Genomic DNA, 144,179 nt, shown 5'->3' with positions numbered 1-144,179 from the left:
TTTACATCAAATGGGTTGTGGGGCATCGAAAACAATGTACTGGACCCGTGGAAGACGTTACAGAAAGTGACCATAGCCATGTCAGTCACTCGAAGAGAGAGAGGCATGGAGCCCATAGTACTCAATCGTGACGTAATTTCTGTGTTGCCTAGTGAATAGGAGGCTGCATGGGTTACTGAAAATGGGTTGTGGTGTATCGGAAACAGGCCAGTGGAACGCCAGAAGAAGTTACAACCTCTGACTGTAGCCACGTTAGTCTCGCATAGAGAAGTCGGCATGGAGCCTATAGGAATCGGTCGCGACACAATGTCTGTGTTGCATAGTCAATGTGAATGTGTGACGTTTATAGTAAATGTGTTGTGGTGTATCGAGAATAATCTACTGCACCGGCAGGGAAGTTACATGCCGTGACCGCAACCACGTTACTCCATCATAGAGAAGATGGCATGGTACCTGTAGTATTAAATGGCGACGCAATTTCTGTGCTGCATTGTCAATGTGACTGGCCGGTTTTCTATAAATGGGTTGTGGTGTATGGGAAACAAGCCACTCCAACCCCAGGAGATGTTACATCAAGTGACCGTTGCCAAGTTAGTTTCTCGGAGAGAGGTTGGCATGGAGCCTATAGGATTCATTCGAACCCAATTTCTGTGTTGCATCGTCAATGTGAGGGTGCGAGGGTTACAGTAAATGGTTGTGGTGCAACAGAAACTACCTACTGCACACGCCGTGACTGTAGCCACGTTAGTCTCTCATTGAGAAATCGTCATGGAGCCTGTATTATAAAATGGCGACGCATTTACTGTGTTGAATCGTTAATGTGAGGGTGGGAGGTTTTCAGCAAATGGGTCGTGGTGCATCGCCAACTACGTACTGGACCCACAGGAGAGATTACATGAGGTGACCGTAACCACGTTAATCTCTCATAGAAAACTCCGCATTGAGCTTGTAGTAATAAATTGCGACTCAGATTCTGTGTTGCATCTGTAACGTGAGTGGGAGGTTTGCACAAAATGGGTTGTTGGGCTTCGGAAACAAACTACTGGACAGCCGGGAGAGGTTACATGCCGTGACCGTAGCCACGTTCGTCTCTCGAAGAGAGGTAGGCATGGAGCCTATATTATACAGTCGTGATGCATTTTCTGTGTTGCATACTTAATTTGAGGCTGCGTGGGGTACATAAAATGGGTTGTGGTGCGTCGCAAACAAGCGACTGGACCCCCACAAGAAGTTACATCCTTTGACTGTAGAAACGTTAGTCTCTCTGAGAGAAGTCGGCATGTAGCCAATTCGATTAAGTCGCGAGGCAATTTCTGTGTACCATCGTCAATTTGAATCTGGAAGGGTTACGGTAAATGGGTTGTGGTGCATCGGAAACAAGCTACTGGATCTCCAGGACCATTTAGGTGAGGTGACGGTAGCCTCATTAGCCTCTGGGAGGTAGGCCGGAATGGAGCTTGTAGTATTCAATCGTGACGCAATTTCTCCATTGCATTGTCAATGTGAGGCTGCGATAAATAGAGTAAAAGAGTTGTGGTGCATCGGAAACCAGCTACTGGACCACCAGGAGAGATTACATACCGTGACTGTAGCCATGTTAGTATCTCGGAGAGAGGTGAGCATGGAGCCTATAGTTTTCATTCATGTGGCAATTTCTGTGTTGCATCGTCAAACTGACGCTGCGAGGGTTAGAGAAAATGGGATGTGGACCATCAGAAACAAGCTATTGGATCCCCAGGAGAAGTTACATGCCATGACCGTAGCCACGTTAGTCTCTTGGAGAGAGGCTGGCATGCAGAATGTCGAATTAATCCACGACGCCATTTCTGTGTTGCAACGTTAACGTGAGGCTGTGGCGGTTAGAGTATATGGATTGTGGTGCATCAGAAACAAGCTACTGGACCTACTGTAGTTTCGTTAGTTTCTCATAGATAAGTCGGCATGGAGCCTGTGTTATTAAATCGCGACGCAATTACCGTGTTGGATCGTTAATGTGAGGGTGGGACTTTTACAGTGAATGGGTTGTGGTGCATCGCAAACAAGCTGCTAGACCACCAGGAGACGTTACATGCGGTGACCGTAGCCACGTTAGTCTCTCGGAGAGAAATCGCCATAGTCCCAATAGTATTCAATCGCAACGCAATTTCTTTGTTGCGTCGTCAATGTGAGGGTGCAAGAGTTAACGTAAATGGGTTCTGACCGTAGCCACGTTAGTTGCTCATAGAGAAGTCGGCATAGAGCCTGTGGTGTTGAATCGCGAGAGAATTTCTGGGTTGCATCGTCAATGCGAGTATTCGAGCATTAGAGTAAATGAGGTGTGGTGCATTGAAAAGAAACTGTTGGACTCCGAGGAGATGCTCAATGCGGTGACCCTAGCGACGATATGTTCTCATAGAGAAGTCGGCATAAAACCTGAAAACCTGTAGTGTTGAATCTCGACGCTATTTCTGTTTTGCATCGTCAACACGAGTATTCAGGCACTACAGTAAAGGAGTTGTGGTGCATCAGAAACAAACTGCTAGACTCCAAGGAGAAGTTCCATGTGGTGACCGTAGCCACGATAGTTTGTCATAGAGGAGTAGGTATGGAGCCTTAAGTGTTGAATCTCAAGCTATTTCTGTGTCGCATCGTCAATGCGAGGGTGTGGGGTTACAGTAATCGGGTTATGGTGCATCGCAAACAAGCTGCTAGACCACCAGGAGACGTTCCATGCGGTGACCGTAGCCACTTTAGTCCCTCTGAGAGAAGGCGACGTGGAATCTCTAGTATTCGATCGCGACGCAATTTCGGTGTCGTATCGTCTATGTAAGGTTTCTAGGGTTACGGCCCCCCAGCACAGTCTCTATATGGAGACCATAGCCACGTTAGTCTCTCGGATTGAAATCGGCATGCAGCCTGTGGTATTAAATAGCGACACAATTTCTGTTTCGCGTCATCAATGTTTAGGAGCGTGGATTACAGTAAACGGGTTGTGGCGCACCGGAAGCCGTTGAGTGGACTCCCAGGAGAAGTCCCGTGCAGTGACCTCATTGTGAGGGTGCAAGGGTTACAGTAAGTCAGTTGCGGTGCACTGGAAACAAGCTGCTAGAGTACCATAGAGGTTCCATGCAGTGACGATAGCCACATTACTTTCCCCTAGTGAAGTCGGCATGGAGCCAGTAGTATTGAATTGGGATGCAATTTCACTATTCCATCGTCAGACTGAGGGTGCGAGGGTTACAGTAAACGGGTTGTGATGCGTTGAAAACAAGTTACTGGACTAACAGGAGAGGTTACATTAAGTCACCGTAGCCACATCATTCTATCATAGAAAAGTCGGCATTTAGCCTGTAGTGCTGAATCGCGATGCAGTTTCTGTGTTGCAGCGTCAATGTGAGGGTCGCTACAGTGCTACAGTAAATCGGTTGTGGTGCATCGGAAACAGGAAGCTAGAGTCCAAGGAGAGGGTCCATGTGGTAACAGCAGCCAAGTTAGTCGCTCATAGTGTAGTCAGCATGGAGCCTGTAGTGTTGAATCGCAAAGTAATTTCTGTGTTGGATCATCAATGTGAGGTTGCGAGGGTTATAGTAAATTGGTTGTAGTGCATCGAAAACAAGCTGCTGGACCGCATGAGAGGTTACATGCCGTGACGGTAGCTACGTATTTTCTCTCGGAGAGAGGATAGTATGGAGCCTATAGTATTCAATCGTGACGCAATTTCTGTGTTGCATCGTCAATCTGAGACTGCGAGGGGTAGAGGAAGTGGGTTGTGGAGCATCGCAAACAAGATACTGGCAACAAGCTGGAGGATGCCTAAGGGAGATTACATGCAGTGACTGTAGCCATGTTACTCTCTCAGAGAGAAGTCGGAATGAAGCCAATAGTATTCAATCGCGACGCAATTTCTGTGTTGCATAGTCAATGTGAGGGTGTGAGGGTTACAGTAAATGAGTTGTGGAGCATCGGAAAAAAGCAACTGGACCCCACGAGAGGTTACATCCCGTGACCGTTGCCACGTTAGTCTACCGGAGATAAGTACGCAATTCCTGTGTTGAATCGTCAATGTGAGAGTTTACAGTATATGGGTCGTAGTGCATCAGAAATAAGCTACTGGTCCCGTAGGAGAGGTGGCGTACCGAGACCGTAGCCATGTAAGTCTCTCAGAGAGGAGTCGGCATTGAGACTATCATATTCAATCGCACCGTAATTTCTGTGTCGCATCGATAGTGAGAGGTTGCAACGCTTACAGTAAATTGGTTGTGGTGCATCGGAAACTAGCTACTAGATTAGCAGGAGAGATTCCATGCAGTGAGATTAGCCACGTTTGCCTCTGATAGAGATGTCGGAATGGATCCTGTAGTGTTAATTCGCGATACAATTTCTGTGTTGCATCGTCAAAGTGAGGGTGCGAGGGTTGCAAAAGATGGGTTGGTGCATCAGAAAAAGCTACTGGACTCCCAGGAGAGGTTCCATATGGTGACTGTATCCACGTTACTCTCTCATAGAGAAGTCAGCATGGAGCCTATAGTGTAGAATGGAGACGCTATTTATGTGCCACATCGTGAATGCGAGGGTGTTGGGTACAACAAACGGGTTGTGGTGCATCGAAAACAAGCTGCTATACTCCCAGGAGATGTTCTATGCAGTGACCGTAACCACAACAGTCTCTCATAGAGAATTCGGCGTGGAGCCTGTAGTATTCAATCGAGACGCAATTACTGTGTTCCATCGTCAAAATGAGGGTGCAAGAGTTACAGTTAATGGGTTGTGGAGGATCGGAAAGAAGCTGCTTGACTCCAAGATTGGTTCCATGCGGTGACCGTTGCACCGTTAGTTTCTCGGAAAGAAGTCGGCATATACCCTGTAGTATTTTATTGCGACACAATTTCTGTGTTGCATCGTTTATGTGAGGTTTCGATGGTTACAGTAAACCAGTTGTGGTGCATCGGAAACAACCTACTGGCCCGCAGCAGAGGATCCATATGGTGACCGTCGCCACATTAGTTTTGCAGTGTGAAGTCGGGATGGAGTGTGTGGTATTAAATCGCGTCACAATTTCTGTGTCGCATCAGTAATGTGAGGGTGCGACAAGAACAGTAAATGGGATATGGTGCATCAGAAACAAGTTACTGGACTTCGAGGAGAGGTTACGATTGGTGACCGTAACCGCGTTAGTTCCTCATAGGGATATCGGCAAGGAGAGTGTCGTATTGATTCACGACGCAATTTCAGTGTAGCATCGTCAGAGTGAGTGTGCGAGGGTTATAGTAAATAGGTAATGGTGCGTCGGAAACAAAGTAATGGACTCCCAGTAGAGGTTCGATGATCGTCCCCAGGTTAGTCTGTGATCGAGAAGTCGGCATACAGCCTGTAGTGTTGAAACCCGTTGCTATTTCTGTGTTGCATCTTCAATGCGAGGGTGCAAGATTTTCAGTAAATGGGTTGCGGTGCATGAGAAACTAGCTCCTAGACTCCAAGGAGACGTTACATTTGCAGACTGTTGCAACGTTAGTCTCTCATACTAAAGTCGGCATGGAACCTGCAGTGTTGGATCGCGACACAATTTCTGTGTGAGGGTGCGAGGGTTCCAGTAAACGAGTTGTGGTGCATCGGAATCTAGCTGCTATACTCTCAGGAGAGGTTCCATGTGGTGACTGTAGCCACGCTTGTTTCTCATAGAGAAGTCGGCATGGAGCCTTACTGTTGAATCGCGACGCTATTTCTGTGTTGCATTGTCTATGTTAGTTTTCTAAATTTACAGTAAATTGGTAGTGGTGCATCAGGAACAAGCTGCTTGACTCCAAGGAGAGGTTCCATGCGGTGACTGTAGCCACACAAGTCTCTCATAGGGAAGTCAGCATTGAGCCAGTAGTATTCAATCGAGACGCAATTTCTGTGTTTCATGGTCATTGTGGGGGTACGAGCGTTACAGTAAATGGGTTGTGGTGCATTGCAAACAAGCTGCTACACTTCCAGGTGCGGTTGCATGCTGTGAATGTAGCGATGTTAGATTCTCACAGAGAAGTCGGCGTGGAGCTTGTAGTGTTGAATCGCGACGCGATTTCTGTGTTGCAATGTCTATGTGATGGTGCTAGGGTCACAGTAACGGGTTGTGGTGAATCGGAAACCAATTGCAAGACACCCAGGAGAGCTTTCATGCGGTTACAGTAGCTCCATTAGTTTATCATAGAGAAGTCAGCATTGAGCCTACAGTGTTGAATCACGACGCAATTTCTGTGTTACACCGTCTATGCGGGAGTGCTAATGTTACAGTAAACAGGCTGTGGAGGATCGGAAACAAGATGCTGGACTCACGGGATTGGTTCCATATAGTGATCGTTGAAATTTAGTATCGCGGAGAAAAGACGGCATATATCCTGTAGTATTCAATCGCGACGTAATTTCTGGGTTTGAACCATCTACGTGAGGTTGCAATGGTTACAGAAAACCAGTTGTGGTGCATCGGAAACAAGCTACTGGCCCCCCAGGCAGAGGATCCATGCGGTGACTGTAGCAACATTAGTCCCTCGGTTGAAGTCGGCATGGAGCCTGTGGTATTAAATCGAGACCCAATTTTGGTGTTGCATCTTGAATGTTAGGTTGCGAGGGTTACAGAGAATGGGTTGTGGTGCATCGGAAACATGCTAGTGGACTCCCAGGAGGGGTTCCATGTGGTGACTGCAGCAGTGTTAGAGTCTCATAGAAAAGTCGGCACTGAACCTGTGGTGTTGAATCGCGAAGCAATTTCTGTGTTGCATCGTCAATGTGATGGTGCGAATGTTACAGTAAATGGGTTGATGTGCATCAGAAACAAGCTGGTAAAGTTCCAGGAGAGGTTCCATGCGGTGACCGTAGCCACGTAACTTTCTCATAGTGAAGTCGGCATGGAGCCTGTCGTATTGAATCGGACCGCAATTTCTGTGTTGCATTGTCAATGTTAGTGTGCGAGAGTTACAGTAAATGGGTTGTGGTGCACCGGAAACCAGCTGGAAGACTCCCAGGAGAGGCAACATGCTGTGACCATAGCTACGTTAGATTTTCATAGAAAAGTCAGCATGGTGCCTGTACTGTTGAATGGCGACACAATTTCTGTGTTGCATTGTCTATGCGAGGGTTACAGTAAATGGGGTGCGGAACATCAGAAACAAGCTGCTGGACTCCTAGCATTGGTTCCATGATGTGACCGTTGAAACGTTAATCTCTCGGAGGGAAGTCGGTGGATACCCTGTTGTATTCAATCCCGACAAAATTTCTGTGACGTATCGTCTATGTGAGGTGTCGAGGGTTACAGTAAACCAGTTGTGGTGCATCGGAAACAAGCTACTTGCCCCTCAGGAGAGGATCCGTGCGGTGATCATAGCCAGGTTAGTCTCTAGGGGAGAAGTCGGCAAGGAGCATATAGTTTTAAATCACGACACAATTTCTTTTTCGCATCGTCAGTGTGAGGCAGCGAGGGTTACAGTGAACGGGTTATAACGCATCGGAAGCAACCGAATGGACTCCCGTTCCATGCAATGACCGTAGCCACGATAGTCTTTCGGAGAGAAGTCCTCATGGAGCCTGTAGTATTAAATCGCGACGCAATTTCTGTGTCGCATAGTAAATGTGATAGTGCGAGTGTTACAATTAACAGACTGTGTTGCATCTGAACCAGCTACTAGACTCCCAGGAGAGGTACCATGCAAGACAATAGCCACGTTACTTTCTCAGTTACTTTCGGTGTTGCATCTTCAATGTTAGGTTGTGAGGATTACAGTAAATGGGTTGTGGTGCAGCGGAGACAAGCAGCCGGCCGCGGTGGTCTAGCGGTTCTGGCGCTGCAGTCCGGAACCGCGGGACTGCTGCGGTCGCAGGTTCGAATCCTGCCTCGGGCATGGGTGTGTGTGATGTCCTTAGGTTAGTTAGGTTTAAGTAGTTCTAAGTTCTAGGGGACTTATGACCTAAGATGTTGAGTCCCATAGTGCTCAGAGCCATTTGAACCATTTTTTTGGAGACAAGCTACTGGACTACCAGGTGAGGTTACATGCAGTGACCATAGCCACGCTAGTTTCCCGGAGAAAAGTCGGCACGTGGTCTGTAATATTTAACCGTGACGTAACTTCTGGGTATCATCCTCAATGTGAGAGTGTGAGGGTTACAGTAAACAGGTTGTGGTGCATCGGAAAAAAGCTACCGGATATCCAGGAGAGGTCTGTATGGTGACCGTAGCCACGTTAGTCTCTCACAGAGAAATCTGCATGGTATCTGTAATTCTTCATCGTAACGCAATTTCGATGTTGCAACTTCAACATTAAATGATAATTAAATGGACACCCTAGCTGCCAACAGGCGTTGATGTACTTCATTGGGGACTTGTTGAAAATGTGTGCCCCAACCGGGACTCGAACCCGGGATCTCCTGCTTATATGGCAGACGCTCTATCCATCTGAGCCACCGCGGGCACAGAGGATAGTGCGTCTGCAGGGACTTATCCCTCGCACGCTCCCCGTGAGATCCACATTACCAACATGTCCACTCCACTACATTCGTAGTGCGCCTAATAGATGTTCGAGTCCCGGTCGGGGCACACATTTTCAACATGTCCCCAATGAAGTACATCAACGCCTGTTTGCAGCTAGGGTGACAATTTAATTATCATTTCATTTCTAGCAAAGCTGCATGGTCATCCACGGTAACTGATCTTTCGGGAACAAATACTACCGTCATATACAACTTCAACATTACATGGCTGGCTCTGAGCACTATGAGACTTAATTACTGTGGTCATCAGTCCCCTAGAACTTAGAACTACTTAAACCTAACTAACCTAAGGACATCACACACATCCATGCCCGATGCAGGATTCGAACCTGCGACCGTAGCAGTCGCGCGGTCAACATTACATTTCGAGGCTAACAGTAATCAGGTTGTGGTGCATCGGAAACAATCTACTGGAGTCACAGGAGAGGTTCCATTAGGTGACCATAGTCACGTTAGCCTTTCGTAGAGAAGTCAGCATGGAGCCCATAGTATTCAATCCTGATGCAATTCATGTGTGGCATCGTCAATGTGAGGGTGCGAGAGTTACAATAAACAGGTTGTGGTGCAACGGAAACAAGGACCTGGACTCTCAGCTGAGGTTACATGAAGTGACCGTAGCCACGTTAGTCTCCCAGAGAGAAGTCGACGTGGAGTTTGTAGTATTCAATCGCAACGCAATTTCTGTGTTGAAACGTCAATGTGAGAGTGTGTGGGTTACAGGAAACGGGTTGTGGTGCATATAAAATGAGTTAGTGGACTCCCAGAAGAGGTTCCATGCGGTGACCACAGACACGTTAGTCCTTGGAAAATAGTCAGCATAGAGCCTGTAGTATTCAATGCAACGCAATTTCTGTGTTGCATCCTCAATATGAGGGATCAAAGGGTTTCAGTAAATGGGTTCTGGTGAATCAGAAACAATCTACTGGACTCCGAGGAGAGGTTCCATAAGGTGACCATAGACGCCTTACTCTCTCGGAGAAAAGTCGGCATGGAAACCATAGTAGTCAATTGCGGTGCAATGCCTGTGATGGATCGTCAATGTGAGGTAAGTGGGATACAGTACATAGGTTGCGCGGCGTCGGAAACAATCTACCGGACTTCCAGAAGAGGTTCCATGCGGCGACCGTAGTCACATTTGACTCTCAGAGAGAAGTCGTCATGGAGCCTGCAGTATTCAATCACGATGCAATTTCTATGTCGTATCATCAAAGTGAGGGTGCAAGGGCTACACTAAAAGCGTTGTGGTGCATCAGAAACAAGCTAATGGACTCCCAAGACACATTCTATGTGGTTACCCAATAGACGTTAGTCTCTCGGATTGAACTCAGCATTGAGCCTGTAGTATTCAATCGCTACGCAACTTCCGTGTTGCATCTTCAATGTGAGGTTGCGAGGGTTACACTATATTGGTAGTGATGCTGCGGAAACAAGCTACTGGACTCCCAGGAGTGGTTCCATTCAGTGACCATAGCCTCGTTAGTCTCACAGAGAGAAGTGAGCTTGGAGCCTGTATTATTCTATCTATGCATCGTTAATATGGTGGTGCGATGGTTACAGTAAACGTGTTGTGGTGCATTGGAAACAAACTACTGGACTACCAGCAAAGGTTCCATTCGGTGACCGTAACCGCATTAGTGCCTCAGAGGAGTCAGTTAGGAGCCTGTTCTATTATCGCGACGCTATTTCTGTGTTGCATCGTCAATGTGAGGGTGCAAGGGTTACATCAAACGGGTTGTTGTGTAACACAGAAATTGCGTCGTGATTGGATTCTGCAAACTCCATGCTGATTTCTCTCCGAGAGACTAATGTGGCTATGGTCACCGCATGGAAACTCTCTTGAAAGTCCAGTAGCATGTTTCCAATTCACCACAACCCATTTACTGTGCCACACGCACCCTCCATAGACCATGCGACACAAAAACTACTTTACAGTCACCTGTTTATACCGTTCTGCGGCAAAATAAATGCTACTTTGCAAAATGTGGACAGCAGTGTGTGTTTGGTTTAAATGGAAGAGTAAAGATATGATGTAATGTCAGGACCTCCGGCTATATCTTTCAGTACTACATCTACATTTATACTCCGCAAGCCAACCAATGATGTGTGGCGGAGGGTACTTTACGTGCCACTGTCATTACCTCCCTTTCCTGTTCCAGTCGCGTATGGTTCGCGGGAAGAACGACTGCCGGAAAGCCTCCGTGCGCGCTCGAATCTCTCTAATTTTACATTCGTGACCTCTTTGGGAGGTATAAGTAGGGGGAAGCAATATTTTCGATACCTCATCCAGAAACGCACCCTCTCGAAACCTGGACAGCAAGCTACACCGCGATACAGAGCGCCTCTCTTGCAGAGTCTGCCACTTGAGTTTGCTAAACATCTCCGTAACGGTATCATGCTTACCAAATAACCCTATGACGAAACACGCCGCTGTTCTTTGGATCTTCTCTATCTCCTCTGTCAACGCGACCTGGTACAGATCCCACACTGATGAGCAATACTCAAGTATAGATCGAACGAGTGTTTTGTAAGCCATCTCCTTTGTTGATGGACTACATTTTCAAAGGACTCTCCTAATGGATCTCAACCTGGGGTACCCGCCTTACCAACAATCAATTTTTTATGATCGTTCCGCTTCAAATCGTTCTGCACGCATACTCCCAGATATTTTACAGAAGTAACTGCTACCAATGTTTGTTCCGCTATCATATAATCATACAATAAAGGCTCCTTCTTTCTATGTATTCGCAATACATTACATTTGTCAATGTTAAGGGTCAGTTGCCACTACCTGCACCAAGTGCCTATCCGCTGCAGATCTTCCTGCATTTCGCTGCAATTTTCTAATGCTGCAACTTCTCTGTATACTACAGCATCATCCGCGAAAAGCCGCATGGAACTTCCGACACTATCTACTAGGTCATTTATATATATTGTGAAAAGAAATGGTCCCATAACACTCCCCTGTGGTACGCCAGAGGTCACTTTAACGTCTGTAGACGTCTCACCATTGAGAACAACATGCTGTGTTCTGTTTGATAAAAACTCTTCAATCCAGCCACACAGCTGGTCTGATATTCTGCAGTCTCTTACTTTGTTTATCAGGCGACAGTGCGGAACTGTATCGAACGCCTTCCGGAAGTCAAGGAAAATGGAATCTACCTGGGAGCCTGTATCTAATATTTTCTGGGTCTCATGAACAAATAAAACGAGTTGGGTCTCACACGATCGCTGTTTCCGGAATCCATGTTGATTACTACAGAGTAGATTCTGGGTTTCCGGATATGACATGATACGCGAGCAAAAAACATGTTCTAAAATTCTACAACAGATCGATGTCAGAGATATAGGCCTATAGTTTTGCGCATCTGCTCGACGACCCTTCTTGAAGACTGGGACTACCTGTGCTCTTTTCCAATCATTTGGAACCTTCCGTTCCTCTAGAGACTTGCTGTACACGGCTGTTAGAAGGGGGGCGAGTTCTTTTGCGTACTCTGTGTAGAATCGAATTGGTATCCCGTCAGGTCCAGTGGACTTTCCTCTGTTGAGTGATTTCAATTGCTTTTCTATTCCTCGGACACTTATTTCGATGTCAGCCATTTTTTCGTTTGTGCGAGGATTTAGACACTGATTTCTAATTATCGTGGAGAGAGCACAACAAAAAATATTTTCGTCCATTTTATTTGCAAACCAGCATACATTCGAAGAGGAATGACGCAATTTTAGTGAAATTTCCTACTAGAATTCAAAGAGAAACAACAGAATTTTAGTTCAATATTTATAGTTTGTTGTAGCACGTTAGCACATGATAATTTGTCACCACTGGCCAACACTGACAACCGAAGTAAACATCTACAGCACAGCAGGGGCACACAACACAGGTGGCCCTTTGGAACAAAGGAATGACTTGTTTGGTGGCTAGGACGAGAGTTCCTTTGTGTGCAGGGGCCATGTTACCTTACATAACTTCTACCATACCCCATATGTCGAGAGAAGAGTTCTGACAGCTGAGAGCGCAGTTGCCAGTATTCGACATAGACGGGCAGCGAGACAGTGGCGGGGGTAGCGGGCTGAGACCTTCCCGTCCCACCCTTCAGCCCGCAGCAGCACTCGGCTCCTTCATAACCTAACAATGCTGCGTCATTCATTGCAGCATTGCTGTAGGGGCAGCATTCTGCTGTCCGAGGTATTACTTGATGCAAAATTTTTTCACATACGCTGCCAGTGTTTGTCACCTTACACAAACACACACATAAATATTTTCTTTGACCCATTAATTACCAGTGTCCTATTTTGAGGACAGAGCACATATTTATTTATAAATACACAATAAATTATTAATTTGCAACTATTACTGTTCTACATCATTTGTTGATGCTTTTTATAACAAATGTATGCTTACAGGAAATTAAAAACAATAAATCCTAGCATTAATTGATTATTGAATACTAAGGCACACTTTTTGTTATCACAGGTATTTTCTTTATTGACAATTTAGTAATATTTGAAATATGTGGCAAAGATCTTTTTGTGTTTATTTATGGTCAACAATGTGTGTTTTAAACTACTTGCATCGTTAGCTCAATTGGAGTTATATTCATTGTTTTCCATTGTTATAAAATTTGGTGTACTCGAAATAGGACACTGGGACTTGGTGTTATCATTTCAGTTATTTGTATTGCTGCATGTTCGAATATGAAACTCTGCTACTGCTGACGTATTTTCTTTTTAGAATGCGGTAATTTTACCAGATTCCGTCCCTGAGGTAGGTAACGACCCCTCTGTTTCAAATTTGCGTTATACTGTGGAAAGGATCCAGAAGATACTGCAAGGGATGACCTACTATTGGGATCAAGAGTAGTCCTAAACATACTGGACTGCATTGAAAAACCCGAGAATCATTGTGTGTACTTTGACAATTTCTTCACTAGTAGAGATCTTCTGATTCATCTGAGAACTTTGGGTTTTTGAACAACTGGGACTGTCAGAGAGAATCGAGTCGGTGACTGTCCACTACTGAGCAGCAACGAACTGAAAAAGACAGTTCGAGGAAACTGTGACTACCAATTCGACAGGAACGGTGAAGTCTTATTTGTTCGATGGCACGACAACAGGTGCGTTACAATTGGTACAAATTTTGACAAAGTTGAACCTTTGGGAGCAGGTACGCGATACAGTAGAGAAGCAAGTAAGAAGACGCAAGTGCAACAACCTGCCGTTTTGAAGTCGTATAACGCATACATGGGAGGTGTTGACCACCATGACTGGTTAGTTGGAAAATATGCGACGGTAATTAGAGGGAAAAAATGGTACTGAGTCCCATTTACACGTAAGCTGGAAATGGCCCTCGTAAATGCCTGGCTCTTCTACAGACTAGTACATGAGAAAAATGCACTGGATTTACTGAATTTCAGACGTGCTGTTACAGTTACATACATGAAATTGGACACTGGAAGACCAAATATTGGAATACCCATCAAATCAGTTGAGAGTGATTCCAGACATCAGGTTTGATGGAATTGGTCATATGATTGACAAAAGAAGCACGCAGAGAAGATGTGTAAGAGCTAAATGCAACGGGAAACCAAAAACATATTGTGTTAAATGCCGTGTAACACTGTGTGTGAAGTGTTTTGTTCCATTTCACAAGAAATAAATAGTTAAGACTTGAATACAGTTTAGTATGCCATACGATGCTATTAGATCCCAGTGTCCTATTTTGAGGACGGCCATTATATCAGCATGTATAAATATTCTTCGGCTATTTTTGTACTTACTGTTGGTTGGTTGGTTGGTTTTGGGGAGAGAGACCAAACAGCGAGGTCATCGGTCTCATCGGATTAGGGAAGGAAGTCGGCCGTGCCCTTTCAGAGGAACCATCCCGGCATTTGCCTGGAGCGATTTAGGGAAATCACGGAAAACCTAAATCAGGATGGCCGGACGCGAGATTGAACCGTCGTCCTCCCGAAGTACTTACTGTGGTTCATACACCACGTACATTATAATTAAGGAATAGAAAATTCAATTTAAAACAAATAATAACTTGGGACTTAATGGGTTAATGATGTTGCAGCCATTTGACTGCAACAATTTTTATTTTATTGTTATATGGGTGCAAATTTCGCTGTATTTCATACCAGTCTGATATCTTTTGACATATAAATAAGTTACTGTACTTGAAAATGGCCTATGGCAGAACTCTGGATCGTATAACAAAAACATGAAAATTATTACCTTCAAACGGCGGTAACATCATTAAAAAAATTACCATGACTATGGTTCCAGCCAAAATAAAAATTACAGACAATCAGATTTTCAACATTAATAAGGTAAAGCGAATTGCACAAATGTTACGTGTAAAATATCGTATATGTACGCCACCTCTGTTTTTCGTGCGGGAGAATGGAAACCCCGAGATCATCGTCATTTGATTGGTCATCTCTCCTCATGACCACATGGTCTTCAGTATCTTCGTTGCTGCTGTCCTCATCGTCTGATAAAGAAATTACAATATTATGAACAGATTCTTCTCTTACACCTTCTTCAATGTTTGACCTTGTAATCTCTTTCCACACGTGGTTCACGACGTTCTTCCAATTTTCTGGCGTTATTCGTGTGACAGCCTCATTTACCAGCCTCTTTCTGCCTCACAACGTAAAGGTTTTGTTTCGCTCAGCAACATCTGCGCACAGATGAGTTCAATTACGTTGTAATGCCAGTGTTACTGTGGAAGACGTATAACCTTGTGGTCATGGTTCTCTACTAATGTATCAATCACATAATGCGTCTTCTGTGGCTTGTATCGTTTCATTAATTCCAGAAGTTCCGCTTTCCGCATATTCTGTTCAAAGCCTATTTTATTCTCTTTCAACCAGCTGACTATTTCGTCTCTCCTTGCAGCAGCCGTCGGTGCCTCATTTAACTGTACGGAATGGTATGGTACATTGTCCATCACAAAAGCACTATCAGAACTCGCGTTTGGTAGCAAACGAGTAACGAACCAGTCTCTGAATGTATCTGCGTTCATCTCCTCGTGGTAGTCGACAGTTTTTTTTACTGACATCATCATAGTACCGGGCGCAAAACCGTTCATAGGGCCAGCATCAACTATAATTAGTCACCCTCCCTTACCAGTTCGCACACTAAATAGTTCCGTGGTGCATGTCGTCTGTCCATGCAACGGAATGTGCACGACACACGTTGACCCATGCTTTGTCAATCCATATTACATTTTCCAGATTCATTGCTAGCACCTCGCATAGGAAACGACATATCCATGCTACAATGTCTTCATGTTCCATTAATACCTTTCGTCCTAAGAACTTTTCCCAACGGAAGCCATTTTTTTTTCCAAAACAATGGAGAGACTTGTCGTTCTGCCTGTGAACAAACCATTGCCTGACAGTGATGCCATCAACTTTTTAAGTGTCAGACGGTCCTTCCTGCTGTAGTGTGCGTATATCTGTTGCTTGATAGCACTGTCGTCAAAGTTTTCTGTTTCAGTCACATGACATGATCTCTTCCTTGACTTTCCAGGCAGCAGAATAACAGGACTCGCAGCTGAATCGGCAGCCTCTTTATCATTTATGACTCTCTTCATTGTCGCTGTAGACATGTTCAACCACTTTACTCACTGACATCAAAGGCCCACCATTGTCCATTTCCCTTTCAAAATAAACACACAATCTGTATATAAATTCGCGTGCTTGAGATTTCACTGTAGCTCCTTTCACAAAATCCCTCTTCTCTGCACTCAGGCAGCCATTTTCCACTTATGCACACTTATACACACTTTTCCACTTATACACACAGCAAGAAACTCACAGAATCAGCGGAATGCACACGTATACACGCAAACCTGAATGTAGCATGTGTCGCAACTGACTGAAAGCAGTGGTCGCCCAGCACAATGGCAACACTGTGGCGTTGCCACAGTAACGTAAACAAAATCTCATGATCTGATTGGCCATCGTGGATGCACGAAGCGCATGCGCCAAGGCCACATCAACTGTCAGAGCTCTTCTCTCGCCATATGGCGTATAGTTGTTTTCCATGACTTATTTCCCTCTCCATTCTACCACGTCTCAGTTGGTCAACTAAGCCATTATCTGGTAGTATGCCTTCTTTTTTGTTTTTGAGCACTTTATCTTCTACGTAACAAGTATACGTTCTTTGTGGCCATGTCCTCATAATAACGGCAAAATTTGTTTTGTACATTTACTCATCATCAGTGATTCGCCCTGTAACAGTCTGTCCTCTATTGTGGCTTCAAAACTGCATTATACACATTTGGGTGAGATACTAAACCCTGACTGGAAGAGTTGTTATTTATTGTTATCTATCTATGCACCAATAGCGCAATGTTCACTGGAATACACTCTCTGAAATTCTGAAGATAGCAGAGATAAAATATATGGAGCAAAAGGCTATTTACAACTTATACAGAAACCAGACTGCAGTTTTAGGAGTCAAAGGATATGAAAGGAAAGCAATAGTTGAGAAGGTAGTGGAAGGTGGAAGGAACTAATACATGGATGATAGCAGTCCAGACAAAACGGAACAGAAATTTTCGGAACGTGGTGCTTACAGAATAGTACTGGCTTTGAAAGGGTAGGTCAAGTAACTAATGAAGAGACAGCGTATCTAAATGGCAAAAAAAAAGAAATTATTATGAAACTTGACTAAAAGGAGGGATCCTTTGATGGGACCGTATCCTGAGGCACTGTAAGGAAGATAGGGGGGAGGGGAGGGTCTAAAAATGTAGACAGAGACCATGGCTCGAATGCAGTAATCAGGTTCAAATGGATGTGGGTTGCAGTAGTTATGAAGTAGAGATGGAGAGGATAGATAGCACAGGACAGACCAGTTTGGAGGGCTACATCAAACCAGACTTCGGACTGAAGACCACAACAACAACAACAACATCTGTACACCGCTCTGTAACACCTCGAGTAAGCATTTCAACTGTTCAGTGGTCTGTGTATATCAATTTAAACTTTCGTTTTCCGGCACATGCTGCGTTCGATACGCAGCAATCGTTGAAGTGTATGAACATTTTCTTAGTTGTGCCTTTTCGGTTTATAATATTATGGATATAGCTTTGCTCCATAAACAATATTCAGAAGTGTGTGACCAGTCTTGTCATGGTCCGCGCGGCTCTCCCCGTCGGAGGTTCGAGTCCTCCCTCGGGCATGGGTGTGTGTGTGTGTGTGTGTGTGTGTGTGTGTGTGTGTGTGTGTTTTGTCCTTAGCGTAAGTTAGTTTAAGCTAGATTAAGTAGTTTGTAAGCTTAGGGATCGATGGCATCAGCAGTTTGGCCCCATAAGATCTTACCACAAAATTTCAGAAGTGTGTGGGGACATCGATTGGTGCTTTTCCGCTCTGCGGTGCTGTTTCTCTGATGGAATTAAGTGTATGGCTTTCTACCGCACATTTCACGTGTCACAACAAAATTTTCCGCGAACAGGGCAATCAATATCCACTACAGTCCGATCCGGGAACGATGGCGGTTTGCTCAGGTCGACAGAGGACGGGGGTTGCATTGTTACCGGTTCCAAAGGACAGTTGCGGTACGCCTATACACGTGCTTTGCGCAAATTATGTCTCTCGCTTGCTTGTGTAGAATCTATCGCTAGCCACCACAATCAGCCACGACAACACGCAACAAATGAATAAAAATTCACTAAATGACTCGCAACGGTCGTGTAAAGCGCTGGCATAGCATACAACTTTCGCAGTAGAGCGCTCTGAACGCTGCTGAACGCTCATTGGCTGTCGGAGAACATGTGACGTAGGTGCACACAACAAGCCGAAACTCGACCACCATTGTTCGTTAACTCCAACTACGATTTTTAACCTATATCTTAGGATTTAATTTCTAGGTTTTTATATGGGATTTCTAACTTGCTCGATACACTCTAAGGAAAAAAAAAAGGACGCATCACAAAGAAATTATCTGAATGGAACGGAGATCGGTGATATGATATACATGTACAGACAACAAATCATTATAATTTCAGAAAAAATGAATGATTTATTCAAGAGAAAGAGCATCAAAAATTGAGGAAGTCAAAAACGTGTTGTTCCACCTCTAGCCCTTATGCAAGCAGTTATTCTGCTTGGAACTGCTCGACATGTACATCAAATCTAGCCAGTTCCGTCCCCTTCGGATAATTTCTTCGTACTGCGTCGTTGTTATTTGAGTTGGAGTGGGAGTGACATGAAGCAAGTACCGTAATTTTTAGAGGCATTGTAGTCTTTGCAAGGAATTTATATCTATTTGTGAATATTTTTGTACTCTTCCTCTCACTGCTCTTAGACCTGCTTCCCAATATTTAAGGTGGAGACATTTTGAAGGTGTTTATGAGTACAATACCTATGGTGTTGTTGTTGTTGTTGTTGTTGTTGTGGTCTTCAGTCCAGTGTCTGGTCTGATGCAGCTCTCCATGCTACTCTATCCTGTGCAAGCTCCTTCATCTCCCAATATCTACTGCAACCTACATCCTTCTGAATCTGTTTAGTGCATCCATCTCTTGGTCTCCCTCTACGATTTTTACCCTCCACGCTGCCTTCCAATACTAAATTGGTGATCCTTTGCTGCCTCAGGATATGTCCTACCAACCGATCCCTTCTTCTGGTCAAGTTGTGCCACAAAATTCTCTTCTCCCCAATTCTATTCAATACCTCCTCATTAGTTAATGCTTTTATTTTGTCAGCTCTAGCCATTCGGCAGTGTTATGTCATGATCAAGACTATCATAAAAATGGCTCTGAGCACTATGGGACATAACTTCTGAGGTCATCAGTCCCCTAGAACTTAGAACTACTTAAACCTAACTAACCGAAGGACATCACACACATCCATGCCCGAGGCAGGATTCGAACCTGCGACCGTAGAGGTCGCGCGGTTCCAGACTGTAGCGCCAAGACTCTCATACATAGGTCTCGACTTGCGAGGGTTTATTTCTTCGTTGGATGAATTTGAGTAAGTAGTGACTAGCAAAGGACTTGGAAGAGCAGTTGAACGGAATGGACAGTGTCTTGAAAGGAAGATATAAGATGAACATCAACAAAAGCAAAACGAGGATAATGGAATGTAGTCGAATTAAATCGGGTGATACTGAGGGAATTAGATTAGGAAATGAGACACTTAAAGTAGTAAAGGGGGTTTGCTATTTGGGGAGCAAAATAACTGATGATGGTCGAAGTAGAGAGGATATAAAGTGTAGACTGGCAATGGCAAGGAAAGCGTTTCTGAAGAAGAGAAATTTGCTAATATCGAGAATAGATTTAAGTGTTAGGAAGTCGTTTCTGAAAGTGTTTGTATGGAGTATAGCCATGTTTGGAAGTGAAACGTGGACGATAAATAGTTTGGACAAGAAGAGAATAGAAGCGTCCGAAATGTGGTACTACAGAAGAATGCTGAAGAGTAGATGGGTAGATCACATAACTAATGAGGAGCTATTGAATAGAATTGGGGAGAAGAGGAGTTTGTGGCACAACTTGACAAGAAGAACGGACCCGTTGGTATGACATGTTCTGAGGCATCAGGGGATCACAAATTTAGCATTGGAGGGCAGCGTGGAGGGTAAAAATCGTAGAGGGAGACCAAGAGATGAATACACTAAGCAGATTCAGAAGGATGTAGGTTGCAGTAAGTACTGGGAGATGAAGAAGCTTGCACTGGATAGAGTAGCGTGGAGATCTGCATCAAACCAGTATCAGGACTGAAGACCACAACAACAACAACAACAACTGATTAGCTATCGTATTTTACTTATATCATTGTCTTTGACGATTATGATATTCAAGTAGTCAGTATACGCTAGTTTTTCGCCTCGAAACGTTATTCCTTTGACTTCTTTAATTATTGTATTACTGACACTGGTCAGGGCTGTCTGACGGATCTGTTTATCGAGTTTGTTCCACTCAGCTATCCGCCAATCGTACCTCACGAATCACTGCTCGCATGAAGTAGCAGAAATCCTTTGCCCCTTCTTTGTGCTAGTGATGGTGGTCCCGGCGGAGGTTCGAGTCCTCTCTCGGGCATGGGTGTGTGTGTTTGTCCTTATGATAATTTAGGTTAAGTAGTGTGTAAGCTTAGGGACTGATGACCTTAGCAGTTAAGTCCCATAAGATGTCACACACATTTGAACATTTTTGCGAGTGATGGTGGTCGATGTGATCAAATGTCCTGTGTAAGTTCTATGAATAGTAGTAGAGGCGTTATTTGTGTTGCGTTGGAGACTCCAGTCACCAAACAAAATACATGGCTCAGTTACAGTATTGTGACCACCGCCTGTGTTCGACATCAATGTGCAGTATTCACTCACAGATGGCAAGTGGTAGCACTAGTAGTGGAGGATATCTAAAAGCTGCTGGAGTTGTCATTGTCATAATGTGGAAACACAGTAATTTATCCGACGTCCAAAAGGGACTGATCATAGGCTTTTGGGACAAGGGTGGAATCATTTGCGAAGTGATTAAGTTTGTAAACAGTTCACGTGGCGCCGTGGTTAAAGTATACCGTGGATGGCAAAACGGTGCTATCCAAATCTGTTACCAAGGCAACCGTGGTGAACCATGGGCCATAGTTGATAAGGGTGAATGACGGGTGTAGAGATGTGTAGGGCAAATAGACGTGCCAGTATTGAGCACTTGACAGCCCCTATATAAATCAAGGAGCTACCAACAGCGTCTCCTCAACGCCCGTTCAGTGAACATTGCTACGTATGGGCCTCCGTAACAGGTGACTGATTCATGCACCCATGCTGACTGCTGTTCATCACCGCCTAAGGTTAGAATTTTCAGTCCAGTACCGCAACTGGACATCCACTGAATTGCGGCAGATGGCCTTTTCAGATGAATCACGTTTCATGCACCATCGGACAGATGGCCATTGGCGTGTACAGCATCTAACGTCTGAAAGCAAACACCTTGCAACAATCGTCGGAAGGGTCCAGGATGGGCTGTCCAAGGTGGCCGAGCGGTTCTAGGCGTTCCAGTACAGAACCGAGATATTGCTACGGTCGCAGGTTCGAATCCTGCCTCGGGCATGGATGTGGTGATGTCCTTAGGTTAGTTAGGTTTCAGTAGTTCTAAGTTCTAGGGGACTGATAACCACAGATATTAAGTCTCATAGTGCTCAGAGCCATTTGAACCATTTTTGGTCCGGGCTGGAGGTCATTCCCTGTGTGATCTCGTCATTCTTGAAGGCACAATGGATCAACACAAGTATGCAACTACCCCTGGGGTCTTGATATCCTGGCTACTGGCATTGGTATTTAATTGACGTCTGAGCTGGTCCCACACAGATCTGAGGATCTTGCTAGCCCGGAGTACCTCGGCACCACTCACACAATTCTGAGAGGCACGTTCCGTGTGTGTACCATTAACAAATGGTACGATGGTACTGTGTCATGAGAGATAACACACAAGGACACAAGGAAGGTTACCGTGGCGCTATTCCACTCATTTCAACTACATGCTCTACGAGGGGCGTTCGAAAAGCCCGTGCAAAAATAAAAACTACTTACTTGTTTGGGGTAAACCTTTTTTTATTTTTCGACATAGTCTCCTTTTAGACTTATACACTTCGTCGAACGCTGTTCTAATTTCTTGATCCCTCCCAAGTAATAGGAATTGTCCAAGTCTGCAAAATAGCTATTAGTTGCTGGAATCACCTCTTCATTTGAATAAAATCTTTGTCCTGCCAGCCATTTCTTCAAATCGGGGAACAAGTAGTAGTCCGAGGGAGCCAAGTCTAGAGGATAGGGGGGATGTGGAACGAATTGGAATTCTATTTCCATTAATTTTGCGGCCACAACTGCCGAGGTGTGTGCTGGTGCAGTGTCGTCATGGAAAATGAGTTTTTTGCGGTCCAATCGCCGGCGTTTTTCTTGCAGCTCGTTTTTCAAACGGTCCAACAACGATGAATAATATGCACCTGTAGTAGTTTTCCATTTTCCAGATAGTCGATGAGGATTATCCCTTGCAAATCCCGAAAGGCAGTCGCCATAACCTTTCTGGCCGAAGGAACAGTCTTCGCCTTTTTTGGTGCAGATTCTCCCTTGGTAACCCGTTGTTTAGATTGTTGTTTGGTCTCAGGAGTATAGTAATGTATCCATGTTTCATCCACAGTGACGAAATGACGCTTAATGTCCTGCAGATTCTTCCTGAACAGCTGCAAACCATTCTTGCAACACTTCACACGTTTCCGTTTTTGGTCAAGCGTGAGCAATCGCGGAACCCATCTTGCGGATAGCTTTCTCATGTCCAAATGTTTATGCAAACTATTATGTACCCATTCATTCGAGAGGCCCACAGCACTAGCAATCTCACGCACCTTAACTTTTCTGTCATCCGTCCCGATATCATGGATTTTATTAATGATCTCTGGAGTCGTAACCTCCACAGGGCGTCCAGAACGTTCAGCATCACTTGTGCCCATATGGTCCCTCCGAAAATTTTGAATCCACTTATAAACTGTCCTGATCGAAGGTACAGAGTCATCGTAATGTTTATCAAGTTTCTCTTCAGTCTCCTTAGGCGTTTTGCCTTTCATAAAGTAATGTTTCATCACCACACGAAATTCTTTTTCGTCCCGTTTTTGACAATCACTCGACTTCCTTGATTCACACGAATGCCAAACACAAAGAAATAGACCAATATGGCTGAAACTTCGTGTGCGTTCTTTCCAAAGATGCTACTAACTAAACATGATCTCGATACGTGCTGGTGGTGCCATTTCTAGGACTTCGTACTGACTTCTCAAACGCCCCTCGTATATAATAGCACATAAACCTTTTTAAAAATCTGTCAATGTGATGCGGTTGTTGTATGTTAACTGTGATTTTATTCCAGCATGTGAAACGTCGAAATTCCTTTACATGTACAAAGTATTAAACACACATCTCAAAAAGGCAGATATTATGGTGTATAAAAACTGTGGGGCTATTCCACCCAGTCAGAGTATTCCAGTGTCAAAAACACATGCATTTTTCACAAGAAAACATTTTACGTCCTTTTGCACCCACATACACTTAATGAAACCATGTGGCACCTTGCTGGCACTTCATCCCAGAGGAGCTGCCTACAACATCTGTTACTGGTTGTTTGGTATCTTCCTCAAACCATGAAGCAGTTGGCATTTCCCCTGTGGATGTGTGGACCACCTGAAAAGAAACCAAGAAAACGTGTTCTCTAAAATTTCGCAGTAAAACATCAATTAAACTAATAATCTGACTGAGCAGAAGTGACCCCTCTTGTACGAGACGAAATAGTCCCATGTGCAAGCATTTCGAAAAAAGTGGCAAATGAGACCTTTGTGGAAAAAGCCAGCAGTATTTTTTAATACACACATTACATTACCTATGTTCTTATACAAGTAACAGTAAGAGTTTAAAATTTTATTTTATTGTGCATGGTACACCTTAATATGTTAGGCTGTATTCTTTAACTGTGGCAATAATCCATCACAATTCATTTACCTCTAGAGTTTGTTCTTCTGCCCTGTCAATAATGTAACAGAAAACAAACTTAAGGCAAAACGACTTTGACTCTGTGAGGAACTAGCACACTGTTGCAACATTTCTGATTTCAGGTGGATTAGCCCCATGAGCGGAATAGCCCCACTGTACCTTGCCATTGTGCCATCAGAGTTCCCTGTCATTACCAGTCAGAACTTGATATCATACCCAATGTCACCCAACTGCATGATGCTAGAAGTAACACCACTGTGCATCTCCAAAAGATTGGAAGAATGACGGCCGTAATCAGGTTGCCATCATAGTCGCTTACAATGTTCGCACGGGGTACTGTTATACCACATTTCATTTCTGAACATAATGGCACGGCATTCATCAACACTGCATGCTATCTTTCATGGCAGCACTCAAACGAAGTCGTTTGTGTTGTGCTGTTAATGGCAGTAGGCATGCGACGTAAGTTTCCTATTCTGCTGCTGCTAGTTCATTGAACCCTCTGCTAAGCACTTTATTGTGAATAGTAGAGTAATCACGTAGATGTAGATGTAGTCTCCAACCAATGCAATGAAATAACACACAAGATTGAATGAAGCCCGTTACTTCTTCTTGGATGGCAGGTGTCAATATGAAGGGGAATGGTGTGGATGGTGAACAATATGACGATCCTCCCTTCTGGTGGTCAGACGTGGTCGACCAGGACCTTTAGGATGGGTATACCTGCCCTCATATTCTCATGCAGTCCAACATCAATGTCATATCCAAATGACCAACAGATGTGGGTACTAGAAGGGTCGAGCAACCTCCACGATGACACCCCCTCCAAACTCTTTCAGGTGCCAATAAGGTCGTCTCACACAGGTAGGCGGCATCTCTATATCCTGTACAGTTATCTCTCAACATTTGAAGCTGTTCATGTCCCTAATATACTGTACCAGGCCTGGTACACCACTAAACACAAACGACACTAATGCATTCTAGTGGACGTTTACCACCTGTCACAGAGAATTGCAAATCCAATAGTGTGTTACATTGACAACCGAACATGTCCTCTTAGTGCCACACGTTTCTTGTAACACAGTATAGCTAAGGCAAGTTGTTAACGTCTGTCAAGAGGAGAAACAGCCCTTACATGAAACACCGAAAATCATTCTGCATACAGTAGCTCATAGGATACTAGTTCGTTTCCTTCCATGTAATGACATACAGCAGTATGGCAATACTCCTTTCCCTATTGCTTACTTGATGATGAAACTGACTAAATGCTTATTCGTTTTCATAACTGTGTATTTTCTTTTTTAAAAATAAGCTTGGCATTTGAAAGAATAGCTAGTCTGCGTAGCTGAAAATGGCAGAAAGTAGCTGTGCGTAACTTAGAGGTCACCAGTTCGAACTACAATGCCAGGAAAAAAATCATTTAGGGATATCGTAAGAAATAGAGCGAAGTATGAATGCACATAGCTCCAAGTTACTTGATTGTTTTCCAGTATCTCGGATTAAAACCTAAAGCATACCGTAGTATTGTATATGCGCCTCGTTTAATGCAGTTAATTTTCCTTTAACGAAGGCTGTTATCATCTCTGCCTCCTGTAATACAGTTGTAATTAAATCAAAGGTGGCGCAGATTCTGATAGGCTTGTTTAATGGGATAATAAGCGTATGTACTATGCTTTCACGCTATAAGATTAAGAAACGCAGTTATGCACTACATTTTCAATAAATAAAATACACCTTGTGTTTTGTCCCACTCCATCAGTCTGAAGAACACTTTAGAAATATTCAGTCAGATCTTGGTAAGATTTCTTAGCGACTCGAAGATTGGCAACTTGCTTTAAAGACACATGCATGTAAAATTATGCACTTCACAAAATGAAAAACAAAACATAGTATCAATCTATGGCTACAATATCAATGACTCACAATTATAGCCAGTCAACTCAAATAAATACCTCGGTATAACAGTTTGCAGAGGTATAAAAGAAAATGACCACATAAGCTCAGTCATAGGTAATAAAGGTCGTAGACCAAGCGGTGGCTGGCTGTTATCGTTGAAACAAAAGGTTGTCGCACATACTGGTTTCTTTCATCTCCAGTTTAATCTGACTGTTAAAATCCCACAAAATAATCGGTTTCTGAAGCAACAGATTTTCGGATTTTATTGATAATATTTTCAAAAACGAACTTAGACAAAAACTGAAAAACTCTTAAGACTTCCTGAGACTTTTTCATTATACGTTTCAAGATACGTAGAATCAAAATATCAAATAAAATAGGTAAATAATAGAAAACTTGGTCCACCTATGGTTCACTGCTTTTCTCGAAAAGTAATGATGGGTTGAATACGACAAGAAATCGCCACATTGTAACTTCTTGAAACTCTGCTCAGACATCATGTTGCAATCGAAGATTATACCACTATTTGGGCATTACGAATAGTCAGTGATAAAGCGGGAAAAATGAAGTTGGAGAACCCCGTTTTTCGTGCTAATTTGTCCAATTCCAAGGGCTACAAGTGGATGAAGACATATAATGTAGACACAGACAGCAGATCAGTAAATTTCTATGTTTATTCTAAACTTTGAGTGGATTGTAAAGTTTTTAATTTATCACAGTTGCCTTAATCTATTTTCTCCTTTTTTAATTAAAGGAAATAGTAAACAAATGATAAACTTCTGTATAAAATTTGTAGCGTTATTTTTCTTTAAATATTTCAAACTAAAAACCCGTTTTATGTATAACATATATATAATTACTTTTTACAGGAATATGAACATAACTGATTTTTTTATGTCAAATATAGAAATGACCTTTCAAAAAATTCAATTGAAACATTTAGATAGTAGGCAAAATAGAACATTTGCCAGGAACAATTACTTGTGAATAGTTAAAAATTTAAATTAAGAATAAATCCAGAGGCCAATATTTACTGTCCAACTTGTTCATAAATACGTGTTGATTTGAAGGTCGACTCCTTTCATCAGGAATAATATCATTCAAAGACGATTTCAATTTTTCAGAAGCCACAGAACTTTCTACCAGTGAGAAATATTTTTCTACTACAAATGGCAGCCTTGGCATACAACTTTTGTCAAGTTCAGTTCCATGGGAATGATTTTGTCCCAACACCATGATGTAATCCAGGAGAGAATGATGGTCAACATCGGTCATAATGTCATCTGTCTTTTTAATTGCACTGTAGATCTAAATTTCAAATGATAGTGCAGCTATCGTTGTGCTAAAAGTACAAATAATACGAGAATCAGTCTTAGAGACAGCACATTGACCAAACTCCATGTCACTGTTGTGCACAATATTATAATTCCACAATTACGTACCGTTTTAAGTATTCATGTAGACTTAACGTAATTACACTCCTGGAAATTGAAATAAGAACACCGTGAATTCATTGTCCCAGGAAGGGGAAACTTTATTGACACATTCCTGGGGTCAGATACATCACATGATCACACTGACAGAACCACAGGCACATAGACACAGGCAACAGAGCATGCACAATGTCGGCACTAGTACAGTGTATATCCACCTTTCGCAGCAATGCAGGCTGCTATTCTCCCATGGAGACGATCGTAGAGATGCTGGATGTAGTCCTGTGGAACGGCTTGCCATGCCATTTCCACCTGGCGCCTCAGTTGGACCAGCGTTCGTGCTGGACGTGCAGACCGCGTGAGACGACGCTTCATCCAGTCCCAAACACGCTCAGTGGGGGGCAGATCCGGAGATCTTGCTGGCCAGGGTAGTTGACTTACACCTTCTAGAGCACGTTGGGTGGCACGGGATACATGCGGACGTGCATTGTCCTGTTGGAACAGCAAGTTCCCTTGCCGGTCTAGGAATGGTAGAACGATGGGTTCGATGACGGTTTGGATGTACCGTGCACTATTCAGTGTCCCCTCGACGATCACCAGTGGTGTACGGCCAGTGTAGGAGATCGCTCCCCACACAATGATGCCGGGTGTTGGCCCTGTGTGCCTCGGTCGTATGCAGTCCTGATTGTGGCGCTCACCTGCACGGCGCCAAACACGCATACGACCATCATTGGCACCAAGGCAGAAGCGACTCTCATCGCTGGAGACGACACGTCTCCATTCGTCCCTCCATTCACGCCTGTCGCGACACCACTGGAGGCGGGCTGCATGATGTTGGGGCGTGAGCGGAAGACGGCCTAACGGTGTGCGGGACCGTAGCCCAGCTTCATGGAGACGGTTGCGAATGGTCCTCGCCGATACCCCAGGAGCAACAGTGTCCCTAATTTGCTGGGAAGTGGCGGTGCGGTCCCCTACGGCACTGCGTAGGATCCTACGGTCTTGGCGTGCATCCGTGCGTCGCTGCGGTCCGGTCCCAGGTCGACGGGCACGTGCACCTTCCGCCGACCACTGGCGACAACATCGATGTACTGTGGAGACCTCACGCCCCACGTGTTGAGCAATTCGGCGGTACGTCCACCCGGCCTCCCGCATGCCCACTATACGCCCTCGCTCAAAGTCCGTCAACTGCACATACGGTTCACGTCCACGCTGTCGCGGCATGCTACCAGTGTTAAAGACTGCGATGGAGCTCCGTATGCCACGGCAAACTGGCTGACACTGACGGCGGCGGTGCACAAATGCAGCGCAGCTAGCGCCATTCGACGGCCAACACCGCGGTTCCTGGTGTGTCCGCTGTGCCGTGCGTGTGATCATTGCTTGTATAGCCCTCTCGCAGTGTCCGGAGCAAGTATGGTGGGTCTGACACACCGGTGTCAATGTGTTCTTTTTTCCATTTCCAGGAGTGTATAATGGCACACGTTCCAATCTAACTCTGTCATGTACAAGCATTAGTCAGACTGAGGGCCCTATTTACAAATCCATACAGATAACCTCAGTTTATGTCATACTTGATAGCGAACACCCGCTATTTATTGCCCATACGTAATAGAAAAGGTTAAGTTAAACCGTTTTCATACCTAAAAATACAGGGAATTCAATTACTAATTATAACAAAATATAATTTCGTCTGGTGACAAACAAAATAAAAAATCATTATGACAAGCATTACATTACATCATATTGGACAGCCAATGCCGTCTTTTTTTATTTCCCGTACGTAAAAGAGGGTAATAATAACTTTCTTTTACACACACATATGTACAATGAATTCAAATAACAATTAAAATAAAATACAGTTTTGTCTGGAGGTATATCCATCAAAATTATTCTGGCAAGTGTTACTTTAAACTGAATCACTTATTATGAAAGTCATTGGAATATTAAATTTCGTTTTCATAATATATTAGATCAGAATTAACAAGTTGGTGTAAAATTCTACTTACCAATCTTCATTTAATTGCGTAGTCTAAATGTAATCATAATCCCGACTGTACATTTATGGAGACACTATATGATGAAATTTTGAGACAGATGTCGTATGTGCATAGACAATGTGGCACACAGTAAAATCTTTATAAGATGTTTATAAACATTTCACTACATTTGTCGAGGGACTATATGATAAAATATTGGAGCAGGTGTCGTAGCTGCACAGCGAATGTGGCATACAGTAAAATGTTTATAAACATTTTACTGTATGACATATTTCTGTGCAGCTACAACACCTGTTTCAAAATTTCATCACATAGTGTCTCCATAAATGTACAGGGACGATTATGGTTATTTTTAGGCTATGCAATCAAATTAAGATTAGTAAAAAATAATTTTACACCAACTTGTTAATTCTGATCCAATGTTTCATGAAAACGAAGTTTAATATTTCGTCATACTTCCTGATACGTTTTCAGTTTAAGGTAACACTTGTAATAATTTGGAATTGATGCGTCTCCAGACAAAACTGTATCTCATTATGACTGTTATTTGAATTCACTGTATTTTTATGTATGTACAAAAAAATTCATGTCAACCCACTCTTTTACATATTGACAATAAAAGTAGAGGGCGTTGGTTGTCCAGTAGGACGTGATGTAACACTTGGCATAATGATATTTTTAAATTTGTCTCTCCAGACCCAAAGCGGGTTTGTTATAGTTAGTATTTGTATGCCATGTATTTTTATGTTTAAATTTCTTCTAGCTTAACCTATTCCTTTACATATGGGCAATAAACAGTACGACACAAAACGAGGCTGGCTATATGTGTTAGTAAACAGCGACCTAAATTGCACTATTGCTTGTACGTTGCTGAGTTGGATTGGAATGTGCTTCGTTTAATTACATTCAGCCTACATGACTACATATAACGGTCTGTAATTGTGGCATTGTAACTGTGTACAAATGCGACATGGCATTTGATCTATGTGCTGTTTCCTGTGTCCGATTCTTGTATTATTTTTTTGTATTTATAGCACTGATGATAGCTGCACTGCTGGTTGAAATCGAGATCTGCAATGCAATAAAAAGACTAGGCTCACGACCGATGCTGACCTTCTTTCTGTCTCCGATACAACTTTTACTTTACTCTCAAAACACGCAATGATCACAGTTTCTGGGCAGTAAAGGCCAACAGGTACATTACTGTCTCAGCAATGCTGCGCCGATTCTGATGTGATGTCTATGTGTGTGTCGATCGTTTCTGTCAGCGTTGTTATTAAAATAACATTGATTGTTTTTCCCGTTTTATACAATAACCCAATCTTTCACAGCAATGGAAATTTTACGAACCAGTGCTCTTCGTTTCAATTTTATCCTTTGTAAAATCAATTAATAACTTACTTAGAAGTATTTAATACTACAATGAAATCTTCCCTAGTCCATAACCACAGGAGAATAAGCCTTAGTAAGACATGTGCTCTGTTACGACAGAGAAGCCTGGACAACAAAAGCGAAAGGTGCGAAAACCTTAATAGCCCGTGCAATGAAACTCTTGAGAGGAACATCTGGGATCACAAAAGCAATGAAGATTTGAACTGAAAATGGAACCCATTACACGTCGAGTACAGAACTATCAAACCAACTGGAGCAAACATCTACAACGAATGGGCTCAAACAGGATCGCAAAAGTCATTCCACATTACCAGCAATGAAAAGATGGCAGGTAAATTTCTCGACAAGACCGCAACTGGCTAGGAGGCCAACTCTTGGAAGGAAGAAGAAGTGTTGAAATTGAAACATTTACCAGCTTTTGATCGCACATTAAGATTTATAGTAGTGTACCTATGGTATCAATAATAATACCAGATTAACGTTCCTGGCCATAAATCAATTTTTGAGTCGAACAGAACACTGCCTGGTGTACTTTTATTCGGTTAGTGCATTTCATTCGCAGTGGACTGCACCCAGGCATTTAATATCAATTTCACCAATCATTATCGTTGATGCATACTAACAAGTCATGAGTGACTGTGAAGGACACAGGAAGTGTTCTCTATCAGCTGGAGCAGCGAAATTTTACACAGTGGGAATACCGTAGCCCCTTGTCTTCCCAGTCGTTCTTAAAGATTCTTCCTTAGTCCTACTGTTCGTTTGACTGACCAGCTTGCGTTACTCGTACTGGCTGAGTGTGACAAGCGGGAAGACGGGAGAACCGCAAGTGCGCCGCATTTAAATGGCAATACAGTCACACCGCGTACGACTTGGTTTCATGTTTCTCAACAACACAGATCACAAATTAATCAAATTTTCAGTATTATTCAAGTATTTTTGGCGTGTTGAAGACGTAACATAATTTGTATCTGGTACAAACTGTCGGTACATAGAAACACACTATTTCGCATATTTTCACACTTGGGTTGCCACATAACTATGACTTACTTAATTTCATAATCGAAAAACGCCTTTCACACACATATGTTGGTCGAAATATTTTGTCACGTTTGTAACTTAATTACGAAGATGTGGAAATCCTTTCCGAGGAAAACAATGTAGGCCTCCTGGACGGTTTTGACGTAAAAGAGTTTTACTTCGAAACGGAATTAACACTGCACATCAATCAGTCCTATCGGCACATGCACAGGGGAGCTTTCAGCTGACAGGGCAAACGGTTCCGAAAACAACTCGAAAACAAATGTAAGATTGGCACTGTCCTCAAAACATTTAGAAAACTATCGCTGTATTGCTTACGAGATCACAGCAAGTTCAACAAACCTCGTGATTTTTTAACGCTAGTATGCTTAGTGAAAGGGACGGTGTTTTTCTTGCACAATGTGATTTTCTTTTTCAACCCAACCACATCATATAAGAAAAAAGTTGTTTTTCACCTTGTAACGTCTTACTGTGGGCAACGTGCAGCCAAGGCCATTTAAAATACAATGTCTGCAACCTATTCCGGGAGTTTTGATTTTCGTTCCTGCTCTTCTTTTTCCTTCAAAAATCAACAGCGAGTTTTGAATTAAAAAGTCGTTCGGGTATTCCCCTTGACTTAACTAATGTACTCTGCAGTAATATATAAAGTCTTCATATTCTTCATGCAGTTCCATCGACAACTGTTGTAACTGACTGTGGAATAGCCGGCTGGTGTGGCCGAGCGGTTCTAGGCGCTTCAGTCTGGAACCGCGCGACCGCTACGGTCGCAGGTTCGAATCCTGCCTCGGGCATGGATGTGTGTGATGTCCTTAGGTTAGTTAGGTTTAAGTAGTTCTAAGTTCTAGCGAACTGATGACCTCAGAAGTTAAGTTCCATAGTGCTGAGAGCGATTTGTTCCATGTGACTGTGGAATAACACGTGCGACTTCAGTAAATATACTATTCGTACCACCAGTTTCATCATGTGCTCCACGCCTGCAAATTTAGTACATAGTGCTTCTCAATGGATACAACAATAAACTTCAGTTGTCAGTTGTTCCAAATTTTTACTGTTCCATCGTCACCTAAATCTCTAAATTATATCTATCTGGTGTTGCAATGTCTTTCCACAGAAAATTTGTCGTACCTATCTATCACGCAATATTGAGAATTGTCATCCTTCTCTTCCGTCATTCCCATTCATTTTAAGGCTTGTGACGATAGATCGCTAGAATGCCTCTTTTTGGACCAACAGCGCCGAATAAATAGCGAAGGGTAAACACACACAATGATTCTGCCGAATTGAAGGAAATCGTGCTGGCCAAAACATGCCACACCACAATTCTACGTAAATACGCTGCATCGAGTACTTCCAAACAAAACCGAACAAAGCTGAGTTTGGCACGCTGTGGCTGACTCCGACGAAAGTCATGGCGGTGAAGAGATGCATACAACGTGATTCAGCCACTTCTACCGCTGGGTTTTATGCAACCCACAACGCCTTCAAAAACCATGTGTACGATTTTCATATTCTATCGCTCGTAACATGCAATCTATTAGCCCTACAGAAAAACGAACAGGATCTGTTTGTAGGAAATTTAATGTAGACAAATTTTGGACTCGGATACGTTTCCAGTGGAGGCCACAGACTTAGAGTTATTTAAGAACAACACAGTTGAAGGTCACTGTTGTACAAAAAATCGTTCAAATGGCTCTGAGCACTATGGGACTTAACTTCTGAGGTCATCAGTCCCCTAGAACTTAGAACTACTTAAACCTAACTAACCTAAGGACATCACACACATCCATCCCCCAGGCAGGATTCGAACCTGCGACTGTAGCGGTCGCGCGGTTCCAGACTGCAACTCCCAGAACCGCTCGGCCACTCCGGCCGGCACTGTTGTACATTTTCCTTTAATAATTCGATAACCCTGACCTCTAGCAAAACCGTATCCCAGTACAAAGTTTAAGTACATAAAATTTCCTATGGAAAGTTCCTGTTCATTTTTTGTGGACAATTAATAGTTTGCACATAGTGAGCGAAAGAATATGTACATGGTATTTAAAAATGTTGCTGGTGGCAAGAAACCCAGCAGTAGGGGCAGCTGAATCACCCTATAATCATATGTGCAAATCGGTTGCATGGAATCAGTGCACTAGGATGGGTCGACATGGAAATGTGAGCCAATGGCACAAATGAGCTGTCGTGTTTGGATATGCCCATGACCACACTGTGAATGACGTTGGTTGATTTGTTGGTGCATCACTGTGGACTGTACAGTGAGTCTGTGAGGAATGGTGTTCTGCCCACAGCCATGTAATAAAGTGAAAGGGAGGAGTATCACTCCTTGTCAATGACAGTCGATTTCAAACACGACAGGTACCGCTGCTGCTGCTATCACACTTTCCTAGTGTTCACTGGAAGGAAACTGGATTTACTGGTCATTGGGTGTCGGCTATCTCTTGAAAGACTATAGCGCACAACAGCTCTCTTTCAGTGGATCAAACAACAAAGAGATCGAATATTTGCTTATAGCATTAGTTGCACTCTCGAGTGCACCAACTTTCCAGTGACTTGCATTGGATGGAGGGTGTATTAGAGACCGGAAATGGTTCTGTAATGTCTCGCGGGAGTTCCTCATAGCGTACCTTGGACCGAGTCATCCAGATACCCGCTAAATAACTGCCGCAGCACTTAGTTTCTGGCTTGGATCTGTTTCAGTTTCACATCTAGCTTTAAGCCACCGATGTAAACCCGAGGTCGGACGCTGCAGAGATTATTTGTAGCATTACTTCAAACAAATACAGCACAAAATACAAATAAATCACGTACTAAGTAAGAACTGTATAACATTAACTGCTTACAGCCGTCAAAAATTTGAAGTAAGGCCTCTTGGGCCTTCAGCGATACATGTGCAACTTTATATCACAACCGGTTTCACTTATTACAAGTATCGTCATCGGTGGAAAAGCTGTACAGGGAAAAATCCAATCGACGTCAGCATCAAACAGGGCGTCATCATATGTTCTGTATCAATAAGTCTCATGATGAAGTGTATACAAACAGTAAACTGAATTCAGTGCGCGTCATACATTTAGTGTCATATAGATTTACCTTTATGTAAGCCGGTTAAGGCGAATGACCACGTGATATCCTTGAAAGAGACATGTCTGATTTCCATATCGCCACCTTCGTCCATTCCGAGCTTGTGATAATGACTTCCTTCTCGATGAGAACTTAAACACTCTTTCTTCGCTTTCATCGTATTTTTGCTTTATGCTGTTTTGTCAGATAGTGACATTATTTTCTAACCACGGCTCGTAAAAGTTCTGTATAGTATGGAGGATGTGGAATCACCTTCGGACCAAGACGGTGAACAAAGTTTCGTCATAATGTAGGCGTGAGGACGAGTGTTGTGTTACATCAGCACTTGCTACTGCGCTTCCCGGCTGTTTTTTCTATCTGTCACAAGTCGTACAACGTGTTGAAAAGTGAATGTCAGCATTTTCATTTAACTTCCTAGGAAACAGTTCACAGCATACTATGACGTTTCTATCCATCAGACGCCTAACTTCAACTCTAGTGTATATGGACAGAAAGTTTTGTAAGTAGTGATTCACGTCTTTCCGGGTTCAGTCACGCTTTCTCTTTTTTTATGTTTACACAACGGCAAAATTCATCGTTACGAGAAAACAGCTTTGGAATGTGTTGATTGGTGCTCTGCTCGGTGCATTTAATAACGGGCAAGAGCAGATATACGAATGGTCACCCGTTGATTGTTGTCGTGTTCTTTCACAAGCGTGGTCTGCTCACACGACAACGGTTTTCAAATTTTCCACGAGAAAAGTAGATAACGCTAGTTGACTGGTGGAAGCTAAACACTTATGTCAATTTTCTCGTGGAGTAAGGTGAACCATCATCAATTAAGAGAGCCCTAATTACCCCGAATCGTGTTCCTGGACGCGGAGGATCACTCACGCGGAAAGAGATCCTTTGAAGCGATGGAATCGTGTAATAGCAATCTCCTCGCAGATTCTGATTTTTCGTGGCTTTTCCCCTCTGGTTTGAGAATATTAAAGAACAAGCATATAATAATATTAAGTAATGATAATAGTATGTGACCAGTTTATACAATCTCTGCGCACTTGTCAATGGCTTTTTGCATAAGGTCCGTTCATTGCAAGTTTGACCGTGAGTGATTTTTCTGAAAATATTTCTTTATCGGACTTCGTAGATTGAATAATTCCAAAGCTTTGGTTCGTATTGCACATTTGATATAATTTGTAACACGGAACCTTTAGCCTTGCCAAGATGCCGTTTAATTGCAACAATAGCATGCAACATAAATGAAACACTATATTAAATAATATCACTGTACAGTATTCACAAAATATTAAACTAAATTTAATAACATAGACACTTACATTAATTCTGTTGCTGTGTGCATCTATGAGTATGCTTAGTGAGATTGCCTCTCATAGAATAATGGCGGTGTGCCAAAAAATTATCTGCAGCGATGGCAGATATGCGTCCGATCAGAACGGCTTCCAGAACAAAAAGATGCCGTCTTCTCGGCAAGACAACTGAACTGCGTAATTACTCCAATGTTTCAGCGGTTGCACGCCACAATCGATACAACGGTTTATACTAATTAATATCTTAAGTAATACCTTATTTCTACTTTTTTGCAATATATCTACGCCCATCCTCCAAATGTGCCTTTAAATCGCTCCCTGAATTGTGAGGCGAAAGGACGCACGTACAGGCGATCAATTCACATTAAAGCACAGTCAGTACAATTTTTACATACATTTTCAAATACAATTCATGGTATACAATATGTGAATGATGCGCGTGCGGCCAGAAGATTTCAATGTTGGCATTGCGGCTGCCGCGCATACGCAGTCGCGTGTATTTCAGTGTGAAAGTAGTCGTTAGTGGAACTCGCGACACGGTTCAAATGGTTCAAATGGCTCTGAGCACTATGGGACTTAACTTCTGAGGTCATCAGTCCCCTAGAACTTATAACTACTTAAACCTAACTAACCTAAGGACATCACACACATCCATGCCCGAGGCAGGATTCGAACCTGCGACCGTAGCGGTCGTGCGGTTCCAGACTGTAGCGCCTTTAACCACTCGGCCACTCTGGCCGGCGCGCGCGACACGGTTATCACAGTTTATATATAGTTCGTATGTGCGTGTGCGCAAGACGTCTCTGTGACAGGATATTCCATTAAGTTTTTATAAAAAATATGCACTAACATCTAAAACTGGTACAATAATCTTAAAACTACCAAATATGTTAAAGCAAAATACATTTCATTATTGGCCATTGTCTCTCATGGAAAGTACTGCATTTAAAATGTCTTTTTGTTTCATATCAGCTGTCCTTGTATGACGTGTCGCCCCTAGCACTTCATATTCATAACGCATACAATAATAACGCAAAGATATGCATTGTCTTAGTAGTTTGCATAACGTAAATGTTACTCATGTCCATTATAATGGATAGTGGATGGTCATGTTGATCTATGGCTAAAGTTCTTACCTTGTTCCAGTGCGGATCGGATTTTTGTAAAGCTGCCATATTTCTACACAAAACAATGTAATATTGGTAATATTGTTTATCCTGCATTAGGGGTATTCTGCAGTCGTTCACATTATCAGGATCAGTGTTACAATCATCCATACCTTGTGGAAGACGGGACAAAGCATCAGCAATGATGTCTTTACCTTTAATTATACAATCTCAAATGAGTAATTCTGCAGCGAATGATGAAGGCCAGCGTGATACTCTAGGATGAACTAACTTACATGTTAACAAAAATTTCAGAACTTGGTGATCTGTACAAATTTTCGTGTGTTACCCATACAAATAATGGTTAAACCTTTTGAAAGCCCAGACAATAGAAAGAGTTTTAGGTCAGTGGTTGATTAAGTACGTTAACATTCACTTAAACTACGGCTTGCAAATCCAATGATTTTTACGCGTTCCTCTTCTCCGTTTTTAACTACTTGAAATAGGGTCATTCCAGTCCTTTTAAGGCACTGTATGTTGTTAAATGGCATGGGGAATCAGTATTTCCAAAACTGCATACATTAACTTGATCTTGTTCTTCTATTTTAGCAACAACTTGATATGCTTCAGACACTAAAACCAAATTGTGGAGTCCTAAATAAAGAAAAGAAATAAAATTAATAAGCATTCAGCTTCTCAAAAATTATGTAGCAGTCTCTGGTACAGTTCAATGGTTACATTTAGCAATGAACCTGTCAAAAACAGAACAGCAAAACAATGAAGACATAATCAACAAAATTCCAAAATTTAGGCGACATATTTTCACCTTACGAAAAGAGACACCAAAATGAAAATAAGTTTTTCTAATAGAATGAAATGTGCTCTGTTGAATGGTGTTAATGAATGTAATGTGGTATGTGTTCATTTTGAGATACATGGCTTTGAACACGGGTATATTTTGATGCATTCATGTTTTTTAGCAATTTTACAGGATGGTAGCACAGTAATTAAACACACAAGCCAGGCCAAAATTTGTGATATACTAAACAGACAGACAGACAGTAGTGTGTCAAAAGACAAGGTCCATAGCGCACTTTATCCACTAACTTATGCCTCGTTAAACTATGGGGCAAATTTCTCGCGACATGATTTGTTGCCCACTTTGAACTGAGATTATGCCAAATGCATTGCTTTCTGAACTCTACTTCCAACATTTGTGTGTAGGGCACACAAAGGTGAACCACTAGACACAGAAGAAAGAGTCTAGCTCTTTTACATTAGGAACAGTGGAATGCCAAACTTGACGATTTCTTCACGACTTTTCGGTCTCTGTAAAAGTGGTCTTCACGAAAATGGCTCTAGCACCTCAGCCAAGTTACAGATAAGCCTAAAATTTCGCAAAAGTTCATGTAGGGCCCTCAGGCACATCCTGTACAAATTTCATCATAATTAAAGATGGTCGAGTTGGGATCATCTTCTAAACTGGGACACTTGACATGGAGTGACCCAATAGGCAACAGCCCAAGCCACTGCACGACGCGTCACACGTCATACAAAAATCTAAACTAATGTGTGGATGGTCTAAAATGTTTGCATTCACCAATGAGTGCTTAATGTTATCAAAATCTTGCTGGCACTGCTCAGACCAAATCCATATCTGATTCTTCTTAAATAAATCTAGGAGATGCTTACTGTTCAATAGTTTTTGTGGCAGGAAACATCAAAAGAAAGAACATGTCCTAGAAATGACTACAGTTGTTTTTTACTGCGAGGCCTAGGAAAAATACTAATAGCGTCCAACTTACCTGAATCAGGGTGTATACCTTGAGCATTAATTATGTGTCCAAGATACATAATCTCACTACAAGCAAATTTTGACTTCTTTAGATTAGCTGTTACACCAGCTTGTGAAAATTTGTCGAGAATCTTTTCGAGGATGTCAAGATGTTCATTCCAAGTCTTTGTGGCTATCAAAAGATCATCGACATAATGTGTAACAATCTCAACTAATTTGTCACCAAGCACAGTAGCCAAAGCAGTAATAAATACTCCTGAACTGCTGCTCAATCCGAAAGGAAGAACACAGAATTGATATGTTCGCCCCCTGAATATGAAAGCAGTATATTTTGTGGAATCAGGAGTGATTGTGACTTGCCAAAACGAATTTGTTAAGTCCATTTTGGAAAAGTACTTAGCATCTACAAATTTCTGTAATTTCTTTAAAATATGATCCATCTGTTTCGAGACGTCTCCTCTGTCTTTGCGTTGTCTGTTAAATTCGAAAAGAAAAATATGTCGCAAGTGTTCGTTATCTATTCTTCTGCAGACCAATAGCACAAACTTTATTAGGCCATATGTCCATCTTGATTTAGATTTTTTACGGTTTCCTCAAATGCAGCATCTACCGTCCTCACGTGTCGTGTAATCAGTGAAGAGCAGTAATACTAATGGATGATAGGCTATTTCAAGAACAGTATCTTGAGCCTTCAGCTATACAACTTTACTTCTTCACAGGGTTGACTCACTAAATTCTTGACATTGTTCCTGGAGCCATTACGCTTTAGTCTACGTGCACTTTCTATTGATTTCATTAACGAATTATATTCCTATGTTCTTTTCTTTTCCAGACCATTGCCATGTTTTCATCTTCCGTCGAATAATTATGTTAGCCACAATTTCTTCACATTTACTTTCTGATACCTATATTTGCCTGTACAACTATTGTGATTACACTTTTTAGAGATGTTCATTCCTCCTCAACAGAACTGCTGACTGTCGTAATCAGTATAGCAGTATCTACCGTCTCAACGAACTTCGAATCAATATCAATGTTCCTCAGTATTTCAGCATCCCATTTTCTTGTAGGTTGATTCTTTCTGTCGATCCTCTTCGCCTTCAGCCTAGTTCTCACCATTCTTAAATAGCGATTTCAGTTTATATTTCTTCCTGCATATACTTAAAACACAATATCTAGCTTCGGAATCTCTGTCACACCACGATGTAACCCAGGTGTTATCTTCATGTGACTCCTGACCCTTTCACCTGAGTCTTGTCCAGTTCGAGTTTGTGGCGTGTCGTTAATCCCACCATTGTCCCCCATTGGGTGAACGTTGACTATATTTCCTTTCCTGATACTGATCGCTCTCTTTCATTCTAAAAAGAGCGAGAAAGAAATGGATACCGATTAAAAGCTTTTGTAATTACCTTCAGACACTATGTGTTTCGTAAATGGCACGTAAGGCAGAACCTCAATAGTCTGACACAACCTGCAGATCGGAGAGTAAGAATTATCATTATCAGGTACACTACTGACCATTAAAATTGCTACACCAAGAAGAAATGCAGATGATAAATGGGTATTCATTGGACAAATATATTATACCAGAACTGACATGTGATTACATTTTCACGCAATTTGGGTGCATAGATCCTGAGAAATCAGCACCCAGAACAACCACCTCTGGCCGTAATAACGGCCTTGATACGCATGGGCATTGAGTCAAACAGAACTTGGATAGCGTGTACAGGTACAGCTGCCCATGCAGCTTCAGCACGATACCACAGTTCATCAAGAGTAGTGAATGGTGTATTGAGACAAGCCAGTTGCTCGGCCAGCATTGACCAGACGTTTCCAACTGGTGAGAGATCTGGAGAGTGTGCTGGCCAGGGCAGCAGTCGAACATTTTCCGTATCCAAAAAGGCCCGTACAGGACCTGCAACATGCGGTCCTGCATTATCCTGCTGAAATGTAGGGTTTCGCAGGGATAGAACGAAGGGTAGAGCCACGGGTCGTAACACATCTGAAATGTAACGTCCACTGTTCAAAGTGCCGTCAATGCGAACAAGAGGTGACCGAGACGTGTAACCAATGGCACCCCATACCATCACGCTGGGTGATGCGCCAGTATGGCGATGAGGAATACACGCTTCCAATGTGCGTTCACCGCGATGTCGATGAACACGGATGCGACCATCATGATGCTGTAAACAGAACCTGGATTCATCCGAAAGAATGACGTTTTGCCATTCGTGCACCCAGGTTCGTCGTTGAGTACACCATCACAAGCGCTCCTGTCTGTGATGTAGCATCAAGCGTAACCGCAGCCATGGCCTCCGAGCTGCAAACGTCGTCGAACTGTTCGTGCGGATGGTTGTTGTCTTGCTAACGTCCCCATCTGTTGACTCAGGGATCGAGACGTGGCTGCACGATCCGTTACAGCCATGTGGATAAGATGCCTGTCATCTCGACTGCTAGCGATGTGAGTCCGCTGGGATCCAGCACGGCGTTCCGTATTATCCTCCTGAACCCACCGATTCCATATTCTGCTAACAGTCATTGGATCTCGACCAACGCGAGCAGCAATGTCGCGATACGATAAACCGCAAACGCTATAGGCTACAATACGACCTTTATCAAAGTCGGAAACGTGATGGTACTCATTTCTCCTCCTTACACGAGGCATCACAACAACGCTTCACCAGACAACGCCGTTCGACTGCTGTTTGTTTATGAGAAATCGGTTGGAAACTTTCCTCATGTCAGCACGTTGTAGGTGTCGCCACCGGCGCCAGCCTTGTGTGAATGCTCTGAAAAGCTAATCATTTGCATATCACAGCATCTTCTTCCTGTCGGTTAAATTTCGCGTCTGTAGCACGTCATCTTCGTGGTGTAGCAATTTTAATGGCCAGTGGTGTATTATAAGTAGTTGTTAACTTCATAACATTGGCTGAATTTTCCGTCGGTACTTTTCATTCGATTGTGAATCGTCTCATATCTGTTCCATTATCTGAATTTGCCTTTCAAAGAGCCGGCCGCAGTGGTCTAGCGGTTCTAGGCGCGCAGTCCGGAACCGCGCGACTGCTACGGTCGCAGGTTCGAATCCTGCCTCGGGCATGGATGTGTGTGATGTCCTTAGGGTAGTTAGGTTTAAGTAGTTCTAAGTTCTAGGGGACTGATGACCACAGTAGTTAAGTCCCATAGTGCTCAGAGCCATTTGAGCCTTTCCAAGAGAACTACAGACCATTAAACATACCCGCTCAGCGGCGGATGTGTAAGAGCACATAAACACCTTAACTCTTGGCACCTTATGGATTTATTGCTTATTTTTCTTTGAATGCTGTTCAGTGTAATGTAGATGCGATAATCTGAAATTCACAGCACTAAATGTACTGTACTATACCACATTGCTACTTCTCTAGACTATGTGAAACTTGTAATCAGAGTAGCGAGCACACCTCGGGTTGTGCACGTTTTAAGGGGCTTTTGCACATGTGCATATGGCGTGATGTAATAGTCTTGTGGGCCAAATATATACGGAACTAAACAACAACGTCCACTGTTAAGGGCGTGCCCTCACCTACACGTAACTTATGTCAGTACCACCAGATTGTAGTACGCACACTGCAGCAGATTTTTTTTCCCACTAGAAGGTAGTGCACTCCTCAGATTGCCATATCACTCACTGTATAGTAAAATCAATATATAAGATCCCGACTACTGAAAGTTTTTCCCAAGTAAAACATACGTCGCTACTTCTGAGCTCTGAATATGAGAAAATTTAGTCCAGATTTGTATTTCCATTGCGAATAAGGGAAGAATTTGCGGCATCATAGCAACTTCTACTTTCGTTTCATATGACTTTATACTCAGCACAGGTTATAATTATATTGATAGAAAAAACCTATTTTGTGGGTAATCTGAATCAGCTATGGTCTATTAACTTTTGGATTTTATCGTACTGTAATCCGTCTTAGGCGCTGAGAACCATAAAGCACATCATCGTCGATTGTGAGACTGTAGCACGTATTCATCAGTTGATCTTATGGTTGGTCAGGTTTATCTGTGCCATAAAAAAAATGGTTCAAATGGCTCTGAGCACTATGGGACTTAACATCTGTGGTAATTAATCCCCTACAACTTAGAACTACTTAAACCTAGCTAACCTAAGGACATCACACACATCCATGCCCGAGGCAGGATTCGAACCTGCGACCGTAGCAGTCGCGCGGATCCGGACTGAGCGCCTAGAACCGCGAGACCACCGCGGCAGGCTATCTGTGCCATAGGCCAGTATTATATCTTTACATATGAACATTCACTAAAAGCTGTCTGACTGGTTTTTCTGATAGTCACTAAAAAGTTGGATCGACGACGGTGTGCTTTCGGCCCTTATGGTTCTGAGCGCCTCATTTGTATGCTGGTCAAGTGACCATGTTGGACGGTATTACTACTTGAATTTAATCATTTCTGCAAACGGTAGTTAGTGTTTGGAGCTGATTGTTTACTGTGAAGGAATCGACATTTGTATGTAGTGTCAGCATGAACTCTGTTGTATCTGTTTTGAGTGGTAACAGAAAAGAAAATTACCAGGAAAAGTTAGCCGCAAAGGAGCTATAGCCTACCAGGCCAGGTCCCCTGACTGAGAGAGTGCCGAAATTACATAACCGTTACTACAAGCGAACATTTAACAAACCTGTATACAATAAGCGTCAAGTTGTTACTTGGTTACTAGGTAAGAATTCTTATTTTCATCCTGGAAGTTAATTCTTTGCATAATACATATGTTTGTGAACTTGAACAAAAATGCAAAACGGTGGGTAGTGGAAGATTAAATATTATTTCGTTCTTGACCTACACTACACTTATTTATGTACAAGACAGCAGTTCCACAAAAATAATTCTTTCTTTGTTCAAACAAGTTATGGATATCATTATTGTTACTGTTATTATTTTCATAACGAAAAGATAAAATGCGTTGAGTTACACCAACTCTGTATGGTGCCAACAGAAATTAATTAGTGGTTACAAAAACTGGTGCATCATCTCACATCTTGGCAAAATTTCAGACAGACAGCTAAAAAAGTTAAACTAGCACCTATACACCTGCATTTTATAATACCAACTGCACACCAGACTTTTATTCGATACTAAAGACAAATTGCAACCCTCTGCTCAGAGTAGTGTGTATAAAATCGCTTATAATAACTGTCGAAAATTGTATACTGGTCAGTCTGGCAGATCTGTGGCAATTACGTTATCTGAACAGGAGAGAAGCTGAAGACTAACATAGAAAGATTCAGCCTTTGCAGATAATTTTTAACATGAAATCATTCTTATGATGTAGAACTTGAATTTTTACATTCTGGTGACCCTACTGGAAATAGAGAAAATCCACGGAAATCAACAAATATGTCATACAGAATGCCTCTTAATATTACATGAACAAACTCCGTTACGTTTTTCCTCTCTGTTAAATTATGTTTCGGTTACAAATACTAGATTCAAATTGTAAATTTAACTGTGTTTCATCAGTTGTTAAAAGTGTATCCACAGAAAGGACGTTGTATAATTTTTTAATAAATTTATCTATTTCTCCATGACAAAAAAGAAATGTAATGCTTTCATATGTAAATATTCTATATGCCATCATTTTTGTATGTAACTTCATTTCCATTTTTTCTGCGTGTCCTGTTTCCCTCCAAACGACATCTGGATTGCCATGGGACATTAAATCAGTAAAAAACATCGTTTTCCAGGCAAGCTTTTTACTAATATTCTTAAAAACAGGGAGTGTTTTAAATGTTACAAAAGGTATTATTAGTTAGTTAACTGGACGTGGTGGCGCAATTCTTAACGCTCGTCTCGCGTGCTGGTAGAGAAGAACTAAATATCCCTCGATACATAGATTTTGTGGTGTGACCGTTTTTTGTCTTACAGTGTGTTTCCCTAAGCTTGGACCCAGTAGAAAAAAAATGACACGTTGTAAAAGTTTGAGACAACTGATGAGCACATTTGGTTCAAGTAAGTAACTCGGATGTGCAGTACGGGTCACAGATTCGATCCAGTCCCACATCCAGTCTGACAACAGTTAAAGTTCATTTCTTTTGTGTGCTCTGCAGTTAATCGACGCGACGAGGCAACTGTAAAATTTTATTTCATGTTTCGTTAACATTTTACTAATTATCACCTTCATCTTGCAGCAGACCAGCAGTCTTCAAGAACAACATAGCGTCGGATCCAGAGACACCCTTCATGGCAGCGGCGAGTCAGCTTAGACGAACGAATACATCTTTCTTTGTATCAAGTAACAACGGAATCTTTATTCTAATAACAGATAATGTGAGACGAATTGCACAGAGAATGATAGTATTCTCTTCAGAACTAAGGAAATATCTTAATACGAATATGTGTTGCATTAGTACATATGATTTTCCGTCTCAGTGAGAACACAATCAGATGGCATAATCGGATTTGTGTTTAGCTCAGGGGTTATACATGGAGTAATATCTTCTTCCTTCCTTTCTGTCAAACTTTGATGGTGCGAGAATTACTTATTTAAAACGTTTTGAGAAAGCTACAGATGGAATTAAAGACTACAGAAATTTACTCAGGTAAAATAAAATTAAAGTTATATCTTGCAGTGAAATTTAACAGAAGACTTTCGTTTGGTTGACGTCTGGTTTAAGTTGAGACTACATACAGAGATGACATTAACTTTCATTGCATTCAAGGACTAATCAGCGTTACAATTAATCTAATTCCAGTTGGGACTCAGATCGTCATATGCTACTACTCCACACAATACCTGACACTTCGTTATTACGATGATCTGAACTTTTAGTACACTGGCCTTCCGACACAAATCCGCAAATCTATTTTGTTCATTTATTTTCTGTATAATCATTCCGGAAACCGTATTTTGAGAATCTCTCCCACACATCTAGCTCCTTCCACACCTTACCATTAACTGGCAGCAATTAGAACAGCAGCAGCAGTTATAATATTTTGTCAATTTTATGTGTTATATCTTTATTGTATTCTCTACTCTGTAAGTGTGAGTGTGAGTATATGTGTGTGTCGCATTGATCATATAAGTAAGACGTAAAGAGATCGCTGGCTGCCACATATTTGAATAAATACATCCGCTCAGGTTGGAAGTTTTCCTTGTTAATCAGAAATTAACAAAAGAAGTACATTCAGTCAGGTAAACGTTGTGATGGTCACATCGTATATCGAATCATTAAAGTATCTAAGATGGGATAGTACACTCCTGCAATCAGAGTTTAAATACACAGCATGAGTAGAGGATATTCAGGTCACACTTGTTAATTGCCGTCGGAGCTGCTGTAGGCGTTCTGCAGTATGTGAACAAGTGCGCCGGAAAAACTGTTGATAACATGGCGGTTTTTTTCGACGTTTTGACGATACTAATCATTTTTCTAAAATTTTTCTATGGTTTCTGTGTTATTAAGTATGATTTAAAATTAAAGTAACCAATGAATAAAACAAATTTGTCTCATTTTTAAAAATTTCGTTATCTTTCAAAATAAACAAGGTTTTCCATCAAAGTACCAGAATTCTCAAAGTGTTTGTCAGAGGAAAAGTTTGGGAACCTGCATTAGAGTGATAAGTGGTGTTGACATGTCTGTATATCCAAAGGTGTTTGCATATATAGTGAATGAGTTAAAATTGCAGTTGTAATGCCTGTTGAAATATTTATTTGTCTTTTAATTACTGGTCACTTCTGATTTAGATGACATTAAAACGCCAATCCGTTATGACTTTACTCCATCCATAAGAATTTTCTCTCGTTCTATTTAATTTCAATTCCAGATTTCTGGCTTTATACCAGATTTAAAATGTGATTCCTTTGTGTGATCTCCAGTTTGACTCAAGTTACTTGGAAAATCTGCATGTATAGAGTTTCTCATTGCATGTTCCAATTGTAACTTTTCTAGGAAGCCACTAAAACGTTCATGATTATTCTTGTAAAGCAGAACCATTCCTCACATGACCATATTTTAGACGACTTTAAGCCTGTAAGTTGTAGCAGACTGTGATCGTGTAAGCTGCTGACATTAACTGTACTTGTACTAAGGAGCATAGTTAATAACCACTTAGTTTCGTCCGTGAAATACAACAATATTCCGGAAATGTGTTTAAAAGAATTTTTGTTGTAGCTTTAAAGTGATATTTCGCTTTCAAATCACTTATTCGTGTAGCACGATAGTGATATATCTTGGATTGCTGTCACATTTCACTATTTGAGATGAAACAAACTTGTAATTTATTATACCAGCTGAGTGTTGGTTTAGCTTTAGGGTAAATGGCTAGTCCTTTGGGAACTGAAAACATGTTCGAGAAACGAAATGAAAAGTTTTATGTTCTTACATATTATGATGAGTCATGCTCATATTACCTTACCTTAAATATTAAAAGCGCTGTTATTGTTACATGTATCAGAGACGGAACTCTTTTCATGCTACTACATTTGTAAATAAAATAGAAAAAAAGTAGACGCTGAGTCAAACTATTTTATTTCACCTATACAACATAAGTCATCTTAGCTGCATACGTACCTGAAATTCATTAACTTCATAATATTTAAAGATGCGTTCGTAGCAGACTGTGTTTCCCCTATTACAATTTTCGCTGAATTTCTGTTACTTTTTGCTATTTTAATTTTTTACTATAAAATTATCACGGAATGTGCTACCGCATAAACGAGACATTTACTGGAAGTGTTGAACTGTTGCTGGTTGGTTATTGGTTGTTTTTGGGGAAGGAGACCAGACAGCGAGGTCATCGGTCTCATCGGATTAGGGAAGGACGGGGAAGAAAGTCGGCCGTGCCCTTTGAAAGGAACCATCCCGGCATTTGCCTGGAGCGATTTAGGGAAATCACGGAAAACCTAAATCAGGAAGGCCGGACGCGGGATTGAACCGTCGTCCTCCCGAATGCACTGTTGCTCTGGTCCTTTAGATGTTCTTTCTTTGCATCCCATCTCCACTGCACAGTATGTGACAATCCCGTACTTGTAATGTGTGGTAAACAAATGACGAGCTGAAACTTCCTGCAGATTAAAACTGTATGCCGGACTGAGGCTCAAATTCGGGACCTTTGACTTTCGCGGGCTGAGCTACCTAAGCACGACTCACGGCCGCTCCTCGCAGTTTCTCAGGAGAGCTTGTGTGAAGTATGGAAGTTAGGTGAGGTGGCACTGGTGGAGGTACACTTATGAGGAGGGATCGTGAGTCGTGCTTGGGTAGCGCTGTCGGCAGTGCCCGCGAAAGCCACAGTTCTCGAGTTTGAGTCTCAGTCCGACACACAGTTTTAATCTGCCAAGAAGTTGCATATAAGCTCACACGCCACTGCAGGTTGAAAATTTCACTTTGAAATTAAGAATCCTTGTACCTCCTACTCATTGCTCGCTAATATCCCCGGAAGAGAAACAGCATTCGGTCACTATATTTTTAGCAAATTAATCTGGTTTCAACACTGCTAGGAGTGCCTTCTTCAGAATTTAAAACAAAGAATGATCTATATTCTATAACATGGCCACAGAATAATGACTAAAAACGTATGATAGGGCATAAGTACGGAATCATCGTAAAAGACTGACAGCACTTATATGTCATTTATAAAATAAAAAATATGCCAAATGGGCAATAGTCACAATGATAAAGAAAACTGTGATGGCGAGTCACTAAAGGCTGCACGTTACTTGCGTGGTGCAGGTTGCAAAACGGACTGAGGTGCCCGCGTTAACAAATGCGGCCAGGTGAACATGGCACTGCAACGAGCGCGCCATCTAGTAGCCATAGATACAATTAGGCTACTTCACATTGAAATATAGGCAGAAATGATTATAAATGAACAGTAATTGGTACATAATGGAAATGTTTGTTTGATAGTAGCATACAACATAACATTTTATCTACATCAAAGCTTATAACAGTAAGATAAAACATGAAAACATAATTATGAAAATGTAGATAGGACTGAATGACAACTTGTAGAAAGCAATATTGACGTAAAATGCAGCCAAGAAACATTTGATTATTGAAAAACATAGAACTACCTTAGAAGGAAAAGAACATTTCAGCAACCTGCACCAGGAGACCCGAAGTCAGATATCGAGTAACCCTATCATACGTTTTTAGTCATTACTCTGTGACCATGTTATAGATCATTCTTTGTTTTAAGTTCTGAAGAAGACACTCCTAGCAGTGTTGAAGCTAGGTTAATTTGTTAAAAATATAGTGACCGAGGGCTATTTCTCTTTCAATTGGTGCTGTTCACGGCCTCTGAACGTGCAGCCATGTACAAAAAATTATGCGATATTCGTTTCTTAACTTTGTTTCCGAATTTTTCGAGACCTTGGAGCGTAATGGTTAAAAAATAATATACTCCGACAATGGTGTAAACACGTGCTTCAATAAAAAAAGTCTAGTAATTCTACGCGTAAATGGAAGATTGCATGAAACTCTGTACACTTTTGCGTAAGGCAATTTTGCACTTCCACTTTCGTTGATTAGTCCATACTGATTAACTTTGCTCTTTTTTCCTCCATTCATCTTACAAGCCAGTTTCAAGAGCTTATAATGCAGTCAGGAGCACCAGCTGTAACATCTTTAACTATGCAAAATGTCACTCCTTAATTAAGCAGTTACTATTCTGCTGTTTAACCACATATTTTCAGATCTAAACTTCTACGTTACAAAAATTAAGAGTATCCTGAAAAATTTAAGCAATTGATACGTCGGTCTGAAAATTTGAGGAAGAAAAATGAGATCCAAAATCAGAGTAAAATGAACAGGTAAGTCTGTGGCTAGAACAAGGCACATTGCAGATGCGCACGTAATGCTGCCAGATATGAGACAGAAGGACATTCTGTAGTGAAGCAGGTTGAAAACTGACACATAGTTTTTTAGTATGGCATTATAATATATTCAACACAGAAACTGAGCTGAAATACATTGTTAGGCACCATACAAACCACCTGACTAGACGACACTTAAAGTATACAATATGTCAAAATCAGCACTGTCTGAATTTTTGATGTTCTATACAGCTTTATAGTATAAAATGTATATCACAATGTACCTCAAGAAAGAAGGAAACATTGTAAATACACGTTAATTTTAGCAAACAGCACAGGTATTTTTACGAATACAGCATTCTGTACAATGGCAAAATTCCATCGTTCTCGTAGACAATAAAATCGTGACTCAGAACACGTGCATCACCTTGCCCTGCCATTTACACTGCGTGAGTAGGACGTAACTAATGCCGGGCTTCGCATTTAGGAGAACAAATCTTAAAAGTTATTCAGGATGGTTCTGGGAGAAACGGTCATAATTCAACACCTGAAACTGTCGACCATTCAGAATGAAAAGATCATAGAAATATATACCCCGTTCTCATTACGTTACGCGTAGAGTGCTTTGAAACTCATATTTTTTCTATGATTTTTCTGACACCAAATAGGCCAAATATATGTAAAATGTGAAAAATAATAATTTCGAGTGGCTCAGTGGCCTTGTACAAATCTTTCGATTGTACGTGACTTGGACGACTACCGTGTTCCTAACCTGCCGCTGTACTCATACTCTATCTACAATTTAACTTGGAATGCGAACCACGTTTCGGTTCTCGCAGATGCTCACCTCACTGAGAGATGAAGGCTAGGTTAAACTCAGACTGAAAATTCCGTGGTCTGTGTGGGATTCGACACCGCGACCTTTCATTTTCCAGCCAAACGTTTTACCAGTACTCAGAGACGCCAGTAGTCTTTATAATACTTGGACAAACGAAAGGCCAACACTATGAATGAATGCAAAAAGCAGTAGGCTAAAACAATATAGGTTTTTTCAGCTCTGATGAAGCATGGAAACATTGATGAAGAAGAGAAACACAGTTTATTTGAGCTTTTTTGGCACTCGGAAAGAAAAGAAGACTCCGACGGTAAAATAAAATGGCGGTAGCTATTGCCTTGTAAATATTGTTGGACATTGTTGTATATCTCATTTTCGCGATAAAACAGATGTTGAAACGCTTTCCAAATGTTTGGAGAGAGGGCATTTTTCCCATTCCTTCACTTCTCAGCTGTATGGAATATACGTTCACAGGCTTTCACGACCATGTCTGTCTGAAGAAAATAATTTTGGATATTACGCTGTGTCATTATAAAACATTAAAGTAACTAAAGTAGTTCTCTTTAGAATGAGACCTCAGTGAGTCGCCGAGAAGAGGATACCTGCAGTGCTAGTGCCTAAATCCTAATACTACACAACGGGCCATTAAAATTCCTACACAACGAAGATGACGTGCTACAGACGCGAAATTTAACCGACAGGATGAAGATGCTGTGATATGCAAATGATTAGCTTTTCGGAGCATTCACACAAGGTTGGCGCCGGTGGTGACACCTACAACGTGCTGGCATGAGGAAAGTTTCCAACCGATTTCTCATACACAAACAGCAGTTGACCGGCGTTGCCTGGTGAAACGTTGTTGTGATGCCTCGTGTAAGGAGGAGAAATGCGTCCCATCACGTTTCCGATTTTGATAAAGGTCGGATTGTAACCTATCGCGATTGCGGTTTATCGTATCGCGACATTGCTGCTCGCGTTGGTCGAAATCCAATGAGTGTTAGCAGAATATGGAATCGGTACGTTCAGGATGGTAATACGGAACGCCGTGCTGGATCCCAACGGCCTCGTATCACTAACAGTCGAGATGACAGGCATCTTATCCGCATGGCTGTAACGGATCTTGCAGCCACGTCTCGATCCCTGAGTAAACAGATGGGGACGTTTCCAAGGGGCAACAACCATCTGCACGAACAGTTCGACGACGTTTGCAGCACCATGGACTATGAGTTCTAAGACCATGGCTGCGGTTACGGTTGACGTTGCATCACAGACAGGAGCGCCTGCGATGGTGTACTCAACGACGAACCTGGGTGCACGAATGGCAAAACGTCATTCTTTCGGATGAATCCAGGTTCTGTTTACAGCATCATGATGGCTGCATCCGTGTTTGGCGACATCACGGTGAACGCACACTGGAAGCGTGTATTCGTCCTCGCCATACTGGCGTATCACCCGGCGTGATGGTATGGGGTACCATTGGTTACACGTCTCGGTCACCTCTTGTTCGCATTGACGGCACTTTGAACAGTGGACGTTACATTTCAGATGTGTTACGACCCGTGGCTCTACGCTTCATTCTATCCCTGCGAAACCCAACATTTCAGAAGGATAATGCACGACCACATGTTGCAGGTCCTGTACGGGCCTTTCTGGATACAGAAAATGTTCGTCTCCTGCCCTGGCCAGCACATTCTCCAGATCTCTCACCAATTGAAAACGTCTGGTCAATGGTGGCCGAGCAACTGGCCCGTCACAATACGCCAGTCACTGCTCTTGATGAACTGTGGTATCGTGTTGAAGCTGCATGAGCAGCTGTACCTGTACACGCTATCCAAGTTCTGTTTGACTCAATGCCCAGGCGTGTCAAGACCGTTATTACGTCCAGAGGTGGTTGTTCTGGGTACTGATTTCTCAGGATCTATGCACCCAAACTGCGTGAAAATGTAATCACATGTCAGTTCTAATATAATATATTTGTCCAATGAATACCCATTTATCATCTGCATTTCTTCTTGGTGTAGCAATTTTAACGGCCAGTAGTGTATATTCAGACACTGTAATCATATACTCACTTACACCTGTCAGTAATGGGCTAAGATAAGTTACGTTGCGTCTGACGTGATCACAGAGCCATTCGAGAGTGATATTCCCCTCCATTCGGTTAACGCGCTCTGGTATGCCGGGTGTTACATCGTAGACGATACTGCAAGAGTGTGGTGAACAGACGGCTCAGGTTGATATTGGACTATCACTTTCGCTGACCTCTTCGCTGCTGTGGACGACTGCACAGAAGTGAGCGCCGGTCGCGGCGACTCGTTCGGTATCCCACCCTGCGGGGCAGAGTGGGCCGGCCGGCTATGCGGCGCGCCGCTGTTCCAGGTGGCAGGCGTCCTCGGCGGGCGCGGCGCCGGTGACGTCCTCGGGCGGCGACCACGCGCCGCTGTGCGCCAGGAAGGCGCGCACCAGCGCCACGTCCCTGGGGCAGCGGCGCGGCGGCCGCACCGGCGACCCGGCGTCGCAGCCGCGGCAGGCGCCGTCCTCGCGGCTCGACGTGGCGCACCACGACGCCTCGCGGCTCAGCTGCAGCGCCCCCCGGTGCCCGCCGATCTCCAGCGTCGCCGGCAGCTGCAGCGGCGGGTCCCAGCCGGCGCCGTCGCCGTCGCGCGGCACCAGCCGCAGCGAGCGCACGCCCGTCGCGACGCGGTACTCGCAGCCGGGCGCCGACACCTCGCGCCGCACGTGGCGCACCTGCTCAGGGGGCAACCCACTGCTCTTAATACACTACTGGCCATTAAAATTGCTACACCAAGAAGAAATGCACATGATAAACGGATATTCATTGGGCAAATACACTCCTGGAAATTGAAATAAGAACACCGTGAATTCATTGTCCCAGGAAGGGGAAACTTTATTGACACATTCCTGGGGTCAGATACATCACATGATCACACTGACAGAACCACAGGCACATAGACACAGGCAACAGAGCATGCACAATGTCGGCACTAGTACAGTGTATACCCACCTTTCGCAGCAATGCAGGCTGCTATTCTCCCATGGAGACGATCGTAGAGATGCTGGATGTAGTCCTGTGGAACGGCTTGCCATGCCATTTCCACCTGGCGCCTCAGTTGGACCAGCGTTCGTGCTGGACGTGCAGACCGCGTGAGACGACGCTTCATCCAGTCCCAAACATGCTCAATGGGGGACAGATCCGGAGATCTTGCTGGCCAGGGTAGTTGACTTACACCTTCTAGAGCACGTTGGGTGGCACGGGATACATGCGGACGTGCGTTGTCCTGTTGGAACAGCAAGTTCCCTTGCCGGTCTAGGAATGGTAGAACGATGGGTTCGATGACGGTTTGGATGTACCGTGCACTATTCAGTCTCCCCTCGACGATCACCAGTGGTGTACGGCCAGTGTAGCAGATCGCTCCCCACACCATGATGCCGGGTGTTGGCCCTGTGTGCCTCGGTCGTATGCAGTCCTGATTGTGGCGCTCACCTGCACGGCGCCAAACACGCATACGACCATCATTGGCACCAAGGCAGAAGCGACTCTCATCGCTGAAGACGACACGTCTCCATTCGTCCCTCCATTCACGCCTGTCGCGACACCACTGGAGGCGGGCTGCACGATGTTGGGGCATGAGCGGAAGACGGCCTAACGGTGTGCGGGACCGTAGCCCAGCTTCATGGAGACGGTTGCGAATGGTCCTCGCCGATACCCCAGGAGCAACAGTGTCCCTAATTTGCTGGGAAGTGGCGGTGCGGTCCCCTACGGCACTGCGTAGGATCCTACGGTCTTGGCGTGCATCCGTGCGTCGCTGCGGTCCGGTCCCAGGTCGACGGGCACGTGCACCTTCCGCCGACCACTGGCGACAACATCGATGTACTGTGGAGACCTCACGCCCCACGTGTTGAGCAATTCGGCGGTACGTCCACCCGGCCTCCCGCATGCCCACTATACGCCCTCGCTCAAAGTCCGTCAACTGCACATACGGTTCACGTCCACGCTGTCGCGGCATGCTACCAGTGTTAAAGACTGCGATGGAGCTCCGTATGCCACGGCAAACTGGCTGACACTGACGGCGGCGGTGCACAAATGCTGCGCAGCTAGCGCCATTCGACGGCCAACACCGCGGTTCCTGGTGTGTCCGCTGTGTCGTGCGTGTCATCATTGCTTGTACAGCCCTCTCGCAGTGTCCGGAGCAAGTATGGTGGGTCTGACACACCTGTGTCAATGTGTTCTTTTTTCCATTTCCAGGAGTGTATATTATACTAGAACTGACATGTGATTACATTTTCACGCAATTTGGGTCCATAGATCCTGAGAAGTCGGTACCCAGAACATCCACCTCTGGCCGTTAAGGCCTTGATACGCCTGGGCATTGAGTCAAACAGAGACTGGATGGCGTGTACAGGTACAGCTGCCCATGCAGCTTCAACACGATACCACAGTTCATCAAGAGTAGTGACTGGCGTATTGTGACGAGCCAGTTGCTCGGCCACCATTGACCAGACGTTTTCAATTGGTGAGAGATCTGGAGAATGTGCTGGCCAGGTCAGAAGCCGAACATTTTCTGTATCCAAAAAGGCCCGTACAGGACCTGCAACATGCGGTCGAGCATTATCGTGCTGAAATGTAGGGTTTCGCAGGGATAGAATGAAGGGTAGAGCCACGGGTCGTAACACATCTGAAATGTAACGTCCACTGTTCAAAGTGCCGTCAATGCGAACAAGAGGTGACCGAGACATGTAACCAATGGTATAAGTAAGCCAAGAATAAAATATTGTTATCGAATAGCTTCTTTAAAATAGTTTGAGAAAGATTTAAGGGGGAGCGCGTAGAATCTTTTGTCGTCGACCGACCGAAAGAGGGCAAAAAATGCTGGGACCCCCTTCTGAACTAATCAATGAACTCGCCTCGCCCAGTGCTTTGGACAAAAATGGTGTGTGCGCATTGGCCATCGTACCCTCTGTGGAGTCTACCAGGGATTTTTCCTTACTGGGTGAACTGCACCAGGTTGCTCTCAGTTTACGAAATTTCTTCACAACTGTAAAATTTCATAAATGTAGTACAGCTGCAGTATCGTCACCTATGTCTTTCAGACATTTTTAAAATAACAATAGGCTTTGTTGCATGCGTTTACAGCCCATCGCAACGCATCCTTGAAATCTGTTTCTCAGTGAATCACACACTCTTTCAAATGCACGTGGTTCCATTCGGATTTGTCCACATGCATTGATCGCAATTTCCTGTAACAACCGCGCATTGTCGACTGGCTGGGCATATATCAACGCTTTTAAATAGCTCCATATGCAGAAATACAACAGCTCAAAAGTCCAATGAACGAGCCAAGCTATCAGACATCCTCTACCAAACTATCGTCCACGGTGAGGTACTATCATACGATCTGCAGATAACAGGGTGGTGTCCCGTAACGCATACATACAGTTGTTGTCATTGTGCAAGGGTAACATTCTCCAATAGCGCTGGTAATTTATTACAGCAGTGAGATGTCGTGCACGACTGAATACTACACAGTACTCGTCACAAGTGAAGTGACCCATATCTCAACAGGCATTGGTTTCCAGACATGTTATTTTTTTAGCATAGTAACTTTTCTAGCAGTTTTCACCTACATCCTGTAGGAATATGTCTCAGGTTTTTTCAAACACTATGTATGACTGTTTTTCGCTCACTCTGCACGTTTGATCCTGGCCAGTCGAAAGTTATAAGCGAAAATCGTTGTGATACTTCTGAGAGTGGAATACATGTACCGGTATTGTTGTTGGTAAGATAGCAGGATAGGCAACTTTCAGAGGTGTGCTATGACGAGAACAAGAAAAGATGTGTAGTAAACATAGGATATGAAATGTATACCTTAAGAGCTTGTTCATCTGTGATACTGTGAAGCACATATGTTGTAATATTGCTACATGAATTTTTGCTATGCTGATATCGGTGCTAATTGACAGTGAAAGTGGGTTAAAAGCCGTGATCTGTCTGGGGACGTTAACCGTGGATTACTGGGTAACTGTTTCATCAGATATTTAGTCTAGGTTTACCAAGCAGACTAACATTAATGATAATCTTTTAATAGTCATACAAAACCGGTAATATATATATATATATAAAGAGAATTTAAATAAAAAGAAAGAAATCAGTTTATATTTGGAAATTTATTTTAAGATTGTTCATTGAAATTTCAGCATATTATACGTGAGTTATAACTGAGCTGGTGCCTTATTTACGATTGAAAAATGTGAGATTGTAATCTTACGGAACACATAAAATATGGAGCCAAGATTGGGAGACTGCATACGACACTGCATTCATAAAATAACTCACGAAGAACATTGAAACATAAGCAAGAAGAAATTAACCACAACCAACAGATTCAGTTTTTATACCCAAAGAAATTACGTTCATACCACAATCCTGTCCGTCATGTAATTACCACACACTGGTATACTAAATTCATATTAACTCTTTGTGAAGTCTTCGCAAAAAGAATAGCTGAGGGCTACTTTGATGATTACACCACATGCTCCACGTGGTCAATTTGGTTTACACAAAGCGTACAACTCCACAATAATTTTGATAATTAAAATACATTAGATCGAAAAGCAATTGACAAAAGCAAAACCTTGAACTGGTTACTAACGTCTTACTATTAACCTGATGGGTCAAACAGTTATATAAGCACGTGGTACTGGTCTCGCAAAGTACACTCCACGTGGGTTGAACATAAAGAAAAGCATAAAGAAAAGTTGCTATATTGTAAAATATTGTCCAGACGAGACGTTATAATCACACAAGCATTCACATTTAAGATTGATGAACTTAGTTAGAGTTACTGATCAACACGTGGTTCCACTTTACTCGCAAAGTAATGACAAACCAACTACCCCAAAATAATCTGAACTTCACACGAGAATTACACTACGCTGCAATTTAAGATAACCTTAGATATTTTAGAGCTAAACCCGAGATAAAGATGATTAAATTTTCAGTTAGGCTGAACTTAACAAATCCATTGTCCTATGGACTTAGCAGACACGCGCTTAGCCGGAGATCTTACCACTTCAGACGCTCGCCACCGCCAGACTGCCACTGCCTACTGCCCAGCGTGCTTCCTCAGGGTGCTCACAAAGACAAACGGAAGTGGCCAGAGGGGCAGCTTCCTATACCAACATGACAACGGACGGACAGGACCATACTAAGGATAGAAACCCTTTGCTTTTAGGAAGCGTAGCTACCTGTTCCGACGTTGGTCCTACTGTTCTCTAGCAGACAGCCTTGTCTGCTACCCTCAAGCATGCAACTACAAACACATTTGATCATTCATCCTCTCACACAGAAGGGAAGGGGGATGACAGTATCTTATCATATACAGTATATAACAGAAAGCGGATGTAGGTTCCGTATGAGACTGTGTGACATGAATTACATATAAACTGTGTTTTAAAGTGTAGTAGTGTGTCAGATCGTTCTTGTTTATGTGTAAAAGTAACACGTTCCACTGCTCAGTCTCCTCCCAGATAGTCAGAAACGCCACAGTACATTTAGAAGAGGAATTTATTCCATAAATGGCAACAGATTTAAGAAATTAAACATGAAAGGAATCCAACAGAGACCTTTCAATGTTCTACTGCAAAGTCTTTTGTTTTCATAGTATTTTTGAAGGAGGTAGTGAAGACCAAAGCAATGAAAACAAAGTCCAGCAAATATGGGCTCTAAAACGCGTATCTTAATGGCAACAGGCACTTGCTCAATACATCTACATCTACATCATACTTCGCAAGCCACCTAATGGTGTGTGGCGGAGGGTACTTTAGCGCTATCTGATCCCTCCAACCCTGTTCCACTCGCGAATAGTGCATGGGAAGAATGATTGTCGGTAAGCCTCTGTATTGGGTCTAATGTCTCGAATTTTCTTCTCGTGGTAAATACACGAGATGTATGTGGGGGGAAGTAACATGTTGCCCGACTCCTGAAAAGTGCTGTCCCGAATTTTCAATAGTAAATCACTCCGTGATGCACAGCGCCTCTCTTGTAACGTCTGCCAGTGGAGTTTACTTAACATCTCCGTAACGCTCTCTCGCCAGCTAAACGACCCCGTGACGAAACGCGCCGCTCTTCGTTGGATCTTCTGTATCTCCCACACCAGTCTTACCTGACAGGGATCCCAGATAGACGAACAATACTCAAGAATCGGGCGAACAAGCGCCTTATAAGCCACTTCTTTTGTGGATGTATTACATTTCCTTACGATTCTCCCGATGAATCTGAGTCTGGTGTCTACTTTTCCCAATATCTGTTTTGTGTGGTCATTCCACTTAAGGTCGCTCTGGATACTTAGGTGTAGATATTTTACGGCAGACGCTGTCTCCAGCTGTTTGTCATCGATGGTGTAGCTGTAAAGTAGTGGATTTCTTTTCCTATGTATGCGCAGTATGTTACATGATGGGTTTCCACAGTAACGAAGATGAACAAGTGCTCATAGCTGTTCAGGTATACAGTTTAGAGTCCATGTTTACTAGATATTTTTTCCTTATTTGATCCGTACTACCATCTCTAAAAACTGCCTATTGTGCAGTCTTAGCACCGACAGTACTGGTGCGTTTGTTCCAGTGTCAGAGGTATCACTCTCAGGACAAGGGTCCCTTACCTCGGACATACATTTACCGTTCTCCATTGTCTCTGGAAATTTGTAACATCGTCAACGAATCACGCTGTGTATGAGCTACGGCTAGGGATGCCTACTTTTTCTGGTGAAAATAACACACCCTCCGCCTGGAAGAGCTAAAGTAGATTTTTATAAATGAAGCAGTTTCAAAATTTATATATTTATGAACTCAAGCACGAATTTTTCGTAGTTGTGGCATTAAATAACGATTTTCAGTTGATTTATGAGGTATAATTACTGCTGCTACATTGTAATTTATGTTTAGATAACTGAACAATTACTTTCGTAATTTAAATTTATTAAAGCTCTCTCCTCATCTCCCGCCCCCCTCCCCCCGTTTTTGTGGCTGTTTCAAGTGGCTCTGAGCACTATGGGACTTAACATCTGAGGTCATCAGTCCCCTAGAACTTAGAACTACTTAAACCTAACTAACATAAGGACATCACACACATCCATGCCCGAGGCAGGATTCGAACCTGCGACCGTAGCGGTCGCGCGTTTACAGACTGAAGCGCCTAGAACCGGTCGGCCACTACGGCCGGCCCCGTTTTTGTGTCCAACATTGATAACCTGTTTCGCTAAATGTTGAGGCTAGAGATTGTGGTCACGTGTCGGTCAGTTGTGTTTGCATGAGAGTGTGTGAGTGTGTGTGTGTGTGTGTGTGTGTGTGTGTGTGTGTGTGTGTGTGTGTGTGTATCTGTTGTCTTTCTTCGACAAAGCCCTTGTTGGCCGAAAGCTCATTTTGTGACAGTCTTTTTGTTGTGCCTATCTGCGACTCAACATCTCCGCTATATCAAGAGAAAGCTCGTAAATACCACTATTTTTAAATTGTTTGGTGACTTTTTAAGCACATACTGCCATTTTTCGGAAGTATTTTTTCGTCAAAAATATTTTGTTATCATCTGTTAATATTCCTTGGACAGTTGACAAGCCCAATATTCACCTTGTGGAAACCGCTCGAAAATCGCATTCAGACTTGCCGTCAGGACCAAGAGGAAGAGTCAGACTGATTTCGTTTGAAAATAAAGAGCGAATAATTCAGTCAACATGCAAAGCTACAACGGACTTTACCGATTGTTCATTCGTTTGTTTGGTGACTTTTTAAGCGCATACTGCCATTGTTCGGAAGAATTTTTTCGTCAAAAATATTTTGTTATTTGTTAATATTCCTTGGACGGTTGACCAGCCCAATATTCGCCTTGTGGAAACCACTAGAAAATCGCATTCAGACTTACCGTCAGGACCAAGAGGAAGAATACAGACTGATTTCGTTTGAAAATATATGTTGAAAAAAAGCACTCCGTCTTCAGGCCACGAGTGGCCTATCGGGATCATCCGACCGCCGTGTCATCCTCAGTGGAGGATGCGAATAGGAGGGGTGTGGGGTCAGCACACCGCTCTCCCAGCAGTTATGATGGTATTCTTGACCGAAACCGCTCCTGTTCGGTCGCGTAGCTCCTCAATTGGCTTCATTAGGCTGAGTGCACCCCTAAAAATGGCAACAGCGCATGGCAGCCCAGACGGTCACCCATCCAAGTGCCGACCACGCCCGACAGCGCTTAATTTCGGTGATATCACGGGAACCGGTGTATCCACTGCGGCAAGGCCGTAGCCCCGTGTGAAAATGTAGAACGAATAATTCAATCAGCGTGCAAAGCTACAACGGACTATATCGATTGTTCATTCGTTTGTTCTCACACACTTGTTTCACTCGAAAGGAGCGAATGGTTAGTAATCTGACAGACACGTAAAACTATATCTGAACGAGTCGATTGCTTACCGACAACTGGATTGTTACGAATCGATTGCTGCCGTCAGTGGACGCACCTTGCCGTAGGGCGCCAGCGCGCGCCGGAACTCGGCGTCCGGCACCTCGAGCGGCACGTCGAAGACGCGCACCTCGACGCCGCCGTCGTCGTCGGCCACGGAGACGCGCACGGGCGTCAGCTTGCCCGACTGCAGCTGCAGCGCGGCGCCGCCGCAGAGGCGCTCCGCCAGCTGCAGGAAGGCGGCGTCCGAGCGCAGCTTGAGGAAGGCGACGGCGTGCTGGGTGTGCAGCTGCAGCGCCTTCAGCTCGGCGTCGGGCACGCGCAGCTGCGTGCGCACCCAGCGGTGCACCTCGCGCTCCGTCGGCCGGTCGGCGCCGCCCGCGAACTCGCAGCGCAGCGTGTTGCGTCGGTAGTACGCCATGCCGCCACTGGCGCGCGCGCGGCGCTGCGCCCGCCTCTATATACACGGGAGAGGGGCCCGCCCGGTCGCGGAGGCGCGCCGTCCAATTGCGAGCCGCGACGTCACGGTCGGTCGTGCGGAAACAGACCTTCTGGAACAGTCTGCGCCATCAGCGGCTCGGCCTCGACCTTGCGCGCCACCCGACAGGTTTTCTCCGCGCCGGGCTGGAAGTTCGGTCGTATTTGCACGCTGTGGGCGAGCCTGTCTCGAAGACCCCTGCAAACGATCTAACTCGTTTGACAAAATCGCTGTCATCTAGGCACGCATATGCCGTAAACGTTAACCCTTTCGTGGGCAACATTATTGAGCAGTTTTTTTTTTTTAATGAATGGAGGTCAGATGGTAGTTAACAGATAGGTGTATTTATCATACAGAATATCAAATTTGCTCCAACTGTGACAGTGAAATGAAATGATCGTATGGCATTGTTGGCCGGGAGGTCCCATGCGGGGAAGTTCGGTCGCCTTATTGCAAGTCCTTTTTAGTTGACGCCACTTCGGCGACTTGCAAGTCAATGATGATGAAATGATGATGGAGAACACACAACACCCAGTCATCACGAGGTAGAGAAAATCCCTGACCCCGCCGGGAATCGAACCCGGGACCCCGTGCGCAGGAAGCGAGAACGCTACCGCAAGACCACGAGCTGCGGACAACTGTGAAAGTGATGTCACACAACAAGGTGGGAAGTATTCTTTCCACTGCCCTTCCATGGAGTTAAATGACAAAAACAACTTTTTTCAATATATGTCATATTTGTTTGATAAATTTACTTCTCCTGTTACAATGATTGTTCATAAATACTTGCCATGAAATTTTCTGAAACATGGGTCTATGCAAAGTGGTATTTGACAATATGAACAAACACAGCGAGGGCTCTTTTCCGCAGCTTTGGTACCACAATGACGGCACGTCCAGTAGGTTTCTCCTAAAATGGGTTGATGCTCCCCTACAGCCACATGACCAAAATCTTCGAGTACTTTACCCCTTTTTGCCAGAAAGACAGGGTTTTGTCCACTCCTTTTTTGGGATGAGAAGCGAGCGATCAATTGTCTGGCTAGATGGATCCTGTATGTGAGCTGATCATGCTGTGCACTTTCTCTTTTACTAACTTTCCACAGGATAAAACTGCTCACTGCAGCAACATTCACCAGGAAATAAAATATTCTGTGCCACCATTTTACAGAACGTCTGCCAATAGCATACCTTTCTCGTAATTTATCAAACTTATCGACACCACCCATTATTTTGTTGTGTTCTGCCACAACATCAGGACAAGAAATCTCTGTACTAGTACCATCCTTGTTTTTCCTTTTCACTATGGCTGTTTCTCATGGGTCATGAATTTAGGACAGGAAAGTGACTGGATGGTTATCCGTCCATTTTGCTGCAGAAATGGCGCGTTTTCTTTCAAACTGGAATTCTCCTCGTTCAAGTTTTACCTGCTGCTTCATAAATTTGTCTAAATCAAAAGTATTTACCTTATACTATAGGTTTGAGGAAAAAAATCACAAAATGTCACGCAAACAGCACTGAAAGGCTCCTCTACAGAGCAACACTCAGCTATACAATGCCTCTGCGCGAAGGTACAGCAATAACGGCGGGAACTTCCGATTGGAAATAGTACCCTATACTGTTCACTAGGTGATAACACCGTAAAGAGGTGGGAACTGTGAATCCCACGGGACTAGGAACGTTCATTGTAGTGGGAATCATGTTTCCCACGGCTCACAAAAGGGTTCAAACAATGTTTTTCAGTTTAACCTCACTTTCAAGCAGACGATTGCAACGTGGAGTTTATGCAAACCGGTGACAAGTGAAATAATAACAAGTACAGAGGACTTGCAAGATACAACGAATTTATTACTGATCAACAGTTTAACCCAAAGGGCACAGTATTTACCAAAAATTTTGTACAAGTGTCTCTTATTCACAAGTCAGAAAAACACACTACACAATACCTTTCTAATTGAAGTAGGTGCAAACAAGAACTTCCATACTAACTGTAAGCGCTTCAATAGTAAAAGGTAAAATCAGTTTCATTTAACAAAGGGCACTTGAATAATAAAGGTAAAATAAGTTTCCTTTAAATAGGTCACCTGGGCAAGCGCAATAGGATAATTCACATAATTTCCAATTTCCGCTACCCATCAAGTATTTCTCTTTAATATATACATATGTTCAACTCCCGCTGCACGTAAGGTATAATTCAGAACACTAGTCTCCTTCCTTTATGGTTCTGAAGGTAAATATATAAGCAGTACAGCAAACGGAACAGACACCTTGGCGTCCCATGCAGAGGAAACTTAATGCAAGATCCCCACTCACTGCAACCCGAAGAACTCAGTGGCCCCCGTATCGGTTGCCATTTTCCCCGCGGCCAAAAGAACCTCTGGTACTGGTCGGCCAAGGCGTCGAACTCCGGACATCGATCTAGACACGGACTAGGTGCCCGCTGCAGTGCTGCAACGGAAAAGCAGAAACACACAGCCACAGCCAAAAGAAACAATGTTAACAGCCCCAAAATATAGCAAGATAAAATTCTTCAAAGATAGATCACATCAAGACAAAGGCAAATTAAAAATGGTTAAAAGAATTAACTGTAGAGTTCAAATTTCAAAATATGTAAAACTGCCCCAGCACAAACAGACTAGTTTTAAAAGGGCAACGATAATACAAAGCATAATATTATTACACCAGTACATCGCAGTTCCAATACAGTATTGACACTCACAAGAAAAGGTAGAATCTAGTGATAACACGCATAGGCCCGATTGCAACACTAGAAAGCTTGGATGTCTACTTCTTCAATAGACAGTTGGGTGGTACATAGTTCAACTCCACTAGCCAAAATGAATACCACATTGCTCAGCGTCCTGTGTAGAAGACTATGGCCCCGTCACGATTCAAGAACTTGCAATAACAGGCCCGCTTCCGCACTCTGACCCACATACACCGGTCAAATCCAGCCAACTCCACGCAAACACAAGTTTCGCTCTCTGAGCAGCGACACGTACCGGCCGTTTCGAAGCCCATCAGCACCACCACCGGCCAACGAGGCAAAGATTAGCAACGCCAGAGGGAAACAACCGATACGGGTGAATCGAACGGAGAAAGCAACTTGCGGCGGCGCCTCCCCACGTATCAGATATTCGTCTCCGTGTGCATTTTGAGCGTAGCGAGTACGGTCACAAATGCACGCCAAGCATTCGTGGCATTGACTTTGGCACTGTGTTTAAAGAAGAAGCAGAAGAAACATGACTATGGTACAGGAAATGAGAGATTTACCCTTGAAAATATGCTAAAGGAAATATTACTCTCAGAACCCGATGATTACATCAACTTTCTCCGAATGAACAGTGAACCTTTTTGAAACTTACTAATTTCAAAAGGCTATTACTAAAGGCCAACTTTGCTCTTGTCTAGCCACGGACGTATCAAACAAGCCCTCACACGTACCAAGGAAGCTTGTCGATTTAATCTTACTTTTGAAGCAGACACTTTTCGTGTATGCTGTATTTAGCCACCAGTAGGAACGGCTAGAGATGCAACTAAAGCTTTTCTAACGTTTACTCTGGCACTGTGTTTAAAGAAGAACAAAACAAGGGGCCGATTCAGGGAATGGTTTAAATTGGCAAATACACTAACGGATATGTTTCGCGCAGGACCTTGTAATGCCACTTCCTCGGACGAAAAATTAAAAAAGAAAAAATAGCAACCAATACCCCAAAAATTTTGCAAAAACAAGTTCCAAATTCCATGAAAAGTGAACAAGCAACCAAAGTTCCATTTAACACTATTATTTGAATAATAACTAGTAATTGAAACAAGAACCTCATACGTAGTAATTTATCAACTTACAAAAGAAAGATAGAATCTCAGTAAACTCAAACTCAAAATCATAGTAAATCATCGCAAAATCATTATAATTAAAATTAGCAAAGTAGAACCAACGATCTCAAAGAGTACTTCGCGTGAGTACTCTTTGAGAATCGTGAGTAATGGCTAAGGAAAATTTGATCCATTGTCACTACGTTACGAGAGTTAGCCGAAGCTGGTCAGACTTGTTTGAATACACGTATATGTAGGCGCGGTTAGATGGTTTATCAAGGATTGATAATTGCGATCTACTATGACGCAGTGAAACGAAATATTGACTTCAACTATAACATCGTTTAGAATTCAGGTAGAGGACTACCTTACATTAGACTGAAGTGAACTTTTTAATTAGATAACTCGAACTCAATTCTAGTTAGGCATTGAACAGTGATAGACGATTAACTTCATTCTTAATTGAAAATGGACTCTGGAACTTGGCAATAGTTTTAAAGCAGATAATTTATAAATTTGACCCCCGCCCCCCACACCACCTGGGAAAGCTTCCTCACGGCCTTGTTAGGAAGTGAGTGTTATTGTGAAATAAACCACCCTTTCGTGCCAATTTACGCATTTGTGATTCCAAATTACAAAATTGTTTAGACACATAACTGTGATCTTTTGCGTGCTGCGATAATATTTGACTGAAGCGCTCGGCGCATATATATAAACTCTTTGAGGTTAGGAAGCAATCGCAATGTTACGACTTATTAGATATTTGAAATTGCAACCAAACTATGGGGAAGTTGGTGTCGGTGGAACTGAATTGAATTCATCATCAATATTTTAATAGCAACTGTTAAACCATAGAATATAAACGAGTTAATTACGACGAGTAGCGTGATACTGGTCACAGCTGGTAAAGTAAATACCATGCACACGTCGAGAGTCCAGTTCAGCAGTTTCTTTTCCTTTTTTTTTGTAACGTCGCCTTTACCTAATAACAGTATCATCGTTCTACCGACTATCGCCGAGTTTTAGCCAGGGCCAATCAATACTAATCTATCAACCACCAACTCGAAAAACTGGTGACGTTACAACCTGATGATTACATCAATTTTCTGCGAATGTACAGTGAAACGTTTAGTGACTTGTTTAGCCTTACTTCACCCTCACATTGGAGAAGACACAAGTAAGAGAAAATTTATCCTCTTCTACTTGGTCCTCTAATGGCAGGTCATTTAAACACCGCTACATCGGAACATGTAGCCCACATCGTCCGTGAAATAACCGGAGAACTTAGATTTCTTTTATTTCATTCCACTCCGCTTGTGTGTCAATGTATACTGATTTTTTCATAACCTCTTAGTGTGTAATTTATGTCTGGGAAAAATGTGGTACCTCTACCATTTTGGTAACTGTCATGCTATTTTGTTTTTATACCCGACTGTAGTTTTCGTTGTAGTGGGAACTCACGAACCAGTGAGATAAATTGTAATAAATCAATTATTCACTAAACATATGTGGCGGAACGTCAACATAAACAGCGTCCGTTACCTTCTCAAACTTTCTGTCGAACAAAATTTCTCTCAAACACTTCAAACACGATCTATGCTTGACAAACACGTCAAACTGCACTGTTCACAGTCAAATATTTGGAAAGTTTAGTTAAGTTTAACCAAATGTTTCATAGCTTACGCGAGGGCCTTAGACCCTTTTATATACCGATTTTCTTGCCCCATTTTTAAATAAAATCATTCCGCTTTTAGCTGTTAAAACATTACTTACTGCGACTGCAGTTTCAACATGTCATTTTCAAGTATTGTGGGATAAAGCTGTAACATGTTGTGTAAGAGCGTTGCATGAAGCATTGTGAATTTATCTACTGTTTCATATACCATACACGTTATAGTGTTGGTGAAATAATGACCTAAACATTGATGTGTTTACATCATTATTTCACCGGTTGTATGGAACAACAGATAAATCCTCACTAACTCATGCAACTGTTAACATTTCATTGTGTACATTATTATTTCACGAGCACTATAACGGAGATAGAACAGCAAATAAATTGACAACAACTCAGACAACTGTTCTTACACAGCGTGTCACCGCTGTATATTACCAAGTGGGTTAGGACATCCCGTAATGCTTGAAAATGAACACAGGTCAAAACTGCAGTCACAATAAATAATGTTTTAACAGCAAAAAGCGGAATGATTTCATTTAAAAATTTCACGAAGGCGGTGGACCCAGTTATCATCAAATTACCTCAGTTAAGCGACACCGCACTTCATGTTCGTTCCATGAAAACCTATGTCATGCATTGCTGTCTGCAGACCGAACATGGTGGCGCAGTGGTTAGCACACTGGACTCGAATTCGGGAGGACGACGGTTCAATCCCGCGTCCGGCCATCCTGGTTTAGGTTTTCCGTGATTTCCCTAAATCGCTCCAGGCAAATGCCGGGATGGTTCCTTTGAAAGGGCACGGCCGACTTCCTTTCCCGTCCTTCCCTAATCCGATGAGACCGATGACCTCGCTGTTTGGTCTCTTCCCCCAAACAACCAAACCAACCGTCTGCAGACGGCATGTGACGTTCTAGGGGCATGCGCCACAAAGTGGTATATACAGTGGAGTGACAGAAGTCATGAGATATCTCCACATATAGTATCGGAAATCCTTTTGTTGTGCGTAAGGCAGCAACTCGACGTCGCATGGACTCAACAAGTCGTTGGAAGCCCCTCCAGAAATATTGGGCAATGGTGCCTCTATAGCCGTCCATAATTGGGAAATTTTTGCCGTTGCAGGACTTTCTGCACGGTTTGAAATCTCGATTATGTCCCATAAACATTCGCTGGGATTGATGTCGACCTATCTGGGTGACCAAATCATTCGTTCGAATTGTCCAAAACGTTCTTTAAATCAAACGCGAGTAATTGTCGTCCGGCGAAATGGCACATTGTCATCCACAAGAATTCCATTATTGTTTGGGAACATGAAGCCCGTGAATGGCTATAGATGGCCTCCAAGTAGCCGAACATAACCATTTCCAGTCAATGATCGGTTCAGTTCGACCAGAGGACCCAGTCCATTCCCTGTAAACACAGCCCACGCCACATGGAGCCACCACAAGCTTGCACAGTGCCCTCTTCACCACTTGGATCCATGACTTCGTGGGGTCTGCGCCACACTCCAACCCAGCTATCGGCTCTTACCAGCTGAAATCGGGACCCACCTGACTAGGCCACGGTTTTCCATTCGCTTAGAGTACAACCGATATGATCGCCGGCCGTTGTGACAGAGCAGTTCTAGGCGCATCAGTCCGGAACCGCGCTGCTGTTACGGTCGCAGGTTCGAATCCTGCCTCGGGCATGGATGTGTGTGATGTCCTTATGCTAGTTAGGCTTAAGTAGTTCTGGTGACCTCAGATGTTAAGTCCCATAGTGCTCAGAGCCATTTGAACCAACCGATATGATCACGAGCGCAGGAGGGGCTATAGCTCATTAACGGAAAATTTCGACGCACTGCCCTATGGGATACACTCGTCGAACATTGCACAGTGATATCTGCAGTATTTCACACAGTGTTGCTTATCTGTTAGCAGCAACAACTCTACGCAAACGCCACTGCTGTCGGTCGTTACGTGAAGGCCGTCGGCCGCTGGTTTGTCCCTGGTGAGCACACTCTTGACACTGTGGAATGGAATGTCCCCTCCGTCTAGCTCCAACTACCATTCCGCGTTCGAAGTCTGTTAATTCCTGTCGTGCGGCCACAATCACGTCGGAAACCTTTTCACATGAATCAGTTCAGCACAAATAACATCTCTGCCAATGCAGTGACCTTTTATACACTACTGGCCGTTAAAATTGCTACACCAAGAAGAAATGCAAGTGATAAATGGGTATTCATTGGACAAATATATTATACTAGAACTGACAGGTGATTACATTTTCACGCAATTTGGGTGCATAGATCTTGAGAAAGCAGTACCCAGAACACCCACCTCTGGCCGTAATAACGGCCTTGATACGCCTGGGCATTGAGTCAAATAGAGACTGGATGGCGTGTACAGGTACAGATGCCCATGCACCTTCAACACGATACCACAGTCCATCAAGAGTTGTGACTGGCGTATTGTGACGAGCCAGTTGCTCGGCCACCATTGACCAGACGTTTTCAGTTGGGGAGATATCTGGAGAATGTGCTGGCCAGGGCAGCAGTCGAACATTTTCTGTATCCAGAAACGCCCGTAAAGGACCTGCAACATGCGGTCGTGCATTACCCTGCTGAAATGTAGGGTTTCCCAGGGATCGAATGAAGTGTAGAGCCACGGGTCGTAACACATCTGAAATGTAACGTCCACTGTTCAAAGTGCCGTCAATGCGAACAAGAGGTGACCGAGATGTGAACCAATGTCACCCCATAGAATCACGCCTGGTGATACGCCAGTATGGCGATGACGAATACACGCTTCCAATGTGCGTTCACGGCGATGTCGCCAAACACGGATGTGACCATCATGATGCTGTAAACAGAACCTGGATTCATCCGAAAAAATGACGTTTTGCCATTCGTGCACCCAGGTTCGTAGTTGATTACACTATCCCAGGCGCTCCTGTCTGTGACGCAGCGTCAAGGGTAACTGCAGCCATGGTCTCCGAGCTGATAGTCCATGCTGCTACAAACGTCGTCGAACTGTTCGTGCAGATGGTTGTTGTCTTGCAAATGTCCCCATCTGTTGACTCAGGGATCGAAACGTGGCTGCACGACCCGTTACAGCCATGCGGATAAGATGCGTGTCATCTCGACTGCTAGTGATACGAAGCAGTTGTGATCCAACACGGCGTTCCGTATTACCCTCCTGAACCCACCGATTCCATATTCTGCTAACAGTCATTGGATCTCGACCAACGCGAGCAGCAATGTCGCGATACGATAAACAGCAATCGCGTTTTAGGCTACAATCCGACCTTTATCAAAGTCGGAAACGTGATGGTGCTCATTTCTCCTCCTTACACGAGGCATCACAACATCGTGTCACCAGGTAACGCCGGTCAACTGCTGTTTGTGTATGAGAAATCGGTTGGAAACTTTCCTCATGTCAGCATGTTGTAGGTGTCGCCACCGGCGCCAACCTTGTGTGAATGCTCTGAAAAGCTAATCATTTGCATATCACAGCATCTTCTTCCTGTCGGTTAAATTTCGCTTCTGTAGCACGCCATCTTCGTGGTGTAACAATTTTAATGGCCAGTAGTGTACCTTGTGTACGCGATACTACGCAGTTTGTTTACCGAGCGAGGTATAAAAATGGTTCAAATGGCTCTGAGCACCATGGGACAACTTCGGAGGTCATCAGTCCCCTAGAACTTAGAACTACTTAAACCTAACTAAACTAAGGACATCACACACATCCATGCCCGAGGCAGGATTCGAACCTGCGACCGCAGCGATCGCGCGGTTCCAGACTGTAGCGCCTAGAACCGCTCGGCCACCCCAGCCGGCCGAGTGAGGTAGCGCAGTGATTAGCACACTGGACTCGGATTCGAAAGGACGACGGCTCAAACCCACACCGAGCCATCCTGATTTAGGTTTTCCGCAAGTCGTGTCAGGCAAGTGCCGGGATGGTTCCCTTGAAACGGCACTGCTGACTTCCTTCCATAATCTGATGGGACTGATGATCTTGCTGTTTGATGCTCTCCCCCCGAATCAGCCAACCACCCATCGTTATATGTGCATATCACTATTCTTTGACTTCTGTCACCTCAGAGTACACATACTTTAGGTAAAAAAGGTCCGCACCTTAAGTAAAAGAGGAACAGTTCTCAGCAAACTTAACTTGTACAAAAGAGACAGACAGGACTGTCCATTAGGATAAGAATGCTTGGTTAGTCAACCTGTGTCAGAATAACTAAGTGATTGACTTTTGAGCACAGAAGCAGAGGAATCGCAGTACGCGCAAGCGCAGTGTGGCTTCAGTAGGATCATAATAGTCTTATGACTTCGCTACGTGATTTCACAGTGGTTTCTATACATTCCGTAAGAGACATACTGCACTGGCAATAAACGCACACAAAAACAAATCACAACAATTATGTTACACACTAGTTATTGCGAGCTAATCTTATTATAAAGTAAAACTTCGTTAACACGAATCCGAAAGGACCGAAAACTCAGGAGTTCGTGTTAAAAAAATACGTGTTGAGTGAAAAACACAGATTTTAAGAAGTATACATGTGCAGCAGTACACTAATGTGTAAAACACTACATTACCAATCACGTTATTGTAGACTTATAGCACTATAAAGTGATTGTAAAATTACAAGTACTTACAAATTATGTACGTTACTTTCTTGGAAAAAATTCGGTCATGGTTCGCTGACGTTCATGGGAACGATAATATTTTGTAATTTCACAACCAATTGTAATGATTGCGTCCGTAAACCCAGCAGTGACGTCGGATGTTGAAGCGAACCGTTCTAAACAGTCCAAGGCTGTAAACATCTCCTGACGGGTAGGTGGAATGGTATCTGTATTCTCTTCCTCTTCGCTTTCTTCTGATGGCCCTTCTTACACCTCGTTCACAGCTTTTGGCACATCCGATTCCACAGAAGCACATACGGCAACATCGTCGTCTACACCAATGAATTCTTCGAAACTAATCCCAGGGTTTGCAACGTCCTGCAGAAATGTCCATTCATCAGGTGAAGTGGCATCTTCTAACTCGTGCTGCTATGTCTCCAAGCTCTGTTAAACCACTTCCCTACACGTTGTGGCGATACTGAGTTCCAGGCTGCTGCGATGGCTTTTATTGTGTCAAGCAGATTCCAATTTGGGGTTGCACTATTGTTTTCAGCAGCACGAACTGCAGCTCTTACAAGTCGCTTACGATAAGCTCTCTTTATGAGAGAGATTATGTCTTGGTCCAATGGCTGAAGGCGGCTTGTGGCGTTGAGTGGAAAAAAACTTAACCTTTATTTTGGATAGGTTCAGATCATGAACGTGATGGGCAGTACATCTGTACAATGTAAGAAGAACATTTCTATTTTGAGCAACCATTCGACTGTTGAAACGAAGAAGCCACTTGCGAAATGATGTGCCATCGATCCAAGCTTTCTTGTGGTGAGAGTAGATGCAAGGTAAAGTGTCCATATTTATGTTTTTAAAACAACGTTGTTTCTCGGATTTACCGATAACCCAGGGACGAAACTTGTCACTGCCGTCAGCATTACAGCGCAGTACAACAAAAACACGTTGTTTGCTTCGTGCTCCACCGTGACGCTTCATCACCTTATATCTCCAGGGTGTGATTTGGAAAATGATTGTAGAAAATTCGTTTCATCCATGTTAAACACATCACACGGGGCATACTTTTCCCCCACTCGGTTGAATTCATGCAATCAGCTGTTCGCACTTTCTTCATCAACTTTATTTGCTTCACCACAAATTTGTACAGATGAAATTGAATGTCTCTTTTGTAACCGATACAACCAATCAGCAGAACAACGGAAGTCTTCGATGCCCATATCTTTAGCAATATCATTTGCTTGTGACTGAATCACAGGGCCAGTTAAAGGTATGTAAGATTCACGCATATGATTGAACCATTCTAGCAGTAACGTCTCGATGTCTTCATACTTGGCGGTACGAAGTCATTTAGATTTGTTTCCAGAACCTGATGCCGCAGCATTAATAATTTTTTCTCGATTCTTAGTAATCGTAGATAAAGTAGATTTAGGTATTCCAAACTGCTCTGCAATTGCTATTTTCTTGGTACCACGGTCCACTTCACCTACAATCTTAAGCTTTAACTGTACATTTAGAACTGTCTGTTTCTTCTTTGCCATTTTCTCGTGCCACGGTACCAGTTGTAACTGTAGTTTTTATTCAGTATTCCAACTCGATACGGCTACGACTAACAGAACACCTATCAAATCTGGCACTGAGTACGTTCCTAAATACTGCTGCACACATTATTGAATGTCTTACAACGAACAGCATATGCTGATTGTTGAGTTGATAATCGCGGCTACCGACCTACAATACGTTAAAAACGAGTCAACAGTAAGTATAATTAGGTTTGTAGCTACATTTCCTACATTCATTTCGGAAAAAAAATTACGCTTTAGACTACTCTAAGGTCGGAAGTTTGTGTTACAGTGAAATTTAATTTCGCTAGGAACTAAAACAGAGTTCGTAATTCGCCTTAACCGAAATTCGTGTTAACCGATGAAACATACCATAAAAACTAATGTATTCCTAGTGGGACCAATTTTTTTTTCGTCTTAAGCGAGTTCGCGCTAACGATGTTATACTGTAGTAGCTTGCGGGGACTTCCCGGTGGACCGCGGTAACGCTAACCTCAATTGCTCCACTGAGCTCAGCCTCATACTGCGTCACAACAGCTGCTTGTTTCTTCTGCGCAACTGCCACTATCAGTCAACAATATTGCATTCGTTAACTTCATAGCTAATTACGAGGCCTGTTCAGAAAGTAAGCTCCGATTGATTGCCAAATTGAAACCACAGTGAACATCAGAAGTGTTTTACTTGTAACAATTAGCTACACCTTTCAGCTACTTCTCTACGTAGTCGCCGTTCTGACTTAGACTTTTGTCATAGCGTTGTACCAACTTTTCAACAGCCTCATCAAAGAAGGCAGCCGCCAGTGTTTTCCGCCAAATCTCCACGCTGGCCTACACCTCGTTGTCTGTGTCAAAATGTTGTCTTCAAAGACAGCGGTTCATGTGACCAGAGATGAAACTCAGGGGGAGACAATTGCGGACTGTATTGTGGGTAATCTCACATTTCCATTTGAAAACGATGCAGGAGCATCTTCATTGCCCCTGCAGAATGCGGCTGAGAATTGTCTTGAAGAAGAAACAGCACGACAGTTATGTAATGTTAGCTGCATAGCTTCAGGCGAAATTTCTCACCAGGCCCTCGTACTTGGCGGCAGACACTATTTTCTAGACATCTTTACGCACTCACTGCGAGCTCAGAAATGAGAAGAGCGACGTGATGCTAACTGGGGTTATACTAGAGACACTACCCAACACATCTGTGCAAAGCTTTATCGGATTTTCATAGTCGTTTCCATTTCGCGACCGATCGGAGCTTACTTTCTGAACGCCCCTCGTATATTTGTTTGCATACGCGTGAGGGTGTGCACGTTATGTTTTTCATGTACATATCTGACATTTGCTAACGTGAATTATTTTATTTACGCACTGATACCGGGCTAGGTTTGATCTAATGACGACGCATTCAAGCAAAAAACACTTTGATACCGAGTATTTCTTTACCCAGGTAAAGTACAAATGTGTCTTTACTGCGCTATGCAAGTCTGTCAGTTGGGAAGAAAGATAACGTCGAACGGTACTCAAAACCTTTCACTCGGAATTGAAAAGGATAATGTCAGCAGTAAAAGATGTTATCATATTTGAAAATATTTCTGCAAAGAAATTGGTGAGCTTAGCAACTTTTGGAGCCTCTGCGATTATAGGCGGAAAGAAGGGATTCTTAGTTTGTGTCGTAAGTACAGCAGCTTACCGAAATTTGTGTTGTACTATTGAGTAATGCACCAACGGTAATGTGCCGAAAATTTTTAAGTATGAAAGATGTAATGAAAACACTCATAAAAGTAGTGAACAAAGTTAGAGCACATTCAATTCAGAGACATTTGTGGAGAGTACTGACAGATGAACTAGGTTGCCAGTATGGTCATCTACTGCCTCATAACGGAAGTTCGTTCGCTTTGTAGAGGCAGAGTTTCACAGCGTTTTAAAGAATTGCTTCCTGCTTCAGTAGAATTTTCCGCGAACTAGAAGATCCGGTTTGTCTGGGTGGTTTTGCTTTTCTCGCAGACATGACCAAAAAGTTGAATATCCTTAACTTGCAGCTTCACGGTAAGGCTAGGTCATTGGAGGAAGAGTTGCAGTTTATGCCTCATTCTGGAAAAAGCTGGAAGTTTGAAAAAAATCCTCATCCAAGGTAAACAGAAACACTTCGTTTGTTTGAAACAAACCCTTGATGATTAAGGCTTTACAACGCCTCCTCACAACAGCGGAAATGGGTCGAATTTTTTTCACATTTGAGAAGTCACCTCCATCAATGCTTCCAAGATTTTAAAGGTATTTCAATTTTTGGGCATTTTGTCAACTAACCCTTTACAGAGATTGATTCTGAACATTTCTCTACTGGTGTCATGGAACATTTGGTTTTTCGAGAAGTCATTGCTGCAATGGAGTTGGAACTGACACATTTTCAAATCATTTCTCTTTGAAGTCGCTTTCTTCTGGCTCAGGAAATGTTTAACCTCTTGTTCCTAGAAAAATACTGTATTTTGCTCGAAGTTATTCCTAAAAGTTAAGGCAATGTTCAGCTAGCCATATCTGTGTGAGGTTTCTTTCTCCAGTATGAAATTTGTAAAAAATTAGTACAGAAACAGATTGACTTGGACAATTGTATTCGAATGGCAGCCACTGCCTACTCTCCCGACGTTAACCTGTAACTACTATGGATAGTCGCTCAGATCGCTACAATTTTTTGTCTCGTGATATTCTACACACCCCTGTGAGGTGAAGTAGACTCTTCTGTGTACTTTCCTAATGGATGGTAAGTTACACATGCCAGAAATCTGGCATTGTCGTTACAATTTGTTTCTTATTTTTGGGCCTTGAGAAGTCTCACAGACGTACCATTGTGTCCACATGTGTTGTTATTGTCGAACGTTACCGTTTATCAGTGATGAGGAAAGCTAGACCTTATATGCAGCGTTTTCTACGCGAGACGGATGTGGCTGTTCAAGAACTCCTCAGTGAATTCTCAGATGAAGACTTTGATGACAGTCATAATGACCGAGATATGGAGTATTTAGTGATCACGATACTAATTCGGAGAAAGAAACTGAAAGTGATGAGATGTGACAGGCGATGACGATGGAGAAGCGTACTTCTTCGATGAGAAGAGAAAGAGAAAACAGAAGCTGCTAACGTACGAACATGGCAACTCAACATTGTCTTGCAGAAGTCTGGACCGCAACGGATTCTGAAGTCTCGGGGAAAACTAGCTGTTCCGGAGATATGAGCCTCAAATGCAGAAATAACGTTTTGAAAAACGAAAAATATCAGACTTTTGTGATCCATGTCTGAAGTGTAAAACAAGATGTCCGTGTCAACAGTGTGGCATTTCGGTTTGGAGAATTCTAGGAGAGTGTGCGTGAAATGCATGCAGGCTGAAAGCGATTAAAATTTGATCCAAAGCCTCAGAAGAATACATAACGTAATTACTTTCTTCTTGATTTTTAAAATAAAACTTTGGCAAAATTGCTCCCTCTATAGAACTGTGGGGTGGAATGATAGCTCAAGGCTAAAATGATGGGCAGTAACCTGAAAGCTGATTCCAAATACAATTTGTCAGAACTGAAATGTGTTTTTCCATACAGTTATGTTGCGAATCTGTAATACCATGTCTCTGACGATAATAATCTGTGAGTGAGCAGAGAGGTAACTAGGTGCTGTTATTTTAGAAATACGTATAAGAAAAATAAACTTCAAATTTTGCTGTGTTTTAGTTTCCAAAGTGTTTTAAATTCTGCGTTGTTTAAAAAATGCCGATGCAGCTTCAACACAATACCACAGTTCACTGTGACTGGCGTATTGTGACGAGCCAGTTGCTCGGCCACCATTGACCAGCCCGCATCTCGTGGTCGTGCGGTAGCGTTCTCGCTTCCCACGCACGGGTTCCCGGGTTCGATTCCCGGCGGGGTCAGGGATTTTCTCTGCCTCGTGATGGCTGGGTGTTGTGTGCTGTCCTTAGGTTAGTTAGGTTTAAGTAGTTCTAAGTTCTAGGGGACTTATGACCACAGCAGTTGAGTCCCATAGTGCTCAGAGCCATTTGAACCATTTTTGAACCATTGACCAGACGTTTTCAATTGGTGAGAGATCTGGAGAATGTGCTGGCCAGGGCAGCAGTCGAACATTTTCTGTATCCAGAAAGGGCCGTACAGGACCTGCAACATGCGGTCGTGCATTATCCTGCTGAAATGTAGGGTTTCGCAGGGATCGAAGGAAGGGTAGAGCCACGGGTCGTAACACATCTGAAATGTAACGTCCACTGTTCAAAGTGCCGTCAATGCGAACAAGAGGTGATCGAGACGTGTAACCAAAGGCACCCCATACCATCACGACGGGTGGTACGCCAGTATGGTGATGACGAATACACGCTTCCAATGTGCGTTCACCGCGATGTCGCCAAACGCGGATGCGAACATCATGATGCTGTAAACAGAACCTGGATTCATCTGAAAAAATGACGTTTTGCCATTCGTGCACCCAGGTTCTTCGTTGAGCACACCATCGCAGGCGCTCCTGTCTGTGATGCAGCGTCTATGTTAACCACAGCCATGGTCTCCGAGCTGACAGTCCATGCTACTACAAACGTCGTCGAACTGTTTGTGCAGATGGTTGTTGCCCCTTGCAAACGTCCCCATCTGTTGACTCAGGGATCGAGACGTGGCTGCACGATCCGTTACAGCCATGCGGATAAGATGTCATCTCGACGGCTAGTGATACGAGGCCGTTCTGATCCAGCACGGCGTTCCGTGTTACTCTCCTGAACCCACCGATTCCATATTCTGCTAACAGTCATTGGATCTCGACCAACGAGAGCAGCAATGTCGCGATACGATAAACCGCAATCGGGTAGGCTACAATCAGACCTTTATCAAAGTCGGAAACGTGATGGTACGCATTTCTCCTCTTTACACGAGGCATCACAACAACGTTTCACCAGGCAACGCCGGTGAACTGCTGTTTGTGTATGAGAAATCGGTTGGAAATTTTCGTCATGTCAGCACGTTGTAGGTGTCGCCACCGGCGCCAACCTTGTGTGAATGCTCTGAAAAGCTACTCATTTGCATATCGCAGCATTTTCTTCCTGTCGGTTGAATTTCGCGTCTGTAGCGCGTCATCTTTGTGGTGTAGCAATTTTAATGGCCAGTAGTGTATATTTGCTATGTGTTACAAGGTTCGTTTCAGTTTCTTTGTTATGTAAAATTCAGTTTCTCTGTCTCACACACAGTTTAATTTAAACTCACTTCACATTTATTAGGAATGCAAGCTGACCTAGTTTCTTTTGGTAGGTGACAGCAGTACTTCGTAACGGTGCGGTAGCTCAGAAGTTTAGCGACCACCGGTACAGAACGCAGTCCTCACGCGGAGTTGATTGGCAACCGGCAGCTGAGGTAGCAGAACGACATGGCAACTGTGCACCGGACGGATGTGACCAAACTCGTGCTCTGACTGGCTGTTGTCATGGCAGCTGCTACGGCAGCTGTCTTGTAAACAGCCAGCTTTCAGTAACTTTGTTGTTTTGATGCAGGCAAGTAGGACTACTGCAGCACGTCTGGCGTTTTATTCCTGCACCCGGTCTCACCTATCAGAATGGACGTTCTCGTTTACACGTGACCGACCAAATCGCGCGTTTTTCTGTTGAGATGGAAGTCAGTTTCCTCATAGCTACACTTTTTACTTTATTTTGATGTTTATTTTACGTGTGAAACGAAAACTGTTTCGATACAAAAATGAAGGATCTGTGACACGAATTATCAAACTTTGGGGCAGATTCATTGTAGACACCTCCCTCGATGCAGCGACAGTTATAGTACTTACAGCATTGTATTCATTAAGCACCCCTAACAGGTACTCCAAGATAAGACAATGTTACCTTGAAATCGATTGTAAGTACATGAGGTAGACTTCAAAATAAAATAAAAATGTAGCTGTAAATAAACTGACCTTAACTGGAATAAGTAAATAACAACTTTGAGTCGTATGTTCTGGGTGATCAAAAAGTCAGTATAAATTTGAAAACTGAATAAATCACGGAATAATGTAGATAGAGAGGTACAAATTGACACACATGCTTGGAATGACATGGGGTTTTATTAGAACCAAAAAAATACAAAAGTTCAAAAAATGTCCGACAGATGGCCGTTCATCTGATCAGAATAGCAATAATTAGCTTAACAAAGTAAGACAAAGCAAAGATGATGTTCTTTACAGGAAATGCTCAATATGTCCACAATCACTCCTCAACAATAGCTGTAGTCGAGGAGTAATGTTGTGAACAGTACTGTAAAGCATGTGCAGAGTTATGGTGAGGCATTGGCATCGGATGTTGTCTTTCAGCATCCCTAGAGATGTCGGTCGAACACGATTCACGTGCGACTTCGGGTAACCCCAAAGCCAATAATCGCACGGACAGAGGTCTGGGGACCTGGGACGCCAAGCATGACGAAAGTGGCGGCTGAGCACACGATCATCACCAAACGACGCGCACAAGAGATCTTTCACGCGTCTAGCAATATGGGGTGGAGCGCCATCCTGCATAAACATCGTACGTTCCAGCAGGTGTTTATCAGCCAGGCTGGGGATGATGCGATTCTGTAACATATCGGCGTACCTGTCACCCGTCACGGTAGCAGTTTCTGACGTTTTGCTGTCCAGCGCCATCTGTAGGATATTTTGTGAACTTTTTTTTGTTGGTTCTAATAAAACCCCATGTCATTCAAAGCATGTGTGTCATTTTTTACCTCTCTATCTACATTATTCTGTGGTTTATTAAGTTTTCAAATTTATACTGACTTTTTGATCACCCTGTATATTCGGTACGCAGGCGACTCCATAAAAAAGAAAAAAATGCGTGTAATGCGACAGCTTCCTGGTGCACAGTTTGACACCTGAAAGCTGAAAGTCACGTTTGGGGGACCTCTCTTTCTACCAAGAAAATCGAAATATACGAGGGCGTACTGAAAAGTAATGCCTCTGAATTTTTTATTCTGCTCTCAATATCGATTGAGGTATTACATATCATGCACATTAGTCGGTCGATTTTGCAAGCTACAAACTTTTGCTGCAAGAGGGCTCCGAATTGCAGAGTGTAGTACTCCGTTCAGAGTGGCATCGGCAACGGTCGTCAGACGTCGTCGCCAGAGGTCGCACGATAACATCGGCCGAAAACTTGGCCACAATGCGTCCAGTCTCCGTCAGTTTTTGGCGTGATGTACCCCGCAACGCTCCTGTGTTTGGAGACGAGTCCTGCATTGGGGCTTTTGCTGTAGAAACGACTCCAAATGAATGTTAATGAGTTAAATCACTCTCGGGAAGCACGTGGCAAATACGATACGTTCTTTCCTTAGCTGCCAAAGCAACTGAAAAAAAAGCCTATGATTGTATGAGAATGAAGGGAGAAACATTCTATTACGTACTAGAGATGATCTGCAGCGATACTGAGAAGCCGTCCAACTTCAGAAAATGCATTTGAGCCGAAGGGAGGATAATCGTAAGGATAGTCGTAACAATACGGTAACATTTTTTATTCATACTGTTTAGTACCAGGTTCAAAGAAATTAAGTTGCTTATACCTGAGAGCATCTCACACTAAGCCTGCTAAAATGCTATTATGACCAGGATACAACCGTTGTGAGCGTGTGGGGGTTTTATTCTGTCAAGCTGCGCAATGAAATGATGCAACAAGTACCCTTTGCCTCCTGCAAGAAACAACTTCCACCTCACACTACTACAGAAGTCAGACAGACGCACCGATTGTACCAACAAGAACTGCTTGAAAAACATTCAGCAACAAATATCTTCTGGAGTCGTCCGCTGTAAGGAAAACACACAAAAATATTCTATATTCTTACATAACTAATTGAAGAAAAACATTAAACGAACGAAAAATATTATTTATTGCAAAAAAATTCTGAGAAATCAAGTGAAACTTTTTCTTATAAAAAATTAATAAATTTCCAGGTTCTTTTTGGAACAGTAGATTGCCTCTTATGGATAGGAATGCTATTATTTTACAAAGTATTAAAAGGTTCTTTTCTCCCTTTTCTTTAAGAATGTTATTTATTCGGCAGAATGGCTGAGAGCCACGCCTATACAACTTCAATAACTTTTCTAGGTACAGTCAAGGCTGTCGCATGAGAAATGTAGTGGAGGGTACTGTAGGGTGGACAGATCGGGCTCGCATACGCTGTAGCGCACAATACCGTGAGCTGTGACGACTGCCGATTGCGTCGCTCGCTGCTGACAAATAACACAACTGTCTCTTTCTATCTGGATTGACCTTCACCAATCAAACTCTCCCTACATCTTGATGAAGTCAAGGACTCCTGTTTGCCCCTAGTCTAACTATTGGCGTGGTATACCGGTCAGATAACCAGTCCACCATGATGCCACTCAATACTCGCTCGCAGGCGTTTGACTAGTACTCTGTCCATGTTCACCCCGCACAAAAAGTGTGGCGGCCAACACAGTGAACAATGCTTAATCGCGAACGACTCAATATGGAGTGTCACTCCGATTCGCTAACGACAGAGGTGCTCTCCCAGTGAAGTACTGAGGAGAGACTTTGTTCCTCACTCTTTGCGTACACGTACGAACGCACTCGCTCTCGTTACGTGTTCCCGCTCCAAGAGCGACAACGGAACGTCCCGTTGTTCTGGAAAAGTTGCAAGGGTATATAATTCGCTGCCTTCCCTCACAACTCTGACTCTTTGCATCAGAAATATTCCTCCAATCAGCCTTGCTCTTTTAAACGGGAGAATGACGTTTCGTTTGAGTCGACCAATGCGGAAATCTGGAGCATCTCCATTAGGCGTGTACTGTCCTCCTGCGAGAACTCCGTAACTATGCAGTCGGTCCGTGAAAAACTGCGTCTTCTGGGCACTCCCACACACTGTAGCGGAATTTGCTTTTAAGTTGAACTCGGTGGTCGTTATCCCTTCACCCTGGCAAAAGCGGTCTTCTCTCTGGGCGGTCGCTTCGGCTGAAATAGGTATTTTGTTGACACAGCCCTCTGAAGGGATGGTCTTCCCAGCCGGCTAGTTTCCTCTTTAGAACGAAAATCCCTGTGGCGATCATTTTGTGTACGCCAGCCTCAACTTTTTCAACCTCGGTGCGCACTTGCGATTTACTTATTAGATTTGCATACTGCTTACATGAATTCATACAAAATTGACTCTACCTTATCGAGTTTGGGTTCAAATGAAGCGTCTTGATGTGCAGAATTCGATTGTGAGGACGGAATATGTAAGAAATGAAGGTCAGGAGACCACGCCACCTTACACTGTTCAACTGAATTTGTTCGCAAATCATTTGCAGCCTTAAGTTTACGCAATCACTTAATTGCAAGCGAATGATTTTACTTTGCCTACGATTAAAATATATTTAACCGTTAATAAAGAAATAACATTGCAGATTTGAAATTGCAAAGGAATGAAAACCATTTTTATTAAAAATATCTAATTACAGTTACCATTTATAAACTATTTCTCAATGTAGAAATTAGATATTCTTCGTTGGGCCACTCCAAGACATGTGTGACCCAGAATTTCCTACTTGATACAGTGCAAGCGCTGTTCCTGAACTCTGGCGGTCCTCAGCATGTAATATCTCTTTATATTCTATGAATTATTCTGATACAATTCTACCCTTGAATGACGTTTACAAATTTTCTATCTTCATACTCGCAGAATCCATGCGCAAAATAGTTTCATACAATAGCTATGCCATGAGCGCATAAGTATTCTTTGTAGTACTCTCTCTGGTGGTTGTTAGAAAAAAAAGAAAGGGGGCTTCTGAGATTGTCTTCGTGCCGATTAGCCTGAGCTTGGTTTGGATGAACTGTAATCTGATTATTGAGATTTATGACAGAAGATAACTGAGACGAAACTGTACGATTAAAAAGGAAATATATATAGATTGCTCCTTCAAATAAAAGGTGTGTATTGAAAATTTGAGAATTAATTATATTTATCGATATATTACGTAGTTGTTAATAAGAAGGGAACTTCCGAAAGACTGGATACGAACCTGCATTTAATAATCCAAGAGCTCCATTACTTCTTCGGAAGGTTAAACTTTATCAAAGACAAATATCCGCTTGATTTGAGGTTTCCCGACTGATTATACAACGCTCCCAAAATTACGAGGCATTTTATTTGTACAGATTAGCAGATTTCCGCAAAGCACGAGCCTGCAGAGAAGAAGAATCATCGCCTGATTTCATTCTAACAAGTAAAATTTCAGAGTCATTTTGAGTGACTGTGCTATGACTGTGTTTCCTATCATGAATGATTGATTGCTCGAACGAATTGAGAGCTACAGAATTACGTAGATAGGAGGAAAAATTACAGTGGCGCCAGTGTGACAGGACTCTCTTGGATTGTTATATAATATATGTATTTTTTTGTTTTATGAAAACCCACGAGAACGAGAGGTAACTAATCTGAAGAGAGATTCGGTGCCCATAGTAAAAGATTGCTGATACCAAGAAACGATTTCAACTATTCGACAACACCGAGACTACAGAACAAGGCCAGAGAAATCTAATTTTTTTATCCTGTAGTAAAAATAGTTTGAAATCAATTTAGAAAGAACTTTTTTCCAGATAGTAGTTAGATTGTAGAACTGTATATTGTGTGATTTTCGTATCTGGGCATTGAACTTTATATCATCTGTGAAGTAATTTGAAAGTTAAGTGTGTCTACGACAGTAAATTTGAAACTGTATTTAGTGACTAGAACCTGATATTGACAGTTATTTAATGGTATTGACTAGAGCGGCATTTAAAATGTCATTGAATCAGCAACGAGAAGTGCAACAGCCTTCAGCTGTTTGCGCAGGAGCAGAGGCCACGGATAGCAATTCTGAGACTGTTGTGGCTAGCGGTAGCAATATAAATAATCCCGCTGGTTCAGAAAACATTCATACAACAGCTGATCAGACTGTTGTTGACACATTAGTTGTTATTATGCAACAGTTGTCTCTATTAGCCGAAGGCCAAGCAGAGGTAAAACGAGACTTACCCGTTATACAAAATGAATTCAAAAATCAACTAGCCGAAAATCAAACAGAATTACAAAATCAGTTAAGAGCAACCTTTACCGAATTAGATCAGAGATTAAATACCCAGACACAGGAAATAAAAGAACAGGCAGAAAGGACCGAACAGAATCTTATTGCTCAAATTGAGCAGGTCCGCCGACAATACCAAAAAAACAATAGTAAATTAAAAGCGGAACTAACCGAATATGCATCCGTCAAAATTGACACGATACAAAAACAAGTAGAACTGTTTCCTCAAGTAATACAAGCTCAAGAGGACATACAGTGTTCCGTATCTATGATACCAGAAATAACAGAATCCCAAGATAATCTAAAGAAGCAATTTGACTAAGTGAAGGAAAAACAGGAGACAGTGGAACATAGAATGAATGTACTTGCGGGAAAGTTTTCAGAAATGACATTAGAGCGGCAAAATTCTCCTTCGGAAACGATAGAAGAAACTGTGAAAGTAGCTTTACAGTCAATTTCAGAGAGTTCCGAGGATAATTTTTTTAACAAAGGTTTAAAGGAAGTTCGAGAACAACTTGGCGAAGAATTCTCGCGTTGGAAAGAAAATATCGAAAGATCACTAAATCTCTGGCAGCAGGATTTAGAAACAGCGAGAAGTAGGAAACAAAACTCTCAATCTGCGCGTGACATTCCGTCCACGTCAAGATCCGATGTAGACGGAACTGGAACGTCACAAGTTAGATTCGATATAACGGATAGCCACAGGGAAAAGTACGAACAGGATGATTTTTGGAATCGTAGTAGCGTTGAGGAGAAGATGATTAAACAGAGACAATTTCAAATCTTTAACCCTGACAAAAAGAATGTTCATCCTGTAGTCTTTATTCGAAGTTTCAGAGGTCTATTTCCACGATCTTGGACAGAATGGCAAAAGATTAGTTTTGCATCTGGATATATACAAGGATCAGGAGCATTGTGGGCATCCGAACAAACATCTTCTTGTAAATGTTACAAAGAATTTGAGCAGGCTTTTCTAGCAAAATATTGGTCTGCTGGAATATAAGAAAGACTTTGGCAGGAGGTATTATATCCTGAGCCTTTCTCATTTTCTAGAGTATCTCTAAAGAGATATTTGGAGAAATACATTAATAAATCTTTGTATTGGGATGTACCGATTGCTTTGCCGGATATACTTAGAATACTCAAGTCCAGACTACCCACCAGTATAAGGAATCAGCTGTTATATATAAATGATAAGGATATAGACTCATTTATGACTACGCTTGATCGTATTGATATAATTGAGGAGAACGATAAAAGAGCAAGAGAAATGTCACATCAAATAAGAGCAATAGAAGCGAATCCGAGCTGCAACTCGAGTGGGAATGGCAGTAATGGTAGCAGTAACAATAATCATAACCAACTACACTCTCCGAGGAGACTTAGCAATGGACAAAATGCAAACAATTATTATTACCATAATGGAAACTTTAGTAACGGTGCAGCGAGGGGCTATTTTAGGAACAGTAGGAATTTTAATCGATATAATCCAATGTATGGCAACACAGGACAGTTCTACCAACACCAGCAGAACAACAACAATAATTACACGAATCAAGCAAGACAACATAGACAGAATTCACCACAACAACCGATAATCACTGAAGTAGCTGAAGAGACAAATACCAATCGGACCAACAATCAGTCAAACTAAACATGACAGCATCGTGCCCCGGAGGAGCGGTCAAGGGATCTGTTAGGGGCGAAACAGTAAAATTACAATTGTTAAGATATAATGATGGTGAGCTGTTGACTGAAGAGTTAACAAAGGATTTAATAACGTGTCATAATGACAGACCGAGTGTTCCGGTATCGGAAGTATTTATTGAAATAGAGGAAGTTCCAACGAATGTGATATTAGACACCGCCGCTTCCGCCAATGTCATCTCAGGCGCTCTTTTTCGGATAATTATTAGGAAGAAGAAGGTACCAATTTTGCCAGTACAGAACCGCAAAATCATCGGAGCTGTTGGAGCACGCTCTCCCAATGTCAAAATTCGTACAAACACAATTAGAGATGAAAATGGGAAATGTAGCAATAAAATGCACGTTCCTTGTAGTGGAGAAGTTATTAGTGGACTGTATTCTTGGTATTGGGAGTATGCAGGAGTACGATTGTCAGATTGATTTTTTGGAAGGAATAGTTAAATTTAGATTAAATGGAGAAGAGATAACACTGGATTTAAATAGAAAGGAAACGGTGCATGAGAAATATTATCGCGGTGCCATAATTCAATTAATTGACACTACAAACGGTCGTTGGAAGGAGCTTTCAAAGGATTTGATACAACAGGAGGACTTTAACAAAACAACAATGATAAAAGCTAGTGAATCAAATGAGCTTACCGGAGAACAAAGGCAGCAGCTTCATTATTTGTTAGAGGCATAGGAAGAGATTTTTGATGAGAAAACAGGAATTATTAAAGGGTATATTTGTCACCAACAAGTGAAGCCACATCAGACTTACTGTTACACGCGCTATCCGATCCCCTGGCGTTTAAAACAATCCGTTCAAAGGGAGATAAATAGAATGTTAGAATGGAACTTGACTGAGCCATCAACTAGTCCATATTGTTCTCCGCTCTTAGTCGTCCCAAAACCTGGAGGTAACGTTAGATTAGTTCTGGATGCGAGAGAGATTAATAAAATAATAGTACCTGTAAGAACTCATCCGGAAAATATAGATGAATCAATTCAAAATTTCCAGGATATTTCGTACTTAACTAGTGTTGATTTGAGAAGTTCGTACTGGCAGGTCCAAATGGATGAAGAATCTAGTAAATATACCGCATTTATCTATGCTGGGAGAAGTTACCAATTTAGAGTTGTCCCGTTCGGACTTAATATTAGTGCCGGAATATTTATTTCAGCGTTGGATTATGTTCTTGGGCCAGAATTTCGTAGTCGTATAACTGTGTTTGTTGACGACTTATTAATAGCCACGAAAACATGGGAAGAGCATTTGCATATTTTGGAAAGGATTTTTGCTGTTTTCAAGAAAACCGGAATTACAGTAAACTTACAAAAGTCTCATTTTGCTTTACCACAAATTAAGTTCTTAGGACATATGATAGATGCGGAAGGTATCCTGACAACCGAGAAGAAGATAAGTGCAATTCGAAATTTTCCATCACCACGGAATAAAAGACAGCTGAAGGGATTTATAGGTATGGCATCGTTCTTCCGTCGTTTCATAAAGACTCCAGCCATGAATTCTGAGGCATTAAACCGACTTCTGCGGAAGGATGTGCCATGGCAATGGACTGAAGAATGTGAACTAGCTTTTCGAGACATTAAAGACCAACTCGTTAACGCATCCTTATTATATCACCCTGATATGAATTGTGAGTTCTGTCTGTCCACGGATTCATCGGATGTTGGATTAGGTGCTTGCCTCTTCCAAATAAGGACAATAAAAGGGGTACCAACATTCTGTCCGATAGCATTTGCTAGTCGAGTGTTATCGCCCTGTGAAAGAGCCTATACGACAACAGAACTTGAAGCGCTTGCGGTTATCTGGGCATTCAAGAAGTTTAACTATTATTTATATGGTTCGAAAACGATTGTGTATTGTGACCATCAATCACTAACCTTTTTGCAAACATGTAAATTATTACATCCTAGACTGTCACGTTGGACAATGACACTACAACAGTACCAATTTAAAATTATTCATGTGTCTGGCAAAGAAAATATTATTGCGGATGCACTGTCAAGATCCGCAGAAGGTTCAACGCCGGAAATAGAATCAGTAAATACTTCGGATTTTCCAGTATTACTGTTGCAGGACAATATCTACAAGACTTCTTATGTACATCTTTGTAGAGATATGGGAACTTTACAACGAAAAGACTCTCGATGGAAGAAGATAATTCTGCTAAAGGAACAACAAAATTCAAGGGCTAGTTTAGATCATTATAAATTAGTAAATGGAGTATTATTATTCAGATGTGGGAAGGACAACAATCCACGGTGGTGTGTATGCATCCCGAAGGAATATGAGGAAAAGTTAATTTGGTTTACCCACTTATCACGGGGACATTTTGGTGTAATTAAATGTGCCAATAAAATAGGAGCATACTGTTATTTTCCGAATATTCGGAGAAAAGTGCACCAAACAATACAAAACTGTTTACTCTGTCAAAAGGCAAAACCGGATAATAGAGGTAGTAAGCATGTTCTGCATTCAATTATTCCACGAGAGCCAAGGGCGTTAATTTCGTGTGATATCTGCGGCCCTCTCCCACGATCAAGAGGAGTAGTCAAATTCATTGTTGGATTCTTTGACGTGTTTACAAAATATGTAAAACTATATCCATTATAGTGTGCTACTGCCAGAGCTGTTGTAGTGAGATTGGTGCGTGACTATCTTCCGCATGTAGGTTTACCGAAATCCATAATTACGGATAATGCCAGAATTTTTACTGGATTTAAATGGAAGCAAACATTAACACAACTTGGTATTCGACATCATGTTACCATCCACAATAGAACGAGTTTTCCGAGAATTAAACCGATTTATGCGTACATACTGTCACAGTAAACAAACATCATTGGCTGATTATTTGTCAGAATTTGAAGAAATATTTAATAATCTGACACATACCTCAACTAACTTTACCCCAACAGAGCTTATGTTTAGTCAGATTGAAAAGAACTTCTGGATAAACCATCTGCCAAAGTATGAAGACCAGAATTTAAAATGGGAGGAAAAGAGTCGACTCGCACTTGTCAGTTTAACTAAAAAGGCAATACAACGGAAACTGACATATGATAAACGGATTCACCGGATTCAGACGTTTCATCTTGGAGAAAAGGTATTATTGAGGCGACACATCCATTCCTCGAAACTGATGAAGAACATAAAGAGATGGAATCTTATTTATACCGGACCATATGTTATTGTAAATATACCAAATCCTGGATCATACTTGTTGGCACATCCCGAATCGAAAAGAATAAAGGGATTATTCCCGCATAATGATATTAAGAAATTTTTTGAAGGATCGTAGATCTGTGATACCAAATATGGAGAAGAATTTAGAGTGGAATTTGACTATGAGTCGAATGTGTATATAAATATCAAGAAGTTTATGTTGTCTAGAGGTTAAGAGACAGTGAGATTGCTCCTGTGATAGGTTAAGAGACAGTGAGATTGCTCCTGTGATAGGTTAAGAGACAGTGAGATTACTCCTGTGATAGGTTAAGAGACAGTGAGATTGCTCCTGTGATAGGTTAAGAGACAGTGAGATTGCTCCTGTGATAGGTTAAGAGGCAGCGAGATTACTCCTGTGATAGGTTAAGAGACAGTGAGATTGCTCCTGTGATAGGTTAAGAGGCAGTGAGATTACCCCTGTGATAAGTTAAGAGACAGTGAGATTACTCCTGTGGTAGGTTAAGATACAGTGAGATTGCTCCTGTGATAGGTTTAGAGACAGTGAGATTACTCCTGTGATAGGTTTAGAGACAGTGAGATTACTCCTGTGATAGGTTAAGAGACAGTGAGATTACTCCTGTGATAGTTTAGCACAAAAATTTTAAGATAGGTAGAAGAATTTGTTAATTACTAGTGTTTGTAAGTGTGGACTATGAGCAGAAGCCACAGTGATATGCAATGAAAGTGCATCTACAATTTCTCAAGACACGGCACTTATGTGAGAATTGCGTGTGAAACTTGAACAGTGTGGGATATGTAGGTAAATACGCTGTGTGTATGATGTGCGCTGTTCGCGCAAGAAAACAAATGAACTGTGAAATGAAGCAACAGTCGATAATGTCACTGTTGCAAACAACTGAAGAAACTCCGTGGTTGCGCGAGAGAAAATTATTATAATATTTAGATTTTTCATTATGCCTTCTTTACCAGGAGAATTAATTTAAGAATTTTAACTAACATTTTAAGAATAGCAGTTTGTGTGTTTCATATTATGGACATAATTGTTGAAATATATTTCCATAAATGTTCATGAGAGGATTAAGAAGATTCTGCGATTGGATGATTTGTTAAATGAACATACGTCATCATTAATGATATTTATTTGCAAGTGGATCTATAAATCAATTAATTATAAGAATAATGAAAATTTTTCAAATTATTCCTTTTGTGGAGTCAGTGTCACATGCCTATGTTTAAAATTTTTCATCAGGTGTAAACTTAAATTTTATCCATAATTTCGTAATTGAAAGCAAACCTCGGACAGATTCAATGCTCTACTTCCACCTGCACTATAACAAACCGAAGATTAGATCTAAAAACTTTTTTGAGACGAATACATTCGATATGAGCTACAACAAAATTCAAATGCCCACAGTCTATTTGGCAATGATTTGGACAATCAGCAGTTGTAATTGGTATTGAGGACTACAAAATACTCGCAGTTGTCAGGACTGAAGGATGTTCCAGGCTAGTACAGATGGAAGAATATAAGAATCCACTCCGATTTTGAGTTCAACGATGAAATATGGACTTCGTTGCCTTAATCCACTCTCTTCCAGGGGTTTATTCAGTCAGAACCTTTTCTTATTCCACTTTAAACCTGTTTCATGTTCCTGAGATCATCTTCCTGTTTCTACGGCACATTACCAGCTTCTATCCTGTACCATAAGCCATCGCCTGTCCTCCGTGCCGCCTCCACCAAACGCTGTACGTCGCCTACCCGGTGTCCGTACCCAGTGTTCCTGTTCCATCGACTTCACAACGAGATCGCCGGCTACATCGTCGAAAGAAGAATTTTGAAAATTTTTTTTGAGCAATATTGTAAAATTTTTTTTGGCTATGAGGCACTTTTCCTTCGATCTAATCTATGGAGCTTCAATGTATTTCAAAATTACTGGATTTAGGCTTTCCTATCTTCTTTAATACCTGAGCTGGGGTCTATTCTTCCGGGTTTTCCAGGGTTTCCCTGTGAAGGCCAGTTCCCAAATGGGTAGACCTTTTTCGTAATTACACCAATCTACATCTTCCCTGGTTATGTACTCGGGATGCGGGTATACCCCGGTACATGTAAAAGCTACAGCTTAGGTATTCTCGTAATTTACTGTCTTAACATGATACCCATACTCTCTATAGTAAAATTCTATTAATTCAAAATATTCCTCTTTTGAATAAACAACCCAACAATTTTTTTCTGTTAGCTCGCAAAGTGTATTATCATTAACTTTGCTCGCTGCGAGGGGCAATTGTAATATCTCTTTATATTCTATGAATTATTCTGATACAATTCTACCCTTGAATGACGTTTACAAATTTTCTATCTTCATACTCGCAGAATCCATGCGCAAAATAGTTTCATACAATAGCTATGTCATGAGCGCATAAGTATTCTTTGTAGTACTCTCTCTGGTGGTTGTTAGAAAAAAAAGAAAGGGGGCTTCTGAGATTGTCTTCGTGCCGATTAGCCTGAGCTTGGTTTGGATGAACTGTAATCTGATTATTGAGATTTATGACAGAAGATAACTGAGACGAAACTGTACGATTAAAAAGGAAATATATATACACTCCTGGAAATGGAAAAAGAACACATTGACACCGGTGTGTCAGACCCACCATACTTGCTCCGGACACTGCGAGAGGGCTGTACAAGCAATGATCACACGCACGGCACAGCGGACACACCAGGAACCGCAGTGTTGGCCGTCGAATGGCGCTAGCTGCGCAGCATTTGTGCACCGCCGCCGTCAGTGTCAGCCAGTTTGCCGTGGCATACGGAGCTCCATCGCAGTCTTTAACACTGGTAGCATGCCGCGACAGCGTGGACGTGAACCGTATGTGCAGTTGACGGACTTTGAGCGAGGGCGTATAGTGGGCATGCGGGAGGCCGGGTGGACGTACCGCCGAATTGCTCAACACGTGGGGCGTGAGGTCTCCACAGTACATCGATGTTGTCGCCAGTGGTCGGCGGAAGGTGCACGTGCCCGTCGACCTGGGACCGGACCGCAGCGACGCACGGATGCACGCCAAGACCGTAGGATCCTACGCAGTGCCGTAGGGGACCGCACCGCCACTTCCCAGCAAACTAGGGACACTGTTGCTCCTGGGGTATCGGCGAGGACCATTCGCAACCGTCTCCATGAAGCTGGGCTACGGTCCCGCACACCGTTAGGCCGTCTTCCGCTCACGCCCCAACATCGTGCAGCCCGCCTCCAGTGGTGTCGCGACAGGCGCGAATGGAGGGACGAATGGAGACGTGTCGTCGTCAGCGATGAGAGTCGCTTCTGCCTTGGTGCCAATGATGGTCGTATGCGTATTTGGCGCCGTGCAGGTGAGCGCCACAATCAGGACTGCATACGACCGAGGCACACAGGGCCAACACCCGGCATCATGGTGTGGGGAGCGATCTCCTACACTGGCCGTACACCACTGGTGATCGTCGAGGGGACACTGAATAGTGCACGGTACATCCAAACCGTCATCGAACCCATCGTTCTACCATTCCTAGACCGGCAAGGGAACTTGCTGTTCCAACAGGACAATGTACGTCCGCATGTATCCCGTGCCACCCAACGTGCTCTAGAAGGTGTAAGTCAACTACCCTGGCCAGCAAGATCTCCGGATCTGTCCCCCATTGAGCGTGTTTGGGACTGGATGAAGCGTCGTCTCACGCGGTCTGCACGTCCAGCACGAACGCTGGTCCAACTGAGGCGCCAGGTGGAAATGGCATGACAAGCCGTTCCACAGGACTACATCCAGCATCTCTACGATCGTCTCCATGGGAGAATAGCAGCCTGCATTGCTGCGAAAGGTGGATATACACTGTACTAGTGCCGACATTGTGCATGCTCTGTTGCCAGTGTCAATGTGCCTGTGGTTCTGTCAGTGTGATCATGTGATGTATCTGACCCCAGGAATGTGTCAATAAAGTTTCCCCTTCCTGGGACAATGAATTCACGGTGTTCTTATTTCAATTTCCAGGAGTGTAGATTGCTCCTTCAAATAAAAGGTGTGTATTGAAAATTTGAGAATTAATTATATTTATCGATATATTACGTAGTTGTTAATCAGAAGGGAACTTCCGAAAGACTGGATACGAACCTGCATTTAATAATCCAAGAGCTCCATTACTTCTTCGGAAGGTTAAACTTCATCAAAGCCAAATATCCGCTTGATTTGAGGTTTCCCGACTGATTATACAACGCTCCCAAAATTACGAGGCATTTTATTTGTACAGATTAGCAGATTGCCGCAAAGCACGAGCCTGCAGAGAAGAAGAATCATCGCCTGACTTCATTCTAACAAGTAAAATTTCAGAGGCATTTTGAGTGACTGAGCTATGACTGTGTTTCCTATCGTGAATGATTGATTGCTCGAACGAATTGAGAGCTACAGAATTACGTAGATAGGAGGAAAAATTACAAGCATCAGAAATATTGATGTGGCTCAAGTGTTCTGAGTCTGACAGTGAGGAGGTGGTAGCATGCAATAAACCATGAAATGAGTCTGGGTATTGTTGACACATAGTCAGATTTTCAACTAAGACCTGTCGCAGTTTAACTACGGCGATTAATTTCATATGCTGTGGTATGACACGTAAATGTGGCAATAAACTCATGAGAAAGAAACAGTCTTCATCAGACTCCTCCTAATTCTGATTCTTGGAACTCATACCGTCTAAATACTCTACCTTAGTTTTCTCCAGTTCTGTTACATCGTAAACTGGATCTGTTTTCTTTCGACACCTTTTCTTTGCCGATTTTGATAGATTTTCGGAAGTAATACTTTCGCCTCGAGTTGGTTCCTTCATCATCAGCTTGTTCTGAAAATGAATCCTGAAATTGTATTTCTTCATCATATGATAAAACTTGTACGTCTGTTTCGGTGACCATTAAGTCTGATGTGTAGGATTTCTGGGGTTTTGGAACCCTACCAACAAGATACCTTAAAGCATACTATCTCGTAAAAAATGCATTTTCTGGAAGTACGTCCATTTAGAATCAATGTCCAATGACGCTCAACCCGTTGGCGGATTATTCTTCAGAAGTTCCCGTCGATATGCCTGTCTTAAATTCTTCCATTTTGTTTTCACGTTGGAAGCTAACAACACAGACACGATAAATCAATTTCTATCGAACCGCTTGCACGAATATTCGTGCAATGATGACACAATAAAAAGAGACAGCTTAAGTGCAGATCGGTTACGAAAGCATAGTTGCTTTATTGAGTTTGTGAGCAGAAGTTCGAGGAGTGTCAGTGAATTTGGTAGCCAATGGGAGCAAGGTACAAATGAGTATGGCACAGGTTGCCAACATAAGACTGTATGAAATTGAAAACAAAACATATTACTATTCCGACTATGGAAGACCTTCGCAAAATTGTGAATGATTGTGAGCGTTTGTGGAACTTTCCCAGTCGTATAGGTAGCATTGACGGTAAACACATTCGCGTAAAAGTTCTCCTAAATCGGGAACTATGTATTTTAATTACGAAAGGTTCTTCTCTATTCACCTTCAATGTATTGCAGATGCCGTGTACAGATTTATCACGGTGGATGTAGGCACACGTGGGAGACAGAGGGACAATGGTGTCTTTGTAGATTCTGCAATCTATCATTGCTTGGAAAGTAATTCATTCAGTGTACCACCCAGAAAACCACCGCCAGGTACAGAAGTTATTGCACCTCATGTATTGCTGGATGACCAGGGATATCTTCTCATGGAATATTTGGTGAGACCATATCCCAACTGGACACAATACGGATCACCAAAAGGACATCCTCAGTTACCGCCTATCTAGAGCCAGACGAGCAACTGAATGTGCCTCTGGTATCCTTCTAAGCAAATGGAGCTGCCTGAAGACAGAGCTTCAATCACATCCCGAAATTGCTTACAATGTTGTAAAATATGTTTGTCAGCTACACAATACTGTAACTGGTATGGAATGTATGAGTGAGAGAGAATCTCTGTCAGTGGACAGCAACACTAACAAGTACAACAAATACAATGACTCTGACAAAGGTGCACGGCTTTTTATTCGGTCTTCACGGAGAGCATATGAAATACGTGAAGCATTTAAGCAATATTTCATCGGCAGAGGTGTGCCTCGAGATAATAATTCAGTTTAAATAGCTGTTATACGTTTTCGAATTACATTATATAAAATGTTTGCATATGTATGTATGGGAATTTTTTAAAAATATTATCATAATATAATCAGTTTCTGTGATTCCAGAAAATAAAAAGGATTAACAGAGTCTCTCTTCTAGCATGAACACAATTTACTTTGTTTTCACCTTAACATATTCCACCACAGTTTTGGCACCACCAGTCGGTCTTTATTTATAAGCTATGATAAAATACCGATGTATAAAATTAATGAAGGACTCACAGAACGAATGTGCTACTCACAAGAGAGATGAATTTTAGATCTGCGCCAGTGTAACATTTATCCAGACACATGTACGCTTTTTGGCATACAAACATCACACTGGAACCCAAGAGCCACCAATACCAGTTCTCGATATACAAGAAGCCACAATATCCAGCACACACACAAACAGGCCAGATTCAAATACCACCCACGATGACTAAACCGAGTCCCAATGAATCAGTCCCAATGAATCAGTACAGCTACTTACATGAACTAAACAATTAGTAAGTCCTCATATAAAATGTCTGTACCTAAGACATGTGAAATAAATAATAAAAACACAACCACAATAAAACTGCACTATAATACAACAGTAACAATTGTAAGTAGCCTATGTATGTTGGCAGCGCTATAGGCTGTGTTAATATCGCTGACAACACTCTGCGCCCTCGGGAAGAGACTCTGTGGTTGGACGGACTGGCAGTTAGCGAGTGAATAGGGAAGTGTATGGATACGATATCCTTAGTGGACACTCTGTGTTGATAGGACATGCATTGTAAAGTGAGATGAAATGATATGTTTATAAGAAAATACGCAAGGAAATTTATGATGATGGATGTTTGGTTGATAATGTTTGGGCAGTGGTATTATTGACAACTATATAATGGATATTACATGAAAAAGGTAAAATTTTCTAAGTACATTGTTTACTCTTCAACAAAATCTTTCTTTCGCTAATCATATGCCTCCTAGTAGTTAGAATCTATACTAGTTAGAATCTTTGTATTTAGCTGGCTATAGTTGCTACATGCTGTAATTGCTGTAGTTCGTGTTATGAAGATTTTCTGTGAGGTAAGTGACTTATGAAAAAGAATGGGGTTTGCAGTGTTGGGATTCGTGATTGTAAGGAGTTTAGGCAGTTAACAGGGTTGGAGGTAGTTTCATATTTAATTTCATATTTTTTGGATTTGTATTATTGTTATGATTTCTTGCAATTCGGGGCCATTCTTTTGTGTTCAGTATTGGAAGTCATGTTGTCAATGTGTAGCAATCAGACGGCGTTGGGCTTGTATATTGTGGGTAGTAAATGAGTAGGTTAAGTCTGAGCTGTTGAATTAAAATAATTAATGAGGTAGTTTCACAATCACACAGCCAAAAGATTACACAAAGTACACAAAGACTGGCATGCCTCGCATAACAGGAACACGGCACACACTGATATTTGACAACAAACTAAGCCACAGGGTGTGAGCAAACAAGGAATACAAGTGGCATACAAAATAAACAGTACATTACAGAGAAGATGGCTAAAGTGCGATATTGGATCTCCCCTCCCTCCCCCCTCCCCCCCGAAATCATGATTATGATGACTCACAAATCGCTAGCAGAGCCCGAGGTCTATGTTAGGTTGGTAGGTAATAATTTGGTTATGAGTTAGCGAAGGCAACGAACGTGAATGTCAAATAAAAGACTGTGGTAACAGATGACTTGAAGCGTGCTCTCACACTTGGACACATTTAAAACGCTTTCGTCATCAAACTTAAATGGTTCAAATTGCTCTGAGCACTATGGGACTTAACTTCTGCGGTCATCAGTCCCCTAGAACTTAGAACTACTTAAACCTAACTAACCTAAGGACATTACACACATCCATGCCCGAGGCAGGATTCGAATCTGCGACCGTAGCGGTCGCGCGGCTCCAGACTGTAGCGCCTAGAACCGCTCGGCCACTCCGGCCGGCTCAAACTTAAAACTACAAGGTATATTCAGAACACATAGCCCCACGTTAGATAATGACACAAGTCGTCGATGGGTATTTTTATGCATATTATATCGTACAAACTGTGTAGCTTTTATGAGGCATATGTCAGTTAACTTGCAAAGACGGACATTCAAAATTGTATAGCCGACACGTATAAATTTTACAGATACCTTGAATATGTAAGCTCGGACAAGCGGAAGAACATGGTCCACATTTGTAAACCACTTCATGCAACAGAATCACCAGCCTACTCAAACAACAAATCACAACCAAAATGGATCCACGACAGTAACTACAAACATAAGCTACGCCACCGTTCTCACTTGAACAATTTATTTCTTATGGTTATAATTTAGACCTAGAATTTCCGATGGTAGTAGTAACAACTACAAATTTTTTGACGTTATAATTTTCACCTAAAAGTTACGGAAAAGATTTTGCTCTCTTGTGGTTTCATCTCATAGATTCCACAATATATCCCGAGTATGATATTTTTCAAGCTCAGGATTCCACAAACTCCTTCTTTCTTGAATCAAACTTGTTTCTCACAACCTATAATTTGTGTGTGAGAACGTCGGTCAATTTTACCACAGAAAACGAACCGATCTGAATTTCATCGATTGTCGTCCTAAGTCTGTACGTTCGGGCGATGAGATCGGCTGCACCGTGACCACGCACGTACTGCGATACTGATTTGAAACAATCGGCCGTTTTCGGTCGATGTCGGTCATCGAGGATCCACCGAAGTCGGAGCGACTGCGACCACAGCCTAACATGGTGATGAATAACGTAACTATGTTGGTGCGTGAGGAACGGTGTGCTGAAATCGAATTTCTGACCGTCCACATTTGGAGCGCTCCTGTCTTCTTCAGCATGACAATGCCGGACAACACACGAGCGCTGCAACATCAGCAACAATCCGACGCGTTGGCGTCACTGTCATCGATCATCCTCCATACAATACCGACCTGGTCCCATCCGATTTTCATCTGTTTGCAAAACTTAGGGAACTCCTCTGAGGACTTCGCTTTGATAGTAATGGAGAGGTGAGGTTGTGTCTGCGTCAACAGTGCTCAACATTTTAAAGTGGCGGTATCAACAAACTGGTATCTTGTTCGGAGAAATGTGTTCGTCGCCAGTTGACTATGTTGAGAAATAAACACGTAGACATGAAGAATAAAGATGTAAAATGCTAATAACAATATTATGAGAAAGAAAGTCACCACTCACCTTAAAACGGTGATGCTGAGTCGCAGATAGACACCCTTAAAAGAGTAATGCCTTTGTCAAGAACAGACCACACACACACACACACACACACACACACACACACACATGACTGCAGTCTCAGGCAACTGTCGCCACAATGCGAGTAGCAGCACCAGTGATATCTCTTGTGAGAGGATACTAGTAGGCTGTAGGCTGTCGTGCAGTTTTTGCACTGTGTCACGAAAAAAATCTAGCAACAAAAGAGAATGAAGAAGAGACAAAAGCACACATCCATTATTACAATAGGCTTGAGCTCGGTGACGAAAAGTTAAATACAAGTTAGCAGACGACGCCAGTCGGTGTGCATGCACAATCTGCAACATATCCAACATTTTTAGAACTCCACACACGGCGTAGTCAGTTGATCATTCGCGTCGCTGTCCAGTTCTCGACGCGGTGGTAGCTGATTTACACGCAATCACGTGATGCCCTCCGAAAACTTGTAGTTGGTATTTACCAGAACGTCGCTCGTGTAACTCCGACTTCGGATAATAAAAGACGCGCGCAGTGCTTTTCAGTCAAAATCCAGTCAACGTTACACGTCAGTCTTCCTTCTGAAAACTCCAGAAAGTAAATACGATAACTACTCGTAGTAAAATAAGTCCATTAAGACCATTTTAATTATATACAACTTAATAAAACAATCTCAAAGTAAAATTTCTAAAAAGTATACACGGGAAAATCGAGATCGTTTTTCAGTTCAAATATTTACGGCAACCATTCAAGAAACTAACTGCTTAAAAAATTTGCTGTTACAAAATGGAAACAAGTTTCAGGCTTACAAAAGACATCTCTAATTACGCCGTTCTGGCACACTGCAACACAGTAATCAAGCCAGAGAGTCTATAGGGCTGAAACACTCACTTTAAACGATAGGAAACGCACTCAAGAAATCCAAAAGAGAGAACGAAAAGTAATCAGGAAAAATGTAGGTCCGAATTATACTGAAGACGGTATGTAGAGACCAAGAGCAAATCAAAAGTTTTAAAAGTATATCAACATTTATTCAGATACGAAGAAAAGAAGGCTAAAATTTTATACTCGTATGAAAGAATGGAACCAACCAGATTAATTATACCAAAATTCTTTGAGCGTATTAAAATAATGGAAGCGACCAGATTAACAAGACATCGCGGAATTCTACGGAACTCGCAGCAACGCTAAAACTGAAGAAATAAAATGAATCGGTGCTGTTAAAAAAGACCTGAAGGGAGGAGAGATAACAAGGCTTCATTTACTAGAACGCAAAACATTCAGGCACAAAATCTATGACTGGATAATCGGTTTGGCAGAAAAACCCAAAAAGACCGGAACAACTTGGTCTGACGACAGGAAAAAGAGTCCATTGCGAGAATATCAAAGTAATATGGGCACAAATGAGAGCTAAAACAAAACACTGAAGACATGCCCCTTTGCGACAAGGCGGGTTATACGTATAGTAATGTAACAACTCACTCATTGCCACTTGAATGTTAAAAAAGAGACGAAAGTGTAACAAAATTCTTACCGACAATGTCTGCAGTCGCAATCGGTTGGCACAATAGCCACCTACTGATAAGTCTTAAGTTCTCTCTATACAAATGCGTTTTTGACTGTGATTGTACCTCATCAAAGGAATACGATTTCCTGACAACGGATAGATCTTTGTCAAAGCAAACTAAACCCACATTCAGGTGCTCCACATTTTTACACTTGTCCTATACTAAAGATACAGTATAAGTGTATAGATTACAACTCAGTTGGTTCTCGTGAAAATTAACATCCAGAACACGAGAGAATGAAAAACTAACTTAACTACATAACGACCACAGAGTTTACAACACACGCCGAGTCATAGACGTTGCTTCACAAAGCATAAAAGCTAACAATCATATCAGATGCTTGATTTGATTAAATTATGAACATTTTCTCCCATTTGTCAATAAAAAAGTGCTAATACACTGTAGCGCCGGGAGCAACGCCTTAGGATGGGCAGTCTTGGCACTTTACAATACCCAATGCCGAGGACTTCTATAAACAGCAACTTCTATCGACAGCAATTAATGTCTTCACGATCGACGTGCTTGCATGAACCCTCGTAAGAAAATTCCTCGTTGGACACTGCACCATTGACTCTGACATTGTGCAGTTTTACCCTCATTTATATAATAATCCTACTGATGAGTTACAGAAAACATTTTCATTTATTGTTTAGTCTGTTGGCGATGGTTGATGGCTTCACCGTTATTAATTTCTTTCCTTGACCAAAGGAAATTTAAATTTTGGCGCATTACCGTCAGCCGCTCTGAGCCTGTGGCTTTGTCAGCGAATGACGAGGAAACAAAGCAAACAGTTATCTGTGTTAGTTCCTGAACGAGCCTTCCCTAGAAATGTACTCTCATGAATCAATGCAGCAAATGCGGGGGAACCCAACCATGCTATTTCAAACACTCAGATGATTCACCATTTATCAATGAATCCTTGAGTGAAACATCGTTTCTAGGTGCCATCAAAACTGCCAACTTAGTGCCTACTTTCAATGCACAAAAAACTAAATACCTACACCTTCCATACTCTTCAGCATGACTAAAAGAAAGCAATACTCCTATTTTGACTGCTATCCGATCGCACATTGTCATCATTATCGCCATCTTTTGATCTTCACACAGAGCGATTTTACATTGTGAATGTCGTACCGAGCCAACTGTTGCCTACCAACACATTTATGTCCGCTAAGACGAGAAAAAAAATGTATTAGTGGTATTTTTCTACAACGTAGGCACAATTTATCATTTCACTTACTTCTTAAATTCAAAGGACATCGGAAAGATGGTAATTCACGAAGCACTACACTTGCAACCACTAAGAATCTGTCAAACAACAGCATAGTGTTCGGACTATAGTTGCGATAGTGTTAGCAAACTATTTGTAGCTCTGACTTCCCATAAGTATTCACACTCTGATCATGATTGCTGATGTCTCTGTAATATACGTAAGAAGATGTAGCATTACATTCGCAAACCTCCCATGGTTCCTTCTACAGTCAACCACACAATTTCACTGTCGTGGCAAACAAGTTAAGTCACATGCAGTTGTCATCACAACTTACATCTTCTTGTCCCATAACACTGCATATATACTAACCCATGAGGTAACAGAAGAACTGAAATATCCCTAGATCATACACAGAACAAGAAAAGAAAAAGGGCAGCGGATCAGTAAAAAAGAAGGAAATCCAAGTCGAGTTCGAGAGTCCCATACTCGATAAGTATGTACCTGCTGTCGAGCAGATTCTCTAGCAATTCGATTTATTCCTATGTATGTAAGGCTTTTATGTTTCTAATATCAAGCTCTGTCTCAGGTCAGGGATATGTCAAGCAATAGGCATTGCCAAATGGATTACCTGCTACCTTGAATGGACCTTGATAAATCACCCAGAATTTCTTCATTTCAGTTTTTATTCCCTTGAAGTTCCCTTTCATCCTTATGAAAACCATGTTCGATTCTTTTCCCACCAGCTTTCCCTTTCTACCTGTCTGTAGCTAAACTCATCTTTTTTTTCAATACCAGTTCTCTGATCACTTGATTCTCTACTTCCACCAGATAACATTACCTCGTTTTTCGTCTAACATAATTCCACATTTTTCCTGGACACGGGAATATAACTAGCCTAAACTTTTTGTAACTGAATGTCCCACACAAACAGTTCCATGCCTACATTATTTTTTCACTGTTGTTACCTTGCAGAAGGTACACAGAAATCTGAACATGTTTTGCAATCGTTGGACTCCGTAGTGCTTGAACGTATATAAAAAGGGGAAGGCGAGAGAAAGGGCTCACCTATTCGATTCAAGTTACGTTACTAGAAGAGGGTAGATGTCCCTTTCAAGATCCTAGAATGTCTCACCTGAGTGGTCCATGGGAAAAGAGAAAACGTTCCCTAAAGGTTTTTCGGCAGCAACGGTTATAGAAACGCCGTAGCGCAGTGGTTACGCGAACCGACTTTCAGTCCATCCGCTCGACATCCGTTCCTCGCAATGTCGTTGTCCAATGTTCTAGTGTTCTCGTCGTCACTTGTTCATAACAGCATCGTGCATTTGAAATCTTCTCGTGTTTCGGAGTTGATGAATGCAGTTCTGTCATTTGTAACGCCATCTTGTTCTGCTTCTTTCCACCAAATTCGAATACAAATTTTTCTTTCTTTCAAGATTGAGAATCGTGGTTTCAATTATGGAAACTTCCATTTTGGATGAGCATCAGCAAAAACGATTACTTTCTTCTTATGAGCCAAGGACACCAAAGTACAAGAGGAGTATTCGCTAGGGTCGTAAGCATAGTCGTTCACGTGTCTACTTGAAGAAAGAACCCGGTACAGATAAAATAAGGCAGCACATAGTATAAGTGTGTGTGAGCAAAGAGAGAGAGGAAGACAGACAGAGAAAGAGAATGAGAGAATCCACACACCTCTTCATTTAGATTTTGTTTATCAGGTTCGGTGTTCACTGTCAAATCTGCAATTAGCATTCATAATTTCTAAAACCTGCTTCGCAGTTGCTTGACACATACACTATGTGATCAAAAGTATCCGGACACCCCAAAAACATAGATTTTTAATATTAGGCGCATTGTGCTGCCACCTACTGCCAGGTTCTCCATATCAGCGACCTCAGAAGTCATTAGACATCGTGAGAGAACAGAATGGGGCTCTCCGCGGAACTCACGGACTTCGAAAGTGGTCAGGTGATTGGGTGTCATTTGCGTCACACGTCTGTACTCGAGATTTCCACGCTCCTAAACATTTCTAGATCCCTTGTTTCCGACTTGTTATTGAAGTGGAAACGTGAGGGGACACGTAAAGCACAAAAGCGTACAGGCCAACCTCGTCTGTTGACTGACGGACAGCGCCGACAGTTGAAGAGGGTCGTAATGTGTAATAGGCAGACCTCTATCCAGAGCATCACACAAGAATTCGAAACTGCATCAGAATCCACTGCAAGTACTATAACAGTTAGGCGGGAGGTGAGAAAACTTGGATTTCATGGTCGAGCGGCTGCTCATAAGCCACACATCACGCCAGTCAAACGAAACCTCGCTTGGTGTAAGGAGCGTAACCATTATACGACTGAACAGTGGAAAAACGCTGTGTAGAGTGGCGAATCGCGGTACACAATGTGGCGATCCGACGGCAGGGTGCGGGTATGGCGAATGACAGGTAAACGTCATCTGCCAGCGTGTGTAGTACTAACAGTAAAATTCGGAGGCAGTGGTGTTATGGTGTGATCGTGTTTTTCAAGGAGGGGGCTTGCACCCCATGTTGTTTTGCATGGCACTATCGCAGCACAGGCCTACATTGATGTTTTGAGCACCTTCTTGTTTCCAACTGTTGAAGAGCAATTCGGGGATGGCGATTGCATCTTTCAACTCTATCGAGCACCTGTTCATAATGCACGGCCAGTGGCGGAGTGGTTACACGACAATAACATACCTGTAATGGACTGGCCTGCACACACTCCTGACCTGAACCCTGTAGAACACCTTTGGGATGTTTTGGAACGCCGACTTCGTGCCAGGCCTCACCGACTGACATCGATACCTCTCCTCAGTGCAGCACTCCGTGAAGAATGGGCTGCCATTGTGTGTGAAATCTTATGGGACTTAACTGCTAAGGTCATCAGTCCCTAAGTTTACACACTACTTAATCTAAATTATCCTAAGGACAAACACACACACCCATGCCCGAGGGAGGACTCGAACCTCCACCGGGACCAGCCGCACAGTCCATGACTGCAGCACCTCAGACCGCTCGGCTAATCCTAGGCTGCCATTCCGCGAGCAACTTTCCAGCACCTGATTGAACGTATGCCTGCGAGAGTGTAAGCCGTCATCAAGGCTAAGGGTTGGCCAACACCATACTGAATTCCTGCATTACCGATGGAGGGCGCCACGAACGTAAGTCATATTCAGCCACGTGTCCGGATACTTTTGATAACATAGTGTACCTATCGTTGCAGGACTAACGGACTGAAATAATACCTTTTATTTAAAAATTGAAAAAGGGTAATGAAGAGCACTGGTGACATTTTTTCTCTAAATCTTCATCAAAAGTTATGTTTCGACATTCTCGCCAATCACATTACTGCTAGAAAATTCGTGTAGGATTTCCATTCTCCAGTAAACTAAGTGTTCATTGAAAACCACCACAGACACGTGGGGACACGCTGTTCACAACTGTAGGGACCAGTACAAAATTGTTAGCAAAATAACGAATGACGGACGGAGGAAGGACGACGTAAAAAGCAGACTAGCATTGGCGTAGGCGGAATTCCTGGCTGAAAGAAATCAGCTGGTGTCAAACATCGGCCTTAATTTGTAGAAGAAATTTCTGAGAATATACGTTTGGAGGATAGCATTGTATGGCAGCGAATCGAGGACTTTGAAACAACCAGAAAGGAAGAGAATCGAAGCATTTGAGGTGTGATGTTATACGCTCTCTCTCTCTCTCTCTCTCTCTCTCTCCGTTCGAACAGACCTTGAAATGCCCAACGGTACCGACCGGCCGCCGTGTCATCCTCAACCATAGGCGTAGAGTTGTTTAAAATTAGATGGACTGTTGAGGAAAGGAACGAGAAGTTTCTCCACAGAATCGGCGAAGAAAGGAACATATGAAAACACTGACAAGAAGAAGGGACGGGACGACAGAAACTGTGTTTAGACGTCCGTGAATAATTTTCTTTTTACTAGAGGGAGCAGCAGAGGGTAAGGACTGTAAAGGTAGACAGAGATTGGAGTACATGCAGCAAATAATAGAGAATACAGGTTGTTATTGCTATTCTGAGACCAAGAGATTGGCGCGGGAGAGGAATTCGTGCCGGCCATTGTGGCCGAGCGGTTCTAGGCGCTTCAGTCTGGAACCGCGCGGCCGCTACGGTCGCAGGTTCGAATCCTGCCTCGGGCATGGATGTGTGTGATGTCCTTAAGTCAGTTAGGTTTACGTGGTTCTAAGTTCTAGGGGACTGATGATCTCAGATGTTAAGTCCCGGCGGAGGTTCGAGTCCTCCCTCAGGCATGGGTGTGTGTGTTTGTCCTTAGGATAATTTAGGTTAAGTAGTGTGTAAGCTGAGGGACTGATGACCTTAGCAGTTAAGTCCCATAAGATTTCTCACACATTTGAACATTTTGTCAAGTCCCATAGTAGAGCTATTTGAGCCATTTTTTGAGGAATTCGTGGAGGGCCGCATCAAATCAGAAGATTAAAGGCTCTAAAAATCCTAATCCATTCGATTTTGATTCATGGTCTTTTGCGTAGAAAGCACTTCTTGATTAGAACCTTTCTTAGTCTAGCCAGAATTTTGTGTGTTTTTTACTGCAGAATTACCTGTGTGTGGTATTCTCCAGTCTGTTTTCTCAAGATATTCCTTTATACCTAGTTTAAATATCGTAGTCCCTCTTTCTACTTTTGTTGCATGCGTGCCATTGAAATACAAATAGTGGGAAAGATTGGGATTAGGGCATACTCAAACTGAGGTCAGATTTATTTGTCTCGACTTCAGTTTCATGAGATACACATTTAATTACCAAACTTTAACGCCTTTTTGGTAGAAGATTGGTTTCAAATTATCCATAAGTGGTTCAGTAGTGGTAATTCTGTATTATGAAATGGAATGTTAGTTGCGCTGAGACTGACGTACAGTTCATATGGACTATTATCAAGTTACATTATTTGCACTGACAAAGACTCTGAAATGTTGCTTAACGAGTGGCTGGCAGACGTGTTTATTTTGTTATGTTATCTGAGCTATCCTGAAGAAATGGCAACTGGATAGCTGTGAAATACTGAGGAAATCGAATCTCATTTTACACTGTAAATTTGTTTAAGCTGTGTTTACTCTGCTACAGCTACTTCGCTTCGCTTCTAGTTTGGTTCTCCTCTGCTGTCTCATTTGCGAATGTTGTAACAAAACTAATTTTAATATATTTGCGTGCTTCGATTTCAGTTAGGTATATTTTGTTGAGTTTGTACAATAGTGAAGAAATGGCATTTTATTCCACTAATACTTGCTTAGTATGAACCAGCTTTCGGCTTATTAGGCCATCACAACTGGCTAATTCATAGCAATCACAAAAGGCACTATGCGCAAGAAAGAAAACCTTGAGCTATAGATATTACCGGTGTACAGAATATTTGGTCATAACGCGGACACGAAAAGTTGAACTGGACGGGTAAGGTATGGAATTAGGAGGTACTCTGGAGATTTGGTGAGGAAAGGAATATATGAAAAACAATGACAAAAAGAAGGGACAGGATAGTAAGACATCTATCTGTTAAGACATTACAGAATGACATCAATGGTACTAGACGGAGATGTAGAGAGTAAAAACTGTAGAGGAAATCAGAGACTGGAATTACTGGGGCTGTAGGTTGCAAGTGCTACTCTGAGATGAAGAGGTTGGCACAGGAGAGGAATTCGTGGCGGGAAAAAACATGCTCATTACTCATGTTATGTACGACATTTGCTATAATAGCGAGTGGCTTAGTGTGGTACAGCAGTACGGAAGTCCGCAGCCGTGGTCTAGTGGCTAGCGTTGCTGCCTCTAGATCATGGGGTCCCGGGTTCGATTCCCGGCCGGGTTGGGGATTTTTCTCTGCCCGGGGACTGTGTTATCCTCATCATCATCATTCGTGACAGTGGCGAGACTGTATTGTGTAAAAATTAGACAGTGTCAAAATTAGGACTTTGTACAGGACTGTGTTATCCTCATCATCATCATTCGTGACAGTGGCGAGACTGTATTGTGTAAAAATTAGACAGTGTCAAAATTAGGACTTTGTACAGGCTCTGATGACCGCGCAGTTAAGCGCCCCCCAAATATCATCACTAACAGTATGGGAAGGTTGAGAGTGGATACAATTGCAATATAAATAGCTCTGAGCAAGAGACACATTTCAATACACTTATAAGATGATCTCTAATGGCTAATATTACATGCACACTGGAACAATTATTGATTTTGGTTTTAGATTAGGAGCATGTGGCTTCTATGCTGTGTAGGATGATAGTAACCAAATGATACCGTAACTATACAACTGTGTTCAATTACAGTTTATAGTATGAAAAACGCTAAAACAGTATAGAACGGAAACACAATATGAAAGTGTATAGGTTGTATAGATGTAGTACGAGGGACGTTCAATAAGTAATGCAACACTTTTTTTTCTGATGCAGGTTGGTTTTATTCAGCATTTCCATACACCATATTATTCCCAACTCGTTTGGCTACAAAATCCAAAAATCTCCATTCCGTGCGACAGCCTTACGCTACCTTACTGCGAGGGGCCGTATGCCAGCGTGGTACCGCTGCTGCTGGTCGACGTCGGATTCAACGTCGTGTTGAACTGATAACCTCCCCATCACCAGCGTTCTGCTTCCCACGCAGTGCGCCTTCTTTGGGCCGAACAGATGGAAGTCAGAAGGTGCGAGATCCGGACTGTAGGAGGACGGGGAACAACGGTCCAATTAAGTTTTGTAAGCTCCTCTCGGGTGCGCAGACCAACAGAGACGTCCGGTTGAGTAGCGAGTGGTTTGATTGTGATCCGTCGATCAGCTCGAATGTGACAACACTGTAAGAGTCACAGCTGTGTGGGGCCGGCCGGCACATGGAAGATCGGTTACGTTTTCGCTACCTTGTTGCGATAATGACAGACGCTTCCCCCCACGACTTACTGTGCTTTCGTTCACTGCCAGATCTTCGAGACATTCTGCAAGCGCCTGTGAGTATCCGCGATGATCTGGGTTTTCTCCAAAAGACACAGAGTGACAGCTCTCTACTCGGCGCGCACCTCTGTTACTGACGCCATTTCGTAGGCTACGTACTGCGCCGCCAGCTATCGGCACTTCAAGAAACTATAGGGACTGAATGGGAATATTCCACAGTGTCCAACAACAAATTCCGCATTTTTTTCAACTGAAACTGTCCCAAAAAAAGTATTGCATTACTTACTGAACGCCCCTCGATATTAAGGGAATTGTTATATAACATAAAAGCGAGCAAACCACATAGTATGTTAGCAAGAATATATGGATTCCAACACACAGATTAAGAATCACAAATAGCAATTTACTTACATGGAATGTATAAATACTAAATTCTAGAAAATGAAGTCTAAGCTTCCCAGTAGGAAGGAGATTGCTGAAAACTGGAGAAGTGGTTCATAAGAAACAAGTTTGAGTGGTACAAAACGTAGTTTGCTTGATCTTCTGCCTTCCACACGCTGTTCATTATAAATTAAAATAAGTGGTGTCTATTCTGGATTAAAAGTAACTATGAAGCCACATGTAGCATTAGGAGAGATATGCTGACAGTAATGATTTTTCTTCTGATGAGAATAATAAACATGGTATTATACTAAAAGGCTAAAATCACCTGCTCCCAGTTGCAGGTTGTCTATCCAGACATTTGATTTTCTGTATTTCGTGTTACTGTCGAAAGAATTTAACGCTTTAAATTGCTGCCATAACCTACTGATTAAGAGATACAATATTGCGTTAAACGTTAAACACAGTAAGTCAAGTGTTACAAGTAGAAATCGTGTGCGTGTCTTGAGGTAGCGTAACTCACGGCATAAAAATTCCCCAGACTATATTCATCCAGTATTTGAGAATGAGAGCACTTAGCGACTTCCAACAAACCTTACGCATAAGTTCCAACCTTTTCGTAACTTTTTTCTCGCTGACACTCCTCACAAGACACTGAAGGAAGAAAATTTGTCGCTTGCTACACTTTCGCTGTTCACGCAGTAAAACTTCAGCATGAGGCATGACTTTTTAAATTATTTATTCTTTACTCCTAACTACGCAACACATTTTTCAGACAATAACCACATATACCAGTTCATGTACACGCAAAATTGTATCACTGTACGATGCACAGTTCAGGAGTTACGACGTCACAAACACTGAGATGTCTGGGACCAGGTCCACACCTTAGGGCCAACAGTAGTTGCTAGTCGCTTATCTGGTGAGTATTCCTTGCTCGGCATAGGTGCTGGTTTAACATTAGAACGTCATTTACACCGAAGTATACCAAACAATGTTGTATACCTATGCAGTTATGTCATCTACATATTTATAGTACATAAGCGGTGCTAAAATTCTCAACATGAATGCATTTGGAGAGATCCTGTGCATTTGGATGGGTGTCATGAGTAAGACTGGTGTGAAACAGTCTTCATTGAACACCAGTTATGGACACCTCTCACTCTGTTCCTTCATGAGACATGGAATTTAGCAGTTATAGAACTTTCCTATTTATGGTCAGTAGCAGATTAAATCAGTCACCATGTTGCATGGAGGGTTGGTCGAGGATAATGTGGGAGGATCTTTCAATTCCGACGTTACTGTATGAATGTGATAATACTCTGTGACCCTCATCCACATAGTGGAAGATGACCAGTCCTAATCGTAAATTCCGCACTATGATTTATGTTCTATAAATATATAGATAATCTAACTGGATCGGTATAGGACACTGTCTGGTATACTTTGATGTATATGACTGTATGGACATACCGCATAATGGCCTATCTATATTCGCAGTCTAGTATATGGTACTCGCAAAGTAATGGAATGGTGGTTTAGCAATGATACAGAGATTGGGAAGCCTTCTGCTGTCTTATTGTCTGGCGTTGAAATAACAGAACTGGTAAAATTGCTAAAATTGATCAAGCTATCAGCTGTGCTGCTTAATACAGTACCTTGTCCCATGTCGATGGTGCCTTTTCCATTCCATCTGTCCTCTGGTACACTGTTGATTACCACACAATGACTGACTGACACCACTTGAAATGGAGAGAGCCTTGGTGGAACACTGGACGTCAGCTACTTGTCACTGTGGAACATGAGATTAAATGTAGAGGTCATCACCTTCAGATAGCTGTTGGCAGAGCTTCCTCAGTACTTCAGACTCGACCTGTTTCCATATGTTACGATGCCATCCACACTCTTTTTCACCAATAAAATAACAGTACCTCTTTTTATTTCTACTACCCCACTTGTGTTGCGAACAGCACCGTCTGGGGATGGTCAAGATGGGAACAGTGATCATGTACACGACTGCAAAAAGAGGAAACATTGGCAAATCTGCTACCCCATCACAGTGGAAGATGAGATTAAACGTATAGGTCATCACTTCTACATCTACATCTACATCTACATCTATACTCCGCGAGCCACCTTACGGTGTGTGGCGGAGGGTACTTATTGTACCACTATCTGATCCCCCCTTCCCTGTTCCATTCACGAATTGTGCGTGGGAAGAACGACTGCTTGTAAGTCTCCGTATTTGCTCTAATTTCTCGGATCTTTTCGTTGTGATCATTACGCGAGATATATGTGGGCGGTAGTAATATGTTGCCCATCTCTTCCCGGAATGTGCTCTCTCGTAATTTCGATAATAAACCTCTCCGTATTGCGTAACGCCTTTCTTGAAGTGTCCGCCACTGGAGCTTGTTCAGCATCTCCGTAACGCTCTCGCGCTGACTAAATGTCCCCATGACGAATCGCGCTGCTTTTCGCTGGATCATGTCTATCTCTTCTATTAATCCAACCTGGTAAGGGTCCCATACTGATGAGCAATACTCAAGAATCGGACGAACAAGCGTTTTGTAAGCTACTTCTTTCGTCGATGAGTCACATTTTCTTAGAATTCTTCCTATGAATCTCAACCTGGCGCCTGCTTTTCCCACTATTTGTTTTATGTGATCATTCCACTTCAGATCGCTCCGGATAGTAACTCCTAAGTATTTTACGGTCGTTACCGCTTCCAATGATTTACCACCTATGGCATAATCGTACTGGAATGGATTTCTGCCCCTATGTATGCGCATTATATTACATTTATCTACGTTTAGGGAAAGCTGCCAGCTGTCGCACCATGCATTAATCCTCTGCAGGTCTTCCTGGAGTACGTACGAGTCTTCTGATGTTGCTACTTTCTTGTAGACAACCGTGTCATCTGCAAATAGCCTCACGGAGCTACCGATGTTGTCAACTAAGTCATTTATGTATATTGTAAACAATAAAGGTCCTATCACGCTTCCTTGCGGTACTCCCGAAATTACCTCTACATCTGCAGATTTTGAACCGTTAAGAATGACATGTTGTGTTCTTTCTTCTAGGAAATCCTGAATCCAATCACAAACCTGGTCCGATATTCCGTAAGCTCGTATTTTTTTCACTAAACGTAAGTGCGGAACCGTATCAAATGCCTTCCTGAAGTCCAGGAATACGGCGTCAATCTGCTCGCCAGTGTCTACGGCACTGTGAATTTCTTGGGCAAATAGGGCGAGCTGAGTTTCACATGATCTCTGTTTGCGGAATCCATGTTGGTTATGATGAAGGAGATTTGTATTATCTAAGAACGTCATAATACGAGAACACAAAACATGTTCCATTATTCTACAACAGATTGACGTAAGCGAAATAGGCACCTGTTTGGCAACGGTCCACAGTGCCTAAATCTCTTCTTGTTTCCATATGTTGCGGTGTCTTCCACATTTTAGTCAATAAGAAATACTGTCTCTGTATTTTATTTCTACCATCCTGTGTGTTATGGGAGCAGCGTAGTTCCCAGATTTCTGTGAGAGCCAATGGGTCGACACATGTTAATGTTCGTTCGGCACTTGACACCGGCTTTGAAGTCTTGGCAGAAAAACAAAAATTGTGGCGGTGTATGTGGTGTCACCACCAGACACCACACTTGCTAGGTGGTAGCTTTAAATCGGCCGCGGTCCATTAGTACATGTCGGACCCGCGTGTCGCCACTGTCAGTGATCGCAGACCGAGCGCCACCACACGGTAGGTCTCGAGAGACTTACTAGCACTCGCCCCAGTTGTACGGACGACTTAGCAAGCGATGCAACGGACGAAGCCTCGTTTATTTGCAGAGAAGATAGTTAGAATAGCCTTCAGCTAAGTCAATGGCTACGACCTAGCAAGGCGCCATAGCAATTGATAGTTATCGTATGAAGCATGTCTCATCAAGAACGATGTATACAAATGATGGATTAAAGTTAAGTATTCCAGAAGATACGTACTTTTCTTTATAGCATTCATTACGTATCCTGTTTCAGACCTCACGCCATCCTGCGTGAGCTTATAGCGTGCATTTCGGTCTCCTCAAACCACACTGTGTCGGCACTTCTGTCGACACATCAGTGTACAAAGCTGTTTGGGTGTGTTACAAGTGTAAAAGAATGTCTCACACTGCTTATGAAAGAACAATACAGGATCATTCTCTTGTGGTTGATAGTCTGTGGGATTAGGTCATCCTCCAGTACAGGCGACAAAACTCAACACACATCTGTGCAAGCCACTTTGATAACTGGCAACCGGCTCCAGTGGCGCAATACGTGTTTATGTACACTACTGGCAATTAAAATTGCTACACCAAGAAGAATTGCACATGATAAACGGGTATTCATTGGACAAATATATTATACTAGAACTGACATGTGATTACATTTTCAAGCAATTTGGGTGCATAGATCCTGAGAAATCAGTACCCAGAACAACCACCTCTGGCTTTAATAACGGCCTTGAGTCAAACAGAGCTTGGGTGGCATGTACATGTACAGCCCCCCATGCAGCTTCAACACGATACCACAGTTCATCAAGGGTAGTGACTGGCGTACTGTGATGAGCCAGTTGCTCGGCCGCCATTGACCAGACGTTTAAAATTGGCGAGAGATCTGGAGAATGTGCTGACCAGGGCAGCGGTCGAACATTTTCTGTATCCAGAAAGGCCCGTACAGGACCTGCAACATGCGGTCATGCATTATACTGCTGAAATGTAGGGTTTCGCAGGGATCGAATGAAGGGTAGAACCACGGGTCGAAACACATCTGAAATGTAACGTCCACTGTTCAAAGTGCCGTCAGTGCGAACAAGAGGTGACCGAGACGTGTAACCAATGGCACCCCATACCATCACGCCGGGTGATACGCCAGTATGGCGATGTTGAATACACGCTTCCTATGTGCGTTCACCGCGATGTCGCCAAACACGGATGCGACCATGGTTCAAATGGCTCTGAGCACTATGGGACTTAACTTCTGAGGTCATAAGTCCCCTAGAACTTAGAACTACTTAAACCTAACTAACCTAAGGACATCACACACATCCATGCCCGAGGCAGGATTCGAACCTGCGACCGTAGCGGTCGCGCGGTTCGAGACTGAAGCGCCTAGAACCGCTCGGCCACAATGGCCGACTCAAGCACGTACAGTGCAAGCTGTCAATGATTTGTTTGACTGATTGGGCTGCTAAGTGCTACATCACCTACTGCACCCGCCTGGGTCAAGCCCCCGTAGCTTCAAATCGATTTCTAAACTGAAGGAAACACTTCACAGCATTCACTTCAGAACTGCTACAAATTCGTCGGGCAATAGACAGCGCCGCTCGAACTGTCAACACAACTGGCACTGCTAAGAGTATACAACGACTTCCACATCGCTAGCAACGGGTTATACACAATGCTGGTGACTACTTTGGTCATTAAAACTTTGAAACACGTATCTATTTTGTACGATCTGTAAATAAATAGTTGCCTCTATTAAAGTTCCAACCCTCCTATATTGAATTATGACCTGTTGAGTATGAGTGGTGTTTTTTTTCACAACAATTTCGATGTGTAATTAGAACAGTGAAGCATTTTTCGTCAGTTGTGGTAGCATTTATGGGCATTGCTGAATTTCGATCACCTTGGCTGCAGGGTGATTGTCGAGCAATGCAGCGGGAGGCATCTGTAGCGAACTCTATGGCGATAGACACAGTCCTCAGCTGTATGCTTACAGGTAATACACATATTAAACTCATCTCCGTGGAAACACCATCATCTCATCAGCTGAAAACAATTCCCACCAAAAATAAAGATAGTACCTTTTACTCCAGTCTTTTTCCCAACAGCTTATACGTGTAGGGATCATCCTATGTAGAGTCTGAGTACGTATGCCACTAGTTTTGACTGATATGTGACATTTTTCCCCAGCAGGAAAGCACCAGTTTTATGATATCGTCAATTTTTGAGCTGTATTGCGATTTTAGGTGCTCCTTGTGTAGTGCTATGCATATAGATGTTTAATTAGGCTCAATCTTTATTATTAATTACGTAATTAGGACCGATCTTTATTTCAGTTCCCATCCAAAATAAATAAAGTACACTGAACTAACCTTCAATTCCCGCATCTGGACAGTTCCCTTATGTTGGGATGTGCTCTTGGGCTTCACGCCCCGAATGGCTAAAGCCCCAGAAAGGGCACCGCTATTTTGAATTTCCCTCCAATTTCTGGTTGAGGGAGTGGGGGTGGGATACCATCACAGCCTTGGAACAACGAAATTCCCACCATTTTTGAAATTCCCACCATTTTTTGAATTTTTCCGACAAAATTCGATTTTCCGATCAAAATTGGAAATTCCTGCTGATAGGTTAAATGGGAGAGGGGGTAGAGTTGTGGAGGGGAGGGGGTAGGGACGCATGTGCCAGCTGGGGTAAGCCATGACGTCATCCAAGGGTAGGGGTGTGGGTGATGGTGGGGGAGGATAATTAATTGATCAATTGAATGAATTTGCGTGTCAATTTGGTATCAAAAGCGTTCTTATGCCGCTATCAACCTATTACTGGCTACAGGACGTTTCACATAGGAACAGCGTTATTGCTCACAGTTTTGGTCCATTGTGGGAATAGATGAAATTGTATTGGAACAAATATTGGTCCCAATGTTAGTGCAGTTTCGCGGCTTGTCAACTGTTCGCAAAACAACAAAGGGCGTTGCGGCGATTATCGATCGACCATACACATGCGCCAACGTTGTTAGTTTTCGTTGTCTCGAAACCCGAATTTTGTTTGTTTGTTGATTGTAACTCCAAGTTGGGTTTTCGAAATTACAATGTATCAGGAACAGTGGAGCTACATTAAGTTTTTGGTAACTTTATCACCAAAAAATTCTTTTATGGAATCCTGCTATGAGGAACTACACAATACATCCAGCAAAAATTGAATATGAATTGCACTATAGCCGTATTAAAGAAAAAGGAGTCTTTATGTCAGCTCTTCACCAAATGCTATAAAACTGTCCTGAGGATTGATGCATGAAATGGCCCAATAACTGACGCCTGTCGTAGCTGCAACCATAATCTATATCTATGCTTCTGTATTACTATATAAAGAAAAACCGTTGTTTAATGTTGTTACCAAAAATCTCGAAAAGTACTTGATCGATTTACTTCAGATTTTTACACAATAGTCCAGTGAACATTCGGAACGTTATTACCAAAAGTCTCGAAAAGCACTTGAGCGACCGGCAGCTGTGGCCGAGCGGTTCTAGGCGCTTCAGTCCTGAGCCACGCGTCTGCTGCAGTAGCAGGTTCGAATCCTGCCTCGGGCATGGATGTGTGTGATGTCCTTAGGATAGTTAGGTTTAGGTAGTTCAAAGTCTAGGGGACTGATGACCTCAGATGTTAAGTTGTATAGTGTTTAGAGCCATTTTTGAAGAATCTTCTAATCTACACAATACTTTAATGAACATTCGAAAGGACGTAGGCTATATATTTTATATGCATAAGATAAAATATATATAATCTATAATAGGGAAACGTTGTACACGATATTCTGTAAGTTCTTGATCTATTTGCATCAAATTTTTCATACGATACTGTATTCAGACAGACACGGCACGTATTTTTTTGAAACAATAATGTATAGGTTTTCTCTTAAAACCGACTGTGATATAGAAAACACTGTGCTGTACTCTGCTGTGAAAGTGTACAGGTTTGTTTTCTTTCTTGCAGTGTGTTTTAACTGTGATAGCAGAGCGTTTAAGCCATTAGACCAGTTGTTTCTCCCTTGTATATTCTTTTTCATGGTATACATTTCCAAACAAAAGTTGTGTACACAATGGTGTAATGTTTTGTTTTCTTCCTTGCAGACGGTTTTCACAGAAAACAGGAAATTCGTACTTATGGGTTATCGGCTTAACATTAGAATATTACTGAGGAGTCTGAATTTGTTGCAATAACAATAAACACGGCCCAGGAGAGATATATAGAGAGAGGGCAGAGGGATATTAGGATATATATATATATAATTCCAATACATATTTAGAAATTGTGACGCATTGCTGGATTCGCTAGCTATAACTAATACTCCAAGACAAGTTGATGCAATTTTGATTATGGTAACTGATAACTTATACCTTATTTAAATTTTAATGATTTCGAAATGCGTGAAGTATTAGAGACCACCACGTTTTATATTTTACCCTTTTATTGTTTTGCAGAGACAAAACACTGTTATTCACACTCAAAACAGGAAATGCAGCAGTCGCGATCTATATTTCAAACGAGTTAACACTGGTCCTATGCGAATACGACTGAATCTTGGCAGGAACTGGTGGGTGCTGTCCTATAAGTATTAGTCACTGTTCGCGCCAATGTTGGCACCAATGTCTGGGTGAAGGATAATACGTACGTTTTATACACGGGAGTTGGTTTCGTCAAGGAATCCAGGGGTGGGGGATAGTAGCAGTACTGAAGAGATCCAGACTAACAGTCTTTATAATTATTAGTGCAAGACCAACAATATCAGAAGACTAATGTAGTTTTACACTGTGTACAACCCCCCTTAGAATCTGCTGTTTACTGTGAGCTCTCGAAGCAAGTAAAGTGCTTGTTACCATTTGCTGCTACTGCCCTGAATGCATGTTTTGGGCGATGCTAACTTCATGAAAGCCTAGCTTCAGCACAGAGCTATACTGAGCAACTTCCGTCCAGACCAAACCGATATCGCAGCACACAGAACGTATAGCAAGTGAGGCCTAGTCGCCGTTCGATTCAGGGCTCTTATTTGGCGCAAACCGATATAATGTTCTGAAAATTGTTTCCAGATAAAACGACTATAACTGTGCTCATGTTGGCTTCCGCAGGATGATCTGAAAATGCTTTTTTTGTTGTAACGCATAACCTTGAACTGTACATCCAAGGTGAGAGCCGTATCTCTTGTTAGTGGTTCCAAAAGGACCGTGAAAATTGCTGTGGAGTTGGCTCTTTGCCTGTTCGCTGGCCGTCAACTCTCGTCCTTGGATTCCCCAAAATGGTTTCCGCGCCCCACGCTGCACGTGGCAGGCCGTATAACTAGAAAGGCGGATGTGCGAAACCTGTTTGTGCAGACCGGTTCACAGGCTGTGGGACCCGCAGCGTTCTGCGAAACCACTCGGATCGCCACTCCTAGCATCTTGTATGTAATGTTTTGCTTTCCTTCTGCTGCTACGCGCTCAAGCGAAAAGCTACACGCCCGTTTCTTCCTTTCTGCGACACGCTCAAGTTACACCCTGCGGGTGAACTAGAAAAAGCGTAGCTGCGACAAATAACAAGTTACTGAGAAGTCACACTTCTCATAATTTCAAGTATCTGGTTGTGATTTCAAATAATAACCTGCTGGCGTGTCGTCTGTTTCACGGCGTTCACACTACCGTTGAAGTCGCATGGTGGTCGACAGTATTTCGAGTGTTCTGAGGAACAGTGAACAACAAAAAGTAGCATTATAACATACAGAGTCGTGTGCCATGTGTTGAGCGACGTTTAGACTTCTTTCTAAGAACTTTGTTTCTCATACAGTCGATGTACAACCTATACAATCTGTTAATGAAAGCAGTTAATGAGGAAGCTCTTAACAGTTGCAATAAAAAATCTCGTTTTAGTTCATTCAGAAACGTAGAACCTAACATTATTTCAGAAGAAAGCAATGGCAACTTCTCCGTTTCTGCTGTCAGTGATATTTTCAGTTTTCTCTATCTCGAATGACCGAAAATATCGTTTAGACTCCTGTAAAAATAACAACAAAGAATTAAGAATCCTTATTGTAAACACGAACACATGCCGTAAAGTGCGTCAAATTATGTTATGATCCTCAATATCAGTAATAATTTCACACTTTTCCGTTAGTTCAAAATTCAACGCTAAAGGAAGAACAAATGTGAACAGCAGAAATATTTTAACGTTGAAGGTGTGCAGAGGCATACATGTTTTGAAGTTGTAAAATGTTATTTAAGACTGTGACAAATCACAATCAAAATTACAGCAAGTACAGCGGAGAGTAACAAAACAGCGATAGCTATTATCGGAATGTAACAGTGTAGCCCATTCCTATCACATAACATGCTTGATACGACCATTAAGTTTTTATGATACCAGTGAATGAAAAATCGTGTTCTTCGCTGTTCCTTTTATTGTTTCTCAAAATATTTGCATTACAAATTTATGCAATAGTGTTTGCAAATTTTGGACATATTTTTTCTCACTATGATGCTGATACCTCAAACACACCATTCCCATTGTTAATTGAGGGGATGCAAATCGTAGTTTATGCAGATTTTGTTTGATTGTAGGGAACAGAAAAATGTCTTATTTATTCTTTTTTTAATTATTTGCTTTTGCAACGTGACCGTACAGCCATCTCAAGATTGGAAATGTTGTACTGCTGTTTGGTTAGACAATTCAGAGTATACATTAGTGTAAGTCGTTCCCTGGTACAAAGTCACATAGGCTTAACAAAGGACAGATTCGGACACAAAGCAAATTTTACACATCCCAATATACCGAAACGAGTAAACAAGACGAAAATGTAAGATGGGCTACACAGAAGAGAGGTCATATGTTATAACAAAATCCTACTGGTAACGCAATAACAACAGATAAATCGCCTTTGGTAAACGTTTGTGACGTTCCCAGTCCAACCCGTATTAATAACTACAAATATCGCGTGAGGTCGAAATTCGACCAATTGAATCAGAGGACTGATCTCTGATCAAAAATATCATCTACTGTAAAGTAATACACTCCATGTAAAACTGTGTAATTGTAGCCTCAGAACTGACCGATAGCAAATGCTGCATTGTAGCTACGTGTATTCTCGAAACAATTCTTTGATTTGTCTTTAATTGCTTCATCATCTGAAGTCAGTCTTTGATACAATGCGTTGAAAAATAAATTTTATGTTAACGGCGGAAAATTAACTTACGACAAAACAATGTGAATGCCGTTGCATCGCGTAAAGCAAGGTCAGATGCAAAATGATTTACATTATAAAATCTGATCTGTAAATTCATTAGACTGCAAGTATAACTCTCAAAATTATTTGGAGTTACGTTCAGTACATATTTAAATATGTCTTTCAAAACAACAATACGGGTCCACATTATTCGTATTACTTTGTCTACGCAAAAGTTGTGTCTGTCTAGTCAAAAACATATATAGTTTCCATGTAACAAGAGAAGTCGTAGGTATTCAGAATGAAGAAACTGAAAATTAGGAACACTTCGGATATTGTGGCGACGGCGTCAGACGAACACAACGTTAGTTCCGTTTATTCTAGGAGGACAGTAAGACGAAAAAAATGATGCTAATAAAAAACGTTTGTTGCCCCCGGCGACTTCGTTATCAAGAAGACAGTTACTAATCTGTGTAGAGCAATAGCAAATGCAAAGAGGGAAACAGATAAACTACAGTATCTACATAAATTTTATGACAGAACCGTTAACCTAACAGATATTGTCTTTTCTAATGAAGAGCAAAAGCTTTTGGATAACGGGCTTAAGCATAATCCGCGAACGAACTTGCGAGACATCAAGAGAATGATCGCAGAAGTGAAGGTAGCATGTAGGGACGCTAAGTTAACTAAATTCCAGGAGACATGCATCGCCATCAAAGCCAAAGAGGCTGTTGAATGCCAGAAAACATTACGTAACGGTAAATATAGTGAGCTGAGGTTAGTGAGAGAAATTAACTTCAAACTAGATTCTAACAACGCAATCGTGATTAATTCAGGTAAGGGCAGGATTTTCGAATAAGATTATGTAGATAAGACATTGCAGTTTTGTTTTCATTAAAATTGAATTAAAGAAATCAAAAAAAAATCTAACAAAGAAGTTTCAGACAGATTTAAAAGCTAGTGTAGAAGCAATACAATTTTTACTCACTCCAAGTGAAAAAGCTAGATTAGTAAAGATAAATCCAAGAACTCCTGAAGCGAGAGTGCAAATAAAGTTGCACAAGGAGAAAAAACCAGTGCGTGTTATTTGTAATGGAAAGGAAGCCGTTAATGAGCTCTTGAATAAGGCTTTGTGCCGTAAGTTCTTCTTCTTCTTCCGTGTCCGGATGCACCAATTATATCTTCCCTTCCCAGAAATTAGCAACATAGATTGCTTTGTCATTGACTTTCAAAATATCATCTTTAGTGCATGTCATAGACATATCTGGGCAGATCAGTAGGTGGTCCAAGTCCTGTATTGCTCCGCATTCACACCTGTCGCCATCACTGTAACCCCATTTAAATAGGTTTGATTTGCACCCAGTTACTCCAGTGCGCAGCCGGTTTAATGACCTCCAAGTTGTAAAAGGTAGTTGAAATCCTGCAGATCCCTCCTCAAGTAGATCCATTGTGGAGTGTGGCACCATTTCTTCCCAAAGAGATAGCCGCCTTGCGGCGGGTTTGGTGACGAGCTCTTCAGTAGTTTCAATGAAACTCCTGCGGGATTTCAGCCGGACACGTTGTTTTCGGTGCATATGCAACGGGTGTCGAGGATCATTCTTTTGTTTTGATCTTTCGATCTCGGCGGCTACTTGTCTGCGGATAGTGGGTGGTGCTATGCCTATGATGGGGTAAATGATGTCTGTGGGAGTTGGTTTGAGGCATCCTGTGGCAATACGTACAGTTTCGTTTACGGCGACGTCAACTTGCTTAGTGTGAGCAGAGTTCCTCCAAACTGGCGCCGCATATTCCGCTGCTGAGATACTCAGCACCAGACCCGTGGTGCGCAAAACATGTGGTTGAGCTCCCCACGATGAACCTGTTAGCTTCCGCAGTATGTTGTTCCTGGCACAGACCTTTTTTTTAGTGTTGTGACAGTGCTGCTTAAAAGTAAGTGCTCTGTCCAATGTTACTCCCAGGTATTTTGGGCTGTTTGTATGTTTCAGCTCTTCCCCTTGCCACATGACTCGGAGTTTCCGTTTGGCTTGTTTGTTCCTAAGATGGAAGGCGGATACTTGAGACTTACTAGGGTTTGGTTTGAGATTATTGCCGTCGTAATAGGTAGCAAGTTCTGTTAAGGCTCCTGTGAGATTCTCCTCCACTTGTTCAAAGGTTTTATCCTGTGTGGCCACTGCTGCATCATCAGCATATATGAACATTCGTGTCCGGCGGCTGATGGGAAGATCATTGGTATGGATGTTAAATAATATTGGAGCCAAGACACTACCCTGTGCAAGTCCATTTTTCTGTGTCCTCCAACGGCTGTTTTTAGATTGTAAGGTTACATAGTAGCGTCTGTTTTGTAGCAGACATTGCACGAACATAGAAAGGGTGTAGTCCTTAGTGACATTATACACTTTCTGGGTAAGCAACTTATGGTTAACTGTGTCATATGCAGCACTGAGATCCAGGAATGCGACCCCAGTTACTTCTCCTCTCTGATAGCCGTCTTCGATGTACTGTGTGAGATTAAGAATTTGGCCACAGCATGATTTTCCTGGTCGGAATCCAGCTTGTTCGTTAATGAGGGCTTTGTCCACATAATCAGCTATGCGTTTGAGGACCATTCGCTCCAGCACTTTAAATAAATGACAAAGCAGTGATACAGGCCGGAAATTTTTAGCTTCAGCTGGGTCTTTCCCTGGTTTTAGTAATGCAATAACCCGAGCTTTCCTCCACAGATTAGGAATTTGCATTGTTGTAATACAGTTATTCATTAGCTCTAGGATCCATGCTTGTACTCCCGGTCCAAAATGTTTAATTTGCTCAGATCTCAGATCGTCGAGGCCAGCGGCCTTATTGTTTTTCAAATCATTGATGGCATCTTGTAGCTCCTGAATGAAGAACGGGCGAGCTAGGAAGCTAATCTCCTCGTTCAATTTTCTTTTAATTTTGCCATTCCTGATCTTCCTTTTAGTTTTTCCGTTCATGAGTAGTTGGTGAGCTATCTGATCGGGTGTAACTTCACTGTAATTTGGTTGTGGTTCTGTTGGGTCGTTGTTGAGACTTTTGACCAGTTTCCATGCCTTCCTACTGCTGTGCTTCATGTCCGTCTCTTGTAGGAGGTTGCACCACTTTTCCTTTCTCGCTTCGGAGATACCAGACATCAGTGCCTCACCTGCCTGGATCGTTTCCTCTGAGAAGGGGTCCTTATTGTATAGTTCTTCATACTTTTTCAGAGCTTCCTTGCTGCTACCATTTAGTCCAGCGATATACTGGGTGCGGCACCCTCTAGGTATGCGCCGTCGAGAGATTTTCTTGACGAGGTCTATGAAAGTTTCATATGATTGTATCTCTGGTTTAATTTCCAAGATCTCCTTATCAAGGTCCTCTGTAAAAAGTTCCCAATGAGCTTTTTTGAAATTGAAGCGTCTCTTAAAGGGCATTACATCTGGTTTGATTACTGCAGTAATGCAGCAAGTTATTGCTCTGTGTTGCGATCTTGGAATTGGGTCCTCGATTTGCTTTACAGTTTGCAGGGATACCTTTTCGGAGACAAAGATGTTATCTGGATTAAATCCTCGTTTCCATCTTCCGCTGTTAAATGATGCAGGCAACTTTGGGTCATGTATCAATTTCAGTTTAGCCTGGTCTGCCCAGGTCTCCAGCATTTCGCCATCGTCATTTGTCTCTTTATAACCCCATGCGAGACCGTGACAGTTAAAATCTCCTAGTACAACTTTAATGTTTTTTGAATGGAAATTTCCAGGCTCCGTAAATTTAAACCTCGCACTGGGTGGTTTGTACACGGATGTTACAGTACATGAATGTAGCTCAATAGTTAAAATTTCTATATTTTTTTCGCAGGTCAGAGCACAGGAGCGTACGTCTAAGTTCGGTTTCACAAATATAGCACTTCCGTACCTTTCGTGTGGTCTCTCGAGAACTAATTTCATGCCCTGTATTTTTGGTCTATGGCTAGTTGGTGCTCTGTGTGTTTCTTGTAGCACTAAAACGTCACAGTTATTTCGTTTGCACATGTCAGATAATAAAATTTCTTTATTTACAGATAAGCCTTCAATATTGCAGGAAGTTGTCACTAGTGATGGTCTTGATAAAGGCCTTTTTTGAGTCTCTTCGGAGAGTTTTGTCATCTTTGGTTTTGGTGCTCCGGTGTTTGCAGGATTGGCCGACTAGGTCGTTTCCAGGGGACGCCCGATTGCTTGTTGTTCGAGTGGTGAACGCAATCTTCGTGGAGGCTCCTGCAGTAAGTTAAAATCTGCGTATAAATACCAGCAAGTTTACAACGTAAAAAATAGTGTGTGTTTCGCGAACGAAGTGAAGGACATTGCAATCCCAGAGGACGCCGTCCTAGCCTCATTGGACGTCATGAACCTCTACACTAATATACCAATACCGGAAACTTTGCAAATTATAAGGATAAACCTGATAAAAAAAATAGGTCAATGAGCATGGGAGAAATCGTCGAACTCGTGGATATGCTAGAGTTCACATTGAGTTATAATAGTTTCATCTTTAACTATAAGGTTTTTATTCAAGATGAAGGTTTAGCTATGGGAAACAGTATCAGGCATTTTAGCTGAAATTTTTATGAATGACTTTGAGAACAGAGTTTTCAGCTCTTTTCCAGAAATTAAGAAGAAGTTAATTTATTACAGACGGTATGTTCACGACACTGCATTATTATTCAAAGGGAAAAAAGAAGAAGTAGAGGAAATGAATAAAGTTTTAAACGAGCAGCATCCAAAAATTTAATTCACGCTAGAAATGGAGAACAATGGGGCGATTAACTATTTAGATTTGACCGTCAGAAAGGAGGGAGGTAGGCACGTGTTCGGCGTCTATAGAAAAGACACTTGTTCGGACAACATCATAGGAGCGACATCGCACCACCCGGCACAGCATAAGAGAGCGTACTTGCATGCAATGTGCAGCAGAGCCCTGAGATTGCCACTAAAGGAAGATGAGTTGCAGAAAGAAGTAGGTATTATTAAGCAAGTACCAGCAGCTAATGGATACGGGACAAGATGTTATACATATGTTTAACAAGATCAAAAACAAATCCGCGGGTATCAGCAATGATTCTAGGAAAATTAAAGTTAAGAAGTTTGTCACCCTGCCATACAAAGGGAATATATAGGAAAGAATCGCTAAATGCTTTCCAAAAAACATCGCCGTGGCATTCCAGAATGAAGGGCAAATGGCACATAGATTAAGACATAAACCAGTAACAGCAAAACAAATGAAATACAATTCCGGAGTATATAAGATCAAATGGGCTGAATGTGACAGTTATTATATAGGACAGACACGGCGGAATTTTGAAATTCGATACAGGGAACATTGCAGTCATAGCAATCGGACAGCATTTGGAGCGCACGTAAAAGACAGTAAACATGAAGTGAGTAATATAAATCAACAAATGGTGGTGCTACATAAAGCTTCAAAAAATCTCTACCTTAACATGCTCGAAGAGATTGAAATATACACTACTGCCCATTAAAATTGCTACACCACGATGTTGACCTGCTACAGACGAGAAATTTAACCGACAGGAAGAAGATGCTGTGATATGCAAATGATTAGCTTTTCGGAGCATTCACACAAAGTTGGCGCCGGTGGCGACACCTAAAACGTGCTGACATGAGGAAAGTTTCCAACCGATTTCTCATACACAAACAGCAGTTGACCGGCGTTGCCTGGTGAAACGTTGTTGTGATGCCTCGTGTAAGGAGCAGAAATGCGTCCCATCACGTTTCCGACTTTGATAAAGGTCGGATTGTAGCCTATCGCGATTGCGGTTTATCGTTCCGCGACATTGCTGCTCGCGTTGGTCGAGATCCAATGAGTGTTAGCAGAATATGGAATCGGTGGGTTCAGGAGGGTAATACGGAAGCCGTGCTGGATCCCAACGGCCTCGTATCACTAACAGTCGAGATGACAGACATCTTATCCTCATGGCTGTAACGGATCGTGCAGCCACGTCTCGATCTCTGAGTCAACAGATGGGGACGTTTACAAGACAACAAGCATATGCACGAACAGTTCGACGACGTTTGCAGCAGCATGGACTATCAAGTCGGAGACCATGGCTGTGGTTACCCTTGACGCTGCATCACAGACAGGAGCACCTGCGATGTTGTACTCAATGACGAACCTGGGTGCACGAATGGCAAAACGTCATTTTTTCGGATGAATCCAGGTTCTGTTTACCGCATCATGGCGGTCGCATCCGTGTTTGGCGACATCGCAATGAACGCAAATTTGGAAGCGTGTATTCGTCATCGCCATACTGGCGTACCACCCGGCGTGATGGTATGGGGTGCCATTGGTTACACATCTCGGTCACCTCTTGTTCGCATTGACGGCACTTTGAACATTGGACGTTACATTTCAGATGTGTTACGACCCGTGGCTCTACCCTTCATTCGATTCCTGCGAAACCCTACATTTTAGCAGGGCACGACCACATGTTGCAGGTCCTGTACGGGCTTTTCTGGATACAGAAAATGTTCGACTGCTGCCCTGTCCAGCACATTCTCCAGATTTCTCCCCAATTGAAAACGTCTGGTCAATGGTGGCCGAGCAACTGGCTCGTCACAATACGCCAGTCACTACTCTTGATGAACTGTGGTATCGTGTGGAAGCTGCATGGGCAGCTGTACCTGTCCACGCCATCCAAGCTCTGTTTGACTCAATGTCCAGGTGCATCAAGCCCGTTATTACGGCCAGGGGTGGTTGTTCTGGGTACTCATTCCTCAGGATCTATGCACCCAAATTGCGTGTAAATATAATCACATGTCATTTCTAGTATAATATTTTTGTCCATTTCTAGTATAATATTTTTGTCCAATGAATACCTGTTTATCATCTGCATTTCTTCTCGGTGCAGCAATTTTAATGGCCAGTAGTGTATTTCAAGTGTTATGTGTCGACGTCACCCAAGAAGGAATCATCGGCCACCAACATGTATGTTTCAGTGCTAGCTGATACACAGCTACCGACAAATCCTGCTGAAATGTAGGGTTTCGCAGGGTTCGAATGAAGGGTAGAGCCACTGGTCGTAACACGTCTGAAGTGTAACGTCCACCGTTCAAAGTGCCATCAATGCGAACAAGAGGTGACCGAGACGTGTAACCAATAGCACCTCACACCATCACACCAGGTGATACGGCAGTTTGGCGATGACGAATACATGCTTCCAATGTGCGTTCACTGCGATGTCGACAAACACGGATGCGACCATCATGATGCTGTAAACAGAACCTGGATTCATCCGAAAAAATGACGTTTTGCCATTCGTGCACCCAGGTTCGTCATTGAGTACAACATCGCAGGCACTCCTGTTTGTGATGCAGCGTCAAGGGTAACTGCACCCGTGGTCTCCGAGTTGATAGTCCATGCTGCTGTAAACGTTGTCGAACTGTTCGTGCAGATGGTTGTTGTCTTGCAAACGTCCCCATCTGTTTTCTCAGCGACCGAGACGTGGCTGCACGATCCGTTACAGCCATGCAGATAAGATGTCTGTCATCTCGACTGTTAGTGATACGAAGCCGTTGGGATTCAGCACGGCGTTCCGTATTACCCTCCTGAACCCACCGATTCCATATTCTGCTAACACTCATTGGATAAACCGCAATCGCGATAGGCTACAATCCGACCTTTATCAAAGTCGGAAACGTGATGGGACGCATTTCTCCTCCTTACACGAGGAATCACAACAACGTTTCACCAGGCAACGCCGGTGAACTGCTGTTTGTGTATGAGAAATCGGTTGGAAACTTTCCTCATGTCAGCACGTTGTAGGTGTCGCCACCGGCGCCAACCTTGTATGAATGCTCTGAAAAGCTAACCATTTACACATCATCTCCTTCCTGTCGGTTAAATTTCGCGTCTGTAGCACGTCATTTTCGTGGTGTAGCAGTTTTAATGGCCAGTAGTGTAGGTACATATACTGAAATTATAAATTTTAACATATTGTCGATGAGCATAAACGACATATCGATTACAAAGATGTTCGTGTGAAAGAACGCTGCTATTGCTGAGGCAGAGTGTGTGACACAAAGATCACATGTTAGGTCGCGCTTAAGTGCGCAGTTGTTACTCAGGAGAGAGGCCGACAGTGTGCTTTCCCATGCTCCGGAGGGGACAGTCGCTTAGTATTAAATACTAAGTGTAATAATTCTAGTGTTGTGTATTAATGATTTATGGAAGGAATAAGATCTGAAATAAAATTAAGCATGAAAATGCTACAAATATTATTATGAAATTTTCGTGAAGAATCTCACTACATATAGTTACATCGATCGACAACAAGGTAATCAGTATTCATGTATTTATGCGCTTTTGCTGTAGAACTAATTTGAGTGTGACCAGCTTTGTATGTAATACCAAGTTTTTTTTTAGTAAAGATCATTTGTTGCGTACATGTAATTTGTATGAGATGGGTTAACAATTGCAGGTCAATTACTCAATATAGTAAAATTTTCAAGTAAGATATTACGGTCATTCTCTTCGGTCTTGTTCTGCCTCCCAGATCCAAGTCGTTTTCTTTAAACAAATTCTAAATGTGTCTCAGTCAAATATCTTGCATTTTGGCTTTTGCAACTGTAGTTAGTTTAGTAGATCTGAGAGCAGAACAACGCTTTTTCCAAGGCGACACCAATATGAGGTAAGGAATTTATTTCACGCAGTTTTATTTTACACAATTTATGGATTTTTCACACAGGGACCACTTTTGTACTTAATCATATTTACAGGGCCATAGTAAGATGGAATTAAGGAATCACCAATTTAGTATTGGAGGGCAGCGTGGAGGGTAAAAATCGTAGAGGGAGACCAAGAGATGAATACACTATGCAGATTCAGAAGGATGTAGGTTGCAGTAGGTACTGGGAGATGAAGAAGCTTGCATAGGATAGAGTAGCATGGAGAGCTGCATCAAACCAGTCTCAGGACTGAGGACCACAACAACAACAACAACAACAATAAGATGGAGTAGGTCTGAATGTACTTATCTCTAATTTGTCATCATCGCTCACAGGTTTTAATTAGTTTGGGTATACTGGTATTTCTTTCTTCGTAGTAGATAGATTGTTTAGAACAGGGTCAGGTAAATATAGACAAACGTATTCAGATGCGCTGTCAGCACACCATTTGATATAAATGTTCTTTGTTAGACATAAACATCACATCTTGGTTAAGACATAAACGTTACACACTTTTTCCATTTTGTCTTATGGTCGTCTTGCCCTACTTTTTCCGTGCAGTCCCGTCGACGTTTCAGCGAAGGCTGCAGGTCTCGTAATGCAGGTGCATCTGTGCGTTTGTATCGTTGGGCGCGATGATTGAGTCGCTAATTACTTCCCTGATGGGCGACGTTGGTGGTTGGTTTTACGAATTTTGTGGAGCAGGGGGGCAGAAATCGTCACCTACATGACGGTGAGCACGGCGTAGCAAAATATTTAACGATTTGGCAGAGCCTACAGAAGCATATCAAATCTTGGTACGAACTATCACTGTTTACACTAGGAGAGTACTAACCGAGTAGGAAGTGCTTGCATCATCGTAGCGTTCCCTCTTCCGCGTCTCGGTGCGAACTGAAAGTCATCATCTGCGCAATAGTTCCATGTTTTCTTTAATTTCCCCCGCAAATAATCAATTGTTTGATGTCTTGTATCACAGCCGACATTGTCATGATGAACAATGATGTGACTGTTCAATTGTTTTCGTGATTTTATCCATAACTTGTCAAACAAACTGCTGTATACCATTCAGCATTAATTATTCTTCGATCCCGTAAAGCAATCATCATCACCCGCGTAGTGTAACCAACGTAACAAGCGATCAATTCCTGGAAAGCATTTCACAAAGGAACCACTTTTCGTTGTTTTTCGTTAATCTTGAAATATCGTACCAGTTCAATACTGCTTTCAGAATGAGATTTTCACTCGGCAGCGGAGTGTGCGCTGATTTGAAACTTCCTGGCAGATTAAAACTGTGTGCCCGACCAAGACTCGAACTCGGGACCTTTGCCTTTCGCGGGCGAGTGCTCTACCATCTGAGCTACCGAAGCACGATTCACGCCCGGTCCTCACAGCTGTACTTCTGCCAGTATCTCGCCTCCTACCTGGAAACTTTACAGAAGCTCTCTTGCGAACCTTGCAGAACTAGCACTCCTGAAAGAAAGGATACTGCGGTTCGCAGGAGAGCTTCTGTAAAGTTTCCAGGTAGGAGACGAGATACTGGCACAAGTAAAGCTGTGAGGACTGGGCGTGAGTCGTGCTTCGGTAGCTCAGATGGTAGAGCACTTGCCCACAAAAGGCAAAGGTCCCGAGTTCGAGTCTCGGTCGGGCACACAGTTTTAATCTGCCAGGAAGTTTCATATAAGTGCACACTCCGCTGCAGAGTGAAAATCTCATTCTGGAAACATCCCCCAGACTGTGGCTAAGCCATGTCTCCACAATATCCTTTCTCTCAGGAGTGCTAGTTCTGCAAGGTTCGCAGGAGAGCTTCTGTAAAGTTTGGAAGCTAGGAGACGAGATACTGGCAGAAGTAGAGCTGTGAGGACCGGACGTGAGTCGTGCTTCGGTAGCTCAGATGGTAGAGCACTTGCCCGCGAAAGGCAAAGGTCCCGAGTTCGAGTCTCGGTCGGGCACACAGTTTTAATCTGCCAGGAAGTTTCAATACTGCTTGTTTTCCACCTTGAATGAATCTATCCATGTTTCGTCTCCTGTTACGACGTTAATAAACAGAGTTTGGATTTAACTGGACGAATTTTTTTAAAACATTTGATATGAGTACGCGACCTAAGTGTGTTCGAATCCAAGCTGCACAGTTGCTAGATTTCCGATGATATCATCAACAATGTCAACATGCAACATTCTCAGATTTCTCCCCCTGACCCTCTGAGATCGCAGTCTAATCGCCCTGCGTGTAAAGGTGCATCCACACTACTCGTGTGGCTCGTGTACTTTGATGCTTGCGAGCCTTGCGAGTAATGTGGATGGAGGGAGGCTCTGAGGGTTCGCCGCGAAACAGGCTTGCGAGCCGCCCGAGCTTATGGCTTGTGTGGCTCCGGCTGTTGTCGGTACATCAAAGGGATGGCGGCGAACTGCGCGAGTGGTGTGGACGGCAACAAAGCACTTACCAGTTGGCTCGCTGCACTCGTACAGTTTGGTCTTGGTATTATCCTTTTTCTGTGTTGTGGACATCGGTTTTTCTTTTCAAATGAAGTGGACCGACGATTTTGTCATTCAATTCATAAATACTTGTGAACAATACCCTGAGCTGTGGGATGCAACAAACTCCCAATGTAAAATAAAATTTAAAAAAAGTGAAGTGTGGGATTCCATCGCGACAGACCTCGGCGTGGATGTGGCCGAATTAAAAAAAAAAAAAAAGACCAGCTTATTAGCCACTTACAGAAAAGTCCGACAGATGAAGACTCTGATTGGGAAGTCTTGCGCTGGGGTTGAGGAAGTTAACGCTCCAAATTGGTTCATTTTCAAAGGATTTGAATTTCTGCACTGCAAATATCAGCTGCGGAAGACAATCAACACAGATATAAGTAAAATATATTTATTTTTGGAAATGTGTAAACAAATTATTAACAAACTTAATGGGGTTCAGTCCCTTTTTGGTTCCGTCTCCACAGCTACCTTACTTTTTATCTTTCTCAGCTTTCATTTCGGTCCCTGGTCATTTGTTAATTTTTAATTTTTTGGTGTTTTTCCCTTAAATACCATTACTCATATCGTTTCTTAAGATATTTTTTCATATTTATTTTAGCTTACTATCATTTCTATTAGGACTATACCAAGTAATTGCTTATAGTTTTCAAATTGAAAAATTAAAAATGTTCTAATTGTGATAAAACTATAATGTTTATGGCAAAATGAGTTCTGAACGTCACAGTGGGGAAAGGAGGAAATGGAGTAACAGGACTTGAATACATACTGGGGCAACGCTGGGTACTCAGCTAGTAATAAATAAATAATAATGAATAACATTCATTTTTCTAACACAGTATATTGAAGCACATGTACATTTATATGTATTTTATTTGTATATTATGTTATTTGAGGAAATAAAAATAATAAAATAGGAATTAATAAAGGTAAAACTTTACATATATAGCTAGTTGAAATGTGTGAAGTCAGGCAGTCACTAGTATGTACGTAGCTAGTAGCTGAAAATTCTTTAATAAGTTATTGGTAATCATCTTGCCTTGGCAGTCTTCCCTCTTCGGAAATGAAACAAGCAGCGACTTCATCTCTAATGTCTTGTGCAGTCTGCGTTGAACGTCGTGTAATGCTCGCTAATTGTGTAAACGTTGTAGCAGGAGTGACCCCATTTCTCCAAGTTCCTGCCTTTAAATGCCCGTTCTCCTCATGATCCACTACTCCTACAGGGGTATAAATTTGTCTGGAAGCAAAACTTTTTCGCAAGAAATTATTGAGGTATATACAAGTCATTATAACACTTTGGGCTTTCTCAGGCTGTAGTAATGTACGCTTTCTTAGTATCCGGAATACGGAAGAAAGTATTCCGAACGCATTTTCCACAATACACCGTCTTCTTCAAAGTCTGTAGTTAAAAATTCTTTTCATTGACTTCCGTGGTTGTTGTCCATTATAGCTTGCGGCTTCATGATATAATTGTTGAATGGAAATGTCTGCGACAATAACATAGGGTACTTTTTTCTGTCTAGCTGGGAGGGTACGATCGTCCGGAAAACGATGGTACAATTACTCATATTCTTTAAAAAAGATGTATTTCGAAAAACATCACCGTCTGAAATTCCATCTTGGCAGCCGACATCAGCATACAAAAACCAATAGTCAGCATCCACTAGACCAAAAAGAACAATACTGAAAGTCCGCAGCTCGTGGTCGTGCGGTAGCGTTCTCGCTTCCCACGCCCGGGTTCCCGGGTTCGATTCCCGGCGGGGTCAGGGATTTTCTCTGCCTCGTGATGACTGGGTGTTGTGTGATGTCCTTGGGTTAGTTAGGTTTAAGTAGTTCTCAGTTTTAGGGGACTGATGACCATAGATCTTAAGTCCCTTAGTGCTCAGAGCCATTTGAACAATACTGAAAAACGTCTTATAATTGAAAAAATCGCTTCCATAATTAACTGGGCTTTGGATTGCGCAATGTTTGCCATCCGTTGCACCGAGGCAATGAGGAAAGTTCCATTTTCTCTCATATTCCCCTGCTGCAAGTAACCACCCTTGTGTCTGTGGCGTCTCCAAAAAAGTAAATAGAAACTAATAACTCCTAATAATATAAATAATTATTAAATGCATAGACAATAATTGACTTTCTAATAATTATGAACGTTAACATTAATTAAAATCAGTAATTTTGGGTAAAATTGGTAGTAATCATTATAACAAATATTCTGAATTTCACTTATCAACTTGACATTGTTCCCAATTTTTTACGATTGTTATCGTCTATCTCCCTATTCCTACATCCATTCTATTATTTTTTTATTTTACTTGCTTTGCTATTGTTTATGTCAATCTTTTGTCGTCGCTTTGTTTTTGGAGGAATTTAAGGAGGATTTGGAAGAACAGACAGTTGCGGACATGAATACAAACGAAGGTACAGCGAGCACTTGCGAAGAAATTAGTAGTCAAGATGTCGATCATAAAACAATGCAAGACAACAAACTACCACCCACATCAAACAAACGCACGAAGGTATTTGCTTCACCTAAAAAAAATCAGAGAAAAAGGGCCGAAGATCCTCGTATAGGAGAGGCATACAATGCACTACAAACTGCTTTATCTAAAACTAGAGACGAGTTTGACGCCTATGGAGAGTACATAGTGAACATTATACGGTCCATGGACAACAGAACACGTGCTTTTGTTAAAAAAGAATTTTCCGACACGATTTTCAGAGCAGAAAGCGCCTGTTTCGAACATTCTAGACCAAGTTCAACCAACAGCAACTACAGTTGCTCGTCGCATTTACCGATTTCTTCAACTCAACAAGTTCATGCCCATGAGCAGATGCAAAGCAACTTCCAACAGACATTTACTTCTACTTCTGACAACACCGAACAAGGCTTTCCACATTTTCTGGATCTGCTTGATTTATAATAATTAAAAGTAATCATTTTTGCGTTTAATTGTTTCTCATTCTTTAAATCTAAATATTTTTATTTCTTTTGCTTATTACCTGATGAATAAAAGTGAATTAATAACAAAATTTGTATAATTTACTAACTTACCTTTACAAACTCCTTCAAGCTGCCAGTAAGAGCTGCACATACTTCAGCAACAATGTTTGATATCTCTTTCTTGGAGACTTTAAATAAAAAACTGAGGCTGATGTAGGAATCGCCAGTTGCTAGATATCTGAGCGTAAGTGCCAACCGCTCAGCAACTGGTATAGTTTCCGAAATTTTCTGTCAGCCTTTGATATTTTCGGTCCTACCAAATTTATCAGATATTCAAAATCTGATGCGAACATACGGCAAAATGCGTTGAAATGTATGTTTTCAACACCCAAGTCGTACATCAAATCACTTCCACTATATCTCTTTCTGCATATGAAAACTGTGGTCATCCACCACCTGCGTTTTCTTGGGACTTTGTAGCGCCTTCTTCTGTCCTCTTCCTCAGCTAAAAGGCGCATCACAAGGAAGCTGACACTTGCTATAACCACGTCGTCCATTTTTAAATTAGGAAACTGGCACTGGTCACGACTGCGAGTACGGCGCGGATCCTCACGAGCCAAAGCCTGACAGGAAAATAAAAAAAAAAATCATACGTTTTCCTAACTGCTATGACGTCACAGATCAACTGTACTAAGAGTTCAAGTGAATCGAGTTTAAAATTGTGTTAACTCAGTTCTCCCAAGTTTAAACTATTTCCCCCACCGTCTGATGTCATAGCTTGCATATTTAATCATTTGTCACCAGAAGTTTAGAACTCAAGGGCCTACTTCTCCACAGTTTGAGAGGCTGGAGTATTAAAAATTTCCACCTGTACTAACTTTAAGAATGAGGGAAATTAAAAAAAATCACTCGTTTCACATTTAAAATGGCGACAAATTCAAAAATTTACTTACCTAGGTTTAAGTTGGTGGGAAACCGACTGTTGCAAACTACATGGTTGACCTTGTGTACTTCTCAGACCTGAAAGTTACACATGTGTCTGCCATGTAAGCTCGTGGAAAACACACCTTGCCTTCAAATAGAAGTCTCAGTTGCGATCACAAAAACCTTTTGCAGCTACAGGAACAGACTTTGCATACTCGTTATTCACCGTGAAAGTGCACTCTGTCAACAAATACTACATTGCTCCCTATGACAACCAACAAATTTTTGTCAGACCAAAGTCTACCTAAACTGAAAATCAATGTTATTTAATGAAAAATACTACCACCTATCAATGAACTATGTGTGGTTGTTTTGGTGACTCCCATAAAAGTTGAAAAAAGATGCATCCCACGCTGTGTTGTTATTAGGTTTCCATCGACAACATCGATGATGTCACCATGCGACCTCCCTCCCTCCCCTCGTTCTTCTCTTTCGCCATAGCCCAATTGCACCAGGAATAAAATGGCGGCCCCCTACTGACACGAGCCTTTGTTCTGAGCTTCAGTCTCACTTTAAAATACATGTGAAGGTTTTCGAATCACGTCTCTCGTAGCGATGTATTTTGAAATAACAACCAATTTTGGTCGACCTTCACGAAAGTTACGACTAAAGTAAGCACGATCACAACTAAATACCACAAAACAATTACAAAAAATCTATTCTGAAGATGACTAAGTCTTAAAAGTTGAAGGCAGCTATACAAAGCATTCTTGTTGAGTTACACTTTTACATAAATCGCAAAGAAACATCCAGTGGAAACCATAACAGGACATTTACATGTATTCACCAAACTTTTTCCTTGAACGCATACTCTACACAAATAACTTGGCCAGTTTCCGACCTGTCATTGTTTCAGCAATAACAAACGACAACTCTTTAAACAACACAATTGTCACATCTAATAGCACCGCCATTCAGTGTTCGTTTGTGGAACCGTAAATGTCTCGCACGCGCACAATTCGTTCCCACATCGTTGTGTCGCTACCTGACTCCTTAGTGTGTTCCACGTTCGGTAAAGATAACGACTACTTCTTGCAGTTTTCAGCTTACACTATAGCCTGCCCGCAGCTCGTGGTCGTGCGGTAGCGTTCTCGCTTCCCGCGCCCGGGTTCGATTCCCGGCGGGTCAGGGATTTTCTCTGCCTCGTGATGGCTGGGTGTTGTGTGATGTCCTTAGGTTAGTTAGGTTTAACTAGTTCTAAGTTCTAGGGGACTGATGACCATAGATGTTAAGTCCCATAGCGCTCAGAACCATTTGAACACTATACCCCCGGTAAACAACGAGTCTCTAGTGTTTTATAAATGAATCTGGAGCATGAAACACAATGTTCTGCAAGCGATGGCTCCTCATGGCGTTTCTTCACCGGAAATAGACAGATCTCAGACGTCTAATGTTTTCACCTCAACGATCTCTTGACATGACAGGCATATTGACAGTCTACTTTTAACCCACGTGAATAGCCACGAAATGTTTATAAAATAAGCAGCAACGCGTTCCCGCAAACACGCGGATAAAGCCATCAATATTTTTTTTATTTTATTTTTTTTTTTTCAAATTAATACCGCTTTCCTCTTCTACAGAGAAATTGTTAACAAGAGAAATTCAGTGACATCACTTGCGTGGATCTGAAAATAAATTGTCGAGTATAGATGTGTATGAAATTTGGGTTCTTCTGTTGCTCTTCCAACACTGTTGCATGATTCGTCATCCGGAAACTTGCAGCAAATACTATATAGTTCTCTTTGTAATGTTTCAAGGCAGCGAATCTTTTGCAGTTAATAAAGCAAAGATATGAGTGGAGCAGCCTTCAGCTAACGATATTAATAATATGTTTAAGAATTTCCTACGTAGCTTCTTTTCTTAACGAACGTAGTATCTCCCGGCACTCTGATTGTCGCAACAGACGGATCCATATGTATGTTCTGGAGGGAAGGTGACAGGCTAATTTCATGAAAAAGCAGTTATCGTCACTCAAATAACCAAAATGATTCCATAAAGTATTCATTCATGGATTATAAATGCGACTGATCAGCACCTAAATTAATTTCTCTAGTCCATACGTATTAGCACCAGGAGAGAGCAGAATCTGGTCTGATATTTCCTGCCAAGAAGAAAGTGACGTCAGCGAGACAAAACGTAAAAATTTAATTAATTTCCACCTAACTCCAACTGTCTTCACGCAGAATAGGAAACCGAAACTCCCAGAAACTAGGCCCAGGAGCCTTTAATTTTGAATGAAGCATTAAATACTTCCATACTTCGAAATTACAATGATATTGGCAACATAACGACTGCAGCACACAAAAGTTGATCAAAAATTAACTTTTAACGAAAATAAGGTGATGGGTTGCCGGCACAGTATAGTCATACTACAGAACGTGTTATTGCTAAATAATTCTTGATTGATTCTAACTGAACCAATTTTGGGAGAAATACAGGGTGATTCAAAAAGAATACCACAACTTTAGGAATTTAAAACTCTGCAACGACAAAAGGCAGAGCTAAGCAATATCTGTCGGCGAATTAAGGGAGCTATAAAGTTTCATTTAGTTGTACATTTGTTCGCTTGAGGCGCTGTTGACTAGGCGTCAGCGTCAGTTGATGCTAAGATGGCGACCGCTCAACAGAAAGCTTTTTGTGTTATTGAGTACGGCAGAAGTGAATCGACGACAGTTGTTCAGTGTGCATTTCGAACGAAGTATGGTGTTAAACCTCCTGATATGTGGTGAATTAAACGTTGGTATAAACAGTTTACAGAGAATGGGTGTGTGTGCAAAGGGAAAAGTTCTGGACGGCCGAGAACGAGTGATGAAAATGTAGCACGCATCCAGCAAGCATTTGTTCGCAGCCCAGGAAAATCGACTCGCAGAGCTAGCAGAGAGCTGCAAATTCCACAATCAACTGTATGGAGAGTCCTACGAAAAAGGTTAGTTATGAAACCTTATCGTCTGAAATTGGTTCAAGCACTGTCTGCAGCTGATAAGATTAAAAGAATCGATTTCTGTGATTTTATCCTTGCTCAAATGGAAACAGATGAATCTTTCGTTTCAAAGATTGTGTTTAGTGATGAAGCAACTTTCCACACTAACGGGAAAGTCAACCGTCACAATGTCTGTATATGGGGCACTGAGAATCCGCGGGAAACAACTCAGTATGAACGTGACTCGCCTAAGGTGAACGTTTTCTGTGCCATTTCAGCCAATAAAGTTTTTGGTCCCTTTTTCTTCAAAGGTGCTACTGTAACTGGACTACAGTATCTGGAGATGTTAGAGAGCTCGCTGTTCCCTCAGCTCGAACAAGAAGCACAACAATTCATATTTCAGCAGGATGGAGCGCCACCACATTGGCACTTATCTGTCCGTAACTACCTGAACGTCAACTACCCGAGGCGATGAATCGGCCGCCAGGCAGCCCGTGACAGAGCACTTCATCACTGGCCTCCAAGAAGCCCTGGTCTTACCCCCTGCGATTTTTTCTTATGGGGGTATGTTAAGGATATGGTGTTTCGGCCACCTCTCCCAGCCACCATTGATGATTTGAAACGACAAATAACAGCAGGTATCCAAACTGTTACGCCTGATATGCTACAGAGAGTGTGGAACGAGTTGGAGTATCGGGTTGATATTGCTCGAGTGTCTGGAGGGGGCCATATTGAACATCTCTGAACTTGTTTTTGAGTGAAAAAAAACCTTTTTAAATACTCTTTGTAATGATGTATAACAGAAGGTTATATTATGTTTCTTTCATTAAATACACATTTTTAAAGTTGTGGTATTCTTTTTGAATCACCCTGTATATTCTTCCGCTTTCTGTTATGTTGTCCATGATTTATTTCATGAGCTGCATTAGTTATAAAATCTCAAGTTACACATATATAAACCCTTCTTATGAGTTTAATACTGCTTATCTTAAAGTGATTTATCGATTAGCGGATGACCTTGCTATTGGACTGCTTATTGGGTGTATAATGGTTCTTTATATATTTTTAGTTTATATTGTTACTGTTGAACCTGAGTGACCATCTACTCGCATTACCTTAGAGAATTATACTCGACCTTGCGTCCTGGTTGCTAATATACCAGGCACATAAGAAATGGTGTCTATATTGTGACCCTTATTTCAGTAACTTGGTCAACAAATTAATTATTTTAGAAGTGTGCGCAACGGAAACTGGTGCGAGTTTCTCTAAGATAATACGTGATGTGGTGGTTGAGCTCAAAACCGTCACTCCAGCAGCTGGTAGCCTATCTAGATTCAAATTGTAGATTATTTCTATCAATCATTAAATTTAGAAGATCGAACTGAAAAGGCTTGCCAGGTTTAATTGAACTGAATAAGATATGTCCTATCCCTTTCATTTATCAGGTGACTGGGTATTTCTTAATTGAAATGCTGACTCTCATTTAATACATTTATTTTTTACTCTGATGAAAATATTTTATAACACCACACACAAGAATTTCTCCTCAGTTACAAAACTTATGTTTGAATGAGCGTTAAACTTCTCATGGGTAGAACAATGACAAAAGGAAAACACTACACGAATAATTTCATAACACAAAAAAATACATAAGTGGGCCACACCGTGTTTAGCGGGATAATCATCATTCATTCCTTAAAACTCACGTTTCATCATGCTTGAATTACACTATACCACAGTTTAGGGGTTGGACCACAATGATTCTACCACATTTGCAAGACACTGTACCGATCAAATTACTATACTGTCGCTATCAGCAGGCCAAATGACTCTAGATGTTAGGGTTATCAGAGCACAAACACAATTACACAACACGGGACTGTTAACTCAAATGTCTTTTGGTGGGCATGAGCATTCTTTGGTATATTAATTTTGTTACTTTAATTTAACACAATTTGTTAGCTCACAGCTGGCGTAATGCTGCATGAAAAACACTGCTAGAAATTTAAGGTAAGCCACTGCTGAACGTAGAAAACCTCAACCAAAGAAAACATTCTGGGCAAAATTTTACTAACATTTTTTGTAGATTTTACAATGATTCATACGCCGCTGTCTGTTTCAATTGAAAGGACTATGCAATGAACACAGTTAACTTCAGTTTTAACATGGCAAGGAGGTGGGGGGGGGGGGGGAGGAGGGAGGGAATCTATTGTTCTATGCCTGCTACTGGCCATGTGGTCGAACATCAACTACAGCAAAAATGCTAAAAAATACACAAACTTTTCAATCAAAAATTCATATTAAGACACGCAAAATCACTTTTAAAATGTATCAGCAAGAAATCGTGCGAGCAGAAACGCAATCATCAGGCAGATGCACGGTAGTGGTTATGCACTGGATTCACTTTCCGACACCGCGAAGGTAAGAAATAATCAGAATTTATTCTGGTTTAATCACCGAATGCTGTTAGGTGAACTGATTAATTTGCTTTGAACGCTGAAAATTTCACTGTAGCAACGACTATTAGGCTGTAAAGCATGTGCTACGCTGAGGACGCAAAGACGTGGTCGATCATATGATATCAAAGAAACTACCTCAAATTCATAAAATATTTAGGTAAAAGGAGAGTAGCACACTAATAACGGTTAAATATGTCACTGAAAACAACTGTAAGCATACTGAAAACTCGAGAACTGACCACTTTATCGGACTTTGTACTATTGGCGCCATAATGAAGTGGGAACTAAACTCACAAAGAAAGTACCAAAAATAATTAAATTTCGCGACAGAAATTTCTCGATCTGACATCTAATACGCAGTCTGCACTCACTGAGTTAAAAGCGAAGCTTATAACTCGGGAAATAGCTACATGAACTGATGGTTCCTGTTGCATGCTCACTACCACAAAGCAAAATTTTACTAACACATTTCCGAGAAAATTATTGCAAATAAATTAAAGCCGTAACGTGTACCGATCAAGATATGTTGAATGCGTGCTATGGGCATACCCTGTCGTGAATTTTTAGCCATATTACCTCATTTTTATCTCACCAAATCTGCGAGCTGCTGTGCTCCCGCGTCCGGTCCGTCTCGTGTCTGGCCCCACAGTGCTCTCCACGCGCCAAAATCCGACCAACGTTGCTATTCAGACGCGGTGGTGGGGAGACTCACCTCACCCCCGCACCAACTTTGTAACCTACCCTCGTGCCTGTTTTCATGTTTGCTTGCTGCTCTGGCCTACCTGCCGTTATTCTTGTAATGTTGGCAATGACTGCTATTCCCTTAAAATGTTCCCTTTTGTCCATGCTCCCGCTACATTTGACTTCCATTCATCCTCATGCACACTCATACAGGATGGAATAAGGAGTATACATATAAACGGCGGGTGACCTCTTTGTGAAATGATAAAAAGAAATAAACAAATGCGTCCAATATTCCCTTCACCCAGTGAGGTGTTGAAGCTGCTAGCAATCAAATAAAGACTTATGTCTCGACATAGAAAACATAATTACTTCCTACTGTAACCTGAGGCAAAACGAAAGTAATGCCTCAACCTTGTGCGTTTATGTGACTAGCTACTGAAATTTTGTGTCATAGTCGTTATGTTTGAAATAACAGTGACTGCGACGCTTGAGATGATTGTGGGAACACAGGCTGATTCCGTGAGAATGTTACAAACGTTCAGGGATGATGAAGAAGCGTAAATATATCAGTTTGAGATGAAGGGCCCTGATCCGGAAACGAACGAGTCGAAAGTTACACTAATGTAACGAAGACCATGGGACAGCGCTGTGCGCATACACAGATGGCGGTAGTATCGCATATACAAGGTATAAAAGGGCAGTGTATTGGTGGAGCTGTCATTTGTACTTATGTGATTCATCTGAGAAGGTGGTTGTGGCCGGCCGACGGGAATTCGCAGACTTTAAAGATGGAGCTAGACGCATAGGATTCTGTTTCGGAAATCGTTAGGTAATACAAAATTCTGAAATACACAGTGTCAAGAGTGCGACGAGAATAACAAATTTCAAGTATTACCTCCAACCACGGGCAATGCACTTAACGAGCGAAAGCAACGGCGTTTGAGTAGAGTTACCAGTGCTAACAGACAAGCATAATGGCTCTGAGCACTATGGGACTTACAATCTGAGGTCATCAGTCCCCTAGAACTTAGAACTACGTAAACCTAACTAACTTAAGGACAACACACACACCCATGCCCGAGGCAGGATTCGAACCTGCGACCGTTGCGGTCGCGCGGTTCCAGTCTGAAGCGCCTAGAAGCGCTCGTCCACGCCGGCCGGCAACAGACAAGCAACACAGCGTGAAATAAGCACAGAAAGCGGTGTGGGAAGTACGAGGAACATATCGGCTAGGACAGTGTTGCGAAATTTGCCGTTAATAGTCTATGCCAGCAGACGACCAAAGCGAGCGCCTTTGGTAATAGCATGATGTCTTCTGTAGCTAATCTCCTGGGGCTCATGATCATATCGTTTGAACCCTTGACGACTGGCAAACCCTGGCCTGGTCAGATGAGTCCCGATTTCAGTGGATAAGAGCTGATTTTAGGGTTCGACAATGGCACAGACCCTACGAAGCCATAGACCCGTCAGGGCACTGTACAAGCTGGCGGTGGCTTCATAATGGTGTGGGCTGTCTTTAGGTGGAATATACTGGATCCTATTGTCCAGCTGAACCAATCATTGTCTGTAAACGATTATGTTAGGCTGCCAGGAGACCAATTGCAGCCATTCATTGTCTTCATGCTCCCAAACAACGATGAGCCATCCCTCTGGGCCACAACTGTTAGTAGTTGGTTTGAAGAACATTCTGGACAGTTCTAGCAAATGGTTTGGCCACCCAGCTCGTCCGATATGAATCCCATGGAATATCGAGAGGTCAGTTTGTGCACAAAATATTGCACCAGCAACACTTTTCGTAATTATGGAAATCGTTAATTAGGAAATCGTTAGGGAATTCAATACTCTGAGATCCGCAGTGTCAAGAGTGTGCCGAGAGTACCAAATTTCAGGCATTACGTCTCACCAAGGTCAACGCAGTAGTCGACGGCCTAAGTGTATTAACGACCGAGAACAGTTGCGTTTACATAAAGTTGGCGGTGCTAACAGACAAGCACCACTGCTTGAAACAACCACCGTAATCGACGAAAATATCGATTAGGCGATATTTGGCGTTAGTGGACTGTGGCAGCAGACGACCGTCGCGATTCTTTTCCTAACAGCACAACATCGCCTGCAGTGCCTCTCCTGGGCTCGTGACCACATCGTTTTGACTGGGAAACCTTGGCCTGGTCACATGAGTCCCGATTTCAGTTGGTAAGAGCAGAAGATAGGTTTCGGGAGTGGTGCAGAGCCTTCGAAGCCATGGACCCAAGTATTGTTGTGAACAAGGCACTGTGCAAGCTGCATGTGGCTCAATAACGGTGTGGGCTTGGTAACATGGAATGGACTGGGTCCTCTGTCGATGGAACCTATCGTTGACTGGTAATTGTGTTCGGCTACTTGGAGAACTTTAGCAGCCTTTCATGGCCTTCATATTCCCAATCTTGTCACTGGGCCACAGTTGTTCAAGACTGGTTTCAAGAACATTCAGGACAATTCGAGCAAATGATTTGGTCATCTGCATCGCCCACCATGAATCCCACTGAACATTTATGGGATATAATCAAGAGGTCACTTCGTGCACAAAATCCTGAGCCGGCAATACTTTCGTAATTATGGACGGCTATCGAAGCAGTATGGGTCAGTATTTTGCAGGGGACTTCCAACGACTTAGTGAGTCCATGTCACGTCGAGTTGCTGCGATACGCAGACAAGAGGTGATCCGACACAACGTTAAGAGATACACTATGATTTTTTTCATCTTAGTGTATGAGCGAAATTTCTTATACCTCTGATAGTACACCTCTCCCAATGCAAGCTCTTTGCCTTCTATATTTTGGGAGAAGGTAGCATGAACCAAAACAAGAAGAAAACTTCCGGTAAACACGGTCTCTAATCTACATATCTTAAGAGCAATAAGCACTTGTTCATCTTCGCTATTGCAAGGCACATCTCTTCTACTCACCAACTGCTAATACAGGGTGGCGCACGAAATGTGTTACCAATTGTTTCTTTCACAATTTACGACGCACATTAGATATCCTGCTGGAATCTCTACAGCAGTACCAGCAGAGCTTGGAGAAACAAATGAGTTGCGAAATGACGTGTAATTCACGATACTGCCGCTAGGAGACTAGTAAGCAACACTGGCTGACAATGGAAGACTGACGACACAGCAACGATGGGCAATTGTCTTACTTTTTCATGAAACGAAAAGCCTTGTTGTGACTCAGAGGCGTTTTCGACAACAGTTTAACACACGATAGGTCCCTTGCAAGAAGACCATACACAGGTTGAACGATAAATTTGTACAGGAAGGAACAGTATTGGAAGCGAAGCGA

The 144,179-nt window shown here is 42.4% G+C and overlaps 2 protein-coding genes and 1 non-coding gene across 4 annotated transcripts; 1 reads left to right on the top strand and 2 right to left on the bottom strand.

The window, feature by feature from the left end:
* Positions 1-8,345: 8,345 nt before the first annotated feature.
* On the bottom strand, positions 8,346-8,420 carry Trnai-uau. The gene has a single exon. It is a non-coding gene; the product is annotated as a tRNA-Ile (tRNA).
* A 14,908-nt stretch (positions 8,421-23,328) lies between these two features.
* Positions 23,329-140,798, bottom strand: LOC124787654. 2 transcript variants are annotated; one of them, XM_047254455.1, is made up of 4 exons: positions 140,752-140,798; positions 63,871-64,051; positions 61,187-61,804; positions 23,329-23,667 (listed from the first exon to the last, which is right to left on the bottom strand). In XM_047254455.1, the coding sequence occupies exons 3-4, from the start codon at positions 61,547-61,549 to the stop codon at positions 23,536-23,538; spliced, it is 495 nt and encodes a 164-aa protein (XP_047110411.1). In that variant the 5' UTR covers positions 61,550-61,804; positions 63,871-64,051; positions 140,752-140,798; the 3' UTR covers positions 23,329-23,535. The 2 variants fall into 2 exon arrangements, with proteins under 2 accessions (XP_047110411.1, XP_047110410.1); XM_047254454.1 differs by lacking the exon at positions 140,752-140,798 and having other exon boundaries at positions 63,871-65,351.
* LOC124788454 lies at positions 130,912-133,792 on the top strand. The gene is made up of 2 exons (XM_047255725.1): positions 130,912-131,276; positions 133,417-133,792. The coding sequence occupies exons 1-2, from the start codon at positions 130,912-130,914 to the stop codon at positions 133,790-133,792; spliced, it is 741 nt and encodes a 246-aa protein (XP_047111681.1).
* Positions 140,799-144,179: the final 3,381 nt, after the last annotated feature.

The sequence above is a fragment of the Schistocerca piceifrons genome, chromosome 3 (genome assembly GCF_021461385.2).
Source record: "Schistocerca piceifrons isolate TAMUIC-IGC-003096 chromosome 3, iqSchPice1.1, whole genome shotgun sequence".
NCBI classification, from domain to species: Eukaryota; Metazoa; Arthropoda; class Insecta; order Orthoptera; family Acrididae; genus Schistocerca; species Schistocerca piceifrons.
Note: the sequence above shows the minus strand (reverse complement) of the source record. Positions and strands in the feature narration are given on the sequence as shown.

Bases quoted from the DNA above. Each gene is read 5' to 3' on its own strand.
- LOC124787654 (XM_047254455.1), bottom strand. From the start codon at position 61,549: ATGGCGTACTACCGACGCAACACGCTGCGCTGCGAGTTCGCGGGCGGC. The intron at 23,668-61,186 runs GTGCGTCCACTG...GTTTCTTTTCAG, and splicing joins CGCTGGCGCCCTACGGCAAG to GTGGTCCACACATCCACAGG.
- LOC124788454 (XM_047255725.1), top strand. From the start codon at position 130,912: ATGAAGTGGACCGACGATTTTGTCATTCAATTCATAAATACTTGTGAA. The intron at 131,277-133,416 runs GTGTAAACAAAT...AAAAAATCAGAG, and splicing joins ATATATTTATTTTTGGAAAT to AAAAAGGGCCGAAGATCCTC.